At 41.6% G+C, this 144179-nt stretch overlaps 2 protein-coding genes across 3 annotated transcripts; both read left to right on the top strand.

Annotated features, from left to right (window-relative positions):
• Positions 1 to 32573: 32573 nt before the first annotated feature.
• Positions 32574 to 118216, top strand: nkain2 (sodium/potassium transporting ATPase interacting 2; the record flags this gene model as incomplete). Of its 2 annotated transcripts, XM_084000454.1 has the most annotated exons (6): positions 32574 to 32627; positions 79708 to 79845; positions 80723 to 80803; positions 100062 to 100262; positions 111804 to 111864; positions 118131 to 118216. In XM_084000454.1, the coding sequence occupies 6 exons, from the start codon at positions 32574 to 32576 to the stop codon at positions 118214 to 118216; spliced, it is 621 nt and encodes a 206-aa protein (XP_083856580.1). The 2 variants fall into 2 exon arrangements, with proteins under 2 accessions (XP_083856580.1, XP_083856581.1); XM_084000455.1 differs by lacking the exon at positions 100062 to 100262.
• A 10368-nt stretch (positions 118217 to 128584) lies between these two features.
• Positions 128585 to 142473, top strand: rnf217 (ring finger protein 217). The gene is made up of 7 exons (XM_084000450.1): positions 128585 to 129640; positions 134873 to 135094; positions 136317 to 136481; positions 137380 to 137477; positions 137570 to 137673; positions 138976 to 139047; positions 140375 to 142473. The coding sequence occupies exons 1-7, from the start codon at positions 128636 to 128638 to the stop codon at positions 140452 to 140454; spliced, it is 1746 nt and encodes a 581-aa protein (XP_083856576.1). The 5' UTR covers positions 128585 to 128635; the 3' UTR covers positions 140455 to 142473.
• Positions 142474 to 144179: the final 1706 nt, after the last annotated feature.

Here is a 144179-nt window from a genome sequence, read left to right as displayed (position 1 = left end):
AGGTTTGAACAAACGAGAGTGCTATCATCAGTCTTAGTGTTGATTTACCCCTGAGAAAAACAAATAGAGAGCTTCAAAATTTGAAATGCATGGCCAAAGATCATGGGGGACGCTCTGTCGCAGGTGTTAGCACAGGCAAGCAGCGCAGTTCAACTGTTAGTGGTTTGGTTGATGTTTTTACCAGAAGATAAACACACGGGGTCGTCACAGTATGATGTGTACTCTTTGGATGGGATGGCAGGTGATTGACCGCATGAGGATGGAGAAGAGGTGAACGGGTGCAGGTGGAGGGGAGGGGGTGAAGAGAGGAGGAGAAGTGTTAAACATGAATGTGTTGGATGTGTGAGGCAGGTCTATCCTTACACTGTAGGATAGTCCCAATTCATGTGGATGTGTGGTTGTGGGAGTGGTGAGTGATAAAGAACAGATATGAGCAGAACTGACAGAAAGGTCATTATTACAGTAAATTAACTGAGCACTAAAATACACCAGCTCTGTGACAAAATCAAAGTGATTGATTTTCTTTTTTGCGGCTGGAAGATCGGAGGCAGTTTGACCTTTGTGTGTCAGATCTATTTAGATCACTACAGTGCATGCTGGTTTACTGTTACACTTATGTCTTGCTTTACGTTTATTTTTATAGGTCGGAAAAGTTGTGAGCAATAGAGCTTGTTACAGGAAACGTGGAAGCCTAATTTAAACCAAAACTGATCACAGGAAATTCTCTAGTTATTAGAAAGTCTCTCTGATCTCTAACACCTGTCTGTAAACTAATTTCACATATTTGCATCTTCAGCTGACCTCAATGACAAAACTGTATCAAGTTGCTGACTAAAAACATTCACAAGGTTAATTTAAGAGTTAATCGATTGGGAGTGTAATATTGTGCCAACATTGTTCTGAAGGAGATACATGAATTAAATCAAAAGATGCTGTAGAAACACTTGTTGCTGAAACCTACTGTCCTTTGATATTCTGCTAAAGGAGCTATTTGTGAGTTCTGCTGTTGCTACAGAGACAAATTTAACATTCACAAGAGCTTCAGGGTGCTTTCACACAGGCAGTGTTTAGGTTGACCCAGTTGAACTTTGGGTCCAAGTGCAGTGTGTGTGTTCTGCACCAACTGCCCGGTGTACGCCACAAGTTTGAGCTAAAAAGGCTCCTGTAGTTAGCTCCTGCAACCAACGCTACAAATAACCTATGTACTTGTGTACTGCATTACGTGTGTATGTCCATTTGTTAAAACTTAGCATTACTTCTCAGTTTAATTTTTACAATCAGGACTCATGTAAACATGATGTAACTTAGAAAAAGAGAGGGTTGCCCGCGTTCTGTTGGCACCTGATGAAGACCACACATGGTCGAAAACGTTTGTGCTGAATAAATCACTGTGACCTCCTGTAAGAGTGTGCGGGCAACCCTCTCTTTTTCTACGTTACTTTTTATTGCCCTGCACCTCAATGGCCTACAGCATGATGTGCGTATAAAAACCTCCTTTTTCCAGAAAACATGATGTAACTTACCACATGTCTTTTTACAGCCAGTCATCATGGATACATGACGCTCTGCCAGTGGTACACAGAGAGGTTACAATACAACTCCTAAGAAGACCTACTTTTTCAGCACAGACTGGACACTACAGTGACTCGGTATTGGAAAATGACCACACAGTCAAGGCTAACTGGTTAGCATGCTAACGTCTGTAGAATAAAAAAGGGATAGAAACAGTTCGCAAAACAAGAGGTTTGCTTTCCACTGTTGGAGACAGCTCTTAGTGAGTGAATGAGGTTAAATACTGTTTCAACACAAACATTGCCTATGTAGCAATAGATAAACTTACAAATAGTTCCACTAAAGACCTGATTTTGTGAACTGTTTTCAGAGCTAATTTTTACTGAACAATACCCTGCTGTATTCAACTCCAACATCTGAATTGCATTGTACTGTGTGGACAATGTTAAAGGATAGCCTATACTCATTTTATTTCTCAAGTCTGTCTTTAAATTAATGTATGCTATCCTGTAGGCTACATTGAAAGACGTGGCGTATGACTCCTCCAGTCCAACCCTTGAAACTCCACATCACCACTATAAATCATCAACTTTAAGTCCGCTATGGGAACATAATACTTTGATCCTATAGCTAAATAAAGCAATAGATAAATTGAAACTGACATTCAAATATACAGGAATAATCTCAATGCAGCTCTTTGTCTGAATAATTAAAATACAGAAGAGAAGTCTGTGTTTAGAAGAATAAAACAATGAGCTGCAGTAGCTACAGCAGGGAGGATTTTGAGAATGCCGCTGTTGCTCTTTCTTTGTCATCTTGTTATGCTGCACACAGACGTTCCTCATTATCTCCAGATATAACTTAATGGGTTTGTAGAGCTTTGTAAGCCTGATCATAGTGCCAGTGAGCAGACAGTCTTAACCCTGTAAGACCCAGTGTTGCAGAATTACAACAATTTTGGTTATCCCCCAAAAACGTCTAATTTTTTTTTTTTTTTTGGGTTCAACCATATTAACATGATCATTGGGTCCTATAGTTTGTTCTCACATTGCGATTGGATCCAACATTTGTATATAAGGCCCGCCCTCAGGTCAAGAAGTCACACAACCTCCAATTTTTTGATCGAGCAACATCCCTTCGATTCACTGGACTGGATTCATCTAATTCAAGTAAGTAAAATGCTTTGAATATTTTTTTTTGTGTTTATTACAATGTCTAGAACATGAACATATATAGTTTTTGTGGAAAATATGCCCTACATTTTATTTAGAGCTTGTTTTATAATTGTTGTAATATTACAACGTTGGGTCAGAGTGGTAGCCAAAACAGCCCTGTTTTTGAGGGGAACTTCAATTGAAATTTTCACAATATAACTTTAAACTATACATGATTTACACATTCTAGCCTTCAGCCTTATATTGGATTACATGTTTACATATTTTTATTGTATTAGAAACTAAAGAGCAAAGATATATTGCCATATTTAAACATTTTAATTTACTTAATTTCTAACCACCTTCAACACACAGTATTTTCTCCTTATCACAGAATGCAGGACTTTCTTACAAATAAATTCAGTTTGTGCATGTCTGCCCTTTGTCTTAGTCTCTATTGATAAGAAAATGTTCCTAGCAATTCATAGTCAAAGCAGGGATGCTCCTGGTGCATCTGTGGCATTGTCCTGGAACAGGTGTTAATGTTCATGGATGTAAGGTGTGGTTGTAAGCTGGAGGCTACATGCATTTCCTTTTAGGATGATAATCACAGTCTCCAATAGGTCAATAGGTCAGTATTGTGTGACCAGTGAAATGTGTGAACAGGCTACTTCAGTGCAAAGTGTAAACACTTCATAATGAAATCAGTCTCCCCATCACCCCATCTTTCCTTCTGGCCATCTAGAATCTAGTAAGCATGTGTGCTATTTGTATATACATTTGTTTAAATTTTATTTTTTCCATTTCAGAATGCCACCAGCAAGGCGAGATCATCGGTACAGCATGCAGGATGTAACTGCCATCGTCCAAAACGGAGAGAGGACATGGGACATGTGGACATGGATTTCGACGACACTGATGCAAGTGACAAAGAATCCGATAGCAATGCCTGTGTGGACAAAGAAAACCAAGAACCTACTGATTGCCCAGCCAATGTGGACATTGAGCCCCAATCAAACAAACACATCATGCCCCGTGACAGATGTCGCTGGCAAAAAAAAAAGATTTTATCAGTCCCAATACTGATTTTTCTGGTCCAGCTCTCACAGATGATCCTCACACCACTGCAATACTTCCAATAGTTTGTGTCAGAAGACATTGTTCAAGCTCTGGCAACAAATATGAATGAGTACAGCATTCAAAAAGGTATACTAATACCCAAAGCAAGTGTGATGCTGTGAGACTGGGTTAGATGTCTGCCTCTGTTTTTCAGAGGACAAGAACTGCTTCTGGGACTATCACTGTAAATAATATAAATAAATGTCAAAGTTCTTCTTGTTGGAATAAATGACTCTTCATAACAACATGACTGAGATTATTATTCATGTTATATACTGGCTTGGGAAAAGCAAAACCCTGCAAATGAATCCTGAGTTCTGTATTGCTGTTCAGACAATGAGTGGAAATACAGGAGATTCTGCTCCCCATTAAGCCCAACGTTGCAATATTACAACATTTCCGTAAAAGCTTACTAAAACATAAAATTTTTGAAAACACTCCATTTTCAGCCCCAAAGGCCTCCTACAACAACATCTGAATGGTTGAAATTTTTTTTTTTTGCGTTTTTCTATATTTGGGTTTTACAGGGTTAAGCAGAGCTGAACATGTTTGAAGGGGAGATCTTGACAGCTGCATTTACTTTAATCAATCAGTATCCCACTTGCAATCTCAGGGAAATTCATTTTCTGTTATCTCATGACAATGAAGTAATTAAAGCGTGATCACAAAAATGAAATTTGATCACTCAAGACAATTAAGTCATGGACTGGAGATAGGATTAAAAATATATAAGGAAATAAAGTCGCTCTCAGATTCTGATGAGCAGCAGCAGTCAATGTATAGAATTTTAAAGAAGTCCACACTAGAGAAATAATCTAACTTGAAAGTACTTAATGTTTTAATCAAAATGAGGACTGATTAATCCTTGTGACTGTATTCTTAGTATGCACGTTAACACTAGGAAGTGCCCTTTTAATCTATTCTTTAAGTGCATGAAAATGAAGAGGAGTGGAAGGATCTCAGCATGTACGCAGCTGTATTACTACACTGGTACATACACTGTCAAATGTTAGACTGAATGTGTGAGTGTGAGAAAATGCGCTCATAAAGACTGTGTGCCATTTTCAAAACATTCGGTGCGTGTCCTGTAATTTGACACACGGACGTTGTTGAAAATGACGACCTTCATGAGAGCACGTCCACTTTTGAAGTCTGCTTCAAAAATGTCTGAAAGCCTGTTGAACAATGGCTCAGATGAAATATGGATGTGTGAATGAAATGTGAAAATGGGTAATGCATGAGTGGAGGGAAAATGTCATTAGGATATTGAAAACATATTACAAGCATATTATAATCACATTTTTATGGAATTATAATCATTGTGAATGGTAACAATGGTCATAATACAAACATAGTGCAATAAAATATTGAATTCTCGTTACCTGCTAGAGTCTTATAATCAAGCAGATCAAACAGAACAATGGCTACGCCTGACCACGTGAGGATCAGAGCTGCCACCAGCAGCCAGGCCATCGGTGAACTAAAGGTTAAAATGACATCATCCAGAAATGTCTTCTCATTGCGATGTGCCGAAGGGACGGCCTCGCCTCCGTTGGTCTGACTGCTCATTGTTGAGGAGACCTGGGGACAGGGGGGATGAAGAGAGGGAGTAAGACAAGGAAGACAAGATATATTCAGTGTCAGAGAAATGCTTTCTAATGTTCAACGAAATAAAATGCAGAGCTACATCAAGTTTTAATCATGACAGTTTTTGAAAAATAAAAGCTGTTTTACATACTAAGTTAGTGATTCACAACCAGGGGAGCACATTGCAGGAGGTACGTGGACACATTAAACAATCTATTTCTGAGACGATAACTAAATATTCCCAGTCATTTCATAAGCCCATTACTAAAATGGTATGTATCACAGCTAGTTCACCATGGGACACATTAACCTGTGGCACAACTCTGTGAAGACATGCTGCCAAGGCCACGGTAAACACTGATAAATGGCTTAAACATCCAGTTAGTGTTGCTCCAGACACAGGAGGGGGTTCAGGGAGCTGAATGTTATATTCTTGTTCATTTTTATGTTCAATTTGAGTTAAAAGAACAAAAATGAAGGATAATTATTGTTTAAAATATGATCCTCCATACAGTAAGTGTAAAATGTCTTTGTACAAATTAAAGCGACAAACTAAAATGGTTATCATAATTAGTGGTGTTACATTTTATATGACCAGTTTTGGAGAATGATACTGTATGCGAATACAAATACAAATTACTTTATTAATCCCCGAAGGGAAATTCATTTGTCTGTCAAGCTCATTGACCACTTGCAGAAGGATAAAAAAGCCTGATTGCTGAAAGTACAAAGGAACTTCTTTCTCCGCCCTGCAGCGAAGGGAGAGGAGCCGCTTTCCTGGTCCATCAAGGTGTTATGAAGTGGATGATCCGAGTTGTTCAGAATGGCCTCCACTACCCTCAGTGCACATCTCTCCACCACATCCTCCAGTGAGTCCATCAGGGAAACATGACTGAAGTGCCGTAGGATGTTTGGCCTGCCCTGTATCCTAACAACGACTTCATGGAAAACTTTACAAGGAACTTCAGCAGTAGCCGTTGGCGGGATGTATTATTATGATTTGAAAAAATGTCTACTTTCTGAGTCTTCACCAATATCTCCAGTTCATTATCACTCTTGTTGGGCAGAGATTTGACATTTCCCATGATGACTGATGGCAGAAAGGACCCAGTTCATCTCCAATTCCAGGCTTTTAACCTTTGCACCACCGGCATGGCAACCACAAAAGCACATCTTCATCTCAGCTGGAACAGGGTGGCGTCCTGCAGACCGTCCATTTTCAGTGAAAGAAGCTCTTCTTCGGAAGAATCTCCTCTCCCCACAGAAGTATCCATCAGTTGTTGACAAAATACGACAAAAGCGTACAAAAACACAGCAAAAATTAAGAAGAGGTTGAGAACTCAGAGCTACCAGACTTTGCTGCTCTCAGTTGAAGCGCATGTTCTGGAATGTACGGGGGGGGGGGTACCCAAGACAAAACCAGTTGTCTTGTGTACAACCACTGATCTTGAGCACCACCCGCACCTGCAGTTTATAATACCGTCTACCTCTTTTATATTCTACACCTGCAAGCCCAAGGTTTTTTTTCTTAGACTGTGAACAGCTCCTCCAGCAGCCATGTCTCCTCAGAATTATGTTTATGTGCTAATCTGCAAAAGCAAATATGTTTTGAAGGAAACATAATGCTGCCCAAATGCACTGTGTTTATTTTTTCTTATTAACAATGAATGGTAAATAGACTGCAATTTTATGGCACTTCCTCTGATGGTCTAACCGTCAGAGCCTTTTATGGTAGAAACCCCATTACAGCGCTTCCTTCTACACATAGCACTTCTTCACCATACATTCACACACCACTGTGAACTGGAGGCGGTGCAGTCAAACCACGACCTTCTGATTACTGACCAGCTCCCGAGCCAGCTGCCCACAATAAGGAAACTCTGTAAAATAACACATTTTGCATGTCACAAAATGCTACTATATCAGGAATGATGCATTTCATTTTCTTATTCACATTCACAGTAAAAAAAAAAAAAAAAATCCACTCGCAGCAGCCACAGCAAAGCAGGATTCGACTTTTAACGGTTGCGTTTAAACTCTCACAGCACTTAACATTAACATTGAAAGATTGTGATGGGTACAAAAATTCCACAGATAGTTGAAGCACCAGACATGATGTATTCATTGTATTAACATTTGAAATGAAAACATTTAAACTATAGTACTCCACTAACCTTAGCAAAGTGCTTTTGGTGGCTATACCGTTTCCACACAGGACTCCAGACACAAACATTAACCTCCAAGGTCAAAGTCTCTGTACACCTGCCCTCTGCCACAGCCATCCACCACTGGCCTGCATGTGGTACAGAAATGTGGCACTCACTTCTCTCTCTCAAAAAAACTTCGCCTGCATGTGAACTAAATCCATGCAGCAATAACGTTTCCCATCACAACATAATGGGGAAAATAAATTAGAGCTGCAGAAGAAGATTAGACATCTTTTTCTCAGGGTGAGAAGTAGTCACCGTGACGACTATAAGCTCACCTTCATGTGCACAGTTTTTGCAATACCTCTTTGAGGTTCACAGGGATTTATGTATGTGTGTGCCCATCATCTTTTGATACGGTGCCCTTTTACCTTTAACATCATCTCATCCCTGCACACTAAAAGCTCCTGGGTCTAAAATAACCCATAATGGATTCTTTTTGACCCAACTCCTGGGTTAAAAAAGGGACCAACTACTTTCTGGGTTATTACAACACAGAAAATGGTGTTAGCCTATTCTTTTTGACCAGAATTTGGGGTTATATACTTGACCATTAGAGCCATAATGGTCCCAACATTTGGGTCGAATTGTAATGTGTCCACAGCAAGATTTGATCCTTCAATCCTCTGGTTGCTGATGCTCTACACACTCTGAGCTACTGCCACTTCAATGGAGAGCGTGGGTTTCTATTGACTTCACCTTATTTCACCTTACATTATATTTATCGTCAATTAAAGCTGTTAGTTCTGCCTAGTTCTGCTTGAACTGATTCTGCTCTGTGTCTCCATGGTCTGGACTGATCACTGGAGACTCTAGAGGTAAAAGTCCTTCTGTAACACTCTTGCAGAAGAAAGAACCAAGAAAACACTACAGCTGGCAAAGATAATGAATTTACTTGTCCAGCCCAACTCATACACAGGTAGCCTCGTAAACCAGCCTCTCCCGGAAATGCATTTCATTTCTGAGGGAGAGTCTGGCCTGATCCCCGCTGTAAGCGTTTGGCCTGAAACCCTCAGAAGGCCGAGCCAATCAGCGTCGCCGCTGTGATTGACACATCACGTTGGCCAATCAGGGACCGACTGGTGCAAAGCCCCGTCACTACACCAACTTGCTGATTGGCTGAATGGGGTTGTCTGTCAACGCTACTACTCCCGCCCAGCTCCCGCCCACCCCAAACGCTTACAGTGGGGATGAGGCCAGACTCTCCCTCAGAAATGAAATTAATTGCATTTCCGGGAGAGGCTGGTTTACGAGGCTAATACACAGGTAGGCAGGCAGGCAAAACAGGCAGGCAAACACTGGACATGTGATTGTTCATATTATAAATGTGTTTATAACCCAGAAAATCGGTTACTCTTTAAAAAATAACTCATAATTTTAACCCAACACAGGCAACCCAGAAATTGGGTTGAAGAGATAACCCAAGAGTTTTTAGTGTATAACCCAGAAATGGTATAACCCAAACAACCCAAGAATTGGCTTAAAATATATAACCCAGAAAATATGTTACTCTCTGAAAAATAACCCATAATTTTAACCCAACAAAACTAACCCAGAAATTGGGTTAAAGAAATAACCCAGGATTATACACAGACACACACAACAGTACTTTCTTTGGAACCGCTGACCTCACAATTTATCACTGATATCTCGGGTGGAATTTGTTTTGAGCTCTGAAACAATGCTTAACAGCAACAAGTTGTCTGGTACCATGAGGACAAATTAAGAAACCATCAGCATTAAAAACCAACCTCCCACAACCGTTCACACTAACTAGAGAAACCCTGGAGTATTGGGGCAGTGGAAGGTTCATGCTGCCTTCAGGTCTTTTACGCCATTAATTCACCACTGAGCCCAATTTGTGTAACTCTAATCTGTGCATTATATGATAATAATACCTCAGACAGGTTTGTCTTTCGCATTCATTTTACCAGTTCTTTGGATAGCTGCACACATCAGCTGTATATTCTCACGGATGCCAGTTAATCATTCAAGTGTGTTCAGTTTTTTTTTTTTGTCAGATGATGAGAATGGAGGATGTGGAGAGAAGAGATCAGCAGGAGAGTTGGAGGGAGAGAAAGAAAGACAGACAGAGATTACCCGAGGTGACGGAGAGATTAAATTCCATCTCACTTTGACAAATGACTTCTCTAAAGAAAGTTTTCATCACTGTACGGCAGTGGGGCTGTGCTCCGTAACATGATTACGTGCCCGCGTTCGTTCGGTTGTTTGTGTTCATTACGTGGCGTGGTGTGATGGAACGCCTGAGATGATTTATTTTTCCCTCTGTTTCGCTGCCTGCCTCTCACGCATCTTATCTGCACAAGTAAAGAGATATATTTACCCTGCTGTGGAGCGCTGAATTAAAACAGGAATGACTCATTTGGAAAGAAATATGTCCTTTTTAAGACTATTAATGAGGCCCTGAGGGATGCAGACCCAACAGAGTCCTGTGTGCTCTGCAATGGTCCAAGCTGAAGCACTTAACCCCATTCATTATGACAGGCTGGTTGACAGAATTAGGCGGTGGTTTGGACTCTAATGGTCCTTGTCTCCGCTGCCAATTAATGGAAACTCAGCATAGATTGGTGACATTGTTCCTCTGACTCCTCATTATATATATAAAAAAAAAAACTCAAGGTAGAATTCTAACTTCATTTTTTACTCACTATATACACTTCAGCTTGTGAGTGACCCCAATCACTTGATCAAATTGACCATATTTCGGCCTACTGGAGCCTGTACCCAAAATAAGGTGTACCGGACTGTAGACTATTACTAAGTAATGTCTGTCTGTCTGTCTGTCTGTCTGTGGCACCCAGGATGCTTGTATAATGTGAAGATTGATGTGTTTTGATTCAGGAGCTGGTCTCAGACTGACCTTTCTGTCGCTGTATTCAGATAACAAACTATAAGATCAATTTAACATAATTCTGTGCACAGAGACCCAAATGTGCATTTGTGTGTCTTGACTCAAGAAAGCCAACCATTGATCGGATGAAACAACAACATGGTGCATGTGTGTGTGTGTGTGTGTGTGTGTGTGTGTGTGTGTGTGTGTGTGTGTGTGTGTGTGTGTGTGTGTGTGTCAGTTCAGAGACACAGCCAAGAGTGTTTCTGTGCGCATGTGATATAAAAGCCATTGATCTAGTGAAGCCCTGGCAACGGCGGGTCAGACCGGCGTATTGATCCATAGCAGGTAAAACAGTCACGATGTTACAATGACAGACGGCTGGGGCACAGTGGAAATGTCCCACAGCACATAGCATGCACTGTCCAATCACACACTTCACTATTCGCCAGCAAACCACATACAGTCTGGTTATGTCAGAGAGTCCCAAACATTTCTACCTTACAGTACATGCCGGTGCTCTTTTCCAAACCAGATGACCCAGCCCACCTGTTGTCACCACCAAGTGCTGAGCCGATCTTAACACACACACACACACACACACACACAAGGACAACAACTGCTGCTGTCTCCTCCTCCTCCATGCCAGAGGAATGAACAGAATTAGAACGATGTGGGTGAAGGCTGTGAACCGGCATTAGAGGGCAAACGGAAGGTGACAAAGGCACGGTCAAGAGAGTGAACCATATAATGCATCCCACTATGTCAGGAGCACAGCAACTATCTCAACACAGAGAGGGTGCTGCTTATAATGCATCCTTGTTGGATACCATCACCACTAGTTAAATTAAGTTAAATTCTGATGTACTTTTCTTGATTATTTTCACTGCGTTTCAGTGGGAAATTGCACTTAAAGGGATAGTTCAACATTTTTGAAAATTGGCCCATCGCCATGATCCCCCTAGTAATAGCAGTAGGTTCGTTACCTTTAATTGTTGGTCCAAGCTGCTTTTAGATCGGGGGAGAAGAATACCGAGCGGCGCAGCTACACTACGGAGGCTAATGGAATTTCTTGGTTTTGCTCATCAAACTCAGCAAATACACAACCAAAAAACTCAAAAACGCTGTGGTGGACAAGTTGTGACCTGCACATTCACCACGCTATGAGATAATAGCGGAAAGTTGCGAGATGGAGTTGTTTTAGAGGCAAAGTCGGACTTTACACTCTAGACGGCTGCTCGGCGGAGTGATTTCAAAAGCGCCTGTTTACTGCAGATACGTCCGTATACTACGGCACTGGCTGAGGTGCGCACACTGTGTCCCTCCGACCAGTGGTTCACTGAAGAAAGTAGTTCCGAGTATTTGCTTCACTTCTCTTAACTTTCCGCTATTATCTCATAGCGTGGTAAATGTGCAGGTCACAACTTGTCCACCACAGCGTTTTTGAGTTTTTTGGTTGTGTATTTGCTGAGTTTGATGAGCAAAACCAAGAAATTCCATTAGCCTCCGTAGTGTAGCTGCGCCGCTCGGTATTCTTCTCCCCCGATCTAAAAGCAGCTCGGACCAACAATTAAAGGTAACGAACCTACTGCTATTACTAGGGGGATCATGGCGATGGGCCAATTTTCAAAAATGTTGAACTATCCCTTTAACATTTACCTGATCACTACAGTTTACAGTTACATTTTAGATACATCAATAATTATTACATCCAAATATAAATAGTAGGTTTATGAAATAGAATATATTGTTGCAGTAATTTTAGTAGTAATTTCCAACCTTTACGGTTAATGAAAATCTGTCTTGTTGGGAGATATTTCTCCTCCAAACCTTTTTGACGGTTAGCTTATTCAAGTAATATTTATTCGTTTATTTAAGTAACTGCTTTGAGGCCCAAAGACATTTAAAAAAAGAAAAACCTAAGATCAGAGAAAAGCAAAGATAAACAAGTACAAATCTACAAAACTTTTTTTTTCTTCTCCGATTATTTTAAGATTGATCCAATACATATCTGTGGTCCAACTCCTTGGTCAGGAACAACTGGACCAAACAACAAAATATATAGGCTATATATAAATTGGATACAATTACAGCTCTTCCCTGACTGACAGTAAAATCCATTTTAATAGCTTCACACTATATTATAACCTCACTCTATATTGAACATTAAAAGGCTGTTTTTTTTTTTACCTGATAATACTTTCACTAGCATTTAGCCAAGTATTTCTAATATGTTACTGCTGCAGGCTCTGGACATGCTCAGTGGGTGGAGACAGATGTCACTGTTTTGGTAGGAGCACTAGTTGTGACATTGACTCAGGGAAAACAACATACAGTAGGACACAAAGAAACAAAAACACAACCCCCTTTCTTGTTACAGAATAATCTGATCAAAGTCGTTGTCAGGATTCAGTAGGTTTTTTTGTGTGGAGCGCAACTTACATTATGCACATCGTTTACATGTCAGCTATTCCTCTTGGTTACATTTTACCAATTACCTGATGACAGTCAGACACAAAAGAAAAAAAAGGAGATAAAAGAGATAGTTGATCATTCCAACATCAGAGCCATATGTTCAAATGCAGCTGGTCCCGACCTGGGGGTTGAGACGGCTGCAGAATCCCAAGACACATCGGAGAGATCCCAATGAGATATGAGTTAAAAGATAGATTTTTTTCCCTCTGAAATTCTGGATACTTTCAACTCTTCAGGCTTCCAAAAATCATGGGGGACAAAGAAATATTGTTTCATTTTAAAGGCTTATGATCCAAAAAGGAGTCACTAGTGAGTCTGTGCCGGGGCCCCTGGGTAAAATGTTGCTCTTACAATCAATTTGAACTGATAATTTGTTACTCATTTCTTAATTGGAACTGAGTTTTGTGTCAAATTTTGAGATGACAGCAGTCACATATTTGAAGAAGGAAAAAAAGTGCAGTTTTATAACTGTGCCTGCTGCTGCAAAAGGTAACAGAGCACAGTGTGGCATTTATTCATGAAGGTAAAAAAAAAAAGAATTTTAAAGTTTTTTTCTCTCACTTTAACATTTCAACGTAACATGGAGGAAATGATGAGATATTAATGAGAGCTATAGCTCATACTGAAGCATATGTAGTGTAGATTATAGTAGTCATTATTGTTGTTTTTTTGACCAGAGCATTAATGCTGTTCTTCACCACAGGTATTTTAAATGACAGGGAATAAGAGCAAGTGAGGAATGGTCACTGACCTCCTGCATTCAGTAACATCAGCGTCAGATCATTATTATAAAGTTCAGCCAGAGTGAAATGGATTTCTACCGTACCTTGGACTTGCTGGATGTTTAGTGATAACCTTCAGTCCGCAAAAGGCTCTGGGAAATGCTGTGTTACCATAGAAACAAGCATGTAACTCCTTCCGTAAATCCTCTTTGGCCCCAGTTGAACGTGAGAAAAAATAATGGAGGTAACACTCAAATCCTCCAGCACAAAACCAGATCACACTGGAGTCTAAAAATACAGCAAAGAGTTCCCAACAGCAGAAAATGGATGGAAATCCAGTGAAAATTTTCTTTGAGTTTATGTTGTTCGTAATATTTTCTGAATTGTTCTTAAAGGTTTGAACATTTACGTCCAGGGAATTCTTGAGCCAAAGTTTCTGAGATTCTGTTTCTAGCTGGTGAAGTGGCTGAAGAGAGTGAGACAGAGAGGTAGAGAGAGAGACGGAAGGGGTTGACCCACCGGGAGTCACCCTGCCCCCTCTGAGGGTCCAAAATAGAGAGATAAAGAAATGGAGGGACGGGGGAGAGGCGGAGATTTCAAAGGGAGACAGTGAGCGAAGAGAGAGAACGGAGAGGACGAGGACAGACGATCAAGGGATGGAGAGGAGGGAGAGAATAAAAGTGATGAGATGAAGGTCTAAAAGTCTCCTGTACGTGAAACACATGGCTTATTAATCATGTTATAATAATGTGGGCAGAGCCAGCTAACAGCTGCGCTTCCTCCTCTCAGAGGCCCACTGCTCTATTCATGACCTCACCTCCACTGACCTCTGCACAATACCAATCCCCCGACACCTGTGATGTGAATCAAGAACTTTCACTAATTCATCATTCAGTTAATTACGTTCAATAATCATTAGGTAATATGAAACGACTGGTGTGACAACAGTTTGTCCAGAGACCAACACACATACTCACTTTACTCGCCCTTTACAACAACTTCAACAATAAAGTGCTGAGAACTTTAAACCTCCCAAGTCTCCGAACCCTTCCTGCATTTCATCCCCAGGAAACACATTTCCTCCTCAGCTCCCACCTTGTCAGACAGAGGTCAGCACGGGGAGTAAATACGCAAATAAATATCTCGTCGAGCCTCATGTGAGATTTTAAGCCCTGTCAGAACCTGTTTTTGAGGCCCAGTTTAGAGGAGGGTGTTGTGAATGTGTGTGTGTCTACGCGAGAGAGCAGCGGGAGAGAGTAACCTGACCCCCAGTCTTGCCCTGGGAGCCTGCACTGCAGAGGCTATAATTAGAGATACAGACAGCAGCTGGTGTTAGCATTGGACTGGACCGCTTTATATGTAGGGCGCACAGAGGGGGCTGAGGGAAACACACACACACACACACACACACACACACACACACACACACACACACACACACACACACACACACACACACACACACACACACACACACACACACACACACACACACACACACACACACACACACACACACACACGTAAGAGATATTTAGGGGCAGTTCAGAAATTACTGGGGTGGGAAGGTGTCAAACTTCATGTTTATGTTACTATTTTAAGTTTTACATACATAGGGTTTTCAAATGATTCAAATATTTAATTGCATCAGTGTCTACAGTTAATTTGACATTTTCATTTGTTCAAAATGTGCCCTGAAAGGAGTTTTGTAAGTTTTAAATAATGGACACATCTTTGGTATGGGAAAATTAGAATATGTATGATAATATAATAATATTTTTCCATTTTTGAAATTATTACTATGTTTAAATAACCTCTTGTTAGAACTTCATACCATGGAGTTCATTTGAACTTGCTTTACTTGAGTATCTCTGTTTTATGTAACATGTCTTGTTTTACTCAAATTCTGAAAAAATGTTTTATTTGCAACTCAACTGTCACCTCCCTGACCCCTAATGGTTTTCACACTTTTCAGCTTATTTTCTTACACATCCTATATTGCCAATAAGCAAACAATGTACTTACACAACAGCCATCTGCTCCTGGTGAACACTGGAGGATTACATCCAGCCATAGAGAGTTCAGAAACAATACATATCAGCCCTGTTATACGATGATGTGTAACGCTCATGTGACTTCGCCATATAGCGATAAATGTTTACATGTTTACAGCTGACCTGGGTTGTTTGATTTTGGCTTCATTTCATTTATTTTTTGTCAGAGAGAAGCTGTACTGTATGCATGCTCAAATGCTCTGATGAAACCAACCATCCAAAGTAAATCTGATGAAACTAACAGCAATCAACAAGAACATCGTTTGTCTGCCCTACAGTACCCACTTTTATTGTGTGTGTGTGTGTGTGTGTGTGTGTGTGTGTGTGTGTGTTGGATACATTAATATATCTTGAATAATTCTTCCTTCCATCTGTAGTGTGAGACAGTGTGGATATGCTGTAACTCACATCCTGCTAGCTGTGAGACACTGAAGGGTTCTATGAGACTTCCCTCCTGAGCGTCACACTCACAAGTGAAGGATATGTTTTGGCACTTTGAAATTCTCAGGGACAAAGCCTGAAGAGCTTCACACGTTCTCAGGATCTGGCAGAGGTTCAGAACCGCAGACAGCGACAGAGGCTTCTGGTCCTGCCGGCGCCAGTTCAGCACCTCGGACAACGAACGAGGACGACCTCACACCTGTGGCTGCTAGGAGACACAGCTGGAGCCGATCGCAACCAAGGTTTCGTTTCAACACCCCGAGGGTGAACTGCCGCACGTGTAGCTCCACTCCACTTCACTTCTTACACAGACTCCAACCTCTGATGCACAGTCCAGCTGTAAGTTCCTGTGAGCACGAGGATTCAGGGTCACAAGTCAGAGAAGTGGTGGTTTCCAAATCACCGACAAGGCCATGTTTGCATATGACACCTCTGTTTTCATTATATTTTATTTCTAACTTGAGCCTGCTGCCTCCTCATGGTCATTGCCAAAAACAGAGAAGTTGCATTTATGCTATGCATGCTGGGAACTACAACCTTGGTAATCCTCAGCACCATCCATCATTACAATACTCTTTATTAAATCTGAAGAACCTGCTCACTACTTCTTACAACTAAACTTTTTTCTCTGAACTGGTTTTACAATTTAGTCTTTATATCACATCAAACCTTCTCCTTTTTTCTGTCTCTTATGCAATTTGTAAAACACTTTCAACTGCATCTTTTATGAAATGTGCTGCTATACAGTAGCCTACCTATGTAAGTCCAAGTAGCACATCGTCTATTCTTTCCAACTGAGACCATATATCTTTCAAATGTGTCATTTAGTTTTACTTTTCAAAAAGGAAAATCATTTCGTAGTAGATGGTGTATTTTATTCCTTCAAAATAAAAGCCCAGGCCAGTTAGGTCACCTAACCTCTTCGGTCCCTCGGTCTGTCTATAATCCATCCATGACTTTACTTGACTGATAACTGTCTGACTGTCCTCTTATATCTGTTGTCCCTGTGGACCACACATATGAAGTTCATCAACCTTGCATAATTCCAGAGCAGCTGCACCCTACAGTACTTCACTTCTAATGAACCAGAATAAAAAAAGCATAATAAACAACACCTGTGTGTCCTTGCAGAGCCTTTAAGAGGAACACAGCCATCATTAATAGTAATAATCGCAATATCATTAACCAGTATTTTTAGTCTCACCTTTGATTGTCATTAGGTGACAAATGAACATGCAAGAAGACAGAAGAGGCAATAAGCATAAAAATATAATAATAACATGAATGAATATGGTTAATCATTAATTATCTGGTGAGACTATTAATTATGTATGCATTTCCAACTACACAAAGAAGTGTCAGCACAGCACTGAGGTCTGTATTAGCCATCGCTCGCCTCATTAACGCATATATAATAGATTATGCTACAAAAGACCAAACCCATCATTTGTGCATGACTTTAAATTATTAGGTCTCCACAGGCTGGCTGATGCTCTGTGTTCTCAGTAATGCCGCCACAGGGCTGGAGCTACCTGTTTTCTGCTCACAGACAGACAGAGCTGCAGGCCCTCCACCAGCAGGACGAGCAGGACACCAAGTCAGTGATTAAAGCAGGAGTGAAGAAGAGTCACACGTCAACCACGAAACACTCCCAGCTCCTCTATTACCGTCTGACTCCTTCACCTACACGCATACGCTGTCTTCTTTCTGCTCTTCACTGCCCTTCGTCTTTCTCTTCTTCTTCCACACTTCTCTCTCTATACTCCAACTTTATGTCCTCCTTTCACCCTCACCTCTTGGTCCTCTCTCTCTCTCTTCCTCTTCCTTTCCCTCAGCCACCTTTTCTTATTTTGATCCAGGCTGTTCTAGTTACACCACCTCCCCCTTCTCCTTCCCTCTGCTCCTGTCCTTTCCATCTTTTTTTCTCTTTTCACCTCCTGCACTTTATTGTTTTTATCTCACTCCACACCTCACCGTGTCTTTCACCATCTTTGTTTCCTACCCTCTCAAACACTCACACACACACACATACTCAATTCTTATTATTAAATTAGTAATAATGTCACCATGCTCTCTCCCAGGAGGCCAGTGTTATTGACTTCATTATGCAAATGTAAACCAGCCCAGAGCTATACTACTGATGGGATAAGACGCATGCACACACACACAGTTTGTAGGCCGAGTGTGCTGGCCAGGAAAAATTTCTTGCTGTTTCATACAATTATGTCAACCAGTGGCGTTGATGTGCATATTAGCAACAAATGTGCTACATCCAATGAGCCTGGAGCTTATTATAGCCTATCTGTCTTGCACAAGAATAGAATAGAATAGAATAGAATAGAATAGAATAGAATAGAATAGAATAGAATAGAATAGAGAAATGTACAGCACAGTTTAGATTCAAAAACAGGGATAGAAATATTTGCATTTTTATAACCTGAAATTGAAAGGCTGATGGTTTGATACCTGTCTTCTCAAAAGACCTTGACTCTGGGCTCTAAATTGTTCCTGATGAGAAAAAGTAGGTGACCTTCGCTTTTTATTTATTTTTCAAATCATTATTAAAGGGATAGTTCACCCAAAATTCAAATTCCACTCATTACCTACTCACCCTCATGTCAACTAAGAGCTGTGAGAATTTTCAGAGTCCTCCGTTCCTTCTCTGAGTTACGGGGGGGGGGGGGGGGGGGGGGGGGGGTCCGCGCAGCAGTATTTGTATTTGTTGTGAATGGATACCATTTTTCTTCGTCCAAAAAGACACACCAAAAAACATCCAAATACCTCCATACTGTTCGTCTGTAATGTCCCTCTTGTATTGAAGCCCCGACATGAGAAATTGTTCTGAAAAAAATTAAATAAGTCTATATTTTAAGTTTGTTTGTAGCGGAAGCTCCCAGTTTCTCAGTTCACTGCTCTTCCTGTGTCGCGGAACAATTTCTCATGTCGGGGCTTCAATACAAGAGGGACAGTAAGACGAGCACTATGGAGGTATTTGGATGGTTTTTGGTGTGTCTTTTTGGACGAAGAAAAGTGGTATCCATTCACAACCATTATATGGACAAGTACTTCACAGCTCTTAGTCGACATGAGGGTGAATAGATAATGAGTGAAATTTGAATTTTGGGTGAACTATCCCTTTAATTTCTTATCTTCAACTTTTTTATTTGACGGTAAAGAGAGTTTAATCAGGAACATTTTCAAATATTGCCTCCCAACAAACATACAATTATGCTCCCCCAAATTAAAAAAGGATTCTGTTTAACATTGGTGTTGCATATTTGGCTGTGAACAGCTCTACACACAGGAAACTGACCGATGGAAAAGCAGGCCAGGTGTATGTACCTACAAGAACTCGAATGGCTTGTGGTGTAATTTTGGCTTTGTGGGTTGGCCATGAAGTGAAAGTCCTCACATCGTCACTGTGATCTAGCGGCTGTGTGCCTGTTTCCATCATACTGGCACTCGCTGGCCACCGTTGCCAAGCCACGCTGCGTCTTGATATGAGTTCACAGACATGGAGATGTATTGGAGAGTATACACATACACATGCACACGCACATGCGCACACACCCTGTCGGACACATTATTGGCAGAGGAAGACCAGACAGATGGAAAGACAGCAGAGAGCAGGGAGGAAGTGGAAATTAAAGTCACAGTGTCAGGAAGAACAATTAGAGCACAGGGAATAATATTACAAAGAATGCCTGACTGAATATTACTTATCATTTTAACAGTATAAAGTCTTTTGGTGTGTTTATCATGTTGGTCAGTGCACTGTGTTGGCCCAGACTGAAATATGTTAACAATGGATTGCCAATGCCACTTAATATTATACACACACTCATGGTTTCCAGGCATTGAGGATGAAGAACAGAAAAAGAGTTGAGAGAATATGATTTCCAATTTTCAGACCGACAGGGTAAACAGCGTATCGAATGGATATCCTATTTATTATAAGCTTACTGACATAGGCTATAGATGTTTATGACCTAATAGGTTGATGAAAGTAGGAAAAATAAAATGATATTAGCAAACACCCATCTACATGTATCACACATTAAAGGGATGGTTCAATATTTTTGGCAAATTGGCCCATTGCCATAATCCCTATAGTCATAGCCATAGTCATATTTGATGAATTTGATGAGGGAAACCAAGAAATCCCATTAGCCTCTGTAGCATAGCTCTGAGCAGCTCGCAGCTCTGCTCCGCCGTTCTAAAAATAGCTTGCACCGACAAATAAAGGTAACAAACCTACTGTTATGACTATAGCCATTATGGCAATGGGCCAATTTGCCAAAAATGTTGAACTATCCCTTTAACCTTTTCTTCGATTCATAATTTAATACTAAATGAATTTAGTTGCTTATTCACACAAGTGCAACTGATGTAGCAGAATATGCTACATGAAGACAAATGAAATCACTGCAGTTGTGAAATTAATGACAGTAATGTCACAAAATGCTACACCGTGACTGTAGATTTAAGTCATTAAAATGATGCTTTAAATGGGATGTTAATCAGATTGCATTTCAAGTGTGTAAATGGGATCCCCCCCCATCTGTTGCTTGCATTACAAACAGTTCAAGAAAAATATTGTTAAATTAAAGCACTGTTTTCCATTTCCCTGGTTTGTGAATGCAGTCATGGCATTAGTTAGAAAAACATGAGTGAAAATTTTGATTAAAATTACAATGATGCATTGGATGTTTCTACATGTGTAATATCTGCTGGGAGTGTGTGTTTTCTGCAATGAACCCAGTCAGTTCTATTATGCAATTATATTTTTCTGTGAGGACTTTTATTTTGGAGTCACAATGACTACTGTCATTATATTAGGGAAGCCTCCAGTTAACCCGTTTAAAAGAGAGCGTTTCAGAGAGGTTTATTCCACTTCTCTGAAAGCAAATGAAATTCAATTCATAATTTAATACTAAATGAATTTAGTTGCTTATTCACACAAGTGCAACTGATGTAGCAGCCACTGCTACTCTGCTAACCTAGGCTATTTAGCCTAGCTTATAGCATGATGTCTTTAGCTGGTTTTGACCTACTGTATGTGACCAGATTTAACTACTGCACTAAAGATGGTGGTTCATAAGAATGGTTTTATTCATTTAAGTTTCACCTCTGTGTTTTCCTGTTATTCTTGTCAGGTGTTGCCTGCAAAGTTTTCTTTGCTTCTTCTCCGTAAGTTTAGGAAAATATGTTCATTCATGTGGGTCCAGTTTCTGGTAAACTGGGACAGAATTATTGCTTTTCACTTTTGCCTCGCTTTTCCTTGTCCTAAATGTGTCTCGTGCTTTGTTTGAATTTTTGCTTCTTTACATTTTTATGCATTAACATTTTATAATGGTCAAAGACTTTACTATGCCTTTCTGACAAATAATCACTTAATTTCTGAGTTAGTACCAGCACCACGTTAAAACTCTGCATAATGCTTTAGTTTAGTTCTACTGCTGAGGATAAGTAGCCTACAGCCTCAGAGTTGCAGGTATGACTGCAAAGTACTTTTCAGGGACAAGCAAGTAATAGGTATGCCACAGGTAAAAGACAGATACATTTCGGCCAAAGCTGATAAAAGTAGCCTAAGTGACAGTGACGTTAAGAGCAAGGCTGAATAAAAACAGACCTGAGGGACAAAACCACCGTAGGACAATGAAATAAAGCATTTGATTTAACAACTGTTTAAACAAGCAATTTTACTGACTGGTGCCTGAAAGGACAATGACCCAGTCTGACAGACCAATACCATTCAGTCTTGGTTCTGCTCTCAGCCAGACAGGCTACCTCTTCACTTACCTGTTCTACTTCCAGATTCTCTCTACAATAACAGAGACAACAGAGTTAAACATGAAGCGGACATTTTCAACCACGGACACAACAGTTAATTTTCCATCTCAGCATTTAAAGCTTACGGTCCTACTTTGGGTGTTTTCCTGTAAGTCCTACGTAAGTAAGTGGGTAGTACTGTGTGGATTTGCGGTTGACATTTGACTGTGAAAACAGGCTGCAAGCTGTAATGAATGTCCTTACTGTCTGATTGTGTTAGAGACTGAAAGCTGAACCAAATGTACTGAATGACTCTCTGTATTTCCATCTGAATGACTGACTGACTTACTCAGCGCAGCAAATGATATAAAAACAGCTATTAAACCCGGTTATTCAGGGAGACAATGTTTTAGTTTCAGACTGTCTGGTCAGAAGGCATTAGAAATGAGGAGCTGCGCACCAGACACCTCATGCATTTTTAACCAATCAATATCCGCCGTTTCTACATCTCTTTCTCCTCCTCCATCCATCTCTTCATTTTCCTCTACCTCTCTCTCCCCCCTGTCCTTTGCTTCCTTTTGCTCTTCCGTTACTGTAATTGTTTTCTGTCCTCTCTCTCTCTCTTTCTTTCACCTTTTCTCCTTGAACGTCTGCAGTTTATTAATTTGTCTCGTCTCTCTCATCTCCCTCTGTCTGATCTCTCACTCCATCTTTCTCCTCCCTGTCTGTTGTCCTTCGTCTGTTTTCATTCTCTCGCTCTTTGTTTTTCTTTGCTCCAAACACTATTTATGTTCTCTCCGTCCTCCCTCACTGTCTTGATGCTCTCTTTCATTATATCATTAAAGACTGGGGCAGTAAATGTCCTTCCCTTTTGGCTAACTTTGGAAATTATACGTCCCGCTTAACTTTATCTTAATTAGAATAAGAACATGGGCTTTTAGAGCACTGGGTGCATATATATGAGGCTCACACAGCCATACAATACAAGAAATATTAAAGGGTTAGTTCACCAAATGACAACAAAAGAACACTAATTTCTTTTACGGTTATCTATTGATTACTTACTTAACTGTGCAGACTTAAAAGCTTTAGATATCACAAATAAGTCACAGTGTGATCTGTGGATCACATGAGTGGGTGAACACTGGAGTTTCTGCTTGTACTGCCAAATAAATAGTCCCTGTGAAGCAGTTGTTGGCAGGGCGAAGATTATGATATGAGAAATGGGTGTCATGATTCCGAGATTCTGTTTAATTAACTTCAGTTCACCTCCTTTTTTTGTGGTGGCAGCAAAAATGACTGAGATCAAAATATCAACACCTTGTCAAATGAAGCCCAGCACAAAATCAAACAGAAACGGCTTGATGCCATAAGAAGTGAGTGTACGGTATTTCTTTTCCGTATTTTGGGTAAATCAACATATTGCAGTGCAGTACACATTTGTATTTGCGAGCACAAACATACTAATGAGTGCACACATGAAATAGATCAAAAGCGCGGCTCCTCATGAGGCAGGGACACAGAGCCCACGAAGGACATACTCAGTGTCTCAGAGGAGAAACTCCTGAGAAGTGAAATTACCCTTTCATTCAGTGAGCTCAAAGCTACATCCATTTGAGGATAACTTAATTGTTACTATATACATTTACAGGAAAGGTCTTAAAAAGAAACACAGGAGGTATAGAGGAGTGTTTTCTGCTTTGTTTTAAAGTGGAGCTGCAGCAAGCAGGTAACAAATGTAAATGTCCTTGAGAATATGTTCTCTTATTAAAGAAGAAGAGAGCAGAATCTGTAGATCTAAATGCATTGCATAGAAACTGACCCAGGGCTGGATTCATTAATAGGACTTAGAGCTTGTTGTGATTTACATTAACCACTTAGCCTCAGCTCTTATGACAAATGCTTTGAATTCTAGTGAGCTCCTGTGAAGAACTGCTGCAATATCCAGGTCTAATGGCATCTACAGTTCTGCCTCCAGGTACACACACATGACTGAACGCATGCATGCACACACTTGAGGTCAGCCTCTTAAGAGGGTGAAATGTTTCCTCAGACAAGGAGCACAGATAAACCTGAATTAGTGTGATTCATTGCATAAGGAAAACACAGCCGTGGTGGTAGCCTTAAAGACCCATGGGTGTTTTGTAAAATTGCTAAGGATCCAAATTTGAACTGTGTTTGGTAACAGTAAATTCTTCAAGGAGACTTTGAGTGGTATTTAGTGGGGTCGGTTGTGTTACGAATGTCTGCTTTTGTGCTTCCATGCCCCTATGCAAGGTAAACCGAATAAAATGTTTAAGGCTATGCATAAGTGGACAAAATTCTTTCAAGGTTAAAAATGAAGTCACTTCATCAATATTCCACTAGCACAATCGTTGAGAACATGAAATAAAGGGATCCTTACTGTAATCACCTTGCTATAATAATTATAGGGGTAAATATACATCAGCTGGTGGATGAATCCGTAATACGCTTGAAGACAAATGAAATCACTGCAGTTGTGAAATTAATGACAGTAATGTCACAAAACCTGAAGCAATGCTACACCGTGACTGTAGATTTAAGTCATTAAAATGATGCTTTAAATGGGATGTTAATCAGATTGCATTTCAAGTGTGTAAATGGGATCCCCCCCATCTGTTGCTTGCATTACAAACAGTTCAAGAAAAAATATTGTTAAATGAAAGCACTGTTTTACATTTCCCTGGTTTGTGAATGCAGTCATGGCATTAGTTAGAAAAACATGAGTGAAAAATTTGATTAAAATTACAATGATGCATTGAATGTTTCTACATGTGTAATATCTGCTGGGAGTGTGTGTTTTCTGCAATCAACCCAGTCAGTTCTATTATCCAATTATATTTTTCTGTGAGGAAAAGGAGGATTTTTATTTTGGAGTCACAATGACTACTGTCATTATATTAGGGAAGCCTCCAGTTAACCCGTTTAAAAGAGAGAGTTTCAGAGAGGTTTATTCCACTTCTCTGAAAGCAAATGAAATTCAATTTGGTTTGGGCTTGTTTATTCTGATTGAGCTGTTTATGGAACATTTTCATTCGTTTGGACATCTAAACCAATTCTAATTGGAATATTTGGCTCCATGTAAACCCAGTTACTTTATTTCAATAACTAGATGTGTGTTGGCTTGCAAGGTCTGTATAAGTTACAAATGATAAAAAAAATGCAAAAAAATTCAAATTCTATTTGTAGAAAATATGAAGACATCTACATTTTAAATTGTTCCTCAGTTAACAAGTCAGTGAACCTGCCCTTTCATTTACCCGTAACAAAAAGAGAATAATAATAAAGAGTGGACTGAACTTATTCGCCTCTGAACTGTATTCATTCCCAAAGGCATACACAGTAAAAAAAAAAAAGAAAAAAAGAAAAGAAAAAGTAAGAAAGAAAACACATGGGAAGGTGTGTTGAATGAGCCTCAGTGGTGTGAAATGCAGTGTGATTTTGAGTGACAACATTTAAGACTTTACCACATCCTGTTGGGAAGCATGCTGAACTTTAAGGCACCTGCTGCTGCTGTCACTGCCAGTGCCTCTGTCAGACAGAAGAGAACGAAGTGTCTTTACGAAACACCTCGGAGGTGCTGGGCCAACAGCTAAAAGCTGCTCCCTTGCTGCATGAGCACATCAAGAGATTAGGAGACAGACAGTTGCCAAGATGTTGCTCAGTTTGGGCCAAGCAACCATAGTTCATGCTCAGTTATAATAAAGCAAAACTGTTACGCATTACATTTCCTTTCCGTTACACAATAGCACAGCAGTGAACCAGCCACAATTCAGGATTACTATTTTGTCTTTTTGTGTATTCATGTTTTCAGATCTGTGCCATTTCCACCTCCTCATCCCGGATGGTGACGTACATGCTTCTGTATCTCCCTGCTCCATCTGAAATCTTTTTCTTCATCTTGCTGACACAGAGTTGCAAATGGTTCATCTTTTACCACACAATGAGGCTCTCCACTTGACTTTTTTTTTTTTTTGGCCTTACAGTGCCTCTATAAATAACTAAGGACCATTAAAACGCTCAATAAAATGTTCTAATATGTGGAAAATGTGGAAGCTGCTGCAAAAGGTGACTTCAAGGACAAGGTCATCTTATTTACAATACTGTGAAACTACCGCTTTGTCCGGCAAACCACTGCACTCTAAGGAATCGTCATTGAACTTAGTTGTGTTTGTTTGGGTTTTTTTGACCACATTCCACAAAACAGTAATTCTACTTTCAGCTGAGTTGATTTGTGCTCAATTGTCAGAACACTTAGAAACAGTCAGAGTTACAGAGTACCCTACAGTTATGCTGTTATGCCTCAATCAGCCACTCAGCAGGATGTGTCACTTAAATGCTCTGAACTACAGTTTTCTCACATAAGGCAATCCTTCTCCTATGTAGAAAGGATTTCCACTCTCGACTGATTTCCACCAGTTGCAGCTGTTTTTATTATTTTTTATTATTATTAATTGTCTTTATTTTGGATTATTTTGTCACTCAATAGCACTTACAGTACATTCAAGCATTTGCAAGTGAAGAAACGTCACTAGGCATTTACACGGAGCATGCGCAGGAAGAACCGTTTTGACACAATTTTCATTCCTTTCGGTTTAAAGCAGTGTTTTTCAACCTTGGGGTCGGGACCCCATGTGGGGTCCCCTGGAATTCAAATGGGGTCGCCTGAAATGTCTAGTAATTGTAATATTTTTTTAACATTTTAATTCGGTTTGGACATTGAAACCGCTTTTACATAATTTAATATTTGTCTCCATGTCCAGTTACCTTCATCTACTGAAGCATGCTAACTAGCTAGCTCTGAGTCACTATACAGCAGCATTGTTTGCCCAGCAAGAAGTCGCTAGGCTAGCCTTTCTCAGAAGATGTAGTAGCCTATAACTCTTGCTCTTCACAAACTGGTGACTGAGCAGCTGATGAACAGTATAAAAGAGCTTCTTTAAAGTAGCTTCTCAATTCTAAAATAATAGCCTATTTAAGTCCTAAAACTTCCTCTATTTTAGTCTCATAAGCCCATGGTCTCCACACCACAGTTAGACAATATAATCACTGTTTTCATTCTTCCTCAATAGCCGAATACAAAATGTGTGACAGCTCGTCATTCTACAACGTTTTATCTTTTTCTGTTTTCCAGTTATCTGCGCACAACTCCTTAGTCACTTTAACATTACTCAGTCTGCACTTTCATGCTGCTATGATTTGTATTTTTCTTCAGTTTTTTTGTTTTGTTTTTTTTTTACATCAAAACTCTTAACACAGAGGTCCCATTTTCTCAACAGCACATTATCCCCTTGTGCTTCACTTTCCCTCCTCACCGTTCTCTTCTCTCTGTCATCTTAACCTCTCCTCCAATCTCATTCTGTCTCTTGCTTCCTCTCTTTTTCTCTATCCATGTCAGCTTGCGTCTATGCGATTCTGCCTGTCCTCAATTTTACGAGGGGTAACGGTACGGTCACTGTAACTGATATTCCGTATTTAGAGACGATTTTCAACTATATGGCCGTGCAGTTAGATTGTTTTCAGATAATACAAGGTGTAGGAGGTATAGCATGTCAGAGTGGCAGAAGGTCTTTGTGTTTTCTTTGTGTATGTATGTATGTATGTATGTATGTGTGTGTGTGTGTGTGTGTGTGTGTGCGCGCGCGCGCGCGTGTGTGTGTACGTGTGTGGGCTGAGATAGGCTGGCAGCAGCAGGCATCTGGTGACATCTGGTCCAGACAGATAAAGTAATAAACACACACTATCTCACTATCTGGAAAGAAGAGGTGCAGCCCTCTCTCTCTCTCTCTCTCTCTCTCTCTCTCTCACACACACACACACACACTCTATCCATCTGTCAATCTTTCGCTCTCTCACTTTTTCTCTGTGTCAAAATCAAATTCAAACGTGCCTTATTGACATGGCAGCAAAGCAGCATATGTTGGCAAAGCAGCACAGTTTTTCAAATGAGTTCAATAGCTTGAACGCTGACTCTAAACAACGAATAAATACTAATATGTATTCTGGCAACAATACAATGTGGTGTCTTTCATTTCTGTCTCTTTGTCCTCGTTTTTTTCTAAATGTTTGTTGTTTTCTTTTTACAGTCCAGTAAAACAAGTATTTTTTAAATAACTGAATTGAAAATTACAGTTTTACATTAACTTGAACTCTTTGACTGAATGTAAATTAAAATTCCTATTGAGTGTGCCCAACAACAGTTTCTGAGGCCAAGAACGAACTAATCAAGTAATAGAAATGGCTGTCAATCAGTCCTTATCCTGTGTAAAAAATGTAAAAAAATAAATAAATAAATCTAGAAATCAGGATATAACGGATAAAAATGAAAAATGTACATATCACAAGTGCAATTAAGTTCAACTTATAAACTAATGCAGCAGCTAGCAGTTGTTCTGATGAATGATCAATCACCTGATTATTTCCTGGATTAAATAAAACTGTTCACTGAAAATTTGCACAGGCAACATCAAATGTTATCATATCCACAAATAGAAGTAGAGAAGTAGAAAATATTCACTGTTTGGAAGCTGGGAAAAATGTTTGCATGTTAAATGCTTCAGTGTTTCGTCTCAGTATCTATTTTGGACTGTTCTATCAGTTCTTTTAATACTCAGATTGACATATACACAGAGATGAAATTTGTGATACTCACCCTTTGAGCTGACCAACCTCTGACCAGCAGGGGCTCACCTCAGGTGAACAAAGGCCAAGGTCCAAGTGGTCAAAGGCCCCTGGGCACAGGCCCAACTGGTCCAGTCTGTGACCTTCATGAAAGAGCAGATGCTATGTGACAAAGAGAAAATTAGAGAGGCTGAATCTTTGAGTGAATATTAGAAAAGGGCACAGAAATGACAAAGAAGGGGACTGAAAGAAAGGAGAGAAGCAGCGAGCGATATAAAAAGAAAGGTGGAGGATGTTCAAGATAAAAAAAAGGAAGAAGTTGAGTGGAAATCTGGGCGGATAGGGCGATGGATGGATGACTCAGTAGGTAAGATGATAAATAGAAGAAGAGATGGATGGATGAATGGGTGGGTGCTTTGACACATGGCCTCAGGGAATCAGCCATTATACATGCCACTGTCACTCAAGATTAGCGGCATAATTAAACTTCTGTCGCACTGCGTGTGGCTCCGAATGTGTGTGTGTGTGTGCACGTGCATTTGTTTGCGCACGCGTGTGTGAATCTGAATGCGTGTGTTGTTTTCCGGGGTGTGTGTGTGGGAGGGGTAGGCTGTGACAGAGATTGATGGTGAGGGGAAAGCAGGCCATTATGTTGTATAGCTAAAGCAGTGATAGCCTCTACACCTCTGTGTCTGTTTAAACTGCTGGCCATTTTATAGGCGTGGCACAAATGACCCAGTAATACACACACAGATTACCCCACCTTTAATTGGAGGGAAGCTGCTTTCGGGAGCATTTTGTTGCTTAATTTGGCAGTAGTCTGCTGCTGTGATGCATTCACAGAACTCCAGATACTGTGGGAACAACACAGAGGCCACTGAGCTAAATTAGGTGTCATTCACAAATGAGGCAATCACCCTCTAAAGTGTTAACCCAGGGCTCTTCCCAATAATTGATGGATAGTTGCGAGCAATTTTAATATGCTAAATGAAAATTTTAAATACACTGCTCCCACCCTCCCCCCTGCTTTATTTAAATATTCAGCCTTAATAGCAGGTTATCAGGAAACCCTTCAGCCTTCAATTAAGTGAATGAGAAATGGGGATAAAATGATTATCTTGACAACTCAGACAGGACACCCCAGTGGAGGAGAGAGGGGGAGAGAGAGAGAGGGAGGGAAAGCATAGTGTCAATTCATTACAATGCTTGATGATGGTTGAAGGCCATGTTCTTGAGCAGCTGCACTCCGGCCAAAGCTACATCTCCTTCTGTCTATGTTTGTGCGTTTCTGGGAGTGAAAGGAGCCCAGCCGCTCCCCTGCCGAGCGGAACATCAGCTTTATCAAGTTAGCCACAATCAGCCACAACAGGGATGGGGGTCAGGCACATGCGCCTTCAAAATAAAAGCACCCAACATGCCTCTGTCAAACCACCTTTTGTTATATTTCGAGTTCGACCAAACAATTTTTCAAGAATAACTTTATGGGGGTGTTAACAACCTATATTTAGCCTATTTTTTGCTTTGATAGGCTAAATATGCATTAATAAAACATAAGAATGATGAATAAAATAGGCTTTCTGCATCCCCACATAGGAACTGAAGGCCTATAAATTCTAACAAACAGCATTCCTCTGTCAAAATATTCCCATTCTCTCTCATATCCGCTTGGACCCACTCACGAATTAGACACAATGACCGACAAATGTATGTAGGGCCTTCTCATTAAACTGAAGAAAATGTTTGCAAAACATGCTGGCTCACTGAGCATCAGAGGTGGTATGCACATTAAAACACGGATCCATCCGTTCCAATGATTTATTTTTTGTGGATAACAAGTGATTACATAAAGTGGATGATATTTTACTTAAATAGTAATGGAAAAGCCTAGGCTATCGTTTTCAAGCTCAAAGGAGAATAAGAATATAGCCGAATAAATGGAGGTTAACTACTTACAGTAGGAGTAGGGGGAGCATACATCAGTACGCCTACTTAGTTAATGCACCCACCATGGAGCTAAACTAAGCTAGCCTACGGTTCTAAGGTAAAACTCAGGTAAGCCTATTGTCTTTGTTGGGAATATTTTAGAGGGAAAAAAGATAAGTCAAAGGTTAAAGGACTTGTGTGTGCATAGCTATAAATATATAGTCCAAGTCTTGTGATTTTAGCCACTCAGTCAGCCTGTTTCCGTTTTATTTTGTACACATATATGCCCATGAAAAGTCCTCCAAAAGCCTTCAACACAAGGCAAAAGTTAGCAGTTATGTTCGTTGAATTGAATTAGCAGATAAGACACCTAGCTAGCAGCTTGCCATTGACATTGTTTTCCAAAAGAGGCTACTGCTGACACCTGTCACTCAAACAGCCACACGTCAATTAGCCTATGCATTAAAGGCCTTAAATGTACACAGGTAAGTTAAATATAAAATTTGTGGCACTTACCGAGTCACTTTGATTTCAGTTCTTACGAGTAGACTGTAGACGACACTACTGTTGTGGTTTTACAGAATTCCCGGGTTGGGAAGAGGCTTTAATTTTGGAAATCAAAACCGGAAGTACTGTGTTGTTGCCCGGTATTTGACTTGACAGATGGCAGGCGAGAGACGCTCCTCTCGGCTGTCTCTCTCTCGGTCCGTTGGTCCATCCCGGTTCCCATTGTCTCTCCTTTTCACTCCTTGAAGACAAGCCCGAGACGACCAAACTAAACTTAGCCCGTATTCCGTCCATTACCGCCCTTTGTTCGTTACATTTTACAGACTTACCTCGACCTGTCGTCTCACCCCGTCCCCCGTCTCTTCGAAACGTGGACATGCTTTTCTGTGTTTTTGCCTCTTTTCTGAACACTGTGGAGGTTTATTCACCGCACCGGAGGAGGCGGTGAGTGAGCGGTGTAACGGCGGACAAAACGGCGGCTGTGTGTTAGTGGAGCTTGATGGGAAGACGAGCCGGAGGAAGAGGACTTATACCCGAGCACAGACACCAGAAATCAGCTTCCAGTGGCTGTTGACATATCGCAACATCCTAGCAACGATCCTTGGACTCACCATTTTCCAACAGGGATAAACATCAAGGGAACATTTTAAAAAAGAAAGAAAGAAGAAAACTAAGAGGCTGGATTTCGGGATAGAAAGGTTGTGTTTGTGTGACGGTGTGGATGGAGAGCAGAGGATGCTGCCGCTACGAGCCCGTGACTTCCCCTGAGAGGAGAGGAGCAGCTCTGTGAGGAGGCAGGGACCACTTTCACTTGTTTTCTCCACCCTCAAACAAATTAGGCTGCTTCACTCAGATACATCCAAGCGGCGCATAATCGGATTATTAAACGAGAGGTTGTCTAATCTGGAGAATACATCTCCTATCTCCCGATCTGGCCATCCCTCTTTGCTGTTTTCTCCAGCCTTCCAACTAAGTAGCTGCTGAACAGGACCGTGTCAGAGTCAGAGATGCTACTCATCAAGGCTATTGCCCACCGGACTTTCTAGTCCAGCAGGTGAGGAGTGGACATGTGGACTACATCACTGTAACCTTTGTTTGAGACATCAGTACAGTCCTAAAACAAGGTAGTTGTGCTTAAATCAGTGTTTTCCATTTAATCCAAATGCACTACACCACCTGATGTATTGAACTGTTAAACTGCCTTCAGTTGCAGAGGCTCGGAGAGGGTTTGCTTCCAGGACGGAGCTCAGCGGACACACCGAGGACTATTTGTGGACTTGAATCATCCCTAAGGCCCACCTTCCATCTTTGATCCCTGACCCCCTGTGTGTTGGAAATCTAAGGGACCACATTTCAGGCTCTTAACCTGTCAGCAGCTCCTCCATTTGAATGAAGTAGTAGCCTTTCATTCCCTCCTGAGCTGCAGAGAGTACAGGGGCTGTGCTCTGTTCTCTGAGGCCAGGCAGCGAGCGCCTCTACCTGGGCTGCCAGCCAGCCAGACGGCCCTCGGGGGGGCTTTTTTGGATTTTGAAGGGCCAGCTGGAGATTTGGGAGTTACCCAGAGATTCTTCACCACGTGGACCACAGGAGAGACAGAGGAGGACACCATGGGGTGCTGTAGTGGCAGATGTACCTTGGCCTTCATCTGTGGCATGCAGCTGGTAAGTGTTAAGATTGTTATTGATCCTGCAAGAGAGTGGCTGAATGGGAGGATCAGGTTTTTTTTTCTTTCTTCAAAATCTTGTAATAATTCAACAAAAACAACAAACACATTGGGGCACCAGCAAAGACACACATTTAATAGACACAAAAGAGTGATGATGGATAGATGGCGGGAATAGGATTGATGATTGAGAGGTCAGATTTCAGAAGTTAATAAGCGTGTAAAAGGTCATGATACAAGGTTGGATCTGGGTAGAGGGACAGATTGAGGAATAGGAGGACTGACTGGATGAATGGCTGCTGGTAGAAGCTCTAAGACTGTACTAAGTCCTGATGGATAGACGGAGGCAGGGAGTGATAAATGGGGACGCTGGAGAAAAAGGAGGCATGTATGGATGGATGGCAGATAGATAGATGTATATGGAGCAGGTGAGTGTGATTTATGGAGGAAAATGTATGGATTAGGGGACTAGGAGGAAAAGAGGTGATTAAAACCTCATGGTATCAGCTGCTGCCGTTCGCTCTCTGTGGCTGTCTCTTTGTATCTCTCTTTCTTCCCATTACCATCTGTGTCAATGGAAACTGGTGCCAGGCGAGACAACGGGGAGGGAGGGATGGGTAGGTGGGTGCATGCGTGCATGTATGAGAGGTTGTGTGAGAAGCAAGACATGTTATTTCACTAGTTCACTAGCCTTGTAAATTCTTGATACTAAAAGAAAAATCCTCCTGAAAACACCAACAATTACGTGAGGCGCCAACGCTACATTGGTGGCTCCCTTTTTGTTTCCTACAGAAAAATGGCCCAATGTAGGTAATCTGCTGTCGCTTCAATAAATTTCAAGGAGCGCTGTAGTACAGTGGATTTTATTAGTGCAGAATTTTTCATCTGAAACATTTTTCCTCAGTGTTCAACAATGTTATAGAAAGAAATCCATCACAGTAAAAAGCGAATAGAAACTTGAAGCAGCTGTAGTCATTTTGCCGAGGGCAGGTGGAAGAAGCTACGAACACAACAGTGACATATGGCCTTGTATAGCTGATATCCAAACATGCTGGCAATCAGTTGCCTGCAGCAACATTTGCATCCATTTAGAATCATGCTATCCGTCATAGTGCACATGTAAGTCCAATATTTTAGTCTCTTTTTAGTTTAGTTTTGATTTTCACCAACTTGTTTTGAAAAATGTTGGGCTCTTCAGCTGCTAAATGCTCCAGAATGCTCTCGCTGGTCTCTGACTTGTTGGTGTGTGGTGCAGGTAACACAGTGAATTTATCCCAACCTCTTTGCTGTCGGTAGGTGAAAACAACACTGATGAGAGATCACAGACTAAGCTCAGTAGAATTGTTGGGTGATAAATACCATCAAGGTTGTGACTTGAGTTTGTTTTGACACATCAAAAAAAGAACAACAACAACAAAAAACAAAAAAACATCCCTCCAAAAGAAGGGGTGCATAAGGCTGACGCTAACTAGCTTATAATGTCCTAATCTTTAAACCATATAGTAAATACAGCACCTCTACGTTTACAAACATGCATACATGCCATCTACACACATTTACATGCATATACACATACATGTACATACTCAGCAAATACCAAACAAAATACTAGAAATTCAGCATTTGTCCCATAAGTCATGATTACATACCTTCACGTCTATATCTCTCCAGAATGATGTTTTAAATGATTTTTACTTTCTTTGATCTCATCAGGTAGCCTAACTTATTCCACAGCTTCACCCCATTGACTTTGAGAAACATCTTTCACATTAAACTCACTAATGTGACTAAATAATTCATATAAAAGTATTAATTAGTGCAGCTTTGATAAACCATAATACAGCGGACTCAGAAGACATTTTGACTTGCACTGTTCCTCAGCTGTAAAAAGGTGGTTGCTTGCTGTAACTGGTGTGATCATCACCGGGCTTTCCATCTTGGCTAGCCTATGCGTAGAACTTAAAGGGGACATATTATGGAAATATCACTTTTTGAAGGCTCTTTATTTGGGTGTCTGTCTTGCCTTTCATCCCCAAAATGTGAAAATTGACAAAAAAAATCTGTAATTTTCAGGCTCCCTAGGTTGAATTCCATGTGGTTTTACGAGCTGTTCCCTCGGTTGTGATGTAACATTTGCATTTAAAGGGACATGCACTGAAACCAGCCATTCTGAATAGGGCTGTTTTGAGAGGATGAAAATAGCTGTGATGTTTGATCCTTGGGGTATTTTGACCAAAGCATGTCACAGACATGTCTTTAGGACACCTGGAAACTATTTTAATTTTTGGGAAAGGGGCACAATATGTCTCCTTTAAGGTGCATTATCACTGTACATGGTATCAGTGAGACTGACAGCCAGAGCACAGCAATAAGTCCAGGCAGGACTCTCTGGGGACCGCCCTGGGAAATGAAGGAAATAACTGCCTCAAGTAGAGGCAGAGGGGAGAGGTTTAGGAAAAGTGGTGTCAGTCTTTTCAAAATGTAGCCTATACTCTTATTTTTTTTTAGGGTGGAGTTCTTCTGAAAGTGTGCATTGAACCTGAAGACGTATGTGACACTATATTTGTGTAGGCACATGAGCAGAAGTGATTGTGCTGTGCTTTCTCAACTCATGGAGTCATGTACAGTAAGCGTGTTCAAACTTAAGACCTATTGTCATGTTGAACAGGGCACTGTAGCTGACATAATGCCCTATGTGTGTCGGCATCCGTGTGTGTGTGTTTGTATTCAGTACAAAAGATACGCAAGAACGACCTAATTTACCGTAGGATATTAATGTGAATGACCCTTTTTGTGCGAGTGTGTGGTTGTCGAGGGCCCGTTGCTGTCCGCGATTTTCTTCAGAGAAGGGACAATGGCCGTGTAAGTCAACGTGTCTACAGTAGAATGCCACTGAGACTGCCACATGTGCTGTACATGCATCAAACACACCATTGTGCTGTAAATCGGGATGATGTGCGTTTCCATAGTGAAATAGGGGGAGTGTTTCTGTGTGTGTGTGTGCGTGCGCGCTTGTGAATGAGATGCTGTCACAGTGATAGTCATTGTGTCTAATGCGGTGGAACTAATGCTATGCCATAGTCAACAACATGTTTTGCTCTGCTAACTGTTGTAATAGCTAAGCCGGCTGATACCACCACTAGCTGAGCTGCAGGTCTGAACCCACTGTATGTCTTACTGTTTGGCTACGCACAGTTAGCTCGGTTACAGTTGAGACCATTCAGATGCAAGACGCCTGATGGCGGAATGCTTGTCTTTACATAACAAAGAATAAATTCTCCATTCTCTAAGGAGGCTGCGATGCTGTGGTTACTCACAGGAAACCACATAGCCCACAGTCCTCATTGTTGAAAGCTACTTGACCACAAATTAAAAGACAGCCCCCCGCCCCCATAGGGCTGAACCATATGGACAGAAAAACATTTATGCTAGATATCTCGATATCAATACGATACATGACTATGGCTTCAGGGAAAACTAAGCATTCTTCAATCAATAAATAAATAAATAAATAAAGCCACATAATAATACCAAAGGATGTGGAAAATGCAGTTTTATTGAACAGAACAGACCAATCACTCAGTCAGTGATTGGTCTGCTGCAGCTCTGCTGTGACTTACAGTCTCACAGTCTTCCTCAAAAGGCAACATAATAACAATGTATGCAAATGCTCATCAGAACTGCCAAACTGGGGAGCATACATCAGTCCGACTGCCCAAAAGTCCGACGGCTCATTTCCCCCGACTACCCATTCTACAGTGTTAAGGTTAGGTTTAGGGTAAGGTTAAGGGTTTGTGCATTTATTTTGAAAGAACAGCTGGAGAGAGAACAACACCCAGCAAAGGTACTGCCGGGTGGAATCAAACCCAGGGTCGCTGGCTTCTCAGCGTATTTAATTGGTGATTCAACCGAGCATTTCAGTGACGGTGAGCGTAACAGTAACAGTCACGTGTTACCGTTACCATAGCGATGAGCTAACATGTCCTTTTTTGTTTATAGTTTTCTCTCCTGCAGCTTCACATTCTCACTCCACGCTGTTCTGGCCGAACGGGGGAAACTCCATCGTCAATATTGTTGCCTTTGCAATATTAATATCTTGCATGTTTATCTAGATATAGATTTGATAACGATATATTGTTCAGCCCTACCCCCCGCCCCCCACCCCCTCGTCTGAACTGTTTTTTGCCATATGTGAGCTTCCACCTAATAGTTGACCTTGCAGAGTGGGAAACAATGCTGGCCAGCGTGCCTTATGTAGTGGAACTGATATCTTATGTAACTCTTAACAGCTGTTTTTCTCTTGGTTCATTAGCTGGGTTAATTGGCGAGATAGTTGATGTCACCATAGCTGAGTAGAGATCAATAATCCAGGTTGGAGATATGTCTGCTTCACAGCTGACGTCACCTTGTGCCAAGTCCTATCACTGAACCCCAGTGAGTTTGTAATCCTGGGTAGCTTTAATGTGTTGTATTAGTTGGTGAATCAGTTTTCCTTCAAGGACACCAGTCGATTTAAAATAATTGTTTTCTACTTTCCTGCAGTGGCTATTAGTGTTGATTAACTTCAGAGACTTCAACATTTGTTTTTTGTTTTTTTTGGGCCTTGCCCTTTGGAAATATCAGTTTCTAAATCTTCTTTATTCGTCGGTTGTTTTCAATTTAACAGTGATGAAGAAGATGAGACATGTGCATGTAGAGTGTGTGTCATAGTGCAGTGAGCGAGTGAGAGAGAGATGATAAAGTTGGATGCTACAGAACAGAGCAAAGCGAACGGATCATAGCACATCAGATGCTGTTTTTACCAACACCTTTGTACACACACGCACACACACACACACACACACACATATGCCGCTGGTGACTCACTTAGCGTAGCGATGGTTGTGGTCCTTGTTGCTATATCAGTTCACACACCCACCAGCTGCTGTGACAAAGATGATGACTAAATCATCCAATGGCGTGATAGGTAATGGGACGCCAACTGGTGGCCTCGCTCCATTGGCTGGTTCAGAGGAGTCTGTGCAGACGGTTGGTGGGTGTTAATGTTGATGAAACGTTAATTATGTTGTTGGTGTGGAAGCTAATTGAATGAAAGTGTACGGCGCTGAATTATAGTCTTGTAATTCATTGCAGTGCACAGTGAGCATGAGATGATGATTCCTGGTGCGAGAGAATAATGGATCCTTTAAAGGGATAGTTCACTCAGAATTAAAATTTCACTCTATCTACCCACCCTCATGTCGACTAAGGGCTGGGAGAAGTTTCAGAGTCCTCCGTGCCTTCTCTGATTTACAGGGGGGTTGGCGCAGCACTGTATGTCCATATGACGGTAGCAAATGGGGCTCACTTTTCTTCGTCCAAAAAGACACACCAAAAAACATCCAAATACAGATACTGCTTGTCTGTAATGTCCCTCTTGTATTGAAGCCCCAACATAAGAAATTGTTCCGAAAAAAAAAAAAAGTCTATGTTTTAAGCTTGTTTGTCAAATCTTGCGCGATTTGCACTGATACCCAGTTCACGTCTCAGCAAATCGCGCGAGATTCCGGCAGAGCAACACTGGGAGCTTCTGCTACAAACAAGCTTAAAACATAGACTTATTTAATTTTTTTCGGAACGATTTCTCATGTTGGGGCTTCAATACAAGAGGGACATTACAGACGAGCACTATGGAGGTATTTGGATGTTTTTTGGTGTGTCTTTTTGGACGAAGAAAAGTGAGCCCCATTCGCAACCGTCATATGGACATGCAGTGCTGCACGGAGCCCCGATGTAACTCAGAGAAGGCACGGAGGACTCTGAAACTTCTCCCAACCCTTAGTCGACATGAAGGTGAATAGATAATGAGTGAAATTTCAATTTTGAGTGAACTATCCCTTTAAAGAAGACATGAAAGGTGGAGATGTAAAAATCATTGTGGTATCAAAAACAAATCAGAATCACCAAAATTGTTGCACAAGTACCCGAGACAAAGACATACAGTACAACAAGGTGGGACATGCATATGTGCCATGGACTATCTGAGACACAGTGTGTGTGTGTGTGTGTGTGTGTGTGTGTGTGTGTGTGTGTGTGTGTGCTAGTACATTCCTGTGACATTTCCACCACTGAATGACATAATGAATAATTTACAGTGTGGGAGCTGCAACATTAATGCGGAAATAGTTACTCGGCATGCGCTGCCTGATTGCAAAAACAGTGTTTGTCTTATTGGCAAAACATCAATTTCCACAACTTGAAAAGAAAATAGAAAACACTTAGTGGTGACATTTGTTTTAATATTTTCTGCCGAATTACTTAACAAACTGGCACAAATTGTCCATCTGAATTCAGATGGTGCTATTTTGCACAAAGGTCCTCGCTTTCAGTCAGATTCTCTCGCTCCGCTCCCCCGTTTCGTTTTATTAGCAATGTTCACTCTGGAGTTGTGTTGCAGTGCGCGTCCACCTCACACTGTGGGTTTTTCAGCGTTTTGAAACAAATCCACTGTGAGAGTACTTTGAGTTGAAAGCGAATGTAGCCCCTGCACTCTGGCAACAAACATAATCTTCAGACCTCCTTCCTCATCGCCACAACTCTGAGATAAAAAGGCTTTCCTATCCTTTATGTACAGCGCTGCTTTCAACAAGGGCCACACACAATCCCAGCTGCAAGTCTATAGATTTTCCGTCACTCTTTCTGTTTTTGCAGTCTCTAATTTGTCAGTCTCTCTCCCCCCGGTCTCTGTCTTTTTATATATGCCCTCTCTCTCTCCTTCTATGTCTCTTTGGCCTTTTTTCATTTCTTTATCGGCCTCCATCTCCTCTCTCTCTGTCTGTCTTTGCTTGGAGGAATGCAGCCGTCACCGTGGCCGCTGACTTGACTGGCAGTTCAGTGCGCTCAATAGAGTCTGTGCACAAAACAAGCTTTTCACCTACTGGTCCTATAGAGGTAGGTCCATTGTGCCAAGCAAGTCTGACATAAGACCTCGGACCTTGTAGATCAGTGCAAGCTGCATTTATCTCCAGGTTGTCCATGGTGAATAAGAGGGATTGTACTGTTGTGAATTTAGCAGTCAGTAAGATTCAGTGTCATTAATTGAAAGATGCTGTTTTTTGTAGATAATGTAGTAAGGAGACACAGGGCACTAAAAACTGGGAAAAAGTATATTCCTGCTTTGTTACTGTAATAGTAGCCTGATGAATCTTCTTCATTGTGAGTTCACATTTTTACAGTTTTGACTGTGATTTCTTTTTGAAGCCGCCGTTTTGTTAAACCGCAGCCTCTGCCAAGGAGACAAGTCTTTACAGAACCGATTTTCATGGCACTTGATGGAGGAATGAAGCAGGGACCAAAGAAGAACCCATTAAGTCGTTGTGTAGATTTGGATCATTTACTCTGAAGTAGAATTCTTTCCTCAGAAGTCTGGTGTGTGTTTGATTTTGGCCTTGTGGCAGGTCTACACTCTACTTACTGTTGATATCTGTCAAGAGTTGTCGAAATTATGCCTCAAAGTTTATGTTGATGGAAAAGCACACAAAAGGAGGTTTTGCATTTGGCAGCTAAAATCAAGACTACATCTGTATCTTCATACTGTATCTGCAGCTGTACCAAGTTAGTTTAAAGGGATAGTTCAGTATTTTTGAAGTGGGGTTGTATGAGGTATAAATGACTCCTCAGTATAATATCTGCAGTAGACAGCTCTCTGCTGTCCTCCAGTTAGCAGCACATCGTGCTGGACAGAGATACAGGAGATAAACGGCTGTGAATGGACCCACACTAACAGTGTATTTTCACTGTCTCATTTCAAAATTGTGTGCACGCTACACTTTTTTTTTTTTTTTTTTTTTTTACGGTGCATCAGCTGGAAAAAAAAAAGAAAAGTAGTTTATCTGGAACTAGCCAACTCAGTATTCCTCCTCGCAGGCTGCACGACGCGCTGTACCACAATCTATAGTTCTGGTTGATGAGCCAGAGAAAATCTGGTCATTGTTCCTGCAATGCAAGGTAGATCTTCAACAACCCTCACAGTGGTCACAGTCTTTAATGTTCTTATTCATATGACTATGCTACATTTAAACAAGAGGAGGATTTTAAGATGAGCAATAAATGTTTCACAAACTGAACAGTATCAAATGCAGGTTTGTCTGCAGTAAGCTCCTGAACACTCTTAACCTGTGACCTCGCCTCAATGATAAACTTAGCAGTGTATCATCATGTGGGGTCACAGGTTGGTGTATCATTAGTATACTGAAAGAAAACTGAATTCATCAGCTAAAGAAGTCCATTAAAAAGTGTCTCCAACCTTGACTGTTCAAACTCAGCCAATACATTAAGATTTGGAACATGACCAATATTTGAAATGAAAAATGTCTATAAAATGTGTAGTTATTTATGTTGAAGGACTGAGCAAAAGGCTGCTAGAGCCTCCCAGTCAGGATGCTCAGCTGTTGCTGCCCAATGACCACGTGCATCACAAAGCATCAGGAGGAGACTGAGCTTCTCTCCCATGACCCTTCACCAATTGATCCCTGAAACTTCAGCAACGGAAGTGTGGCGTTGTCTAGGTGTGTCAGCTCCTCCTCTTAGCTCCCGGTATCATATTTAAGTCAATTAGTCATTAATGCGGCTGAAAGTAACAGACCCTCCCCCTGTCTGTGCTCCATTAGCATCTGTTATTCAATATGTTTTGTCACTCAGAGATTTCCTTACATTAGCTGTTTCTTATAGGCTGTGGAGTCAGGGAAGGTTCCACAGCGGTGGCGGTATAGCTGTGAGAGGCACAGCGTCGCTTTCAGCTAACAACAGCACGCTGAAATGTCACAACGACGATGCTAAAAGTCAGTGAATCACCAGAGATGTTACGGCTCTGATGTGGGGGAAATGAATCTGAGTTTCAGTAAAATTTCATCACAATCTGTTTGCTCACAAATGTCCAAATATTTCACAGGTTTATAACCAGGAGGTGATCTGCGTCATTAGGATTCATCGCCTTGGAATCACAAACGTCTGGTCAAAATTTAGTGCCAATCTGTAAAAATTGTTATGTTTAGTATTTTAGTCCACACCAACGCAGGGCACCAGCCCAATACCGCCTTCATTGGTTTTCTGTCGTAATAACTTGTGCAGCCATGACATCTAAAAGAAGAAATGTTGTCTCTCCTTTTTGCCCTGTGAACTAGATGTTCGTAGATTGGGTTCTTCTCTGTCACATGTAACTTTTTCTATAGACGTCCTTGGCCAGATTGAATTGTAAGCAGAACCTAAAGGAGGACACATATTCTCTTGTGATGCAGGATATTTACTTAATAAATGTTCCTGTTTGGTGCAAAGTTGAAGAACTTTTTAGATCTATTCCCACATGACTGCTTCACCACTAGAAGGCTCTCTGCAAAATCACTGCTCTACTTTTTCTTTTTTCTTTTGGGCTTCCTCATAAACTGCAATGTTCCACCCTAGTTGTTTTTATTGTAAAAACAACATGGTTTTTTTTTTTTCTCCCAGTTGAGATTGTTGCTAGTCTTGTAAAAAGCATTCAGCGGCTCTCAGAAAGGGTGCAAAACCATGATACTGTATCAACTCACACTGTCATCATAAAACAGTCTGTGCAACTGTGGAAAAGTGGAATCAGTAAAAAATGAAATCTTTTTATTCGAGTTGGAAAAGCTGACTCAATCTATATTCCTCCAGAGCTTAGTGGCGGCTTTAAATCGAACCCGTACACAGTTGGATTATTTGTTCTATAGTCTCAGTGATGCTTACACACATAGTGTGAAATCACATCCACTGTTGAGACCACCGCTTTTAATTCTGTGTTGAACAAACACTGGAATGTAGCACACAATGTTATCTAGCAGCAAATATTGCTATCACTGAATAATGTGAATGCAATACTTAATTAGTTTTATAAGACAATGTTTTGTCATTATTACATTTTTTTATCATACAAAAGACATCAAACTTCAACACAAACAAATCAACCATACTGTATTAAGCAAAAATACACAGAATATAAACAAAATATGCACATGTAAATATACATACCCACACAAATCCCAGGCCATAAACAGAAAAACACCCCAAATCTCCCAGACCTGTTCATGTCGCACCCTGCCCTCACCCTATGTCAGCTGGGATTGGCTCCAGCACCCCCATGACGAGGGGTGTAACGATACATCGATCTACATACAACAATTCAATGGCCAACCAGTCATTGACATTAATACATATTATCATTTGTTTGGCGTGCTTTTATTTTGAAATCCCTGCTGTCCTAGTCTGCTCGTAGCAAGCAGCCAGAAAAAAGTCAAATATTTTCTGCCCTCTCAGGAATAAATGAGCGGTGTAGAAGTATTTTGAATTTGCCAGAAGATGCTTCAACAAGTAGTGTGCTGTGTGTGAGCAATGCCACTTGAGCTATGAGTATCACTCTGCAGTTTCATATTTCACTCACAAAGGCGTATAAAAATATTTAGTTTGAGAACCTAAATCAGAGAAAGGTTCACACTTAAATCCTGCTTTAAAGGAACTTAATGGTTCAGTTTTCTTTTATAGAACGTAAAAATTGCAAAGCTCAATAAACTAGAATGTGGCTTTTTTTGTTTACAAAGGAAATGTTATTCTAAAAAAATATGTTTTTATTGTTTTTCATATTTTCAGCTAAGGAATTAAAATGTAAAATAATATGTAGTTGCTGAATGATATCAGTGGAAGTGATTGTGTTAAGTCAGATGATGTCGTCTCATATTGATCACTGATCCCTAAATTGAAGCAAATTGAAATCGTATCATGGCAGACTGTCATACTGGCAAACATCAAATCATTGTCCATTAAATTGATATAATATCATATCATGATGAAACTCGTGATTTCCCTTGACCCTGTATCGTGACACTGATGATTCTTGTGTGGAGTCTTGTAGCAAACTACAGTAAAGGCTCGGCCAATGACAGTGTCTAACTACCTTTGGATGGCTGAGGAGCTAAAACAGTTTTTAGTTACAAATATGACAACACTCATTTGTCATGGAATAGTGCTGCTGAGTCATGTGTCTTCATTTTGGCCATTATAGAATAAAAGTGAATTAGCTACAGCTGATTTAAAGCTCGATGTTTTTCATTGCTCTTTGTAAATGTGGAAAGATCTGAGTGAATAGGAGGAACATGCACCCTGGGAGTTTTAGTTAACAACTCGCGTCATGTTTTTACATACACACACTTGTACACTTTAACCTCTGTTATCACACAGCCATATGCTTTCTAATGTAATGGTATCTCTCTTGTAGCGATGAGTCAACTGGAAGAGATTTGTGTGTCCTGATGTGAGTCACCTCTTATTGTGTGTGGAAATAATGAATGCCTGAAATCTCAAGTCATTAGTGCCCACGGTCAACCATGAGTCTGCATTTGTGTTGCATGAAGCTTCTCCTTTGCAGAAATGACAGTCATTTTATCTGTGATGCGAGACACAAGGAGACAGGGTATCAAGTATAAATAGCACTAGTTCTTGAGTTTGAGGAAAAACAACCAGACAATGAAAGAAATTGCACTTAATGTTTTGAATGTTTGAGCCTTTTTGAGTTTTTGTGTGAACGTTTTATTGATCCTAGAGTTTTAAAGTTATCTTCACTACTCCCCCAATACCTTTCATCTCAAACTGCATCTTTGAAAAGGCGCTGAATAAGATGCAGCCGCCGGTCACACTGCAGCAGACTTCATCGCAGCGATCTGGCGGCCGCTTTCAATCTTCCTGCATCATATTCCCCAGACCTGACCCCCCCATCTTTGAAAGTCAGCGCCGGTTTCGTGTCGACACTCGGCGGCGGCGTGAGAGAAAAGCGAGGTTGACGGCGGCACGCGGCAAAAGGTCACACCGTGTGGCCCCGCTGAGCCGCTAAGACGTGTTAGCGGCGGCGCTGGAAGGCTGACCTTGTGCGTGACCACCGCTGATGGATGAGCACCAGGTTGGTGTTTGGCCAAATACTGCCGCCTCGGTATTTGCAGACGAGCAGACAGGGGCGGTCTGACATGAAAGGTTGGACAGACGGACGCCGACAGACACTTTGTGTTTTTATTTCAATACACTTTGGGACTGTTGTGGCTCTCACTTTCCGTTTGCTCGCTGCCGTTTTCTTGTTATTTACCCCTCAAGGTGAAACGCTCCTCTATTGTTCTGTGAGAACTCATATCCTGTTGATGTAGTTGTTGCTATTGTTGTTGTTGCTGTGAATCCTGATATTCCGCCTGCGCAGTCGTTTTGATCTTATAACATCAAAGGAGCGCTTGGATTATAATGGCGAGCGACTGCAAAGCAATGCCTCAAGCTTCATTACAGATAATTATGAGATGGAGATATGACTCTTGTCAGATGAACACCTCCCTATCTGGAGAGAAAACAACTGTACTTCCAGAGTGACACTGATGTGTGGTTGAGTTGTTTTTTTGTTGGGGGGTTGGGGTGGACTTAGAAAGGAGTCTGAAGTTATCAACACTTTATATTTAGCTGATAAAGCAGGAGAAGTGGATTCTATTGTTCTCAGGTGGGAGTGGACCTAAAATTTCATTTAGTCGTTTTTCGTGCAGAAATAATTTTAATTTAACAATGTAAGCATCCTCCCATCAGTAGTAAACACGCTGCTGATTAAATATCATCTCAGAATGTGCATAAAGTTCATCGTATTGTCAAAGATTGGTTAGAAACTTGTACGTTTCTTTCATGTCTTGTGTTATTCTGTTCATCATCTATCTTGTCCTTGGTTTCTGCTGCTGCTCCACCATATTTCTCTCTGTCTGTATGATTGTTGCCCTTGTTGCCTTGTAATTTTTTCTCTCTCTCTCCGTGTCTCTCAATCTTTCTCTAAGGCTCACTCGCTCTTTTATTCTCTCTTTCGCTGCTCTGCACAGTCACTCCCGGGCCATTTGAGTTGCTCAGGGAGCTGTGAAGAGCCGTGAAAACGATGTCTGTGTGTCTTTGCGTTTGCATCCTGTTGGGAGCGCCTTTTTGTGTGTGTGTGTGCACGTGCAGGGACAGCGGAAAGTAGTGGAGTGTGTTAAGTCTTGCTGTAGAAGCCTTTTCGACTGGGATAAGGAGCCTAGGGAGGAAGGGAAGGAATGGATGGTTGGATGAATATATTCTTAGAGAATAGATGAATGTCTGTGTGCGGATCGATACTGGGATGGGGGGATCGAGATTTGGATGAATAAATGGAGAGAGGACTGGAGAAGATGAGTTGGGGAAACAGGGGAGGGGCAGATGATAACAAGAGAGGACGGATCGATGATGGATGGGTACCCAAGATGTATGGATGAACAGATGATAAATGGAGGAACGGCTCGTTTAACACTGCAAAGTTATCAGTAATGACCGTAGATGGCAGGCAGCGGAGAGGGCCAAATATGTTGGGTGTTGACTTTATGACAGTGAACAAATAATGTGTATATGCTGTACAGCAGGAGTTCTGGCTGACCTGCTAAGGATCAGTATAAGCCCATAAGTAAATAAATCCAACGCTCATTATGCAGCACAGAGACACTGTGATTTAGGCTGGGTCAGGGTGTTAAGGGTATGGTTTAGGTTATGTAAATTGACTTAAAGTTTGCTTAAAAGAGTCTCATATTAATGTGGATGAATCTACATTACCCACACTTGTTAACGGATCAATTTTCGATAAATATATAGTTTTGTCTTTATACGTGGTTATTTTGATTATTATTTAATGGTCGACTCGTCCAGCATTTCCTAGTTTTGGTTTACCAGACGCTGCCCGACGGGTCATGGGAATAAGCTGCCGGATCGCTAGTTGGCATCGTTTATAGTCGGAACTACGACGGTATCTGATCGTCTTCCAACCCACGACTTTGGTTCTTGATTAATGAAAACATTCTTGGCAAATGTTTTCGCCTTCATCCGTCTTGGGCCGGACCAAGAATTTCACTGTGCGCGCGCGGAGGCTCATGGGAAATGTAGTGTGAAAACACTTCGCTTTCCGAAAGTCCTTGTAGTCCCTTTAAGGCCCTCCCTAGGGGTGGGCAATATGGCCAAATTATTGTATCATGATTTTCACAATTTGATCACAATTTTTTACATTGATTGTAACTATTGGTTATTGACTATTACAAGTTACTAAACAGTGCAACCCAACTGTTTCCCCATAGCCTTAAAATAAAATAAAACTACAATGGAGCATTTAGGTCAAAGAACCTTTCTGAATGGATTTTAATCAGTTTGCGTGGTTCTGCCAACATGTGCCAAGTACAATGGACATTTCACAAAAACACTGCTAATATAGAGTAAGTAAGATGAGTCCTTATTGTCTCCCTTGGGAGAAATTCATTTTGGACAGACCAGAGACTCCAGGCGTCACAAATACATAACCAATCAACATCTAGGAATACAACAACACCTGCTCGGCACCACCATATCACCTCCCCAAAGCCCAATTATTGCACAATGCCCTACGTGAACATATGCAGTAGACTTTAATGTTATAATTATATGTTTCATCGTCTTTAATTTTTTTTTTGAAATAGTGCATAATATTGGTGTTGATAGTAAGACAATGCAATTATTACAATAGAAAGGGGCAGGTAAAAGAAGTTTTTCTTCATCCTGCTCCTTTTCATTTATGGTGACTATGTGTACATTATGTAAATATGTGCAACCATGTGAAGTATGTAGCCTAAGTAAACCATTATTGGTAAAAATCAAAATGAAAATGAAAGTACACTCACTTTTGCTCAACTCAAAAATTTCCAGTGTATTTAAAAGGGAAGAGAAAAAAATGAAATGAAAATGAATTCCAGTAACAAGTCAAATAAAATTTAATCTGAAAGAATAATCTAATAATTCAAAATAACTTTATCCATTGAAAACAATGAGCTCACGTTCAGACCCGTTCATTGAGAGACCAGCTGCAGGCTACCAGCAACAGCAGCATGGGCGCCACACTGCCCATAAATCGGGGCATTCTGCCTCTAAAATTGACAGTGCAAGTAAATTTACCATCTACTTGTGCATGTGCAACCAGTACATTGGCTTTTTTTTTAACACTGGAGAAACATGGAAAGGGTGAATCAAAGAATCTGTAATCTGTCATTACAGGTGTCAGGCCAACGTGTGTGAGGATGAATGAAAATAAAATGTGACTATTTGCTTTGCAAGTGAATTTACAGTGTGCTCCCATAAATTTTCTGCTTGCGCTCCTGAGATATTGAGTCAGGGGCCACTGTGCTCCAAGTACAAAACATTAGTCAGGAGCCCTGCAGGTCAGAGCCGTTAACTAATGAACCATTAATCATTACGTTTGCTTTTGTGCTTTTGTGAATTAACTGACCCATTGATAGAAGACAACCATCGTTCATGTGAAGAGCGGTAGATCTTGCACAGACAAAAAAAAAAAAAGATCACTCACTCCTCAAACAGGTGGAGAATGAGAAATCTGCAGCACTACCACAGTAGTTCACTATGATTGGTTGATCCCCGTGTCTCTAGGGCGGGCATGAGACCGCCATCGCCCTCCCCTTGTCCTTCCACACAGCTACACCCTCTAACACAATGTGTGGACCTAAAAGTTGTTACCATGGGGACTATAGGCAACACATGCATGCTGATTGCTATGTGTCTCCTCATCAAATCTCCTCATTGACTGTATTCTTATCTTCTAGACCCCACTGGCCCTAATCTCCATCATACAAGCTCCACACCGTGGGTTTGACATTGTCGCAATATGAGATTTTATTAGAAAACATTACAATGGAATGGGTATATTTCTGTAGGAACTGGTTATTGAAAATCACATTTGCTGTTTTTTCGTCCATTGAGCTGTGTCCTCTTCATTATCTGATATCTCTCCAGACAGAGCCTGTGAATAGAACGGGAGGAAGACTTTCGCTGAGTCACAGACTTGTACAATAAATAATTTGATAGGAAATTCTGTAATGGTAGGACTGTAATGAATTGGAGAGTAAGTTAGGATTTGTTTCTCTTGTAATCATGGTGTTATATCTTTAAAACGATTGGCTGAATGGGAGAGAGGAGGTACAGCTGGATCAAAACTGAATAGAGGGGAAAGAAGAGAGAAACAGAGCTGATTGATTAACAAGCTTCACCTCATTTTCCCCTTTTGTTGTAGAGCGTTGTAGTGATTTTCCAGAGACACTCGTGTTAAACACTTCATCAGTGATAGTACTTAAATAATCCAAGACAAGATAGCTATGCCACTGGAAATATCCCGCTGATGCCTCCGGCTTTTTCTTTTGTTCACATGATTCTCTCATCTGGCTCATCTCAGAAGTCTCTCATTTGATATTGAGCATTTCCTTTGCAGTCAGAAAGAGACACAGCTGTAAGAGCAGGCCAGGACCAAATGATATGGTACGGAAAAGTTACGACCCAATATGTTGTGTGACCTTTATTGATTTATCTACTAAAGATTTACCGCCACTCGGTCAATACAGCCTCCTTCTCAGGTTCAGAGGGTTCGATTCGATTCACACAAGGATCAGAGATCTAATGTTGAACCTTGACTCCATTTAACTCCTTGAAGTCTAATTGTGGGCACTAGAGTTTCTGTCTCTGCCTCTGCTAATGAAGTATTCATCGTTTCAAACATCAAAACACTTTCAAAATATCTTTGACACCGAGTGCATCCAGTGCTGATGAGCAGAGTTTACACTGCTTTAAGGCAACTGGAGGAAATCTTCAGCCCACTGTCGCACTGAGAAACCAGATTTCCGAATAAATCAGAGGAGACCTTTGACACACACTAAGTCATATCTGTCTCCTACATTATCTTCTCACGTCAAGCAAGTGTATGAGTCTTAGTTATTTTTGGCTCAACTTTGAGCATCAGCATGTTTTGCCAACAAGGTAGTGAAGCTCCACGCCTAATCTAATAATAAATACCCAGCTCACTGGCTCTTTTTTACTGCAATTCCTTTGAAAATAATTATTCTAGCTCAAAAAGTTACAATCATGACTTCTGCAATAATTGGCAAGATAATTTAGAAACAGATCTACTGAACACTGCAGTTTCCCTCATACTGAGGCAGCAAACTGCAGGATAAGATCATCTAAAACATCTGCAGATCAGGGAATTGGACATGGACCCTCTATTTTCATAAGCTGCAGTGAGAAGAAGTTTTATAGTTCATAAAAGAGCTGTTAGATTCCGCACAAAAAGAGCTAGGTACATTTAAACTACCTATTTATTTGGATGATTTTTCCATATACTTCATAAAATCCCTCCTAAATGACAGAAAAGGTGATCCCAACTTCCAAACTTGTTTGATATATCTATGTTACATGTTTCTGGGCCAGAGTACGTCAAAAACTGCTGCTCAAACCTCAGAACATCTGGCTCACAGTCTGCTCAAGTTTTTACAAACAAACTTGTCATAATGAGGCCAAAAAGACCCTCAAGTGGGACTATAGAATAAATTATAAATGCAAAGACAGTTTGCGTCCAACACATTTGGTCTGCCGGCACAGGGAATGGCTTACACATAGTGGTGGTTACAGGAATATCCACAGAGAGACATGTGGGCTTTTCATTGTTACATACAGAAGCTTTTTTTTCAGCAAAAACAGCAATTTTCTTTTACTCTCCACAGTTTTTCCTTCACACTTTTATGAAGGATAAGAATCCAATTTCCTCCCGTGTGCCCTTCACCCACAGCCTGGTCATCATCCTCTCCATTTAAACCATTCTCCTCCATTGTCTGCTCCGTCCTTCCTCTGTTCAGTGTAATAGGTTGCGTTTCAAGCAATACAAGTAAATAATTTGCTCGCTTAAACAGGAACGATTCAACACCACCGGGATAACACTTATTATTTTCCTCCTTACCTGAGAGCTTTAGGATACTGCTCTCAGATGTGCTGTGAATAAATCAAGAAGCAGCAGGTGATTAGTTTTGTTCATTATCTTAGTTCATCATACAGACGGAAGCAGTCTATATAGTGGATAATCATATTTAATATCAACAGTTCGTGAAGTCTTGAGTCTTGACGGACAGACAACCCAAAAACCGCAAACTATGTAAGCCTCTGAGTATGAAAACTAACAGCACAAAAGTGTGTTTTGACAGGAGAGTTCTCTTCTTGATGGGTCATATTTTCTCTGCTGCCTGCCAAGGTCTCCTTTTGTGTCTCCAAAAGCTGTCATTATTTTTGATCTATAAATATATTGGGTATTTGTTTTCTTGTCCCTCTCTCTCTTAAACACACACATGCACACTAATGAATGTAATGCCATGCACTACTTCCAGGCGTGTACACATTGACATAAAGATGCAGCCTTCCTGTTTTTGGCTCTGAAGTCTTGCAAAAATGAATCTGGAGAATCCTCTTCTCCTTACATGGTCCCTGAAGGCAGCACTGAAGAAGAGTTTTGTTTCAGTTTTGAATCCCTTTAAGGGCTGGTGAAAATATTGGTTGATGTGAGAGCAGAAAGAGCTCCACATTACACTTTCATCTTCACCTGTAATCCTTTTCCCTCCACTTCCTCCCTCTTCAATGCCCTCCTCTCCTCTCCTCTCCTCTCCTCTCCTCTCCTCTCCTCTCCTCTCCTCTCCTCTCCTCTCCTCTCCTCTCCTCTCCTCCCCTCCCCTCTCCTCTCCTCTCCTCTCCTCTCCTCTTCTCTCCTCTCCTCTCCTCTCCTCCTCCACCTCATCCTCTCCTCCTCCACCTTGTCCTCTCCTCCTCTTTCCTCCTCTCCTCCACCTCATCCTCTCCTCTCCTCTCCTCCTCTTTCCTCCTCCACCCCATCCTCTCCTCTCCTCCTCCACCTCATCCTCTCCTCTCCTCTCCTCATGAATTGATTTTGTCTTATTACCTTACACACCTGCCCTCCGGTTTGGCTCCATTCTTATCTCCCTCTCTCACATAGACACACACATATACCAACCGCCAGCCCCTCTCCCTCTCTCATTCTCATGCATACACAACACAAACACACACAGACACCGTAATCAGATCCGGCAATCTCTTGTATTTTTGAATACAGCAGCTAAAGTGAGATATGGATGCAGTCTCAGCTTTCAGCTCGGCTCCGTATCAGCATATCAGCCTAACTGTGGTCACGTAGCACCAAAATAGAAGCACAGCATGTTTTTGGATGTAGGAGACGTGGTGGCAGCGTGTGTGTGTGTGTGTGTGTGTGTGTGTGTGTGTGTGTGTGTGTGTGTGTGTGTGTGTGTGTGTGTGTGTGTGTGTGTGTGTGTGTGTGTGTGTGTGTGTGTGTGTGTGTGTGTGTGTGTGTGTGTGTGTTCAGAGCAGCACTGTGCTCCAGTGGCCACCTGTATGATATCTGTACTAAAACTGGACACATTGATGGCAGCTGTAGGGTAAAAAATACCACAGATTGAATATATGACTATACTACGTATATATATTGAACCTGTGTGAGTCAGTGCGTCCTATAGATTTATATATCCCACTATATGATATATTTGAATATACCAATCCATTTATTGAATCAATGCACTCTTATGGCAAAACCACAGTTTTCAGCAGTTCGACACAAGTTGCAGATCTCATATCAGCTTTTTGTAAAACTCTAAACACACTTTCATTTGCTAAAGCACGTTGTGCACTGTGATGCATAATGTTAAATATAGAATGTAGAAGTTAAGTAAGGGATAATGTATAGTTCGGAGGTTGTTATGGAGAAATAAACCCTGGCAGGTTGTATGGAGGGGTTTCATACAACATGAAGGGGTTTATTTCTCCATGACAACCGACCAACTATACATTATCCGGCTTATTACACGGTTTACGAGTGAAATAATTAATTTGAAACATAATGTTGATCAAAATACGACTTTCATCGATTTAAAATTGCATCATTTAGACTAGAGAATCTGCAAGACAGGTCACGGCCGCTGTTTTGCTGAGCCTCCCGGTCGTGCATTTGAAGCCTTTGGTAATCAATCAGTGGATCGATGGATTATTACCATACACGTGTTACGTTGTGTGTATTGTGTGTAGTCGTATCTGTCATAAACAAGAGATTAACTTTACTGTTTATGGGGTGCGTTTGTGTCGCGGAGTCGCGGTGCCACCGAGAGGAGAGGAGAGCTGTGACACCGGGTCAGAGGCTCTGATCAGCAGGTTTGGTTTCCAGCAGCGATGTGGAAGGAGCCTCCATTCTCCCTGTAACAAGTTACTAGTCATTTATCTAACATCACTAATAGTCCGAAGCTGTTTAATGACGGTAAACATTAAACATAAGCTAAATATTCTGCATAGTCTCTTTTTTCTGTGCTGCGCTGATCAGAGCGGCGTCCCTAGTAACGGTCTGATATACTATTTCTTAAATAACGGACCGCAGAACGCAGCGCTGGACAAATCAGAGAGCAGCATTCAATAGAGCCGTGTAATAAACACAATTACAGCACAGGTGTGATCGCTTAGACACAACAACGAAAACCCGTTCACGCTATTTACTAATGAAGTGATGAAACCAACATTGCTTGAAGGTTGAAGTCTGAGTGAAACGATGTGTGTGTTGCGTTTTTGCAGTCTTGGTGTTTTTTATTTTGACCGACTTGGGAGTGATCTGAGAACAGTTTGATTTCGACCACAGATTAAAACTGTTTTGAGGTGTGTGTTTGGTTTTGCAAGACGGGAGGTTTGGTGACAGTGGTTTGACTATTAAGCAGTTTTTAGGGAAGCATGTGTTTTAGAAATTGTCAGAACACGTCGCTGCAGTGTTTGTATTTGATACTTTCTTTGGTATCATCTTCACTGAAGCCAATACGCCCCTAAGGATACAACACTCTTTTTAGCTCTAAGCTGCCTGAGCTGAGACTCAGTGTTCACGTCGTCCATATCACCAGCTGTGCTCTGATTTTCAGCCCTCCAACCTGTCAGAGTCACAAGAACAGCTCCCGGTACAGCTTTAAATTTAAATATTGTAATTCATCCCTATACATACAGGATATATTCCCCTCTCAGCATTTTTTTTTTTTTTACCAGTGTCTATAGTCAGTGACTCAGCATAGTGGATTTTCTTTTTAACCTTTGCTAGATGTTGCAGCTTTCTTAAACTTTCCCCACACTCGCGGCAACGTTTCCTTTAGAGGGGATGGAAGAGAGGTTGCTTATGTTCCTGCCTCTGGCAACAACTGTTGCTGTGCAGTCTGCAGGTAATTGCACATCCGAATTCTTAAAAACCACACCGTGTCCCTGCACTGTGTGTGTGTGGCTGTCTGTTTTATAATCGCCCCATCGGTGACATCGCCTACAGAAGCAGCCGCTCTTTGCCGTGTGACATTTAAAACCCATGCCATACTAGTTGAATCCATATCGTAGCGTGACACGTCTGCCTGTTTGCAGTAGTTATTAAGCTGCCCTCACTGAGGCAGCAAATTTGAAAATTGCAAATAAAACCGCACAGAAACACATAACCTGAACAAATATTAACACAAAGTGAGTCTCTCCTCTGGATCCCACATAATCATTCACAGAGTCTGATGAAAGCAAGCCAATATCATATCGCAATCTGGAGGCCTTTTGCAGTGCCGAGGACATGATTGATTGAAATAAAGGGAGACGATGCGTAATACCGACAGTGTCAGCTGTCCAATCCCCAGAAAGGATTTTATGATTGATGGCAGGCAGTAGCATTTAGAAGTCTCACACCTCTGCACTGCACTCTCAGCACTCACGGTGATTACATCTGAGAGGGTGTGTATGCGTGAGTGTGTGTCAGAGTTGATGTGTATGAGAGACACATGAACAAGGGGAACCGGATCCAGGGGTGTTTGCGTGTGTGTGTGTGTGTGTGTGTGAGTCTGCATGTGTGGGGTTGATTACGATGCCTACCTGCATGCGTTTGTGTGTGTGCATACGTGAGTGTATGTGTGTGTGTGTGTGTTAAGGTGAAGGTGCAGTCTGTCCACGTGTGATTGTGTCTGTGTGTTGCTGTGGAAACCTGAGTGCCTGTTGGTGTTAATATGGGACTGGAGCAGGGAGGGAGGCAGGCAGTGAAGGACAAGTGAGGAGGAGGCGGGAAGAGATAGACAGTAGGGCACTATAAAATCTGGTTTCATTTTTGGAAATTCCGTTTAAATTTTTTTGGAATTCAGTTTTTTACCTTTTACTCTTATTTTACAACAAAAATAGTTTGTCTTTAATGTTAAAATGTACACAAATTACTGTAAATAGAAATTACTTGAAAGTAATTGAGGTACCAAACGAACAACACTTTTCCTCCATACCTTAAGAACTAATACTGCACAATGCAACGTAACACTGCACTATAAGTACTTCAAGTACCAACAAAATATATGAGCTTTAAACTGGGGGGGGCGGCGCGAGGTTGTGCCACCCAGATTTGCTTCCCTCTGTGCAGTTTCCCCCAGACATACGTTCCGCTTCCACACGAAAACAGCATTTCAGTCAAATTATGTGAAATTCCGCGATATTCCACGTTAAAAATCTGTTCCGTTTCAATTGGCTGATTCCGCAATTCCATAATCGCAGAAATCATAGGGCCCTCTTGATGGCTATGGAGTCAGGGATAGAGGGATGCAAAGGAAGGAGAAGACAAATAGAGGTGCACCAGACAAAGTCCAAGGAAGAAATGTTTTGAGGATGGATGGACGGTGAAATAAAGCCACAGCAGCACAGCAAAGACAAGGTTGTGTGAAGGGGAGCGAGGGATGGTTAAAGACAGAAAGATGAAATTAGGAGGGGAAGGAAGGATTCGGAGGAGAGGGATGGAGAGAGCAGGAGTAATGTTTGAGCAGAGCTGTCGAAAGGTGGGTCACATGGATGGATGTTGAGAAAGGAGGGAAGGACACATTATGGTGTGGCTGAGGGGAATAAGAAGGTGATAGGGAGACAGGGAGGGGTGGGGGATGTGTTGATGGGCGGACAACAACACGAGATGTGTCACGAGCAAGTTGTGTAGTAGCCACTCGTTTTGACACGCACAAAAAGTGTGAAGATTATCTGCTGAAATGTGAAAACCTGATGGTTTTCAAGGTCTGGCTTCTGTGGATACATCACAATCTGGTTTTATTTTTACTGACTTGACAAACAATTAAATACATCATCAGGGGGGGCATTGTCAATGTCACAGTGACAATTATGTGACAACACTGGTTAAAGGAATAGTTCAACATTTTGGCAAATTACCCCGTTGCCATAATCCCTACAGTATAGCAGTAGGTTTGTTACCTTTAATTGTTGGTGCAAGCTATTTTTAGATCAGTGGGGCAGAGACGTGAGCTGCTCAGCTAAAGCTACGGAGGCATATGGTATTTCTGGCTTTCCCTCATCAAACTCATCAAATACACAATCCAACAACTTCAAAACACTCTTGTGGACAAGTTGTGACCTGCACATTCACCACACTATGAGATAATCATGGAACGTTACGAGACAGAGTTGTTTTTGAGGCAAATGCAAAGCTGGAACTACATCCCAGACACAGCTGCTGGGCGGAGTGATTTCAAAAGCGCAAATAGTTCCAAGTGTTCATGTGTTGTAATGTTAAATAATGTTACATTATTGTTACATAATATTTCGTGTGGCCAATGTGCAGGTCAATGTGCAGGTCACAACTTGTCCACCAGAGTGTTTTGGAGTTGTTGGATTGTGTATTTAGTTTGATGAGGGAAACGTGGCAATACCATGCAGCTCGCATCTCTGCCCCGCCGATCTAAAAACAGCTTGCACCTACAATTTAAGGTAATGAACCTACTCCTTATAGGGATTAGGCCAATTTGCCAAAATATTGAAATATCCCTTTAAGGTTTGGTTTTAATACGCAAAAACAACGCGGTTAGGTTTCAGTCCTTTGTCGTCGTCATGGTTACAGTAAACAGCGTAGATGAGGTTTTGGTACCTGCCCACAAAAGCCACTATGTGCATGAAAGTATTCACCCAGCAGCATCTCTAAAACTCACTTATTAATACATCAGGAACACTGACAAGTGTAAAAACAAGTTGCTGTTTTATTTTTTTTTACCAATCCAAGAAAGAGTTGTGCACTCAGCCCCAGATGATGGCTGCAGCCTCCTGTGGAACAGACAGATATAAGAGTCGGTTTAATCTTCTCATATAACTCTCGACAAGAAAGTGAATAGGCATATTTTCCAAAATGTCAAACCATTCCTTTGAACTTCCTCTGCAGTAGCCCTCTCTAATCACAGAAACCTCTGTGAAGAAGTGTAGCTGCTTTAGCTTTTAATCTAATGGCTCAGAGTGTCAACAGATGCTGCAGCAGAAGCACAATGGCCTGACACACACTTACTTACTTTGTTTCCCATAAGAACAGAGACAGGAATGTTATCATGGCTCAGCCAAAGAAGCCCAGAACTTATGAAACATGACAGGTCTCTGCCGACTTCCAAACAATGCTTATCCACCGACTGGTTATTCAGTTGGAGTCCTGTTTGATCCGGTTTCATTGAAGGTTAGTTCACACAACAGTATAGTTACTAAACTTACTTTATGTCAAACTTTTCTATTGCATGTTTAATAATTCACGGTTCAAATTGTCTTTTTGTAATGTCAGACTGGCATTGTTCTTGTGTGTCATCACTGCTGTCTCCTTGAATAATGACAGAGGCAAAATTACTGGTTTGTGTTTTTACAAACACGTTATTTTAGACCCTTTTATTATTATTATAATTAAAAATGCAGATGGTGACCCTCAAAGTGGCTGTGAATAATAAATCATCTGGAGGTGTGTGCGTGCCTGTGCACTAATTCGGTAAGTTTTATGCAAGTGTTTCTTTGTACTGGGACGCAGAGTTAGTGTTTATTAATGTGGTCATCTTGTGTTTGTGTGTGTGTGTGTGTGGGCACTTTTTGTGTGTGTCTGTGTCCCTGAGTGTGGTTTCAGATGTAGGGTCAGTGACAGGGCAAACAGCGGGCTAATGGAGACTGTGTGTGTGTGACTGTGTGTGGTTTTCAGCAGTCAAGAGGACACAGCAGGATGGGTGAGATGCCACTTGACTAATGTGCATCTGTGTGTGTGAGTAAGTGTTCCTGTCAGGTCACTGGCTCCCCAGGTCCTAGTGGTGGGCATCGCATCATGGCTGCAGCCACCTGTACGTTCAAACCACGGGACAAACTCATCCTGCAGTTCAGTTAAACAAAGAAACTGTTGGTGGCGGTGCAGAGCTGTGGGTGTTGGTTTTTCATTCCTGCTGGATACTGACAAACTAACCAGAAAGAGCTGGTGTCTCTGTGAAATATTTGGTTGAAGAAGTTTAGTCTTTAGTACAGACCCAGCCCAGCGTGGTATTGTTCTGTCAGGCCCACGAGATCAAAGACAAACCAAACACTGATGTCACTTATTTTTTAAATCAAATTAAATGATCAAAATGATCTTTTATTTTGAAAACGCCCACGTAGCATGAGTGTACGTCCTGTCACGCGATGTTCACCGGTCACCTGCTGGGCTTCAGACATCTGATACATGTTCAGAGAAGGTTGTGCCAGTGGATATTTTCATTTCATCTTAGTTGTAAAATTTAGCTGTGGGCCAGGGTTGCCAGATCTGTGAGGCAAAAGCAGCCAAACAGCAACTCAAAACCAGAACTCAAAATATGCCCATAAAACCCATTAAGTAACACATTACATTAGACCTATAGGTCCTAAAAAGGCCTTATGTAATTTACAGTATTTTATCAGAACTTAAAATATGATATGGAATACCTTACTTCAGCTCAGACATTCACAATATTTTATTCATAGACTAGCCTATACGTATGCAGGCTATATATTTACTGTGTGATGCTGTGGTTGGTTATGTGCTGCAGTGATGTCTCACAGCATTGACATATTATTAGTGTGTCTGGCCCGGAGTCAGTTTTACAGGATTTGGGTCTAAACATTTGTGATTCAAAATATAAATCTTTATTCATAAGCATTATTTATATCAACTGTATGCTATGCAATAGGTCTGCTTTAAGGTCCATTGTGTAATAACTGGCAAGGTTTATGGGCAAACTCTGAATATACTTAGCCTGACTCTCGCCAGACCCTTGTAGTTCCGCAAAGCTACGCTGAGCTCCACACAAGGGTCTGGGACTGCTCCATAGGCGATTCATTTCAGAAGGCGGGGCCTTGTAAAAAAAATCTTGTATGTGATTGGATAAACCACTTGTCCGTTATCTTGAATGACGTGCTACTTCAGCCACTCACTGCGAGCCGCCATTGTTGTTTGACTCAAACAGTCGCTTCAGCGCTACGTCACACCTCAGAAAGTCCCGCCCGGCGATCCTGATTGGTTCATTATTTTTTGCTCCGGGGAAGAAGTTTGCATTGGCCTCGAGTCCAGACCCTTGTGTGAAGCTGAGCGTAGCGCCTCTGGTGGAGCTTTGCGGAACTACAAGGGTCTGGCGAGAGCCAGGCTAGAATATACTACCCATGAATATATTTGTAAAAGTGTATAATCGCTATAAAATCTAATTTGTTTGGTTTGTAATCTTATAATTTTATCTATAAGGGTCTTGTTTTAGAGAATGTCGCCATCTTGCGTTGCCATGTTGGTACGGCAGCCCGAACAGAAAATCCAGCCAGCTAGAGAGCACGTTTCGTGAGTTTCGCGTTCATAAATAAACTAAAGAAAAAGAAGAAGGAGGAAACAGCAGACATATCGTAGAATGGATGAAAACCAACCTTGCAGAGCTCGGACGCTGCCCCGGTGTCCCAGTTCTTGTCTCTGCACACCGTGACACAAACACGCTCCATAACCGGCAATATTTTGTTTATGACGGTTAAGACTACACAAATACACTCGTCGTAACATCATATATGTTATATATCGTTATCTACCGCTCCATGTATTGATTTTTTGCCGGCTTTGTTGTAAACAAATGCACATGGACGAGATGAGTACTAGCAAAACAGCGGAAAAGCAACTGGACTTGCATACCGGTAGTTCCCCTTTAAGCCCAACCTGCAGATATCATTCAAAAAAAAAGTAGCCCAAATCTTGCAACGCTGCTGTTGGCTGACAAAAATGTGTGTCAGCAATGATCTTGGTGTGGCACCCTGGAAAAATAATTCCCCACCTCTGTTTTAGTAGGAGCTACTTGCTTGCTAGCCAGCCTTCAAACGTTTTTGCTAACAGTGATTTAGCAATATGTTTAGCTTGTTAGCTTAGCTCATTTACTGACAGAGCAAAAAAGTCCATTCTGTACATTTGTGTAGGCTATTTGTATAATTGTGCATTGATTCGTCTCTGCAAACAGCTATTTACACTCCATTAGAGGAAGTAAAATGAAGATCAACACAGCTAATAGGCTTAATCCATTTTGAACAGTCCAGCTCTGGGGCACCTTGAGGACATCTTGGTGCTGGGATAATTTACAGATCAAAAATAATCCAGAACAATTGTTTTAGTCTTCCTGCTACATGACTGTCTGAAGGAGGTGTGCTGCTGTTACCTGGGTGTCATCAGCAGCAAAGTGATTGTAGTAATGGTGTCACATTTGATGTAATTGTAATCAACAAGAGGGAACTTACATGTTAAAGCGTGTAATAGTCACACAAGGCTTGTTGGGAAGACAGAGATTTTATAGTGTGTTGTTTCTTTTGCTTTTTACTGGCATATTGTCAGTGGAGAAAAGCTCAAACAGCTCTCCAGGATTAACAGCATTAATCTTTAGCTCCCAAATTTTTGAAAATTAATTGCATCTTTGAAACTTTCCAGGCACAAAAGAAGAGCTCCATACTGCATCTTAAAGTTAAATATCGATACTAAGGTAACTTTGCCGTAGCAGCTGTGCAGTTATCTTCATCTTTTAGTGATTTGGGAACCATTTCAGCATTGCACATTGGATTTATCTGTCGCTGTAACAATATTTGATCCACAGTTTACAGCCCAACAAGATACAATTCACTTATAAGCACTGCCCATCACAGTGTGTGGCTGACAACCAGCTGCACAAAACTACCTTAGTGCACTCAAACTGATTTGTGTATCTTATATGTGATTTGTCAAATCAAGTCAGTTTTATTTATACAGCAAGAAGTCACAATTTATTTGCACCTTTCACACAAAGCAAGTTCAAACTCTTTATAATATTGTGCTTTTACTGACACTTGTGGCTATCAGGCTAGATTGCCCCTCAATTTTCATTGCCACTCATTGTAATGCATTTGCCGTGGCTGCAAGCTGTTGTTTATTGGCTGTAGCCTAATAGTTACATTTTTATTAGATAGAAAGGGAAATAATGGGCCCAACAAACAGACCAATGGGGAGAACTTACAATATTTCCTCTGAGTGTATTATAAGTCTCAGATCTATGTTCCATGTTGCTGTTTAATGTTAATGACATTTTCATTTCATAAACGTTCTACCCTATTGAACGATACTGAGTGATATTACACATTATACAAGTGATTAAATTTCATTATGATCATTAATAAAGGACAGTTAGCAGGCATAGATGATAGCAAAGACAGCAAGTGTAACAACAAAGAGTTTTCTGAACGTATTCAAAAAGCAAAGATTGTAATATTACCTGTAAAGTTTATCACCACACCATTTCCACCATTTAAACTGATGTGCTCACTACTCATGCCATTACCTTAATGAAAAGCAAACATGAAGAAACACAAACACATGCTGTTTTTTTTCCATGTCGAGGGAGAAAAAAAGGCGGTAGAGACTTGATAAGAGCTTTTGTTCCGACGCTGGCAAGCTACAGTATGCTGAAGCTGGGATTTTAGTTTTTGCAATATTTTAAAGTAGCATTTAAAAGTAGTCGCAGTGGCCAGTTGGCTTTGGGCACAGAAGCTGTACGCACACACGCGCGCAAACACAGGCGTACACACACACATTTACGCGCATGCACACACACTCATGCACATACTTGATGGATTGAAGCGCCAGATAAATCACATTACAGTAAGAGCATTTGGAGGGCCACACAAACAGTATGCCAGGTAGCAACTTGGCCAATGTGCACATACCCTTTAAGACATTAATTGATTTATTCTCCATTTTCAATTGAGAGAAAAGCAGTTGCCAACAATTTTGATAATTAATTTTTATCTACAATTTAAGTAGCCTAATTTATTTGTGAAAATGGCATAAATTAGCTCTTTTAAATTGTCTTTGAATGAATGAATTACAATTGAATATGTGTTTGTTGAGGGCTGTTGATAAGACACAGAAGCACCAACAGAACGAAGTCAGCTTTGGCTCTGGAAACAGTGATATTTCACTATTTACATTTATAAACCAGCCAACTATTTAAGATATAATAATCATTAATATAAATAATTGAAAGAAGTACTGATATAAATGATCAGTGTTATCTCTTAGCACTCCAATTTTAGCTTGCAGCCCTACGTGGTCCAACACATAAATCCATATCTGTAAATCTATGACAAACATCTATTAAAACAAATTAAAGTAAGATTATAAAACGTAAGGATTGAGCTACAGCTGACCCGGGAGGTCAAGATACTGTAAGGCTGGTTCTGCTTTGCCCTAAACTGCAACATGTTTGGCTTTATAATTGGACAACGCTGTGTGTTTGGTGTGTAGAAGCAGGTAGCTGCTGATGCTGATGGAAACGCTGCGGAGGCTTTCAAATTGACAGCGTCATAATTGGCTTAAATGCAATCTGCTTGTGGGCGTTTTTGTACAGTAAACACACAGACGCGCCTTCATGTCCACATGCACTGGGAGCAAGTGCTGGCTGGATGCGCCGCGCTCACAGTGAATAGGCGATCGGCAATGTGGCCTCAGTGATAGCACCCGGAGTAATATTATGGAAATATGGCCACATTTTCTGCTTCATAACAGTGAGCAGGGGTAAATAAAGTGGCCAGCATCCATTGAAGCTATGAGCGCTGCGAGCACAATGAAGCTCATTTAAATAAGGTGACAAAGTTGGCCGCCAGTTCATTGTCAGCTGGGACACCACGGGTTCTTTTCATGTCTCCCATTCAGCTCAGGACACAAAGTTAATTTAATGTTGGCCCGCGACCCAGACACAATAAAGCGCACTGATGCTATTGTCTCCTGACTTACTCAGAGAGCTGAAACATTTTGGGAAGCAGCTTGTGTTCAGAAAGAAAGTCTACCTGGCTGTTTTCATACTGCTGCTGTTCTCAGATACAATGAACCAAGAAAAAGGATCACATCTTTCCCTGTTTTATGTCATTTATAGAGTCAAAATCCTCCTTTTTTTTAACCATAGAGCTCAAATAATGCAACGCACACACTGTGTTGCATCTGCTCTTGTACATGTGTAGCTTATATACACTGATGCACACACCACAACCACTAATGATGTGGTTGATTTCATTTGGTTCCCATGTGGTTGTTCGGAGAGAGGGAGAGGCCAATATCAACTTACCATTCAGTGTGTGTCCGTGTGTGTGTATTAATGTGTGTTAATGTGTTTTGTGCTGTCTTAATGTTTCTTAGCCCGCTGGGCGTCCATCTGTGGGTTTGTCTGGTGTCATTTCCACTCTACTACTTCACACACACACACACACACACACACACACACACAGAGTGAGACTTTAAAAAAAACTAACTAAACTAAACACACATCACACGCAGTACCATTACCTTGCGCACACGTAAATGAACACACGCCCCGCCCATAAACACGAGCGCTCACACACTGATGTGAGCGCGCAAGCCAACAGCCCCTGGGTACAATAGAGGTGCCTCCTAATACTTCCTATTTATCATGCAGCAGTTGAACCCCCCTCTTTCTAACCAGGACACACACTCTGGCTCTCTCTCTTTCACTCTTTAACACACACACACACACACACACACACACACACACACACACACACACACACACACACACACACACACACACACACACACACACACACACACACACACACACACACACACACACACACACACACACACACACATTTTACATTCACATAAAAGCACAGCCTGCATAGATCGGCCATTAAGATATAAGAGTGTACGAACAGAAAACCATTGGTGGGCTGATAATTCATTTACAGACTGACTGAGGAGGGATGATTGTGTGTATGTGTGTGTGTGTGTGTGTGTGTGTGTGTGTTTCATAGTAACACAGAAACCGATTAAGTGAGGGAGGGAACGACGGAGGTGCGGGGTGAGAGGAGGAGAGACGAGGAAGGAAAGATAATGGAAGTGGAGGCAAAAGGGAGAGAGAGAGAAAGGCTGATTGCAATAGAGGAGGAAGAGGAGGTGGAGGAGGGAAGGAGAAAAGGCCAAAATGAAAGAAGGGAGTGAAAAAGAATGACAAGAGCAAGGTGAGATAGAAGGGAGAGGTTTGTGATAAAGGAAAGAGTGAGGAGAGAGAGAGAGAGGGGGAATGCCGCTGGGAGAGCTGAAAGATAAAGGAAGAGGGAAAAAGGCAACAAGCACAGGGAGTCTGAGCCAGGAGAGGGAGAGCAAAAGAACAAATCCGTTTGCACAAATTGCATAACTTGTAATATCTGTTTGAAATCATCGTGGCTTTACTACAAATGCGGCCACGGGGCATAACAGGATTTTAGCCCCAACAGCTGAAAAATCTTATCAGGAGCTTTTGATTCATGCACTAGAAATATGAAATCTAAAGAACCCCCACCCGGACAATAGCCTCCACCTGTTTTGTTGCTCTCTGTTGTCTTCTCATCTCTTATGTGCCTCTGCCAGCGTCGGTCCAGTTTAGATCAAAGCGGCTGAGCAAATAAAACATATTGAGACAAAGCTGAGCATTTCACTTTTTCCGCTTCCCTCTGATAATGTCAGCGATTCTTTGGTCAGGCCGGATCAAAAAAAAAAGAAAGAAAGAAAGAAGACAATCTAACAGACAGATAGAGGAAGATTTCAAAGGCAGACAGGCAGATAGACAAGCTTACCCTCAAAGACATTAAATTTGCTGCTACATAGTTTGATTAACAAGGCAGAAACAGAGCATCAGAAAGAGGGCGAGCAGGCGGAGCGGACATGAGAAACAAAAGAAGAGGAAGAAAAGGAGGGGAAGAGGTGGAAACGCGGCAGTGGGAAGAAGACAGGTGCATATCTTTGGATGATGTGTGTGATATTAATCTTAATCAGTTTGGTCAATCATGCTAAATAACTCTAAAGAGCTTCTAGTGCAGCACGCAATTATTACTAATGACACATTCAGCTCAGTATCGGCACACACACACACATACGCACAGTGCCATATACACACTATCTGATTGATAGTCTGCAGAGAGAGAATGTCCTCCAGCTCTATGTGTGTGTGTGTGTGTGTGTGTTTGTGCACATCTCTCTCTATACGCATGTTGTCTGGCTTTGTTTTGTGTGCCTGCTTCGCCGTGTGTATTTGGATTTGTGTAGACGTGAATGCATGTGGGTGTACTATTGTGAGTGCACCATTCAGATGCCACTGCTATAAATAACCCCCCCTCCCTCTGTCTGTGTTTTGAAATGGGGACATGTCATTAATTGTGCTTCGCAGTTTGAGGTTATGCTCAGATCTTCTTTGACAAGCTGCAGATAATTTGATTGGATAAATGATCCTTTCTCCCTTTACCATACCAGCAGAACAGTCTATATATATATATATATACATCTACCTATATATCTCTGTGTTTTTCTTTATGCTCATCCTTTGTCACCTACCACTGGTGTGTTCATATAGTCTTCTACTGAGTTGTGTCTTTGGGAAATTCAATATTCCTTGCCACTGCTATGCTGATGATATGCAGCTGTAGCTCTTATTGAAACTGAGTGATACTCAGTGGTGAGGATATTGAATTCTGGATGGCCAAAAGTTTCCTTCAGCTGAATTGCAGAAGTTTTTTATTATGATTCTGACCATTTCCTTTACTAATTCTCCTCACATCTAACTTCTCAGAGATCTCACGATTACTTGTTTTGATAATTAATCGCGGTATTGGCACACTTAATTAATCATCATGATTCCTACCGTCACTTTCCAAAAAAGATAATGTCGAAACCATATGTGTGCCAAAATAAAGGTAAATGCACAGATAGTGCAATGTTAAATTGAATGAGTAGGAATTTAAATTTGTAATTAAAAAATGGTGAAAATGATTAGAATAAACTAGATGACAATTAATAACACTTCCCCTGGCGGATTCATAATTTGTCTTATATTAATAGATACATATACTTGAAATATTTTGTGTAAATAATTAGTAATGTAATTATATTTTGACTATATTTGATTTTACATATTCATAGGGTTGTGAAATTAATTAAAGCAAAAAGAATCGTAATACCACGATTATTTCTCTGACAATAATCATACCAAGAAAATCTTTATAATCATGACATGCCTACTTCACATGCCTGGAATCGAGTTATCTTTGACAACCAATCGCTTCACCAGCAGTTTGTCATGTTGATATCAATACATTTTCTTTGTATTAACATGATTTTATTACCACACGTATTACTGCAACTCCCTCTGTGGGAGTCTGAGCCCCCCCTGTCTGACCTGCAGGTGCTTCAGACTCCTCTTTGGTTCCAAGAAGAGAAACCGCATCTGTCCTGTCTTGGTCTCCCTCCACTGATCACCAGTCAAACAGAGAATTGATTTTAGATTTTGTGTTATACAGTATATCTCTATGTGGTGTAGCAACAACCTCCAGTTTCCTCAGTTTATATTCTACATCCAGACCCCTCAGATCATCTCATTGGTTGCCTCAGTTATGATTATTTACCTCACTTTTAAACCCATATAAAATCGTTTTTTGCAGTCAGGTATTCACTTTTCTCTGTATCGCATTTTAGTCCCGTTTTGTTTTTATTTGACTTGACCAGTGTTGATCAAAAGCAACTCATTGCAGCAGGAAAAACAAAAGACAAAAAAAAGAAAGAAACAAAGAAACTCAATGACAGTACCAGGATTTACATTTACAAAAACACACTCCAGTCAGACTTTTGTTTTTTAATGTTGTTTCCAGGCGGAGGGAGCAGAATCCAGCTGACAGAAAACAAAAGAGCCTTGGCAGAAATAGATAGAGACAGAGGGGTGGACAGACACAGGCAGAGAGGGAAGATCTGTTGAAATACCAAACTGATTAGTCGGTGTTTCTGACATTTAAATGCCACGTTTACATAAAGAAATGTTTCCTAGGAATATTAATCACTGTAGTTAATTCACGAGGAGATGTGAAATGGATCCATGGTGCTCCTGGCAGGGAGAGAGGGACAGAGGGATGAGGCAGTGAAGGACAAATACAGAGGGAGCACAGGCAGAATGATATGCTTTATTACTGCTATTAATAAGAATGCCACAAAAATGGGAACTACAACTATGTTTGCATGGCTGAGTTATTATTATTCTGCTACGAGTCCCTTCACGCAAAGATGTAGGTATGATGACGAGCGGCAAAACCCACTGGTTTTCAAAAAACCATGATGGGAGCAGCAGTACAGAAAGAAATACCATTTGTTTAATGGGTGTTATCCAAAGTAGCGTAAAGTTGTGGCAATGAAAATGTTTCAGCAGCATACAGTACAGTACAGTACAGTGTAAAATGAAACCTCTGGAAACGGCTTCATCTTTTAAGTCAATGGTCCGAACACAAACACAGTCCATTGAGTTAATAGGTGAAATCATGCTGTCTACCTTGAAACATCTTCATCTCGGGGGGGAGGGAAAAAAAGAACCTTCTCAACATGTGGCATCATCAGGCTTTCATACTTATTTGAGGTGAGAAAAGAACTGAGCGTATCCCAGCACTGCAGCACTTTGTCAGTGCCATCCCAGCTTCAAGCCGAGAACAAAAACACGACAAAGGGACAAGGAGAAGAAAAGCAGGCGCAGGAGCTGAGGAAGGGATTTCCCGGTAGTAGAAAGGAGCCTTACGTAATAAGGCCTGTCTGTCTGTCTGTTTGCCCCGTGACATTACATTTAAGTACGTCAGACGTCACTGGGACCTGGATTGTAGTTACAACTTGTCCAGGTGCTGGGGCTTATTATTCCAAATGAGGCCAGAAACTGGATTTTGCCTGTGGGCCAGCGGTTGCTCATCATCGCCACAGCACAGCTTTCATTAACACACTGCCATCTTGATCCATCTCAGTTGTTCCACATGACACATTAGGGTACTTACAGGGTGTCGCTAGCTGGCTAACACTGCCTCCATCCTCTCTTTCCATCTGCTAAAACGTCATGGCAGCCAGATATATAAAAACTGACTTTCTGCTGGGCCAATGGCAGCGCAAAACAGATGAACCCAACGTGTAGAATCTGGACAGGGACCTATGAAAGTGACAAGTGTTGGGTGTGAGTGATTTGGAGTTTATAGACACTGCAGCAGTCCTCTTCTAGCTAGCACATTGTAGTCGTTATAAGGCAATAATGAGATGATGGATGGGTAACTGCATGCAGCAGCCATAAGGGGCCGCCTTGTGTAAATAATCCGTTAAGTTTAAATTTCCTCTACGTGATCTGAGTGCATTAACACTGGGCTTCAAGTTACTTGAACCCTGGAGCGTGTACAGTACTACATTAGTTTGCTTGGTCAGACCAGATCAGTGCCATTTGAACTGTGGTGCAGAAGCAGCCCGGAGTTGCTGATCTCTCCCAGTGATCCCAGATGGTTGTGGCTGCAACCTTCTTCTGCACATCAAGACCGAACTGTGCTTTTTTTAATGTTATCGTGAACATAGCATGCAATATTTTCTCTCTTGAGCTTATCATGAGTTTAATTGTTTGTTTTTTTTGTGTGAGAATTAGTGAGCGAGCGTGATTCACTGTTACCATGTCCTACATCAATCACCGTGTAGTTCACAGCTTAAAGGTCCAATGTGTAATATTTGGCAAGGTTTAGTGGCAAATTAATATATTTAAGTGTATAATCGCTATGAAATAAAATTAGTTTGGTTTTCGTAGCCTTATAATTATCCTTTTTATATACATGTAGCAAGGGTCTTGCTTTTAGAGAGTGTCGCCATCTTGCGCCGCCATGTTGGTATACGGCAGCCCGAATGGAAAATCCAGCCAGCCGAACGAAGAAGAAGGCAGAAGGAAAGAAAAAGGAAACAGCAGACATATCGTAAATGGTAAACATAGATCGTCCCAGTTGTGGTAAACAAGTTTTTTTGTCCTCTTAGGCCACCATCACTTTGCCGATGGGAGGGGTGAGTGCGAGCAAGCAAATGAGTTTTCCCCCATTTTACACACTGGACCTTTAATGTCATGTCTTACTCTGCTTTCAGCTCCAGTTGTCTTCCTCTGATGTAGTGACCAGACTGGTCTAAAACCAATTAATTTGGTCATTTGGTGGTGTAAACAGTGAACAGAAAAGGTGCAAAGGGTGTTAGTGCCATAACCAACCACCAGTTGAGTCATTCCTGCCTTTTTTTCTTTTTTTCCAGCAGAGGAATATTGAATACTTCAGCTCATTGTGTCATGTCTAGACAACTGTAAATCCCTTCTTACCTCTGGGGCAGTCTGTTTACTAGTGAACCAAAACTGCTGTTGCAAAGCATTCGATCAGAGGCTGCGGCTCAGGAAGAGCAGCTCATCCAGAAATCAGAGGGTCTGTGGGTCAATTCCAGGCTCCTCAGACCTGATACTGACCCCCCTAATTTGCCCACAGTGTATCATCAGTGTGTGATAAAGAAATGTTGTATGTTGATATAGAAAACAGAGTGTTGTGTGTAAAGTGCCATGGGCCGGTACATGGCATTAGTATTTTGATAAACAGGTTTAGAAACACATTCAACGATTTCTGTAACTCTCCAAAAAGCAACAACCATGACGTTCACACACCCACTTCCCCCACTGACTGACCGTCTGAGTGGAAGAGAGAGACAGGAATCAGGCTTTGAACTTCTTGGTTCTTTGAACTAACTTGTAACTACAGTAGGGCTGTCGCAATATACCAGTATCGACGAGAATCCTGGTATTAAAAAATATCATTTTAATATTGTGTTAAAAAATGTGCGTGATAATGTTGTCTAAATGATCTGGTGCCACTTGAACACATTGGGTTTCATTCATTAAACGTGAGCAGCACAAATTTGTGTGTTAACTTTGCAGTCGGAAATTTATGTGGATTTCCGCATTCATCAATATTTTAACGCTGATCTTTTCGTAACTACTCACAAAATCTACACCTGCTGCTGACTGAGTGTAGTGCTTGTCTAAATGTAGGAATATACATAAATACTGCTTGTCACTGTTGGAAATTACAATTTTAATTCGTATTGCTCTCTGTTATGTTCACAAACACTGATGCAATTGAAACACGTAATTTAAACATGACAGATGTTTAGAAATCTTTGTAGAGGGGCAGGTTTTAGGGATCGGACACGCAGGTACACATCAAGGCTCCATCTAATGATGACAATAACCTGATATATGATATCAACTGGAAACTTGTTGCTACAGGCTTGCTGGATGCACACTTCATCCTGAGCAATAACGCAGCTGGCACCGGTTTGGATGGAGCTGTGAGAGACGGCTGGTTCATCTGTAACAATAGGTATAACCTGCCTGTACAACTTGATGTGTTGATGCAGCCGTGCTCCTCTGCAGCTGAGGCTGTGAAGAGCCTGCTCCTCCTGTGGCTGCTGGAGTGTTTGTTTTTTTGTTTCGTTTTTTCATGTTTCATATCAAACTATTTTTGCTTTACTTCTTCAACGGTTCTTTAAGCCAAAGACATTATATTCTGCTACCTCCCTCCAGGCCTTTGATTTACCTGTCCCAGTCACACCACTACTAACAGAAGAGAATTACATATTTTTTCTGGACTCCACTTCACCCCAAATGAATTCGATCCCCAATCTCTCTCTTTTTTTTTTCTCTCTCTCCCTCTTTCCTTGTTTGCACCTACCTCCTTATATGGTGGTCATGGTCTCCTTATATGGTTATTCATGGGTAAGGATCTATGCTAATTGCTGATCACCGGGGGCACGCTGACAGTTTACAGTGGGTGGGCATTCATGATCTTACACACGTCGTGTTTACGATCAAATCTGAGATTCCCGCACCGTTCATGAATCCAGAGTAGGCTTTTAGTAGCGTGGACTTTTATGTGAAAATCTACACACAGATTTACTAATGTTTTCTGAATGAGACCCACTGACCTTACACCAGGACACAGTAGTAGCTCCCATGGTTACCACTGCAAACATGTTGGAGGTGTCCACCACAGACTGTTCACCCACCTTCACCTACATCACTCTGATGTTTGCCACAGCAGAGAACTGCAGGAGTTGCACAAATAGGGAAAGTGAATGCTCCAGTCAGGTCTTATCTCAGATTGACTACACCTCCTTAGTCCTTACACATGTATCACACACATTTGAGTGTAATACATCTGCTAAAAAGAGAGAAAACACACCAAAAATAAAGTTAAAGAGGAATTTGATTGATTGTATTATTATTACTAAGTAAGTTTTTGTTGATGATAATATCATTATTGTGACATTTTTTGCCCACAGTAATCTTGAAGTGAAAATCTGATGTTGTGTCAGCCCTACTTGTCACTTATATGTGTTTACCTTGGTGCAACACCGTGAAGGGGAAAGCCTGTCTGAAAATGTGAATCATTATCCACATAAAAACAATCATCTCTTCTCGAACGTATCATAAAATATTTGTTTGATGTACTCATTTATGATTTATCCAGTGTTACAGTCTCACTTCACGCAGATCCGATGTTTGTGTCAGTCATTGAGCATTTATGTGCTTCATGTACATGTTTATTTATTCACTTCGTCTTTGCAACAATATGTTGAGATTTATTATTTTTCATTTTTGCTGTCTCCACTCCATGTGGATGGAAGCTTACCTTTTCATTGAGAACGTTTCACCCCCTCTTCCAACATGGTCATTTAGAATGACTGAAACACTTTTTCTGGTGGGTAACAACATACTTTTTTATTTTTTTATTTAAACGACTCCCACCCATCTTGATCTTTTTACATTTGACATTGGTAGATGTCTGTCCTCTATTAGAGACGTCCTTCTTCAACTTTATAGCAGCAGATCTCCACATCCCACTAATCATTTCGTTCTGGTTGCTCCTCACTCCATGCCCAAAAGACTCTGTCTTTAAAGGGGACATATTATGGAAACTTTTTGAAGGCTCTTTAACATATATTTGGATGTTTGTCTTGCCTTGCCTTCTGGCCCCCAAAATATGAGAATTGACACAAAAATCTGTAATTTTCAGGCTCCCTAGGTTGTAATCCATGTGGTTTTACGAGCTGTTCCCTCAGTTGTCTTCCAGTACTGAACTAGGATTCGAATTTGCATAATCCCACCCCTACCTGGTACCAGTAGAAGGGGCAGGGCAAGCAGTGGTTTATTTGCATTTAAAGGGACAGGCACTGAAACCAGTCGTTCTGAACAGGGCTGTTTTGAGAGTATGAAAAGAGCTGTGATGTTTGATCCTTGGGGTATTTTCACCGAAGCATGTCACAGACATGTCTTTAAGACACCTGGGAACTGTTTTAATTTGTGGAAAAGGGGCAGAATATGTCTCCTTTAAAGTCTCTCTCACTTTGGGCTAAATAACGATAAACTGTAGGCTTCATGGAATAGCAAAATAAAATTCTTGTGTCAGTATCTTTGTTGGTTGTGAAACACTCACATTTGACACAAACTAAGAAATCTGACTCGCATTTTAGTTCCATCCAAGACGAGACTCCGGCGCTTTCCCAGAGTACGGTTTCAAACACCTTTTATTAGTGTGGGTGTTTTTCTAGACTCACCTCGGCATGTCAAGCTGCAGAGCCATATGATGAAACGCTAGCACGGAACAAAATATTAAGCCACATCTTGAAAATCTCCTTCACCAGCATAGAAAGCCTTTAAGATCAGGAAAATTTGAAAGGTGCAGTTCGGGGCACAGAGGGATCTTAACACAATTCGCTGGAAAAGTTCAACCAACTTGCGCAAGAAGCAACACATCAGTTGTGTGTCACAGGTATTTATCAGTGGCTGTTCCTGTGAAAACACTGCACCGACACAAGCTTGACCAGCCTAATGGCCTTCCTGTATTGTTAATTTCAGTTGGTGTTGTGTACAGTCTATCTATAGCTGAGTGACTGGGGCATTATGGCTATTACAGATGTAACTGAATGGTTGTGATGACAATGAGTGGGCCTGAATGGAGGAAATTGGATATTTAATGGGGATATTTTCACCTTTGATCATCATTGTCTCTTTCCATCTCCGTCCTTCTCGTATCTCCCTCTTTCCCTCTCAGCCATTTCCCATCTCCTCCATTCTTTCTCCCTCCCTTCTTTTCCCTACACCCATTTACCTCCCTCCCTCACCCCGGTCCTCCCTGCCGTCTTTCCTCTCTCTCTGAGCCCTAAGTAGCCACAAATGGTCCCTAATAGCCTCCAATGGAGATGAATTGATCGTTGTGTGAACTGAATCGATAGGAGATTGCTTTTGCTGTACACAGTGGGATACTGCGCAGGCAGGCGGCCTTAATTAAGTTAACAGTAAACCACGATTGCTTCGGAGTTTTATTAGGAGAATAAAGTTTATGATGATTACAGAGAGAGAGAAAAAAGTTATGGTTTTGGAATGGAAGCCAAGCAGGGAGAAACAAGGGCATATATTTACCTCAGTGTGTCTGATTTGCTTGGATGTTGCTGCTCAAGTCGTGATGCTCCGTGTCTGACTCATAAAGTGTTTGTTGGATGTCTTCTCGCTTCCCCTGCCTGTTTCTCACTCCTCTCCATCCCTGCAGCTTTCCGTGCCCCCCCTCTCCACCAGCTCCTTCTCCGGCTTCTCCTCGCTATCTGTCTCACCCTAGCCTGTCTGACCTCAGCTCCTTCCCCTCCGTCCCTCTCCCCTCCTTTTCCCTCCCTCCCTGTCGTCTATAATGGGATGAGCAGCAGAATTTGATCAGCAGTTTTTTAAAGGTCACGGAACCAAGCGAAAACTCTCAGCCAAAGCGCCGAGGGAGCGAGCGAGGGAGGGAAGGACGAGATTGAGGGAGGGAGGAGGCGAGAGAGAGAGAGAGAGATAACCGGCCGGGCAGAGCCGAGGGAGAGGAGGGGAAGGAGAGCTAGAGACGGAAACGCCACATGGAGAGTGGACAGAAGGTGGAGATGGAGGCGATGGAGGCGCTGAAGAAACAAAGGGAGAGAGAGGCAACAAGGGGAAGGTAGTTCAGTAATGGAGGAAAGACATGGAAGATAAGAGGGAGGAGGCAGATGAGGTAATTTGCTGTTTTATGACAACAGATCTGGGAACAGATGAATGCATATTAAATATGTAGGAGAGGGAGAAGAGGATTGAGAGCAGTGGGTGACAACGAGAAGAGGAAAGAAGAAAGAGGTAGAGAGGAAATGAGAAAATGAGAGGAGATTAGTAGAGTTAGGAAAGAGTGGGCGGGAGAGGGAGGAAGGTAAGGAGGGAGGAAAGGAGTGACAGGGGCAGAAGATGAGACATTTGAACTTCTCTCACCCACCGTCTCTCTGTCATTTTCTCGTCTTTCCTGAGCAGCCGTCAGATATTAATCACCTCTCCGTCCCTTCAGGCTCTCTCATCAGATCTCTGGGCCTGTCTCTGTCTGTCCCTCATCGTCTTATTCTCTCTCCTCTCCTCTGTCCTCTTCTTCTGTTAAGATAAAAGACACTTTTATCGCTCTGCAGTGTCTCATAATGGTCACAGAGTGCAGCTGTCTCCCTGTCTGGAGCAATAATAATTCTTTGATATCATTCTATCTTTCATTATCAAATAGACCAAAATCTTTCCCAAACTCACTGAAGATTTTCTCCTCTGCTACTCACTACTGTCCCTTTCATCACCCCCATCTTTCTGCTGCCAATCTATTCCCCTAAGTGTTTGAGTGTGAGTGTGAGTGTCTTTCTTTATCACTTCAGCTCCTTGTCTATTCATTTGTGTGCCTGTGGTGTCTATGGCGTATGACACACATGCACAGGTATTACTTAGTTTTATTTATTTTGTTGAGTTTCTGTGCTTCACTTTCTTGCCTTGATACAGTGAAGACATGTTCTCCAGGGCACGTCAGTGCGAGGTGTGAGGATACGGTGCAGTCTTTACAGTCGGGGTGTGCTTAGAGCCTTGAAACTTTCAACCAACATTTGGAAATAACAACAGAAACACTTAGTTGATGACCAGGGGGAAAATAACACATTTTATTGATTTATTTTAGATATTTTAAATCCTCCTAGTGAATAACGCCATGTAGTCAAAGCCATTTCTCTACATCCATAATTTAACATGGTACAGTTGTTTTGTTTCTGAACCTTGGAAGGACTCCAAGGTTGAAACCATTCAGCGGAAGATCAAGGTCTGTGAAAAAACCTAAACCCATTTACATTTACTGAGATAGCCTGCTGCAGTAGTATCAGAGCAGTGGCATTACATTACATTACTCAGAATCATTTGATATGATCATATGATTTTGACAACTGTTGTTGTCCAGTTAAAGTTTTTCACTGTAGCTCTTTAAGCTAACATTAGCTTACTGCTTTTTAGACCTACATTCTGGAGCACGTACAACTTTAAAGGTGATGAGCTTAAAACAATATGATATAAATAAAATGAGCAAGCTGTCATAGACATTCTGACTGAGCTCCATGCTAGCTAGCTAGCTGTTTTTTCTGCTAGCAGAAAGCACCAGTCCACTGCCTTTTTCTTTTTTTTTTGTCAAACATGTACAGCAGCAGCATTCATAGAGCATGTTAATGAGTCATATATAGTAGCCTATCAGTGTTAATTAACAACAGCTGGGTATGGCTAATGTCACTGCTATTGCAGCTGCTGCCGAAAATCTTTGTTTAGCTTGTTAAGACACTGTTAATTATCTCAAGTGGAACCACTTTGGAATTGAAAAACTCATCGGTAACGAGTTTATTAGTTCTGTGTTGCCCTTTGAGTAGCAGTTTATTCTTTATGTAGGCCTATAGCCTTTTTTTTGGGGGGGGGGGGGGGGGGGGGGGGCTGGTTTATGTGATAGGACAGTGTGGAGAGACAGGGAAGCAGGCAGATGGGCTGGGGGAAAGACATGCGCTAAAGATTGTCCTGGTCAGGAGTCGAACCAGCGATCGGTGCTTCAGGCATAGCCTATCTGCCAACATAGGACATGCTGTCTACGCCACCAAGGAACACCCCAGTTTATTCTGTCTTTACCTGAAGCACAGACTTTTCTTTAATGGCTGCTTTAATGTCTCAGCCACACTACTGCAGGACAGTATGGACCGGACGGTAATGGATCCACTGTGGAGCTTTAGTCAGTGGTTCAGCCGACTGTTGCATTTGGGAAACTCATGCTAAAAAGCACACGAGCATCAGTGTATGCTAACAAAACAGTAGGAGGAATAAACAGTCTTGGTCCCCGGGGGATTCAGTGCTGCTACTACACAGATTGACAGAAGGCTGCATTCCAAGTTGTTTTCTATATTTTATGAAGCATACACACACACATAGATAGATTTTGTACAATCCAGGCATTCATAGATGCATTCACTGCAAACTTAAGTATTTGTGTAGCTCTAGAAATGATTTAAAATTTAAAATTTTCAGCTTTATGTATGGACAAAAACATCCTGCAAAATAGAAGTTATGTAACTAATAAGCTGTATCCACAGGTGGATGCATGGTGCAGTATATACCATTCCTCTGCCCCTGTGCTTTGAGCAGAGGAACTGAAATAAACATCTCTGTCAGCAGCATCAAAGCCTGTCGCAGCAGATCCCAAAGGACCCGGCTAGCCAGCTTGAAGCTCCACCTGTACAACGCTGAAGCTTTCATCAGCTGCACATATCACAAAACTGCCATATCTGCTAACATAGGTGCTGCTACTGACTATGCTCTGTGCACATCTCTCCATCTCCATCTCCCTGGAGTCATAGAGGCCTGGTAATTTCACACCTCATCCGAAGCTTCTGTCATTTGACACACGTATGCAAAGGATGCTGGGATTTCGGCAGCAGGGGGGGGGGGGGGGGGTGGGGTGGTTATGTGTGCTTTGTCTTTCGCATGTCAGGAGAAGTTAGTTGTCTAGCAGCTGAGCCATGTAATGAGAAGTTGACATGAAAAGCTGGGTGTGGTGTGATGGAGCAGATGGTCTGGTTTTGAATATTGCTCTTCATTGGCTTCCATATTAACTCAGGTCGGAACAAGACCCATAAAAAAAACATGAGGTTTTGCTCACTGACCGTAAAGGACGCGTGTTGTAATAACCAGGACAAATCAATATGGTCGTTACCTATAGTGTACAAACAAATTCTTCATCCTTCCTATCAAATTCTCTCTCCTCTGTTTGTGTGATTGATCGTGTGTCTTTTTGGGGACTGTGTGTGTCCCAGCTGGACTGAAGACTGTTTATATTATTGGTGATGAAAGAGGGGCCTCCAGGGGCCTCGGTAATGGGCTGGGAGGCCTCTGACTTCTTATAATAGCCTGCGTGTGTGTGTGTGTGTGTGTGTGTGTGTGTGTGTGTGTGTGTGTGTGTGTGTGTGTGTGTGTGTGTGTGTGTGTGTGTATTTGTGAGAGAGACACAACTGCAGCACTATATAATTGTCAATGGGAGGACACACTTTAACATAATAAAACAAAGCCAATGCACAAAGACACATACAGATATGGTGTCTGTCAAAGACAAAGAAACAATGTCTCTCTCTCTCACTCACACACACACACATGCACACACACACACACACGCGCGCACACTCTCACACATTGTGGTGCCAGCTGAGCCCAGTGTGTCCAATAACAGCAGGTGCTGTCAAGTGCAAGCACAGCAGACCTGCCCTGACATGGACACACACACACAGACACACACACACATGGTTGGATGCACATATGTTGGCACACATACACACTCTTTCGTACAGCTTCCTCCTCATGTGAATCTCACACCCAATAAACATCTTCCTATTTAAAACTAACAATGGAATGATGCAGTTTATACAAGTTGCAGTTTGTGTTTGTATAGTGTGTGTATTTGTGTATTTATGTATATGTGTGTGTGTCTGTGTATGCGTGTACCTGCTATCTGGCTGTGAAAGGCTGTAGTGTTGCCATATGGTCTCACATTAGGGCACGCTGAACTCAGCCATCCAGAAGTTTGTTTGTGTGTGTGTGTGTGCGTGTGTGTGTGTATCTATCTGTCCATCCCCCTCTCTCTGTCTTTCTTTCTCTCTTTCTTTCTTTCTTTCTTTCTTTCTTTCTTTCTTTCTTTCTTTCTTTCTTTCTTTCTTTCTTTCTTTCTTTCTTTCTTTCTTTCTTTCTTTCTTTCTTTCTTTCTTTCTTTCTTTCTTCCCCCTCTGTCTGTCTTTTTCTATCTATCTATCTATCTATCTATCTGTCTGTCTGTCTGTCTCTCTGTCTGTCTCTGTGTGTGTGTGTGTGTGTGTGTGTGTGTGTGTGTGTGTGTGTGTGTGTGTGTGTGTGTGTGTGTGTGTGTGTATTAATATATTTAGCAGAGCCATATCATACGCTGTGCTGACTCCATTAACCAGTTTCTCAGCATGAAGCTCCAGCGGCTGAGTGATGATAATAAACCCTCTCTCTCAGCCTTGGGAAGCAAACACAAACACACAGATAACTGAGGGTTTACTTCATTATGCTTAAGGTGCTAATTGTAACATCCTGTTGTTATGGAGAATACTTGACCGTCATGTCAGTTCTGATTAACAGTTTGTCACATAGCTTCAATCTGAGGTGATATGTGATAATTGCAAGTCGTGACAGTGGCTCGCTGTGAACGGTATTGTTTTCACTGTGGAAGTCTGTGTGTCTGTGTGCATGTGTGTGTGTTTGAGTGTCATCAGGCAAAAAGTGATCTGACACAGTGCCACAGGAACTACAGAGGCGGTTTGGAGGGCTGTGGCAGGTGTTGATGTTTGTCTGCCTATGGGTGGGTTTTTCAATATGATAGTGTCACAACCTGCAGGACGTCACAGAACTACAGGTCTGTAGTTTGTTTTATCAAAATGAGTTGTGGGTTCTAAGATACTGTAGCTGTGGTCCAACCCCAGCAGGAGCACTGAGCACTTATGTAATAATGTAGTAATATTTACTGATGATTAATCGTGAGTCAGCATGTCAACATGTTGACGGTGTGATCCCACTGCAAGATGGAATTTGTGAACAGTGAGAGAAATTCTAACGATCTCATGCATGCCATTCACTAATTAGTGGATTAAAAATACATATTTAATTTCTCTTTAGTACTAATGTTCTCATCTCAGACTTTTTTTTTTTTAAAGGCAAGGCGAGGCAATTTTATTTGTATAGCCCATTTTTACAAACAGTTTTTCCTCAAAGAGCTTTACACAGCATCATAACATCCTCTGCCCTTAGACCAGTGTTTTTCAACCTTGGGGTCGTGACCCCATGTGGGGTCGCCTGGAATCCAAATGGGGTCGCCTGAAATGTCTAGTAATTGATAAAAAAAAAAAAAGACTGAAAAATATATTTTTTTAACTAATTATTATTATTTTTTAAAATTATGATTAAAAACACCACAGACGACCTTAAACAACTGTATTCTATACTTTCACTTTCTCGAATATAAATCGAGTTCAAATAAAATGCAGCATATAAAATCTAAGGTGGCGCATCTTGATTGACGGGGGTCGCCATAAATTTGTGATGTCAAAATGGGGTCATGAGCCAAAAAAGGTTGGGAACCACTGCCTTAGACCCTCACATCTACTGATGAAAAACTCCCAAAAAACAGGAGAAAGCTCAGGGTGAGAGACAAAGGAGGATCCCTCACCCAGGACAGGCAGACGGGACATAGATGTTGTATAGACAAGGAAACAGTTAATAAAACAGAATATGGAAAAACATGTAAATGGTTAACTTCTGGTGATGTCTTCAAAGTGCCTGTTTTTATGTATACAACATGTTCAGATAAATATCACATAGTACAACAGTATCAGGAAAAGGCTCAGAGTTTGAAACTAAGAATTCAATTAATTTGAGATGCAAAACGTGTGTTTGTGTGTGTGTGAGGGGGTTAATCTGAAAAGACATATTTTTCTTTGTTTTTTTGTGTGTATAATGAACAGATGGGTTTTTGTTCAGCACATCATCAGTCTTAACTGGTGAAGCCTTCACACATGTTTGGCATTTTTTTCTGAAAATGTACTTTAACTTTCTTCCTCCTCTTTCTCCTCCTCCTCCTCCTCCTCTCAGGTCAGTGTGCTGGAGCGTCAGGTGATAGATTTCCTGGGCTACCAGTGGGCTCCCATCCTGACCAACTTCCTCCACATCATCGTCGTCATCCTGGGCCTGTTTGGCACCATTCAGTTCAGGCCGAGATACGTTACAGGGGTGAGTTAAACACACTAACACATACTTACACTTACACACATACGCTCACTCTATGCAAATACCTTTTTATATATTCTCTCAGCAACAGCCTCTTGTCAGCCTGACTGACGTTTAGTCACATTCTTAGATTTCATCCTGCTGACAATGTTAGATAGTGTAACATCTGAACTAATACTAAACAATGCATTCATAGCTACAGCAAACTGATCTTATATAACAAGAAATATGACCTGCTCTTCTTTAATTATTGAATTATTTTCTACATCTGGATCCAAGTTGGAAGGAAGAAAACGTCAATTTGAATATACTGTATTATGTATATAGTAAATGAAAGGTTAGAACAGTGGTATGGCGTGGGAGGAAAAGGATCTCGCCAAGTGAAATGATGTGTTCCAGTTGTCTGTTTCTCAGCAGATGCCAATAAAATAATTTATATTTCAGAAAACTTTCAGAGGTTGCCATAGTGTCCGCAGGGCTGAGACCTTCATGCACACACACACGTGAATAATATTTAGTGTGAAGATTCAGAAAATGAAAGTTTGATCTGAGCTTATGAATCCTGCCCTCCTACCTCCATTCATTCTTTCCTGCCCACACACACACACACACTTGTTCTCCTGCTCTCTATTTTCTCTCCTTGCCTGCTTTGATTCAGGTGATTGGTTGCTCTCTGTGCTGTTGTTCCTTTTTGTTTCTCTACATCTCAACAACATCAAAAGTGAAGTTTCCCTCTGTCGTTTCTCTCCATCTCGCTCACTCTGATAGGAAGGCGTGAACATGCTTTTTTTAATTCTCCAGCATAGGCCTGTCAAATCTTGTCTGCCTCTCACTGCCCCCCCCCCCCCTCCCTCTCTCCCTTCTCTCCCTCTGTCTGCAGTACGCAGCCTGGCTCGTGGTGTGGATGACCTGGAATGTTTTCATCATCTGTTTTTACCTGGAGGTTGGGGATCTGTCCAGAGTAAGAAAACATTTTCTTGTACTATTTCTGCATCCTTGTTAAATTTCAATTGTTACATGCCCAGAGTAGCAATCACTGGCTGGATTTGGAAACTGGATACTTGGAGTTAACATGGATTCATAAGGCCCTGAATGTCCACATCCAATCCCAGTGTCACATCTCAAAGTCCAGATTCTAGATTTGCCTTACAGTCCACACGCCCATGAAAAGACAAATGTATGCGTAGCTAAAGTCTAATATAGCTTACTCCTCTGTTTCTTTGACCACCATTGTTGTCCCAAAACTCTTAAAAGCACTCCAATAAGCCACACAGTTGCACTGAGTGACTTGTTCCCTCATTACCATATATATAGGACCTGTAGTCTATTTTGAGTCAATCTCACATTTCCGTCCTGCAGCTATTACAGTTTTTCCCAATCACTTTGATGCAACTCACACATCAGAAACGTCGTTCTCACAACTCCTAATGCACTTCTCAAAACAGTTCATCATTTCCCCGCACGCACACATTAGCATTTCTCCTTGTGTTTGTGCCAGCCACAACTGAATCTACACATACTTGACCACTAAAGACGCTTTCTCATTGTGTTGATGCATTTCTCGTCTGACTCTCACAACTCATGAAAACAGTTTGTCAGATGAAATGATAGACCTATCACTCACTTTGATGCAGTCTGGCAATGCATCAGTGTTTTCAATCAATTCACTTATATGTATGTGTATACATACATACATACATACATACATACACTACTCAAAAAGTTTGCTATATTCAGCTTTTGGATGAAATTTCAGAAAGCACCTACAGTAACATGCACTTGAACTTAATTTGACCTCCTCTAAACGTTTGAATGCACATGTCCAACTATTCAGTATTTCAGTACTTAGAACATAATGTGCTGTTCTCCAACAAGACAAAACAAAAAAACACCATGATCCATGAATCCACCACTAAATGTTCTGCTTCAGTGACAGTTTGTATTGAAACAGTCCTCTTCATCCTGCTGCTCACATTCTGACATCATGAGACCAAGACGATGCCTACTGTACCAATCCACCAACAGTGTCCAGACGATGGAATGTTGTGTCCACTGAGCTTAGAGTGTCGTCAGCAGGTTGAACAGAGACACAGAGACTAGAAGAGCATGAGCTTTTTACATTTTCCATAAATTTCACCCAAAAGTGAAATATCCCTAACTATTTGTGAGTAGTGTATATAATGTGGAATGCATAGTGCATGTTTATCATCGTGCAATCCGTCAATTATAGCAACTGTATCCTGTGGATTATACAGTTTTTTACAAAAGCTTGAACTAGGGCTCATTATTTCAAAACTACACACACATTGCACAGATTGCACTGAAACTATCATCAAAACATCTAAAAAATTATGTATTATTTTTGGATAAACCATGCTCACAATCTAGCAATAATTCCCTGTCTTTCATTTCCACAAACTGTTGTAAAAGTGGCAGTTTGATCTGCTTAAAGGTTACATAATACTGTTAACACCACTGCAGTGTTCAAATAGAATGTAGTTATTTTTCCAAGTTGTTACTGTAACTGTGCAGTTTTGTATGTTTGGGGTGTAACGATACGTTTTAATAGTGATACGATGCGTGTCATGATAGGTTATTTACATTGCACGTCGATTTTACATGGATACGAGCAAGAGGGTCACGTTACACATATCAATGCACTGATGCAGTGAATGAATCATTACACCCCTAGTTGTTTTGTATATTTTATGCAATATTTAACTGACTTTGCAGGTTTTGATCCTTGTCAGCAAGGTTTTAATTATTTCCTTCTTTTTGCACGAGTGATTTTGTGTTATGCTGAGTGGAAACAGCAGAGAGATGTGAGAATTACATTTCTGATGTGTGAATTATGAGTAGTGTGACCTCAGTGTATCATTCTGCAGCTGAAATATGTTTGTTAAAGCCCCAGTATGTAATTTATTTGGCTTTTTATTAGCAAAAATCAAATATTGCTTTCATAAATACGTATTTCACTGAAGTCGAATCACACCCACATACAAATGAAAGCTTTCTCGTACCTTAGAATGAGTTGTTACAAGTCGTTACAAATACATAAGTGGGCGACGCACCGAACCTTGGCTGCCATGCTGCATCGCCATTTTTTTTACGTTCAGTGTCAGCGTGACCGTAGTAGGTAACCATACAGTAGAAACTCACCGGAGCTGTCGGCTCGGGGAGAAAGTTTTCCAGGTAGCGCCTGTTAAAACTGTCACCACTGTGTAGTGTGAGGAAAGACGGAGGCACTGATGTTGCATTCAGGTGCAGTCAGACAGACGGCCGTCGGCAAACCAACCAGATGTAATTTTACTCGACGAGAGAAAGACGGTAAAACGTGGGTCAGGTAAACAATACGACATCACCATGACAATATATTGTCACGCCTGTATTGTTTTGCCTTGTGCTGGCAGGCGGACCACTTGTTTACATAGACGCTTGTTTATCCTGTTACATGCAGCGTCTGTCTGCCCGATTTCATGTGAATGCAACATCAAGAATACGTTCCGATATGCAACCACACCGCTAGATGGGCGTAATTCCTACATACTGTATTATACCTTTAAAAAAAAATCTTAATCTTCTTAATCTAAATCTCAATTTTGCTACTCTTCGCATCACTCCACCACTACAGTATAACACCCTGGACGCACTGCCCGCGCTTGGCTGGTCGCACAGGGAGCGTACTTCTTCTCCTCTCCCCGCGCCCGTCAGACGTCGACTGCAGTCGTCCATACTCGTATTCAGTCTCGTATGCACACGCAACGGTCAAATATGTATAGACGGACAAGCAACAACTTAATTAATCATCATTTCAATATTTTATTTTGAAAATTGACCGGATTCTCTCGCCTTTTCCGTGCCCGACTTCCTGTCTGGTACGATCTGGTCTATCCAGCTTGACAGACGGCGCTCTCGGCGCTCGTGGCGCGCATTAAAAATAGAACTGAACCGATCTGAAGCACTGCAGGCATGCGCACTGCGCTCCACAGCGCGAGATGTGCGACCAGGCAGACTGGTTAACATGTGCGCCTATCTGAAACTGCCTCCGCTCCAGGGCGCTGCGCTTCGGTTCCGCGTGCAGTGCGACCAGGCCGTAAGAGCAAGGTGTGTTTACATTGGCCACCATAACAACTTTCTGTATGTCCATACTTCAACTGCCAGCACTGAACTCTTTTGAAGGACTTTCTCCCCGTCCCTTCTGACAGGGAGGGTCACTTTATTCCTGGGTAATTTTAGTCTAACTCCAGCTCCTGTAATCACGAGGGCATGACCCTGTCAGCGGCAACATCCACAGACCACTTACTGATGTAGTTACACTCAAGAGGAGTAAAGACTCCACACGCAGCTTGAAAGGATGGGTTCCTTTACACGTTATAACATCCGGCTTACATGTGAAAACAAATTGCTCTGTTAATTGAAAAATTGGATCGCTGTACTTATCACTAACATGCATACAGTACAACAACCTTGAAATACACTCAAATCACACAAAATGTGAACACTCAGGATCTGATATCTGATATATGAGAGCATGTCAGGTCTCTCCATTGGTACATTAAAGTTGAGATTGTTAAAGTCTCTGCAAAAGTTTAGCTTCTCTGCTGTAAAATTGGCTGATTTTAAACACAGATTAAAATTAATTAGAGCCAATCAGTGCCTCCGTAAACATAAGAAATCAGTTGATGGGTGTGCTGATTGTGGCTTATTATACTCTGTGGTTTGGTGGTAAAAACATTGTAGTTTTCCTTCCACCATTTGCTGTAAATTACTCGTTCCACTGGGCCCTTATATAACACCTCTGCATTTGATAAATCACATTAAATTTCAGCTATAGCCCCACATATTCTCATTTTATTGGCATTGCCAGTTTTCTCAGCCTTAATTAGAGCTAGTTTGTACAGCAGCATGACTGGCACATCTTCATCCTGTCTGCTCTTTACACACACACACACACACACACACACACACACACACACACACACACACACACACACACACACACACACACACACACACACACACACACACACACACCATCCTTGTTAAGTTTTGTTACCATCCAAATTATGGCCACAAGTTTCCTGTGAGTCAACAGTTGTATAAAATCCCTCCACAATCTGTCGAGACACCTGCACCTTTATCGATCTGTGATTCTAATGATATTTACACCTTCTCTCTTCCCCTGAGGCACAGTTTTAACAGTTGCTATAGGTGGAAAGAGCTGTTTGGGTTTTGTCGTTATCACACTGCAAATACAAGCCTTTCCGCCATTTCGGAGGGCGATAGACCAAGTCAGGAACATCTGGAAAAGCAGCCTATAAATTGGGTTAAAGGTTTATAAATAGGATCAAATGAATTATATCAGCACATCCAGAGTTTATTATAAAACTATATGAGTCTAATATTTCTCTCCATTTTATGAGAAAGTCTTTTCTTCAAACGGCCTCAGCTTCCCTGAGCAAAATCAACACATCTGGTTTCTAACGAGGTCGAACCAGCCACTTAATTAGCAACACCTTTATCAATTACCTGCTGACCAATCAGGGAGAGGCACGCTCCAACCAGATGCCAAACAGCCTGTTTTTATGACCAGACCGGTTTGTGTGCGCCGCGCTCAAGGGCAAATCAACCTTGACCCAGTTACTGAGGGAGTGGGGAGCCACAGACGCCGGCTCCCCCCCCCCCCCCCCACTTCCCTAGATTCACCAGCTGTCGTATGAGATACGGATTCATCACCTGCCGTTCCATGGCTTGTTTACTGACCTGAGGGCTATTATTACACTGGACCACCTGTAACACATGTATGGTTTTCCACTCAATTCCAAAACATAACAACTCCCCAAAATATGATAAAAACTAGATTTACACTGTCAAATAAAATAAAATAAAAAAAGCCATTGTTAGCATACCAATTAATTTACTCTAGCACAAGCAAAGACATCACTTTACTATTGCAGCAGTAATTTTATCAGTGTAAACTGCTGTAAAGTCTGAATTGACTTTTTTTTCTCATAGGAAAAGAAAATCAAAATGAACATCTGAATATAAAACAGTAGATTTTATACATATTCAAGTCCAGAAACAAAGAAAGTAGGATAATCATTTCCAGGGTTAATTAAAAAAACCTTTTGTGCAAACAATAAATATCTCTTGAGTAAGAATGAGTTCCAATAACTGGTACTTGAAAGGAAAAATGGTGCAGACTTAAATGCATCCACAGTCCTTAAAAGACAACATGAACAAATCACAAAAACATCAAGCTTCTATATGTTTTTGAAGCAGTTAAGGTAACATAGATCATGGAGGTCAGCTAGCTAGCTGGTTTAGTTATGTGAATGAATTAAGGTAGGCCTACATTTTTTTAAATCATTTGCCAAAGGAATACTACCAATGTAGTTTGATCTTGTCCAAAGCTATTTGTCTCAAGTTAAACCTTTAGTATTTTAATCAATATGAAACCATGCAATAGACAAGACCTTGTATCTTGATGCTACAGTAACTGTACAACTCTAGGATGATGACAAGCCTTACACACAGACACAAATATTAAAAAAAAAAAAATACATGAATAGTACCAGTACTTACACTAACATCACAGAGAACCAAATAAGCTGAAAGTCGAATGTCATAACAGCCCAATAGAGTCTATGTGTTAAGATTTGGGTCACAGAGGATCAGAAATCCATGTTTTGCCGAGATATCAGAGAGTATACAGCATGGTGACATGTTTCCCTGCTTAGCCTCACCTCTTTTTGTGTAACCCACACACTGGATCAGAATAACTTGTTGGTATTTGGTCAGGGTAATGATGGTGCTCTGTGATAGAAGAAGATAGGAGTGCTGCGATAGAAAGGAAAATCTCTGAATCTGCCTCTATTGCTTTCTGAGGCTGCTTCCCTCCTCCTTTGGTCCCTCACCCTCCCTCCCTTCCTCCCTCCCACCCTCCCTCCTGTGCCTCGCTTGCTTCATCTCCATGTAATTCATCCCTCCTCTCCCTCTGCTCGCCCTATAATCAAGTCTTTTTCATGTTGTTTTGCGTGAGTGCCACGCGAATCTGTCCCCTGCTCCTCTTCCGTTCTTGTCTTCTTCACCTTCTCGCCTCCTTTTCATTCACTCTTTTCCTGTCTACCTCCAATGCAAGACTTGAGGAAATGTGCTCATGTCAAGAAGGCACCGCTATTTATGGTCAGTATGAATTCATAGTGCAGGCCTTTGTGTATCAGCCAGTACTGTGCTAATTTAATACATTACTTGATACACTCAGACCATTACTTTGGGGTCACAGGACAAGAGTGATTGCGACAGACTCCATTTTTCTTCATTATGAAAATGTGACATCTTTCTGTGTATGAAAGCGACAGAGAATCTCCCCGGCTTTGATTCCTGCCATGTTATCAGTGACTCTGTACTGCAGCTTTGATGTAATTTTACAGTGCTAACACCCTGTTTTATCCATGAATAGACCTAATATCCAGATGGCGCCTCCTTTAGTGCCAGAAGTGTTATTAGAAGAATGATCAGACTGTCGGGAGGCGAATGGATACACAGGCCCGACCTCACACTGTAAATTAATGTCATAACATCACCGTAGGTCGAGACGACAAATTCAGTAGGATGCATTTTGACAGACGTTTGTGGTTTGTTGCAATGCATCATCTTAACATCGCATCGTGACATACAGCAAGCGAGCAAAACAGCGACGAAATCTCGTGCGTCCTGATATGCAGCGTGACGTTTTTGTCGCAAGTATATTCTATTGGTTCAGAATCCAAACCAATCAAATTATCGAGGGACGTAAACAAACTTCTGGTGCTATTTTGAGATTCCTGGCATTTCCTGGTTGCCGTTTTTCACATCTTGGGGTGTTTTTTAAATTTTTTATTTTATTTCTCTCATATTCTCCTCTCTCTGATAACTTGCTTGTCAACAGAAAGCAGCGTGTACTTTTCAACCAATAAGAATTGTTTAGGGGCGGGACACTGCCGTGAAATGTCGTCCAAATAGAGACAGAGTGAGCGATTTTTTCAGGGTGGAGGGAGCGATATCGCTTGCGGCATGTCAGGACAGACTAATTGAAAAGTACACATTCTAATCACTTTTCCTTGCTCGCTCTATGTCGCGTCGCTCTATGTCAGTGTGCAGAACAGGGCCATTGTATAGGGGAAGAGAAAGGTGATGATAATTCTAGGGGCCCAGCGCCCAGTAGGGCCCACAAAAAAACCCAGTAGTCTAATCTTTGTATGACTGATTTATTCTGCATAAGACCCTGACTAATACTCATAGTAATGCTGCATTAGCATCAAAACAAAGTAGGCTAAATAAAAAAAATGATAATACATACGTAGTCTAAGAAAAAAAGTGGAAAAGTCAGGGGGCAGGGGCCCACTTTGGTATTCTTTAAGGGGGCCCAGAATTCCTAGCAACGGCCCTGGTGCACATCATCCTTCACAGATGTACAACAGGAGAACTGCAAATATCCCTGCTGTCTTGGAGCGCAAGCAGGAGGAAAGTAAGGGAGGTTTGGGCCGTTGAAGTTTGCCAAACACATATGACATTTCTCCTTGATAAGGAAAGCAAACAACGAGGCAGCGAGTGGAAAGGTGAGAAAGACAGCGAGGAGGGGAAATGCATCAGCGTTTGTCAGCGCAGGTTGAAGTCCAGAAGTCAGGTGGGCAGATTGGACAGACGCTGCAGGAACACACAGCAGAGGTAATGATAAAGTGGGTTCGATGAGACATCATCTCGCTGCTCAACAGGACGCTGTGAGGAGCATGTTGCATGTCAGTGGTGAGTCACTGACATTGTCCTACGCATACAGTAGGACTGTAACTCAAAGTTTGGATGAATCTCTCTTTTCTGAGCTTGACAATGTATTATTTGAGAGAAGAGGCAACAGTCTTCTACCACATCACATGGTTCTCCTCAACAGATTGCATTTACTCATAGACATGAGTGTCTGCTTACTCATTTACTTCGCCTTTCGTCATAGACGCCTGATAGTCAGAGCAGTAGACTAAAAAGAAATTTAAAGGGATACGCCAACATTTTTTTTTTCCGTGTCTTGCCTCACTCCCGAGTCCATGACAAGCAGATAGACAACATCCTTTCGACTGTGCGTGCAGTAACAAGGGAGAGGCCGTATCGCCCGTAATTAGCTTAGCTCAAACGCTGGAAGTGTATCGGTAGTGTTAGCCTGCCTCCACCTAAAGTCAGAGAAACTCTTCAGCAACTCTAAACGGAAAACGGCGGGCTGATCTTCGTCTCAGAGCTGACAAAACTCTCCGGTAAGGCATCTTGAGCGGTCAAATGCCGGTAACGGGACGAGATTGGTCGGGTTCAAGCAAAGACGGTTTATTTTGGTTCAAGCTAGCTACATCGAGGGTAGGTTAGCTTGCTATTTCAAAGTAAAAGCACAAATTATATCGTCATGGTTTTCTGTATGTAAAGGGCAACGGGTGTTTTATTTTGTGAAAGTCACCGGAAGTGCGTTGGTCACAACGGCTAGCTTGAGTAGCGCCACATTTGTCAGAACAAAATTGTAAACAGCTGGTATTTAGACAAATTAACGACACACTGCTGATCTAAACAGCTACTTTCTCACCTAAAAATGTTTGAAATGTTGATAAAGTGATATATTTACAGAGTTTAGAGCTAAAATGAAATCAACAGACTGCTGATTTCGGCTCGGGTAGGAGGCAGGCTAACACTATGCACTTCAAGCGTTTGAGCTAAGCTAATTACGGGCAATACGGCTCTATCTCCCTTGTTACTGCACACACAGTCGAAAGGATGGTGTCTATCTGCTTGTCATGGACTTGGGAGTGAGGCAAGACACATTTTTTTTTTTTTGGCGTATCCCTTTAAGCCAATGACTACAAAATAACTAAGAATCAAGGCTATCAAGCATGTCTTTGTGGGTTTAATTCAAATATAACAGCAAATGCACTCACAATTATACAGAGATCAGAGCCTCCAAATGAGAGCAATCCAGTCTCTTAGTTTATACTAGAGGAAACAAGAGGTAGTGCCCGCCCCAGCTGACAATGGGTGATTTCAGGCTGCACTGGCAGGTAGTTGTAAAGCCTCAGGAGTAAAAGCAGATACTGAGGGTTGTAAATGTTCAGGAGTAAAAGCAGATATGTGGGGTAGGAAGGCAGATAACTCACTCACCACTTTAATGAGGTTTTTAAAGGGGTTAAATGAGGTTACATGAGAGCACACGCATGATTTCCATTACAAGAGGAACGGCTACAAAAACAAACACATTAAACTTTTCCATGACAGCGATCGTTTAAAAATCATCATGATTTTCCCTCATCAGTGGCACAAATGTAATTCTCACATTCATAAGATTTATTGCATCGTAAGTTTAGCAGAAAATTGCAGACCAATGGGAACAACAGCAAATTATCTGCCACAAACGCTGACAAATTACATGTTAAATAGACCAGAATTATGCCTTCAGTCGCCCATAATCCCATACTCTGTACTTTTAAATGTACACACTGTGGCAGTGCGGGAATGAATTGTACAGAAATGCTCGTCAGATGGTCGAACAGCATGTGAGAAACCAGCCTTCCCTCTCTGCGTTTAAATTGGACCGGCTGTGTCTGAAAGTCTTTGAAACTTTCTAACAATCCAAACAAACACACCCACCTCAGGCAGAGATGGTCCAGGTGTATGGAGGTGTGAAAGTAGGCAGGTTTCGAGCCTCTCTCTTTTTATTTACTGGCATTTTCTGTTTGAACAACCGAATGTTCAGAAGAGACCAAAAGCAAAATCCTCATTTGAGTGAGGAAGATTTCACCGTGCCTTAAGCAGCTACGTTCTGACTGTACATTAGAATTGCTGATTTGATTTTGCCATTTACAATTTATTATGATATAAAGAAAAAGGTCTTAAACTAACAAATGTTATGTATTTTAACTTAGCGCTGACTTGCGTAGTATGTAAGATTGAATTAAAGAGTGAAAAATGTTGAAACTGCACCTGAAAAATACAACTCTTGTGACATGCCTTTTCAACCGTTTGTGTTTGATTGAACTTTCTATCAAATGTGTATCTTTGCCTCCCATGAGGCCCCTGTAGAGCCCTAGAGGCAAGATAAGGTGTACGGCCTGTCTTGACAGTAATTTGAGTTTAAGCTCAAGATTCATACCATATATCAGTCTGTCACACTTCCATCCTTCCTGTCACTCGCTACTGCACTATCTAATATAGCAGCAATGCCACAAAATTAATCTTTAAAAAGATTTCTGATGCGGCATCCCTGACAGATTTGGAGGAGAGCCTGTGGAGAGAGAACTGTCACCACGTTGCAAATACACACGCGTGCACTTCTTTCTTGCATGTTTGCATCTACTCTCTCGCACACGGTCTGAAGACAGCTAACTGTCAGTAGTCCACTGTGTCATATAAAAGATGCAGCCACCCTCTGGGCCTCGGATGACACACAGATACAGACACGCCGGATGCGCACATACGCTGCACTCAGCTGTCACTCATCGACGGAGGAGGCGGTGTGGTGTGTGTGGGAGGGATATCCCGCATGCATTTTTGCATATAGTATGTGTGAAAGTGTGTGTCTGGCAGCGTGCGAGTTTGCGTGTGTTTGCTCTGCTCGTAGTTTGGAGAAGCTGTCATTCATTATTTCAGTCACGGGAAAACATTGGGGACATACGCTTGCATACAGTATGTGCATGCTGAATCCAGACAGACAGACACTCAAAACAGTGCCATTTAGAATCCCATGTCTGTCAGGGCATCTATTCTCTGTCCGCAAACACACAACGGAGCCATGACAGAGGGCGAAAGGAGCGACCGCAGGGGAAGCGGTGGAATGAAAAAGATAGAGAGAGGAGAAAAGGGGGGGAGAAACAAAAAGAATACCGAAAGATTGGATGTAGAAAAGAGAGGCATCAGGGGCGGACAGAGCGACTGAGAGGTTTCGACAGGCGACGGCACGACAGGAGCTACAGAAGATGACGAGCGATGAGATGAAGCCACATGTGAATCAGTGTGGCTTTCAAGAGAGGAAAGACAGAAGAGAGGGGACACGGGGGGAAAGAAGAAGTGGAAAAAGAGAAAGTTAGAGGAACAGAAGCTCAGAAGACGCCTGCATCACTTATGTAAGAGAGAGAGAGAGAGAGAAAGCATGTCCCTTTTGTCTACATTTCAAATCAACATCAATAGACGCTGTTGTCAGTGCAAGGCAAGCTTTTTACTGCAGGATAAATTGTTGAACAAAAGTGACAGTAAATCAAACTGCAAACCAGCAAATTCATCCCTGAAGAAAGTAAGAAAAACAGATTGCCTGGGCCAGTTTGAATACTAATAGTCACTTAATTTTACTTCCCTCAGTATTCGTTCACCACCGATTGAGGTGATGAATGAGAGGATCCCTCACTTTTAATCATAGACATTCTAGTTAAAACCTCCACGCCCGTTTCTCTGAGTTAATGCATCAACTCTGACTGTGTTTGATCAATGGATGCATTTGTAGAAATCATGGCATGAAATTGGCTTTTTTTTTTCATCAGCATGTCTCTAGTGGGATAATCTCACCATCCAATTTTATCATTTGAGCCCTGAGCTATTATTACTGGTGATTCGTTTTGATTATTCATTGTTGCTCTATAGTTTTCACGGTGCGGTGACAAGAGTTAGTTTTGACTCGTTCAAATGGAACGAGCTGACTGAACAGAGGCAGGCTTTATGCGGCAGCAGATTTGATTGACACGACGGTCAAAGTCAAACTTGCTCCAGGGTTGGATGGTGGCGGCCGGGTATTCATTTGAAACCTTGATTGTAATGGATTTAGCCTGACTGTGATATCAGTACGGTAATGTTTGTTTTTATACATGCTAGAGGAAACAAGACAACTGCTTCTAAAACCTGTTTTATTTGCACTGAAGTTTTTGTCTAATGAGCTGAGGAAGAAACGGGTTTAAAGAAGTCTGCTTTGATTGAAACATGAAAGGATAATTCTGGATTATTATGTCTGGGGTCTCATTTTGTAATCATTGGTGTTGGTCATGATGAGGTGGTAGGCTACTCAATGAAATAATTGATTTTTTTTTCAGAGGATAATGGCCTCACTATATCTCAGTCCAGTCAGGTGCAAGATTCACAAGAACATGCAGTGAATTTTTTACAAAAGATGATTTAACTGTTTGTATTATTTACTTATTCTATCTTTGTTATTTTTCCTTGCCTGGTTTTGGATTTTATTAAAATCTCTATGATCTCTGACAGCACACGGTTCTTGCCTTGTAGGACGTCCTCAGAGAAACCCAGCAGGGCTCACAACGAACAAAGACTCGGCCACAGTGGAGATGGAAAAACTCCCACTGGCGTTATTTGTGTGCAGATATTCTTTTATTTTCCATTAATTGTTCATGCAAACCAGCTCAGATTTCCGAGTCCTGATTTATTGGGTAAGGTGTGGCCACAGGGTTTACAAAAAGCCAATTAACCCCATTGAAAGCTTGAATTACCCCCCCCCCCCCTCTCCTTTGTGCAATTGTGGATCCCATCTGGAGGAGGCACTTTAATTGCCCTCCTCAGTGTGAAAGATTGAAGGGGTTAAAATGGTTATGTTGAGGCATTTGCTTAGAATTGGTAATGGGTTTGTTATAGAGTTAAGGTCAGGGTTAGGATCTGGACTTCATCTCTATGCACCACCCATCCCATAGCACATACATACACACACACATACATACAAACAATTCCCTAAAAATGCTTTAGGCATTATGGGTTAAGGCCTCATCTAACACCCATGGGAAATCACAGCAAAACAATGTAGGGAGATGCACCGTGACTGATGATATTGGTGTGAAATAACACAGGCAGAGTGACATAGTGTGTGAGAGAGAGAGAGAGCACAGAGAGGTAAAATAATAGAAAAGGAGATGAAGCCACAGATAGAGATGGAGGTTTAGTTAAATAGAGTGAAAAATTGACTTTAGAGAGAATAGAGCTAATATTGTCTCTTCCCTGATTTTCTGCCATTTAGTTTGATGATCTGCTGAAATTGTGGCTGCCCACTGGACGGCTGAATGTCTGGCTGATGTTAAATGTAGAGTTAGGGTTAGGGCCTGTCAGCATGTCACTCACAGTGTTTTATACACTGTCTGTGTGTGTGTGTGTGTATGTGTCATTAAATGACTGATGGAGCTTGAATTATATGTTTAATCAATTCTTTAAAAGTGTTAGATTGTTGGTTTCTGTGTATGTGCGTGTGTGTGTGTCCACAGAGCAGATGCTGAAGCAGTCATGGGGAAAACCCAGCACTCCCTTCCTTATGCCAACATCCATCTATCCACCCATCGATTTCAGTCTGTCAAAACTGACTTGGAAAAAAACAAGTTTTATAAATGTCATATCTGCTCTAATCAGATTTAGACGCCCGTTTTTCTTAACTTGCAAAGCTTCAGAGCTTAGTTTTGTAGGTGTTTTCTTCTCAGACTGTCTGTGCATTGTTTAAACCATCACATTAGTGTCGAATCTAGTACCAGGTAAAGTGGCATTGTTCCCCTCTTGACCAGACCTTCAGAGGAAAGGCTGTTTCTGAGTGGTCTTTTCCCTCTCCATCCTTCTACATCTCATGGGAGTTGAAGACAAAGGAAAATATAGAGGTGGGAAATTGAGGGGAAATCGAGAGAGAGAGAGAGAGAGAGAGAGAGAGAGAGAAGAGGGCGGAGGCAGAATGAGAGGGAGGGATATAGAGAAAGGCAGAGGAAAAACAGATGTGGTTCACTGAAGCGGCACTAGCCCACAGTCAGAGACAAAGACCTGAGAGCATGAGTGCATGATCCTCAACTAGCACTCTGGAAATGTGGACTGTGTGTGTGTGATAGAGAGAGAGAGAGACAGAGAGGTATTACAAGAGAGGTTAGAGATGCAACAAGAGGGGTGGAACAATTTTGAGACTGGAGAAATAGTCAAAAATTATGATTTGTAATAAACTAACACACATTTGTACACAGAAACACAGAGAAACAAGTGTAAGATGGTTGTTATTAGAGGTCTCAAGCCAAACAGACCAGTAATCACCAGGCAGATTAATATCTCAATGACGATCAATATTTATCAAAATAGTTTTGAAGCCACAGATTCATCATGCTGGTGGATTAGTTGCTGTGATTGTAGACAAATTCCATCATTAAAAATCAATACATCAATAGACACGACTGCAATTTAATTGTTTTGTATTCCAATGGTGTGTATGGAGTAATTTGAGTTTGCTTTCAAATCCTTTATGCAGGATGTTTTGGATTATTTGTTATTATAAAAGCATTATCCCTCAAACACTTCTGCTATATTTTTTCAGAATAATGGGCTTAATTTCTAATATGTTTTTTTAATATCACATTTTCTCCATCTGTGCAGGAGAAGGTTTGTTGTGGTGGTTCACTGCAGCCGGATGAATAGAAAGAAGATGAAAGTTTTCTTTTTTATTACCAGTCTATTTTACAGACCCTGTAACCTCAATAAACTCGTGCAGGCGCAGGATCTTCAGACACTATGTAATGGAATAGGAAAACATAAAGGTCCACCTTGCTGTTCTCAGTCTCCTTTGTTGTTAGATTGGGTGGTTTTTATATTGATGTTGAAAAGTGTAACCACAAAGACAATATGACATTGACATTCACATTGATGATGCTTCAGTGCAGGTACAATGGAGTTAGGGGAGACAATTATCTTAGATTAGCATACAGACTGAAAATCAGCTAGTTTAGATGTGTCCAAAGTTGTTGTTTTTTTAAACCCACCCTGCCTACTAGAAAGCTCACTAATTATAATACACAAAATGCCACAAAATGTTAAAGGGATAGTTCTCCCAAAATTCAAATTTCACTCATTATCTACTCACCCTCATGTTGACTAAGAGCTGTGAGAATTTTCAGAGTCCTCCATGCCTTCTCTGAGTTACGGGGGGGTCCGCGCAGCAGTATTTGTCCATATAATGGTTGTCAATGGATACCAACTTTCTTCGTCCAAAAAGACACACCAAAAAACATCCAAATACCTCCATACTGCTTGTCTGTAATGTCCCTCTTGTATTGAAGCCCCGACATGAGAAATTGTTCCGCCGGTCAGTGCAAATCACGCGAGATTTGCACTGACACAGGAAGAGCAGTGAACTGAGACACTGGGAGCTTCCGCTACAAACAAGCTTAAAAATAGACTTATTTAATTTTTTTCAGAACAATTTCTCATGTCGGGGCTTCAATACAAGAGGGACATTACACACGAGCAGTATGGAGGTATTTGGATGTTTTTTGGTGTGTCTTTTTGGACGAAGAAAGTTCGTATCCATTGACAACCATTATATGGACAAATACTGCTGCACGGACCCCCCTGTAACTCAGAGAAGGAATGGAGGACTCTGAAATTTCTCACAGCTCTTAGTTGACATGAGGGTGAGTAGATAATGAGTGAAATTTGAATTTTGGGTGAACTATCCCTTTAAACTTTGGACAATTTAAACAGGCACCAGTGTTGCTGAGTTTAGGAGGTGCTGAGTGTGTTAACTTCGGACAACACCTAGCTATCATTTATGCTAACAGCCTCTTAGCTATTAGCTTCATATTAATCATAAAGATTCGAGATTGGGCTCCAGCCTCTCATTTTACTCTTTCTTTCTAATAATAATAACTATTTCTTCAAAGCAGGCTTATTGAGTCTGACTAGCAAAATTAGCAATTGTTAAACATCTTTTAGCAGAGACGACGCTCACTTTTTCTACTTTCTAGAACTTTTCTCTGAAAAAATTGCACATATTTTGTTGTAAAACTCTTTAAAGCCTCATTATGCAGGATTTGTGGTACTGGTACTCTGGTTGAGAAGAGAGACTGTCTGCTACCGTGTCCCCAGTGAGGCACAGCAGCCTACGTGAATTTGTTGCCGTTGCCGGTACCACCATTATCAGTACTGTTGCCGGTAGTGCCGCCGACATTACCGGTCTGTACCATTGCCATGGCTGTACCATTGCCATGGCTGTACCATCACCATCGATGCCGTCGCCATCGTCATTGACTGTGTCGGTGCCATGCTGTTGCCATGCCGTCTCCATTGGTACTGTTGCCGGTACCTGTGCCGTCGCTGTTGCCAGTACCGGTGCTGAGAAAAGCTCCAGTGAGCTCTGGGAGGGGAGGGGAGGCTGGCTGGCCATGCAGCCCAGTACAGGGCGCTCGTGTGTTAGTGAGAGGAGAAGGGAAACTGGGCTTGAGCTCGGTCTCTGGAGCTTAGTGGAACTGCGGTGTACCAGGACTTTTGTGGCGCTGTGTTACTGAGTGCAGTTGCAGACGGCGCGACTTCGCTCAGGCTGCAGTGGCAGCACGATTCATCCTATTTACCAATTTTCTACCACTTAAATGAGTTTAGAAACATTATTTTAAGGTCCAAAAACTACATAGTGTTGCTTTAAATTGTTCCAAACCAAGCCCTTTATACATTCATTAGTGCTGCTTGATATTTTTCTCAAGTTGAGTTAAGTTGCAGCTTCTGTTGTTCCCACAATCTAAGAGTAGTCAATGCTTTGTCTAGCAGTAACTAGTAGCTGGGCGGAGATCAGCCACATTCCTCTTGGTGTTCTGTCCCTTTTGTGGCGTTCAAAAAGCGTGAGAATATTAGTAGCAGAATTAGTCGCATTACATCCTGCTTGGTCTTGGATGACATTTTGCCAAATTCAGCTTTTCACTGATAATTACTTTTGTGTTTATGTGTGTGTGTGCTTGAGAGGCTCATTAGTAAAGTACTGATACAGACTGTACTGAAATAATTATCATGCCAACCCAACCCCATTTCTCTCTCTCTTTCACTATCCCAACAGTGAGAAAGAAAGAGTGAGGGGAGTGTAAGACAGAGAAACAAAAGCAAGAAGAGAGGTAAAGGAAAGAGAGCAGAAGAGAGGGAGAAAGATTTGGAGTAAGGCAGTGACAGTAAGAGACAAACGGAGGGAGAGTGATGGTTGAGAGGGAGCAAGAGAGAAATTTAGAGAGATTTTACTCATTAAAAAGAGGAGCACAACAAGGGGAGATGGCATTAATCAGAGCTCTGCGCTAATGAGGCATTTACTCATTACACTGAAATAGAGAGGGGCCAAGGAAGAAAAAGAGGGGAGAAAAAGGGGAGGGGGTAGAGAGAGTGGTAAGAGAGACCTCAATATGAATGAACAGAGAGAGGAACATGAGCAGTTTGGAGACAGTTGACAGAGTCGAGTGTGGATGTTGGGGGAGAATAAGTGGGGCAGATAAAGTGGAATAGTGTAGAAACATTTGGAATCAGGTGTTGATGGAAGAGCAGAGTCTATTTAAAGCTCTGCTTAAAGCTCTATTTGGGTTCTTCACCACAATAAGTTACTTTAATACTGACGATGTGCTTCCTGTTGGAAATAAATGAGCTTCCCTACCCTTATTGGGGTTATTTGTCTATCTTATTGGGGTTTGTACCTATTCCAGCAAACTGTAGCTTTAAGGCCACAGTCCCTTTGAAAATATACTTTCTTTAACATTTACAGTTTGACTCCCATTTGAGTGAAATTACCATATGGCTTTCTAAGAAAAAAAAACTAATATAATTTGAACAAAAACAACAAAATCAAAGGCTTTTACATCTGCTGTGGTATCTTTGGAAAAAGATATATCACCTCTGAGAAAATTAGCAAATGAGGTGAAAGTTATTTTGCATTCAGCCTGCTTTTAAAGAGCTTTTCATTTGACTAATGGCGCAAGCAGCAAGTGCCAACATGTGTGTGTTCGCATTTGTGTCTGTGTGCGTCAGGGCGGTTTGCGTGGCCCTCTGATGAATGATCTACGTCGCTCCTCCGCTAAGTGGAGTCGTTAATATGTGCATTATTTAAACCAAGACGACTATGGCAACTGATTTATCGTGCATCTTTCAGCCTCTTAGAAGGAAGGGGATCGAAGAGGAACCACAGCAGACACTCTGCATTGTAACTGCAGGGGCCACTGCTGCTGTATGTGGTCTCTGCGCTGCTGTGAAGCAGAACTGAAACAGTGGGGAGCAGAGCATGTTTATTTATTTACTGGTTGTCAGTTGTGCTGTTCTTAAGCTGTAATATTAATTTGTCCCTGAGAGCAATGGGGCTGGTTTTTGCTGTGGTGGACAACCAGAGCAATTGAAGAGAAGAGATGGAGTCTGAGTATGAATCAGCGGATAAGCAGCGTTATTACCATCATCAATTTCTAAACTGAATTTCATATCAATCCATCCAGTTGCCTAGTTAGTGGAGAATTGTTACACCATGAGCTGGACATATTAGCCATTTGTCAGCATTAGAGAAAGTCAGTGGGTTAACAAAGAATAAGATTCGTCCTCTGGGAACGGTGACTTATTTGACAGAATTTCAAAGGGAATCCGCTCAGTATTCGTCAAGATATTTCAACCTCAATATCCAAAGAGGTATATGCTAACAGACTCGCCAGCGTGGTTATGAACCCTTTAACAATGTTGCCTCTTGGTTTTAAGGTCTCTCAGTTTTGAGGTTGCCCTGTTCAAGGAGAAATAAATCAGGAGAACAAATCATAACTGTGTTGCCTTAAACAACCTCAAATAACAATAACTTTTTATTTACTGACCCTGCCTTGACACCGCAATACAAAGCCCTCCATCTCTCAGGCTTGAGGCATCATACCACAGTTTTTGCTGCATTAAGAAACACCAAGTCAAAACGAAGCCTCCCTCGAGCTTCTCTTCTATTTTTTTTGTTGCACTCTGTCTTTCTCTCTCTAGCCACCGCCCAAAGTTCTTCTCCCTCTCTGTTATTGTCCTCATCATTACCCTGCGTGTGTACGGTTCTGATCTAATCTGAGAGATCCCAGATCATCAGAATGAGACATCTGGGATTTATTTTTAGCCCTAGCCAAACCTCTATCTATCTATCTATCTATCTATCTATCTATCTATCTATCTATCTATCTATCTATCTATCTATCTATCTATCTATCTATCTATCTATCTATCTATCTATCTATCTATCTATCTATCTATCTATCTATCTATCTATCTATCTATCTATCTATCTATCTATCTATCTATCTATCTATCTATCTAACAGTTGGGCTCTAATTAAAACTTGGTTCGAGCCTGCCCTGACATTCAGCCTGCCACTGCCTTGTTCTTGATCTGTCTTCTGTCAGAGGATGTAATTCAACTCACTTTTTGTCTGTCTGTCTCTCTCTCTGCTTTGCCAGGACTCTGACCTTGTGCTGACTTTCAACCTGTCCATGCATCGCTCCTGGTGGATGGAGAATGGCCCGGGGTGCAGGGTGACACCCATCACCCCTCCCCCTTCCTGGGCACCCGAGGACCACCGATATATATCTATATCTGGCTGTCTGATGGATTTTCAGTTCATAGAGGTGGCTCACTCCTCGCTGCAGATACTCCTGGCTGTAAGTACTTGAGCTAAATAAGTACTGTCTAGTATGCACTGTAATTTCAAACTGGAGCACCTGAGTGTAGTAGATATGCCGCTCTGGGTTTATGGCTTTAAATGTCCTTCTGACTAATATTAATACCTGTTGCTGCTATTGTAGATATGAAACAGGTCTAAACAGATATTTGTTGTGAAAGAATTACAAAAACAGAAATAACTTTTTTGCTTTTTATCCATCCATCCATTCATCATCTACACTGCCTGCCTTTGCTTGGTTGACGGGCGCTGTGGACTGATCAAAGCTGACATATAGGTACACCCTGGTCTAGTCTGCAGACTGACTATCACAGGGCCACAAATAGAGACATACAACACACTCACATTCACACGCGACCAACTGCCAATCAGCTTAGTTTGCATGTTATTAGACTGTGGGAGGAAGCTGGACAACCTGTAGAGAACCCACAAAGGCACAGGGAGAACATACAAACTCCTTCTGCTGAAAAGAGAGGGTGCTACTGCAGCACTGTGTGTAGCCACACTGGTCCAACAAAAAGGCCACGATTCGTACTGATGTCAAGATTTTCAGTTTTATTTCCTCCACCGACGATGTGACAAAATCATAAGACACCGTGAAAACTATATGGTAAAAACATAACAGTCTATATGGGTGCATTGAGGCTTATGCTAACACAATGTAAATAAATAAACACATGAAAGGGTATAGCACTGTAAAGAACCAAAAAATGAAATACATCTGAAACAAAAGCACAATTAGAGTGTGTGCCTCTTGAACACAGTGTAAATAGCTCTGTCCTTGCACCAAGACTTCCTGTTTATGTTTCTGTGGTCAAGCTTCTGACCCACAGTTCAGCCTCAAACAGTTTAACCAGTGTGACCATACAGTTTCAAAATAAAATGTCCTCACATCAAGGTTTTTTGACAACAGTGACAACAGAAATCATTTACTACGACATGTTTCAATCAAATAATTTGTAAACCCTTTCAAGTCTCTTATTTATTGTACTCTATTTATTCCTATTTATTAACCTTTTAAGTACTTCGTGGACTTAAATCTGTAGTTATTATGACAAATGAAACTTAGGCGTACATTTACATATACAATAGCCTATCAGTCATACCCAAAAATAAACAAAATAAACCTGCGGCCTAAATTACTTTCGCTGCATCGAAAGGTAAAGCGCCTGCCGCCATGTTGGATCAACAAGCTATCAACAAAGTCGCTTCGGTGTGTCGTCATCGTCTTGCTGCCCCCTTACCCCGTTCTGTGATTGGCTCCCTTGTTGAAATTGGGTCCATGGTTTCCAGGCTCACTTGCAGAGCGAATAAAATTGCGTGCAATGCAGCATGGGTATACCCAGGCTAGTCAGGACACATCTAGCACAGCTAGCATAAAAAAAGAGGCAGTGGAAACAGCTAGCTTAGCTTTCCAATGATAATTGGTGAGCACAGGGGAGGAGCATTAGCCTACTGAGAGAAACAGATTATATGTCCACCGAAGGACAACATTTAGCCAGCTAGATATAACTGATAAAATCTACTGGTTCTGTTTTTGGTCCTTTAGTAGAAGTAGGTTAGCAAACCATGGACTGTTTTTATACAGCTCATTTAGAGTCAACACTCTTTCAACAAAACAAACCTCTAAAGTTCACACAAGCAACTAAATACTGCCAAAACAGCCGCTTGGTTGAAACACTAGAGCAGTCTGCTAAAAAGCCATGAAGTTAGCATGAATGTTTTTGTGTGGAGAGTAGTAATACACAGTTAAATTGTGTTATTTGTGTGCTTTGAAGTGAATTTTATCATTCAATCAATATTTTATACAGTTACACTCATTGGGTTTAATGGGTTTTAAAGTGTATTACAGCCATGCCAACCTCTTAATCTGTTGCAACTGGTCAGTGGATGGCGGGGAACTTTGTGGCATGTGTTGTTGAGTTAAGCAAAGCATTGAGGCTCCATTAAGTGGATAATGTCGTACCCTCATTTACATAGAATAGCTGCACGAGAGACTCTCCCTCTATATCTCAGTATTTTTGCGTCTTGCTTTTTCTCTTAGCCTATTTCACTGCTGCGAAAAACGATTTTGTTCTTTGTGTTTTCCTCTGCTTGTCTGTTACCTTCGCCCTCTGTATTTCTTCCTCTACCGCACTGTCAAACTGTGATAATTAGCAGGATCAGAAGAGACAGCAGAGAGAGGAATAAAGAGCGGGAATGAAGGAGGCCTGTCACTTCTCATCCGACTTCTCTGTACTGCTGCCCTGCTTTTTTCTGGGTGTAGTACACATACATATGAATATAGACGCATACGCAATAAACAAACCACTTGAATGTGGCTGCATGCATCATTACACCATTACAGACAGAGAGGCAGAGATCGGGAGTTTCAGTCTGCCTTTCCTCTTTTATTTTTCATTCTGCATCTTCCTCCCTCACTTAGCATGACTGTCTCTCTCACCCACTCTCCACATGCACTCTCTCTATCTCTCTGTCAATCGATAGTGGTACTTATAGTGTGGCTGAGTGCCAAGCCACCACACAGCTGTACCACTGTCTCGCTGTAATTGGTGTGTGGAAAACTGTCATGCTTCATGAGCCCACACTCAACAGTCTAACTGGTCCAGTGGCTGACTGGCTGGCTGGTTTACTGTAATTGGTGGAAACACTGTCAGGGTGCTTAATAACATACATTCAACCAGTCGACTGGCTAACTAAGTGAGGGGTTAGGGTATGGTCGGGTTAGGCCATAAAGTGACTGTGGTGGTGTGCATAATTTTCTGGGTGGTCTGGCTGGTTAACAGATGTCCTGCAGTGGAAGAGTTGTGACTGGTTGGCCAGAAAATCAAGGCACTTTTTAGTATTGTATGGAAGTCAAAACGGCCACTGAGGCACATCGTCAAGGACTGTGGAAAATGTTGTTGTTTGGCTGGGTGGTCAGTCGTGATGGACTGGCCCAACTGGCTCAGTGACTGTGAGTTGAATTGTCTTTACAGCACACTGAATAGCAAACTCATATTTTGAACAAGTTCAGATCTGGTGGTGCACCATAGGATCTGAACTTCTTGTAGGTTTTTTTTATTTTTCTTGAATGACATAGGAGCATTTATGTACTGTAAAAAGAAAATGAGCTTTCACACCCAGCTCCTTCAGGCAGCAGTCATGGTTACATGTTGAATTTATTCGCTGATGAACTGATTTGTTTTACTGCCTGACTGTTACAACAAATTACACAATGTTTTTGAAAAAAATTATTGTAGCAATCATATTTTATTTTTTGCTATTAACAAAGATTGCCATAATTATAAATGACATATCACTAAAGCAAAATCTAAGATGAGGATTCCTGCTGGCTCAGTGGTCTAGAGTTCATGCCAGCAAGTAAATTAAGTGATTAACACAACTTGAGCCTGAGTAGAGGAACTAATCAGCAAAATCTCCTACTGTTGTCTTTGATAGGAGAGAAAACCTGCACACACTCCTCCAAGCCTTCCAATGCACACAGTCAAATAACCTTGACTATGAGGTGTTATGGGTTCACATGAAGAAAATGATCATTAGCTATGCCTGCTTGTTTTCATGCTACACCTTTTATCAACACTGAGCGAGCTGACGGCGACAATGTGCTCTAATTGCTACCAATTTTAAATAAATACCCAACACTACCAACACCCATAGTCAAATATATTGTGTGCCTAATTGCCTCGTGCCCTTGACATATTTCTGGTATAAAATCTAAAATGTTGAGATGGTTCTATAAAAATAACCCGTAGCCATCTGCCAGTATCAATTCTATTTGGTCTCAGTTATTGGGGTCACTAAAATGTTGACATAATTATATTGATTTAGTGTTGTTTTTTCTGTCATAGAAATACAGCAAAGGAAATAATATGTAGAATATTTTTAAGAGAAAAAAAACAATGATTACAAAGATTGCAGTGGTTTTCGATGGTCACAAACAAAAGGAAACATACTCTGGATTTGTGTGACTCAGTCTGTGATTTCATATGAAATCCACGTATACATGTTTATATAATGGTAATTTTCTAAATAATTCTTAGCAAAAGTGAGTGAAACTGTTTCTGGGGTTCCTCCTCGTTCATCGTGTGGAAAGCAGGAAATTGAGTCATTAGCATATGAAGTGTTGTTTTTATTTTCATTTTTATTGACTGAATTGAATGTGACATTGTTGTCGTTGACACCAGACAGTGATGTCAGGGTCAAATTGTATTCATGGAAGCAGCGCTGGGAACAGATAGGTTTTCATAGCTGTTGTTATTCAAAGATCAGAGAAGGGAAAAGGAAAGAGAAAGAACAATGGCATGAGGATTGAATGTCAGTCAACCAAGGCAACCGCTGTGCTCTACAGCGCTAATCCCATATTTGATGAATAAGTAAAACCGCTCCTTTTTGATTGTCTTTTTTGTTTTGTTTTTTCAGATTAAGACAAATAACAGTGAAATTCTTAAATCTATTAAACAAAAGTGTGCAACAAGCGACAGTAGATGTAAAATTGTTGCGCATGAGAGCTGTGACATCAGATGAAAAAAAGTCATCCGTAGCGGGTGAGCGAGGTTGATACATTGGTACATTTTTACCTCATTTGTGATTCATTTATTGCTGCTGTAATATGCATGGAGTTTTATACTAGTGTCAAATGGCACAAACAAATTTAGATGAAAATGATTAACAGCAATTTTTCAGTGCAGCTCTGTTTCACTGACAAAACATTCTCATCAAAAATGATTCACGGAGAGCACAGGGGGAAGACACCGGTGCAAAACATTTGACTGTAAGCAGCAACAACACATTTAATCCAGTGGATGTGACACCTTCATCACAGCACAATTTATCTGCAGAGGACCATGATGCAAAAAATGGATTCTTTCATCTGAGATGAACACGTTTTCATCACAGAGTCACGAGGAGGACGGTTGAGGGGCTCAAGACGAAGACATTGGGACAGGATTCATCATAACATCATCATCTGCTGAGATGTTGGCCGTGTATCAACCTGTGTGAGCTGATTCAGGTCTACAAGTTTCACAGACCTTGAGGGAGACGTTTCAGTGGCGTCAGCACTTTCTACTTTGATTGTTTTGGCAAAATGCAACCTCACCTTCCTCCTTGGTGGAGGGCAGATCTGCGTCACTTGGTGACTGACCTATAGCTGACTTCCTCCGGCATCTGTCCTTGCTCTTTTTCAAAGGTCTCCTCCCATGATGCTTTTCCTGAATTTTTTGGTCCGAGGCTATGCAGAACAGCGCAGGTTTTCCCTTCCTTATCGAACACCAGCTGTTTGACATTCAGCTAATTTCTCCCCGAGCTCCTTTCAAAACTTCCAGGTGTTCTCAGAATCTCTGCTAAGGGAGCGTTTAGGTCTTGATTATTGTAGGAGAGAATGATGATTCAGTTATCTTTTTCTGCTTTAATGACATTACTTTTGCACTTGGGTAATATAGTCCTACGCTTTTATGGGCCTCTTGATCATTGTGGGCACAGTGTTATCTGTAAGGTTTTTAGGAGAGTTTTTATCTGCATTATGACAGTAAAATCTACTAATAAATCTGCTAATGGATAAGTATCACAACACTTCAGGCTAAAAATTGTACTGTATTTACTTCATTTAATTATCTCTCATTTATTTGCAGTAACCTCTGTCAGAGTGCTATTTTTTTAATTGTTCATTTGTAGCCATGCTAGCAGTCTATTATATAGGTGACAAAAACACAATCATTAACACTTACAATTACACCTACCTTATGCACATGACAGTTACTGTAGGTGAGTGAAACACTCTATTTCATTTTCATTTCACCCTCTTACTGTAGTAGGCTTAAAGGGACAACGAGGAGTTTTGGAAAAGCGGCGCAAGACAGACTCATGTTTTCATTCATCAAGAATTAAAGCAGAAGTAAGTGATATATTTGTGTTAATATAAGTCTTAAATAGTTATATCTTCCGACAGCAATCACTTACATAGAGTGTTTGGTCTGAAACACGGGTCTGTCAGTCACTCTGCTCTGCTCTGAGCCGAGGAGAAAACATTTATCGTATCCTACAGTTTTTATCCAATGAGGAGAGAGAACGGCATGCAGGGCTGTGTGTGCAGCTTAAGGGACGCCGTGAATGTGGTGACGTAGGGACGAGGACTGTTATGGTGCGTTCAAGGAAACTCGTAACTCGTGTTTTTCCGACCTGTGAAGTCGTACCAGTTCGATCTGGTACGAGTTCACGGGTCGGAAGTTATGAGTGGCAGTTATAGTGACTTTCACAGGTAAAACAGGTCGGAAAAACACGAGTGGGTTGCCTGGAACGCTACAAAATCGTAAGTTGTGACTTGAAGCTGTAATTTACGGTTTCAAAAGCCTACCTGGAACGCAGCATTAGCCAAAACGACCGGATCGCTTACTTATGCTTTAAAGTCAGAGGTTCAAAGACGATCACATACGGTCGTAGTCCCGACCATAAACGGCAATTCGGCGGCGTTATTCTCATGACTCACTGCGAAACCGAAAGTAAGGAAACGCTGGTCGGCTCGCCCAGCATTTCCGCCACCACTAATAATAACAAAATAACGATAGAGACAAAGCGATATATTTATCGAAAATGGGCCCATTAACAAGTGTGGGTAACGTAGACTTTTTTATTGTCGCGGAATTTTTCGTTCTGCTGCTGGAGAAACTCCTTGTTGTCCCTTTAATTCATGTTATCAGAGGTTATAACAGGGAGAAATGGGAGCCAAGATCTCACCTCCCAAGAACCTATGAACTTCAGAGTTAAACATTCAAACCCAGGCACTGTCCCTGGGTTATAAAATTGGAAAAAAGTGGGAAACCTGAGTGTGTATCTGCAGTGCAATAATAAGCTGCTTCTCAGTTATCATCATTGCAACACTTATTCAGAACATTCTGTTCAAGCTCTGAAGGAGAAGGATGTTACAGTCGACAATGGAGGAGAGGAGAGAACATGGACATTTGACAGTTTATTACCCAAACCATTACTCTCCACTTCCTCTAAGATAATGTCACTTGGTTTTGCTGACTTGCTGTTGCATAATTATCTACATTTGCTGTGTTTACCATGGCAACAAGACCCAGCTGAACAGTGTGAAACAGAATAAACCCTCGCCTCCTGGAATAGTGTGTGACACCGCGCACACTAAAGCCCATAGAAACGGTGTCTGCTCTGAATGAGGCACAAGCCTCTGCGAGGTGAAGTGGTGAAGTTGTACAAGTTATTGCTTGTTAGGCCGATCAGGTCAGGAAGTCCATGCTGAAGTGGCGCTTGTTTTCATTTTCACCCATCACACTGTACATCCTTCAGGTTTTGCACAGACAAAATGAAATAAGGGACCAGTGTCAGTCTGAAGAGCCGGAGAGCTGTTGAATTCATTTATCTGGATGCAGACAGAAGAGGCCAGGGAAGAAATATTTTGTATAACAAATGCTTTTTCATTTTATCCCTCCACACACAAACTGTCAGTCTTATTGTTACCACTGTGTAGCTATTAACCGCTCATTAACTCCTCAAAAATTCAAATTTGCAGTTGAATGATTTGAAATAATTAAAATAATGGGGGAAAAAAAGTTTAACTACTTTTTTTTGTGAACATTTTTTATTAATGTTATACAGTACCAACATAAAAAAGACAGACAGACAGTACATGTGCCTTCATGTCTCTATACATTTAGGCATACAGTAGCTGTCCAATGTACATTCAAATGGTGCATAATGTCCTAGAAACAAAAAAAATCCTCATTTTAGAAAAATAGAGACATGCAGATATTTATGTCTGTATTTTACCCCCAACCCCACTCACACAGTTGTCAGACAAACCCCCTCACGCACACATCCCATTGTCAGCAATTCACCACACACATGAACCCTTCCCTTCCCGGTGAGTGATCTGCACCCCCCGTTTTATTGGCAAGATTCCTCACAGCTGTGATGGCCTCTGACCAAGATTTTAAGACCAGCTGTAGGGTTCACATATCTATCAGGAGGTGCCACCAATGATGTAATAATAAAGTATGTGGTGGTTTCCACCGTACTGCCAACATTTTCTTAGCAGCAGTTAGGTCAGAAAGCCAAATTATTTTTTCATGTATGAGAATTATCATTCAGCAAAGTACAGGGCAACATGGAAGCTCCTTATTAAGAATTTTAGAGAAACATATATGTAAAGGTACCTAAGCAGCATTGGGTACACAGATGGTAGAGAGGAGATGATTCCAACTTCATTCAATGCTAATTCTAGGAGTAAAATAAGCTCTGAACAATTTTTAGATGTATGGTTTGGTGATTATGATTTTTTGAAGCATGAGTGATATTATCCACACACATGCTATTTCAGAAGAGATAGAATCATAAGGTGCGTTTCCATCAGCTGTTTAGATGCGCATCGAGATGTATCGCATGGGAAAATGATGATGGAAACGCCGTGATTCGAATTAAAATCCCCTGATTCGCACAAACTGAAATACGCTCGCTATGGCCGGGTTTTGGTTGATGATTCGAATTAAGTGTGACGTAGCGCACTTTCACCCCATCTGCTCCTGTGTTTGCAGTTTACTCACAAGACAACAACATCGGGGTTTCACTACATGTAATTAATTGTGGTGCACCGCCACGGCAAAATAAAAGCCCCCACACACCTTCATAATGATGTTACTGCACTTCTTCATAGTTCCTCCTCAGTAAAAACGAAACTTATCAACCAGCGCATCCAGCGTTTATCGTTAATAAAGTCTCTCTCTCTCTCTCACACACTTTGGATGGAAACATGGCATTGGCTATTGTCATTCTGCCAAGATGTTTGAATTGCCATTGGTTTGTACTGTAAGATGTGTTTGAACACACAAAGCTGATACAGTTGTTTTCAAGTCAGTTGAGATTCATGTCAAGTTGAAAGCAGGTGAGCTGTTTCAACGGCCTTAAACGGCCTTAAACGGCATATTCTTTCCTCACGTCACTTTGCAGTGATGTACTGTAATAATCAGAATGCTGCGACCTTCAGTCATTGTTAGTAAAATAGAATAGAGAAGAAAAAATCGAGCGTCAAAGAGAATGTCATTTGAGTACAGCTTTGTGGGCCAAGAGATGTGAATAGATGTTTAGAATAACCTGTTCCTGGAGGTTTTATTTTTACTATAGATAAAAAAAAATGTTTTTTATCCAAATATTAAAATTCAGTGGTCATGAACGATATGGTCCAAATATAACTCCACAAACAAACCTGAACCCAGAACTTCAATAATAAATATGACAAAGGAGCAAACAGGTCATAGTGGTGCACCCTGGTTATCGAGAGAAGATTTAATCAGGGTTATTGTAAACAGGATATTATGCTTGTGCAGCAACACCAAAACAGAGTACTTGAGTATCCAGAATATTAACAGGATATTGATGTGCAGAGAAACGCACTCTGTCACAACTGATCAAATGTTCTCCATTGCAGCGTGGGCACGGCTCTCTGCACTCTGTTCAGTGGTGCTAACAAAACTGCACCCAGAAGTCATTTTCAGAGGCAATGAGCCCGGAGACGACAGAGCGGGCTCCGGATCAGCTTTCACTCCGTGTGACAGAAAAAGTCCTCCGCTCTTGAAAGTCTTTTAAACAACATTTTGACTTTGTGACATCTAAAGTCTCCTTTAAAATGAACGCTAATAATAAATCATTGTAGCCGGAGTGGCAGCAGACAGGGGGAGGCAGTCAGTGGCGCGAGCGAGGTCGTGTTAATCTTTCAAAATAAAGGTATTCTACTTAACTCCTGGCAGTGATAGTGACAACCGAGACTTTGCAGCCGGTTACGTCTCGGAGCTGTGGTAATTTTTCAAGGCATTTCTGCTACATAAAGCCTCCTATGTTATCCAAATTGATTTTCTCATCACCGTTGATCCCGACGCTGATACTGGCAGCATTGTCTACTCCAGCAGCGTTGGCTCAGCTTAAAGTAAATTCATCCCCCACTGAGCAAAACACTATATTTGTATGACTCATTTACTTGTCAGAGACAGGAGAGGAGAGAGACGGAGAGAAATAAAGAGAAGGTGGAGGAAGGAAACGGGGGTGTAGGGGGGGAGAGAGAGAGCAGGAAGCTGGAAGGAAACGGCGAGTAAGGGGAGGGTGTATGAGAAAAGGATGAAGGAGAGAGGAGCTCTGGGAGCTGAACATTATTTAGACTAAATGAGGTCAAGACCTTGAGATATACGCTGAATTTCAAATGTAGCTGCTCACATTTGCAGCTTGCTGTGTGTTTACGTGCTTGTGTGAGTGTGTCGGTGTAGTCAATAGAATACCAACCAGGTCAATGTCATTTTTGCTTCACTTAAAACCTTATTTAAACAATAATGCCGCCTTATTTGTTGAGAAAAAAAAACACATGTAGCTTTACAGTACCTCCGCCTCCGTCTGCCCGTAGCTTATTCTTCATTTCTTTTCTTTCTCTTCCTCTCTTATCATTGCACGGTAATAAGGTCACTAAAATGCTGACCCTAAGTTGACCGCACCCTCTCGCAGCTTTGCTCCAATGAGCTACCGCCTATCAGTTGCCTTGGAAACAGTCAGCCAGTGAGAGAGATCAGAGAGCAAAGGTGTCTTGCTAATGTGGTCTGCTGTACCCCTGTCTAAACACTATGCCCAAATACACACACATTTATTGTTTTGTTTTTTTGTGTGTGTCAGTGTGCAGCTGTCATTGTTTTCAGGTTTATTATGAATGGCCTCAAACAGAAGGGTTCGAACAATTTGAGGTACACATCTGTATTTGCGTACAGGCTTAGACAATAGCACACTGTCACCGTGGGTCGCACTGGGTTTCATTTTGATGATGGTGACAAATACAGAACGATCTGTCCTGTCACCGTGGTACCAAAGAGCTGTAGGTGAAAAAATCAGTGATCACAGTCTCAACTTATGTAACTTATCTACTTCTATGTATGTATCCTGTGCATTACAACAATATCTAGCTCTGAAAACATAACCATGTGCCTGTCACTGAAAATAGTGTGCATGGGCTTGTTTTGATATCCTTGTGGGGATTTAAACCTGCATGACTCACACTAACCCGGATGTGTGTCACTGTGGAAACAAAAATAGAGGTCCTCACGGAGAGATAGAGGCTTTTTGAGGGTGAAGGTTTGGTCTTTGGGTTTAGGTGTGGGCTAGGTTTTTAATTGTCATGGTTAATGTTAGGAAAGAAACTAGGGAAATAAGCTGTCCACATGGGTATAGTGAAACTTTGTTTGCGTTTGTGTGTGTGTGAAGCCACTGATTCAAGTGCTCTATTTTGGAGTAACACACTATGGTGCTCTGCTCCACTTACATCAAAAAACTGTTTTCTCTGCTGTGCTATCTATCTATCTATCTATCTATCTATCTATCTATCTATCTATCTATCTATCTATCTATCTATCTATCTATCTATCTATCTATCTATCTATCTATCTATCTATCTATCGATCGATCGATCTATCTATCTATCTATCTATCTATCTATCTATCTATCATGCTAAATTTATGTTTTTTCTCTCTCTAGTTGATGGGGTTCATCTACGCCTGCTACGTGGTCAAGCTCATTTCTGAAGAAGAGGATAGCTGTAAGTACCCAGTCCTACACAAACACTTACATACAGGAACATATACACACATTTTTCAAATCACCCAAATTATAATGATAATTATACTAAGAATAATATGATATACCCTGTTGTAAAACTTTCTGACATGAAATGACTGTTTGCTAAGCTGCACCACCGTTTCTGTGTCTGTCAAGCTTTCTGTTCCACCGACACGTTTAGTATTTTTTTGAAACAATGGGTCCTTGATTTCAGCCTGAGGTAGAAATAAGACAAAAGTCCCATTTCTAGCCCAAATCACTGGATAGCTGTTGGCAGACTTTATTAGCTCTAGCTAGCTAGCTGATGAAGCTAATGTAAGCACTATGTGTGTTTTTATTTTTACAACAAGATACATAAAAGGTCTTTCATCTGTGTTAGAACAGACACATTCATGTTTTGTTGTATAAAGGCACAGATATTAATCTCATATTAGCATGACACTGTCTGGCTGATTATCTCTTTTACTTTTTGTTATCTTCAAACAGCATGTTTTAACTTTTAGTGTTACAAGACCAAAGGCATTAGAGCTGAGGAACAACAAATGTCTTTGGGAAAAGTAATCATATTTTAACAAACTTTTGTTTTCTGGAGTTTGAACACGGGGCTGACAGCTAACGTTACAAGCACGGATTATATCCAGGACCAGCTTGTAAACAAACAATGGTGTATTCTTGAGCATACTGCTTTTTTTACAGTAACGAAACCTGTCACACTACAAACTATGGTACTATTAATAATACATTAAATAGTTTGCACCTTGGCCTTCATTATTACTGTATAACAGCAAGCTAAAGTTGCAGATAATGTCTAAATATACTGTTTAATCCATTCCGTAGACGTTTGTCCTTGGTGTGTGGATTTTGAAATTAAAAAACAGAACAAAAAAACACCACCATCGAGACATAAAATGACCAGTGATGCTCTTATTGTTGCTCCATGCACACCACTTCAACATGTGGAGAAATCCAAAGCTCAAACTTGCTTTACTCAGTTGTGGCTGCTAAGCTATGACTGGGAAATCCCTCTTTGGTGAGGTTTAGTGAATGAAGTTGGAATTTATATGTAGGTCTTAGAGGTTTAAGTTCATGTGACTGGTGCTTCCGAGTTCAGAATAAAACAACAGTTTTGAATGACGCCGTTTTGAACCGAGGGCTTTTACTGCTGCTTGGACAGAAAGCCAGTGTGAAACTTGAAGCTTCTATAGTCACAGCTGCACTCATTCACAGTAAGACATGAGAATGAAAGAGTGGCTTATTGAGAGACAAACTGAACCACTATTAAGCAACATGACAAAAAAAACAAAGAATGGAGACTCAAAGAGCAAGCAAAGATACTCACACATCCATTCATTCACACATCATTTATCTTTATTCAGTCCTTTATCAGTACATGAGCACATCACTACAACCATGTTGATTAGGAAGTTTGTAATTTGTAGTTTAAAAGGCAACATTAACTATCATTGGGTAAGCATTTTGACAGTGTGAATGAATTGCATTTGAAGAGTAATACCAGTACGCGCGAGGAAAATGAGGCAAATCAGTATGTTAATTGTGTGATTGTTGTGTTTTAAATGCAGCGCATCCCTGTGAGCATTAACTCGAATGAGCCCATTTACCTGAGCCCATCGCTTTAGTTATTCCATTAAAGCAGCCGCAGCTGTTCCGCACAAGGATCAATACCTAAGCATGTCTTATTCAACACTGGATTGAGGATGCTGTTTGCTAACACATAAATATTGATAGGTAATAAATTCAGGCTGGATCAGTGGAAATGGTTTGAAGTGCTGAGTGTAGACAAGTTGTCCTGCTTTCCCTCTGCATTAAGCAGACTGGGGATTGAGATTGGCAGGGTAATGTCTTTTTTTTTTAACAGTAGCTGTTATGAGACTGAAGGTGAACACTTGATGCCAGACCTGCTACTGTTTCTACAGACTCTTCATGTGATAAACAACCTCTGTGTTCAACGAGGTCACAGTTAAATATTGAATCATCTGACTGTTAGAATCAAAGAGCAGTTCAGAGTCCCATTTTTTATGGAGGATAATTAAGTTTCAGGGGTTATTTTGAGATTTGAATTTTTAACACTGCGATTTAATGAGCTTTGATGACAGGAAACCTAAAATGCCACTTGTTCCGTGTCTGAATAATTGATGTCTAACAGTTATTTGGCTGTCTGCTCAACTGCTGTCTTTTGGTTGTTTCACTATTTGTGTTTTTTTTTGGATGGAGTTTATTTGGAAAAAGGTGATAACACCATTTGCCCTATTTCCATGCACCATGCAGTGTAGCAGCATTTGAACCAGAACCTAATGGCAGTTGTGTTGCCCACTCTGTCAAACTGCTAATGAATAATAACTGAGAACTTGATTTTCTCTTGAATGTTTAATATTTTTAAGAAAACCAACAATATGAAACCAAGTTCTCAGGCTAATTCCAGCTCCATACACCATCAGCTGACCATCTGATCATCCATTTTTTATTGAAAGTGGTGTTTTGGGCTGCAGAGTTCAGCCTGGACAGGTCGCCACTCGCCAGTCCATCATGGGACGAACACACGTGCTGACCAACACATTGAACTCACATCAAGATGAAGGCAGCTCAGAGATTCCATCCACTTAAACCGTGTCTGTGAGCTGTCTGTGGGAGGAGAAAAAAGAACAGACGGAGGGAACCCACACAGACACAGGGAAGACATCCACACTCCACACAGATGAGCGATAATAAGCTACATGAGTCATTTTCACACTGCTTCTCCTGGGACAAATGTTATCAGAAGGAATCAGAGCTCAGATTGAGGTTTCGGGCCACTAATAAGGCTTAATGAATATGTACACGATGGCGCCGTCGTGTCACATGCTACATTTTCACATAGGAAAAAGATCATTTTCTCCATAATAATTCTGGGATCCATTGTAATAATTATGTTGCCGAGCCTTAAGTCCTGGATGTGACTGTGGAAAGCGCTGCGCAATAATGCAGTCTGGGAGACTAAACTATAATCAGGGAGCTTAGTAGGGAAAAGCGCCTTGGGTGAAGACGCTAATACTCACAGAGGACCAATGAAGATTTTGAGTTGCTGAGAAAGCTAATTACTCTGATAATTATTCTGTGCATGTGTGAGTATGTGTGTGTGTGTCTCGAGTTATCTGTCTCGCAGCTACTCAAATGTGTCAGACAGATTCTTATCAAACACACTCGTAAACATAGGAATAGCACACAAACACACACACACACACACACACACACCTTAAAGGGATAGTTCAACATTATGTCAAATTGGCCCATTGCCATAATCCCTATAGTCATAGCAGTAGGTTTGTTACCTTTAATTGTCGGTGCAAGCTATTTTTAGAACGGCGGAGCAGAGCCGTGAGCTGCTCAGAGCTACGCTATGGAGGCTCATGGGATTTCTTGGTTTCCCTCCTCAAACTCATCAAATACACAATCCAACAACTCCAAAACGGTTGTGACCTGCGTTGCCTTAAGGGACAGTTTTTCATCAAGCATTCTCTGCATTTACCTCTAAAACAACTATATAGGGATTATGGCAATGGGCCAATTTGACAAAATGTTGAACTATCCCTTTAAGATTACGGAAACAGTCTCTTTGTAAGATGTTATTTAGGTCTTTCGTCAATAACAAACATTTTTAAGTAAAAAAAACAAACTTATGACCCCAATAATGTAAAATAATTGCACTGTAAAAGTTTAGGAAATCTCACCTTTACGATTTGCATCTTGTGTCCAGTGAAACCTTAACAGCTTCACAAGAGGCTTGTTCATGTTTTTACGTGCTCTTTGGTCAGCCCTGGGCCTTTTGAATAACGTATCTGAATTTTTAAATTGGGCCACTACAGCGTGATAGGCAGCACACTGGCAGGGTGAGGGGTTCCATTTCCTCCCGTGTTCAAAGGGTCGTGCATGGCGAAAACTCTGCTCAGAATATTTGACTGCAGCATGAATCAGCAGGAAAAACCTCACCGTTCACACCAGGCCATTCTTTCTACAAAAGGATCAACACAAAGAAGGAGCGCATCAAGCGCATAGGCAATGGCTCCGCATTGTCTGTCTGAACGACAATAATGAGCTGAATGATCATAAAATATCACCATATTGCAGCAGTCCTGGAAAACTGCTGATAGACAAAGAAGATCATCTGTTGTCCCGTTGCGTAGTATAATCAAAATTTCACATGCATACATTAAGGGGATTAAGGGAGAAGTGAGAAAAAGATGTGGTGACTTGTAGAAGATTGTTTTACAAAATCCGGCAGAATTGAAAGAATGACGAAGGTATGTGAGGACACATAGCTTTACAGATAGACTTAAATGCACCTTGAAAACCTTAATGCTACAATAAAAAGAAGATAGATCAAAATTTTTACACCTTTAAAAATGTCTCTTCAGCTGAATGACTGCAGTTTTTTATTAAAAGAATTGTTCAGTATTTAAGCAGTTGTGTTAATTAGATTTTTTTTTTTTTTCACTGATGAAACCAAGGCCAGGCTGGATGTGATGTGAGTGGTGGCTGGGGGAAGTGATGAGTCTCATTTTGTTGTACATGTTAACAGACTGGAGCAAACTGCTGCCAGTGTGATGTACATTTGACCTGTGAATCACACTTTGATCCAGAAACCCGTCTCTCGCCTCTCCACACTCATGTCCCAGTAGAAATAGACTCAGAAAAGACCTATTGACACAGACTAGAAACATAAAGGAGAACTGATAGAGTCCACCATTAGTTGTCTATGTGTGGGCTGAATCTGAATATGACACTGACATGAAAAAACAAAAACATTTAGCAGCTGCACTGGTACTTGATTGATGTTTTCAGTCAAAAATAAAGTGGAAATTGGAGTACCCTGTAAAATCAATGTAGAGAGACAGAGCTAAATGGACAAGCTCTTACATTTACAAGTGATCTGCCAAACATGCTTGTTTCCTTTGACACATCTGGCAACCAACTTTTGGAGATCATCTTCACAAATTTGGATTGTTCTTTGTTTTTTTTTTGATTATGCCAACCTTGCTGCAGCTTGTCCCAGCCTATCACATGATCACGTCACTGTGCCAGTGTTGGAAATGGGTAAAGTAGACGAGAGCTGAGCTGTAACACATCAAACAATCCTTGTCGGAGCAGTTATATTGAGTAATATTGATGTACAATGAATCATTTGATGATGCAAAATAATAAAAGAAAAAAAAGCATCATTCAAATACTGATTTTGATGTTGATTACGAGTAGGAAAAGTTGATGCTTGAAGCTTCGAGGCCTATTAGTTGTTGATGAGAGGGCGAACATTTGATACCATGAGTGTAGGCGGTTAGCATGTGTGGATCAGTGTAGATACCAGAGCTCACCCAACACACTTCACAGGTGTTTGTCATGACAGGAAGCGTTGCTCCAGATGTCTAACACATTATGTGTCGGTTGTGGCACGTTCACACACTTTTCAGTCATACCAGTCGTTCCAACAACACAAAAAAAACACAGAATTTTCACTGAGAGAAGCCGCTGCAAACAGTGTTCAACGTTACATTACACAAAAGAGACAGAGAAAAGAGAGATTTAAGGAGCTGATCAGCTCAATCCGTGTTGTGTTATCTCATCCAGTGATGGCTTGGGTGCAACAAACATTTAACAGACGTGTCAAAGTTACACACTGTAGCTTTAAGGGGAACTTCTTGCTACTTTCATGTCTGCAGTGACAGCCAGATTCCACATTGTACGTAATGTTAGGAAATCTCTCTGAATAAATAAGGAAGTATGCTGCTGATCAAGGCGAGAAGGACCCTTTTATGAGCTCTACAACATCAAAGTAAGAAAATATCATGGCTTCCTCTTCAAAAGTCCAGGCTCTCTGCCTCAGTCAGAGGAAAGCAACCACCTGCTGGCAGCTCCTCAGCCTGGGAAACCGAGGAGCCATCCTGGATAATTTAGGCATTAGCAGTAGTCTCAAAGCATAAATATATCGCTGCATAAGTCTTAGTCTTCTACCCATAAATAGTTTTAGATTTGCATCACTGGATTTTCAGGCCAAATTCTCATTCAGAGCAGTTTTATGGCTACAACTCTGATGAGCACTAAGAGCAATGAGCAGCGGCGTCTGTACAAAATATACTGTCCAGGGATCTGTAGGTGTAGGACGCTTAATACAGTGAATCATCTATGGTGGACAGTTGCCAGTTGGATGAACACTAAAGTAATTGGTGTTTCTTGTGTTTTTGTTTTTTTTGTGTGCAGTTGATTTTATAGGAGGCTTCGACTCGTACGGTTACCAAGGGCCTCAGAAGACCTCCCACCTTCAACTACAGCCCATGTACATGTAAGTATAGTATCTGTCTATAAAGCCTTGTTGAACATACAACAATCATTAATAACAAATATGGGGATAAAATGACAGTTATTGTGCTGGATGTTCTCAGAAAGTACAGAGTGTTCCTTTGCTGTCTTGAACCTTCCTAAAATCAAGGAAATAGGTTTTAGATTTGCAAGTTGGAGGCTGACAGGTCTCCCCCTCATAAATCCAACCTTACTGTCAACAACAAACTCTGTTTAGGGAGTAATTTTCATCGGTGTTTGATATCTTCAGGTCTGCGCGGGATGATATAAGCACATTCTCGCTGCATCAGCATAAGATCTTATCATTTATTAGCACAAGGCCTCATCAGTTGTCACTGTTGTAGTGCTTTTATCACTCCCTCCACACGCTGCCAATAAAGGTGCAATGTGATGAGAGGTGTCGTGTCCTTGATGTCACTCATGCTGAAGCTAGTCTTCATAATTACCTGTCAACTATTTTACCTACAGTGTAGCAAAATGGTATCCACCGGGGTATTGTTGTTGTATTGTGAAATGGATTCTTGTAGCTTTTATTTCGCATCCCTATGGTGATTTCCTGAGACCGAGTATTACTTTCCCCGAGACCGTGGATTCCACCAACAAGAAGATCTTAAGCTATTCTTAGGCCGAAGAGCCAATAGAATAACAGAGCAGCCCTTAAGACAGCCCTGCATCAATCTCATGGCCTCTCACTTTGTTCTGTAGAAACCACCAAGCAATACAACAAAAGCTACACCACTTTAACAAACAACAAGGCAGAATAATGGCGATTCCACTGATGTGCAGCCGACAGGTTATCAATAACTGTTTTTATTAGAGAGAAGAGCTGGAGCGAATTAGAGAGAGATGCAGACGGGCGGAGGGAGAGATGGACAAAGAGAAACTGAGATCAAGATGGGCGAGAGAGCAGGGGAGACAGAGAGAGAGAGAGAGACGGGAAGATGAGAAACACAGTGATGGATGAAACACAGGACTAAACAAAGAAGAAAGGCAATAAAGGGCCATTCTGTAGTTTTATATGTCCCCTGTGGAAGCCATAACACAGATCATAAATCATCAACCCCCAAGATAATGGCTGCAAACACAAACACACACACACACACACACACAATCTGGACCATGACTACACATATCTGCCCACAGACACAAGCACAAACACAAACACACAAACTCTTTGTGCAACATGTAAGCACACGCAGTGAAGGTCCTGATGGGCGGTTTGTGCTTACCCACACACACACACACACACACATTAATGTACGCAGGGATGTATATGTGCGCACACACGAACACAAACATCATCAATATGCTATCATTGTTCCCCAGCTGTTTGTCCCTTCACTTTGGTGGTGTTTATTGGCTCTGGCCAGAGGGACCAATAAAACTGCATCAGCTGCACCATCCCAAAGGAACGCTCCTGCCCCACCTCCATCGGCCCCACACACACACACACACACACTTATATCGTATATACAGTCAAATTAATTCCGCACATTGTAATGAGAGTTAAGCTTAATTTCACAATCATCATAACCTGTACAAATAGCCTATATAGGCTACTACTCGACTAATACTAAAAATAAAAGCTCTCGTGATGATGGATGATGTGGAGATGAAACACCATATTGTTGTAATACATTTCCTGTAATTGATGATTTTTTTTTTCTGAAGCCTTTGTTACAACCTTTAACTGATTGTGAAACGCTTCCTTCAGGTCATTGTTTATTCATCAAATCAAAAGCTTTATAACGTAAACAGGAAATTTTCCAGGAACCCACAGGACTCTGAGAAACATAGCAGATTTGTATGAGTGCTGTAGCAGGGCGTTTCATCTAAGACAAGTTAATGAAGGTGTGTTAACACTGTGGTAATAGTTCAGCTCAAAAAAACATATGCTAACAGAAGAACCATTAGCCTACTGAGGATACAAGAAACCTAACAGGAGAATACTAAACGCTACCACAGCTACTGCTACTTGCGTTTTTAGCTCAAATGTTTGCTTGTTACAGTAGCCGAGTCATACATTTGGCAAACTCACCCAAAAATTCCCATCATATAGAATTACTCTACTTGTGATGCTAGCTAATGTTAGCTAAGATTAGCCACCAAAAGCTACAGGTCAAACCAGACCAGTTTGAGAGGTTTTAATGGAAAAAATGTTGAATGTTTTGAACCGAGCCACTGCTTTTACTCGAATAGAATAGAATAGAATACTATTTCCTGGTCTCACTTTCAAGCTCTTACCCTGCGCCAACACTGTGATTTTGATTGTTTTGTGCAACCAAACACAGAGCTGTTTCTTTTTTTCTTCTGGTGTATGTTTAATATTTTGGGGGTGAGTGTAGCCTATCAGAGCGCCTGAATACCCATGAGAGTGTTAATCTGCCTCTTGAGTGTTATTATCTTTCATAAAGTAGAATGGACAAGTGCTTCTGATGTTCTCATCAAGCAACATTATGTATTTCACTGAATTACTTTATCAAGGGCAATACTGAGCGAGTGCAGCACTTCATATTTCATCATAAACCTCTTCACCTTCTATCTAAAACTTTCTAAATAGCTTTGAAGTTACATAAAGTGTTTTCTTACAGTGTGGCAGAGTTCATATCCTGTATGTTTTATAAACTGACTGCAACATGCCTTTAAATTAAGACATCTACCTTAAAATATAGGAGAGGCACGATATAGGCCCCGGTTTGATTCCCCCGGTGGCCTTTGCTGCATCTTATTCCCCCTCTCTCTGCCTCCCAATGTCATGTCTCACTCAACTGTCCTATCCATTAAATGCAAAAAGCCCCGGAAATATAAATATATTTATATACTTGAGTCTCTCACTATTTTGTATAACCCTATCCACTCTTCTCCTCCCCAGGTCAAAGTAAACCCAGGATATACTCCAGGAGTGCTGCCTTACCAACCACCACTGCTTAACATCCTGCTCTTACTACTCCAACTCTCTTTTTTATAAACAATGGAAACTCAGACAAGTAGATGGGATACAGAAGACACTCAAATTTTTCTGCGATTCAAGCTACCAATGCCCCCAGTACTCGGTTCCCAGGCTTCCCTGATCTGCATGTCTGTTGTTTTTAAATGCAGTTCAGTGTGTTCCTGGTGAAACACTGGCCTCATGTGGTTGAACGTGGTAACTGCAGAGACATATGCTTTTTTGTCTGACTCTGAAGGGACACACTCCGGAGCCAGTGACTCGCCTCCTCTCGTGCTGTTGGGCATCTACGTTGTGAAGGAAACCAAATGTATGGAAAGAGGGAACAATTCATTGGTGTTGTAGGCTAGTTTCTTCCAGGGAGAGCTCATAGATTCCTGTTAACGTGGAGCCCTGTTCCTTCATGCTACTGCAGAAATCAGTTGCTTTCTCAAGCGTTGTGGTATCTAGATCTCAAGTGCAGATATGCCTGACCAAAGAGTTTTAAAAACCCCCAGAGACACATCAGTGTGTACACAATAGAGCCTGTTCAGCCGTCTCTGGAACTCCTTTGCTCATTGTGCCTCACAGATTAGACACCGGACTTTAACCAAACTGACCAAGCATCTCCCAACAAGACTACCGATCAAGGAATGTCAGACTTAATTTTTCTAAGTTTTCTTTCTGGTGCATTTGGGTAAGAGCGAGTGCAAAGACGGAGGCTTGATAGAGGTAGAGAGACCGGACTGGAGCCCAAGTACATGCTACACATTTAACCCTGTTGTTTCATAAAAAAAAAAACTCTGAATGTTGAATAACAGTGTGATGTGTAGATTTACATATTATCATCATCTCATATGTACATGTGTACAGGAAGCAGACACAGTCACATACACACAGACAGGCATTAAGAAATGCATATGTGAATACACACATGCTTGCACACACACACTCACATACACACACGCTTATGACATACCTAGAACCACTTAACCTTTTTTACTACTAATGTGAATCTTAACAATGTTTACAACAGGAATTCTGTCTGTCAGACAGAAAGACTGAACTCTTGACTGACAGGGGCAACAGGGAGATAGACGGGCAGACTGGGAGACAGACAGGAGACTCAAAGAGAGACACTTTATAGCTGCAGCATCCCAAAGACCATGGGATGTCTTCTTCCATATTAACATAGTCAGGACAGTTGTTCCAGATGTGTTTCATTGGTCTCTTGCTGTCTGAATATTTTGTCTTCCATCCAAGACAGACAGGTGAAGAGAGATAGAGACGGAACAGAACAGAGAAAACAACCACAGAGGAGTGATTGAGGTCAGGCAACAGTATCCACACCCTTTTCTCTCAGCAGGCAAGCTTTACCCTTTTTTTCTTCTTAATATATATATATATTTAGGGGAAAAAATGCTGGAAGCCAGATAAAGTGCCCAATCAGCCTTATCGTCTGCAGCATCCAGCTCTTTTTAATAGCAGAAATAGTTCAAAAGCAGTCAAACTCTTCCACAGGCAAATGCTTACAGAGAAAGAAAAGACACACCCTTTACAGAAATGACAATCACAGTCAAAGTGGCCTGAATCTAGTCGCGGATTGGCATTTTTGTATCATGGAAAAAGAAGGGATGAAAAGCTGAGGGACGGTGTCATCCTCATGTGGGAGCAGAGCAGCCTCTAAGTCACACAGTTATATGATTAGTTTTTTTCTAAGTGCTGCAGCTCAAACCGCTACTGAATAGCAAAGCACGGTGAAAGGCAGAAAAAGAAGACAGAGGCTGACACTGTAAGCATCCATCTTCCCTGTGGAGAAAAGTGATAGGCTGACCAGAATGCCAGAGACTTAGCAGCCCCCCCCCCCCCCCTACCCGCCTCACCTCACTACTACAATTTTAACATTGAAAGTGCCAACTGAATCACCACCTGGACATCTGTAAAGCCTGGTTTCTGCTCGCCATCGACCAGGACCAAAAGTAAAGGGTCTCAGGTTCACTTCTCTTTGGTTCCCATGTAAGAAAAATAGTAAGGATATCACAAATAAAAAAAAAAAAATGGCATTCCAGATGGTCAGCAGGTTTTCTTTGTGTTTGTTGGTTTCGTTTTGTTTTTATGCTCAGAAAACCTGCTGATTCCCTCTGGAAACATGACTAAACCTGTTGCATTTGTGTTGCAAATCTGTGGACCAAATGTTTGAGGCCTTCTCTGTATAGTACCAAGGAATTTTTTTTTTTTTTAGGAGGAGGGGGGTGCAGCAGCTTCTCTCGACACGAGGATGGACTAACAAACCGTTTCACTATAAACTGATCTCAAAGTCCACCCCTCAACTCCCCCTTCCCCCCATGCCCCTCGGCCAGTTATCTTCTTTTTTTCTTTTCCTAACCAAACTCTGGGTTGAGTCGCTGCCCCACGTGGCTCCGCTGACCGTCACTCTGGAGGACAGAAACAACATTTTGTGTGTTTGCATGAGGTGTTTCCAAACTATTGCGTATTTAATCTCATGCTGCGTGTGACTAACTAGCTACTTAAAATGGGAACTGTTTGGTTTGTTGAATGCTCCTCAACTCTCTTCAAAGAGTCCTAAATGTGAACTTTGTGATTTTTCTATAAATAACACAGTCTCAAATGTCTGCCAAGTAAAGGAGAAAAATAGCTACTACAATGTAAAACGATGAAATGTAACTTTGAACTTCTAGACGTTTTTTAATCACGTGGCCGTGTTTACTGTTTTTTCTAGTTGACTACTAATGTATGATGTTGTGTACAAGTGGGACTACTATGTTTTATTTCTTCTAATTGTACAGTGTATTTGAAATGAGAGAATAAGAGGAGGATGGGAGGAAAGAGAATTAGTTGCACTATAGTCTATAATTCTTTCATTAAACATAATGTAAAGACTGGAAATTCACTTTCACTTCAGCACATAATTAACTTTACCTTATTAATTTATATTTAAATTGTCAAACAAGTACAACAGTACATATTAAATTGATTTTTGATCGGTAAATGCACTTAAAATAAAAGTGTCTGTTTGGAATTTACAAATGAAGAACCATTAAAAAGGTCACATATCTGTTATTAATTGGCTGTGTCACTAAGATTATATGACACCATTTGAAATGAAAGTGAGTTCATTAGCTGCCAAAACACCAGATTTAAGAGGCTCAAGCAAATATACACAGAGACAGAGTAAATTCCAGATATATAATGTGACCCAAATATGTGTGTGTATGTGTGTGTGTTTGTGCGTGTGCATGTGTGTATCTGTGTGTGTGTGTGAGAGGGAGACTCTGTGCTGCAGTATGTTGTTTTCTGTGTCATGGTGAACTGAACGGCTCTTAACCCAGAACCTGCAAAACCACAAACTCCTCTGAACTCAACACAAATTCCCAACTAAAGGAAGAACTCATTAAAGATGAATGAACAGCAATAACAACAGTAATAATATATTTTAAAGTAATAATGATAATAATGAAGACACAAATCTGCACAGTCCATGTATCTTCAGAGCTGCTTGATCTCATTTAGACTTTGGAACAGTCAATAGAGCTTTTGTCTGCACTCTGCAGACCTAATCATGTACTTCTGTGCAAAGAGAATTACAAATGTGCAGAAGGAGCTGGAGCAAAGCCATTATTGTAGCTGAAAGGTGTCAATAAACATTTACTTAAGCCATTGTAAAATTACATAATCTATCTTAACATCTAACTGCTCCATTCCTTACATTTCGGCAAGAGTTTAAGGTTACAGCACAGTAATAAATGTCAAACTAATGTGGAAAAGAAAAGACTGTATTTGGCCAGTGAGGGTAAGGGTTAGAACATTTGCATCTGATAAGACAAATTCAGCAATATCATCTTTATAGAAATAGTGTTACAGTGTCTACAGTTGAAAGCCTCGGGAAAATGTATGTCCTAAGGAATTCTCTATTTTTTAAAATGTGTATGACAAAATTAGCAACGATCTAAATTAAAGTTAAATAACTCTTCAGTTGAAATGATATGTGGGTGTGGTTTAATTCTAATATTGCATAAATGGGATTAGGGCTCAGACATACATGACATCCCCTGTTGCCACCTGAGTCTTGTCCGCCTCAAACTAGTGAGAACAGCACTGACCAAAACATATTTGGACAAATCCTACAGTGGAAATAACAACAACTGTTTGAACTCTGTTTAAGACCCCAGAAAAGAGGAATCTAAAGGCTTTGTTGTCTTTCAGAATTCTCATTGGTGCTTGTACAATTAAATATGGGAACACAGCTCTAAAGTATTATGTTAATAACTCCAGTGCATGTTCAAGTGAAAGTATCAAGCAAGAAAAAAGTGGAGCTTAGCTACTTTAAGTGATAGACCACTGTTTGTTGTAGACAGTGAAAACACATCTGTCTGAAACCGCCTTTGCCTTCATTTTAATCTGAAATTAATTTAAGGGAGATCAGACAGTGCAATAATACATAATCATATATACAGACACCACCACACTGTCAGTTCTTCAGTGCAGAAATATTCCTCTAACTCCAGGTGGAAAATGAACTCCAATCTTTCTGTGTGGCTCTGGGTTGGTTTGTTAATGTTCACCACTGACTAGAACCATCTATGTTGGTTTAACTCCTTCTCTTTTTCTGATGGTTTTCCCACAGGAGACTGACTGTACATACACTAGACAGTTGGGAATAAAAGTAGACAGTGAAGAAAGTCTGTAGTTTGTCCTCTGTTCTCTATAACGCCTTTCAGATATTGTTTTTTTTTTTTCCTTTTATTTATATGTGATCAATTATACTTGCAAGTGACAGTGTTTATTTTTTTGGTTGAAGGGGTCTTTCCTGTCCAGCCCAATACCTAAAATAAAGCCAGACCTGCTCACCACTCAAATACGTTCCTGATCAATCAGAGCACATTAGTGTCTCCCTTACTAACCCACACACACCCTCAGAAAGCACTATTCTACTTCTGTTGTGGAAGTATACCAGTGTGTTTTAAGGGAAATTAAATGGAAGTCTTTGAGAATGGTTGTGTTTAAGTAAAACATTGAACAAACACCCATTATTAAGACTGAAAACCTCTAGAGCGTGTTACAAAACCCCTCTCCACAGATGCATTCAGCTGAGTTTCTTGGACGTAGTTTAAATACTTATTTGTAGATTGCACACCGTGCCCACTTTAGGATCTGCATAGTGTGGAGCTGCACACCCCTGAAAAACCTCTGATTGGTTCTCTGGCGTTATGTAATAAACTGAGACACTTACAACTGGCACTTGTAAAAGCTTTTTTAATGTTGTTGGCATCCTCCCCTAAAACCAATTGGGCAAAGCCAGGACAAGCAAACTAATTACCATGTGGCTTGCACCCTGCGACATTAATGAGGAATTGTAACAGAGCTAACAACCCATTTTACAGGCGCCCCAGTTAGCTTTATTTGAAAGTTGTGCCGAATGCTGAACTAAAAAGGTGCCTGTCCAAATTACACTCATTCTTCAGGGTGTCAGAATGAATTGAGTTCTGGTTGTAGGGAACTTCATGGAGATGAGAACTGTGTGTGTGATGCAAGGAACAGTAATGAGTCTCCAACCTCTCAAATTAGCCTGGAACTAAGCAGGACTATCAGGACAGGTAATGATGATAGATGAACATGCTTTCCGTGTCTTGCTCAAGGTCAACAGCTGGCCAGATGTGCGTATGTGAGCTTGAAGCAGCAACATCTGGCTGAAAGGTTTTGCCCCTTCCCTCATAAACAGTGTCCTGTCTGTGCACACAAAAAAGTGTGGTTTCACTGATGTGATGCTGTCATAATCAGACGCATATAGTTTCAGCAAAAATGCAGAAGTTCAGTTATGAACCTGCAGTTCCAGTTCAACCTGCACCACCAAAGAAAAAAGAATAATAACTGTAGTTTCCAATTTCATATCTTGAGGTGCACTGTAGCTTTTCATTGCTGACCTGGGAAAAGAGTGAAAGCGATACTATAGGTCCTCTTAGCACTTTCTAGAAGTTACAAGTAAGTGCTCTTTATCAGTGGACACTTTGTCCAGCTGTCATAGATATGACTAGACTCTGCTTATATTTGGTGATGGAATGATAAATGAGACCTCAACATCTGAGCAAATGAGCAAATACCGTCCACAGATGAAGATGGGTTTGAAAGTTACGGTAACAGTTGTGGCTAATTTTTTCTGTTTAATGTTGGGACTATAGCAGAGCCAATCACACTACCCTCATTGTGTGTCCTCTAGCCCACAAAACCAGAGTTGTGGTTCTACATGAATACACATGGGCCTGTAATTAATAATAATATAATATGTTGTTTAGTGGTAGAACAGATAGTGCCTACTGCACTGTGCTCCCTTGACACTATCTCCTCCATCATAACAGATGGTTTGAATTATTTATAACAGATCTGTGTATTTTATGTGAGAGAGCTGCCAGAGACACCAACAATAATCCATTTGCCACCGGATTGACCCACAGGCACTCTAGGACTGAACGGGGCTGCAGACCTCTGTTAGTCCCTAATTGCAGTGGTGCAGTGTGAAGAGGTTTTCAGTTAGTCCCAAAGGCACTGTGTCACAGTTTAACCCGAACCCTTTAATGACACAACAACTGACACTGTTTGACTTAACATTTGTCCCAGACATGGTGCTTTAGTCAAAACTAGGTCTTCAGATTGGGTAATGCTGGATCCACTTTCAGATTCACTATTCAATAATCTGTTTCCTTGTCTGTACAACATCTATGTCCCGTCTGCCCGTCCTGGGTGAGGGATCCTCCTCCTCTCTCACCCTGAGGTTTCGTCTGTTTTTACTTGGGAGTTTTTCCTCAGTGGATGTGAGGGTCTAAGGGCAGAGGATGTTGCCATGAGACAAATTGTTTGTAAAAATTGGCTATACAAATACATAGCCTACAAAAATCGCCTTGCCTGGCCTTGCCTATAGCTACGAATGACCCGGGTCAGTTACCCAGGGCCGTTATAGGGGAGAAAGGTGATGATAATTCTAGGGGCCCAGCGCCCAGTAGGGCCCACAAAAAACCCCAGTAGTCTAATCTTTGTATGACTGATTTATTCTGCATTATGACCCTGACTAATAGGCATCAAAACAAAGTAGCCTAGGCTAAATAAAAAATGAGAGTATAGCCTACGTAGTCTAAGAAAAACAACTGAAAAGTCAGGGGGTAGGGGCCCACTTTAGTATTCTTTAAGGGGGCCCAGAATTCCTAGCAACGGCCCTGCTGATAGCCTACCAAGTGTTCCCGGTTCTGGTGGTCTGCTCCAGCCTGGGCTACACAGTGTACTGGACCTGTCAGGTTAGGCATGGCTGCCACCACTAGGCTTCCCCTCGGCCTATCGTTGCTCTCCCGCATGCTGACGACGTAGACCCGGAAGCATTGAAGCTGCCTCCTGCATTGTTTTGTTTTGGTAGTTGCGAGTTGTGTAAGCGAGAGACAGGCGGAGGTCCGTCCCGGGGAGAGCGGCTCGCCAGATGGGGAGAGCTAAACCGGGGATGGAAGATGACGAACCGATAGCTGACGCCTGTAAAATGCCCAGTTTTATCAGCAGTTTCGAGGAGGGGAGGGTGAAAGTAGTGTCCCGCAACCTGCCGACGGAAACTTCTCTGACGGACGGTAAAGTTGAGCGGTCGGTCGGAGATTTAAACGGACGTGTCACCAGATCCGACTCCCGGTTCTCGCTGGACGGAGGAGAGGGGGAGTCGGAGGAGAGGAGCGGCGGGGAGGAGAGGGATGCGGAGGGCAACAATAACAACAACTGCAACGGCGGGGGAGAGAGGAGGAGGAGGAGGAGGGCGAGCGCTGTGGAGATCCTGAGGAGGAATCTGGGGGTGTCCAAGTCTCCGTCGCTCCGTTCACACCCCGGCGGGCGGATGCGGCGCGGCTCCGAGCAGCAGGAGGAGGACCACCACCACCACCCGGGGGACGGTAACGGTAGCGGTAACGGCGACGTCAGTAACGGTCATGGGAGCGAGAGCGGCGACTGTGGAAACAAGTCGGAGCGACACACGGGCGAAGCGGAGGCGGAAAACGAGCCAACCTCGAGCGAGTTAACGACCTCGGCTCAGTGTCATCATCATGTGTGTGACGGTGACAGCAACACGGTGAGTTTAGACGAGTCCTTCGGCGTCAAAGAGCACGTCTACTGCACCGTGTACTGCATAGCCAGCGACAGCCAGCGGCGGACAGACGGCCATGGAGCGCTCGCGGCGGCTGACGCATCGGAAATGGACGTGGAGTCGGCGCGAGACGCGGTGGTGGGTTCGAGTCCCGAGCCGCCGGCTCTGTACACTCTGGACGACCTGGTGGATCCGTTCGGGGATATCTCCCACCAGCTGTACCGGCAGGGGCAGGCCGCCGGCGCGGAGGGAGCGGTGCAGAGTTGCCGGGTGTGCCTGGAAGACAAAACCATCGCACCTCTGCCCTGCTGCAGGAAGGCCGTGTGTGACGAGTGTCTGAAGCTCTACGTCAGCTCTCAGGTTGGTGGGAGGAGGGGGGGGGGCAATGCAGGGTCAGTCAGCAGCTGGATTAAGTGTACTGCAGCACCAATCACACACACATACACACACACACTTACAAACCACTTATCACTTCTTGTGTAATGGCAGCTCACACATTTCCCCACTGCCAGTCCATAAACACCCCTCCCCTCCCCTCGGTGACCTGACCCCACCACAAGTTTCAAACAGTTCAGATGGATTAGGGATCTAAACGGGCTCTGGCTATTGTTAATTAGGATCAAGTTTTATGTAATTATTCTCAAAGTGTCACCGCTCAACATCTGCAGGTCTCCTCCACATCTTGTGATAACTATTTTTCTGTGAATGTGGGTCACTGACACAGGAATGCTTTTCACAATGGCAGACTTTGTGCGTTGTTGGGCTGTTCCTGCAGAACTTCCTCCTCTATCACTTACCTCTTAAAGTCAGATTCCATACTGTACACAGTCGTTGTACTCACTGCTGTGCGTCATTAGTTCCATCATTATGGCTCTCCTTCTACTGCATTGTCTTCTTTGCTCCCCTCTATGTCTTCTCTTGATGCTCACAAACAGCCCTGAGCACGGTGCATTTAAGGTGTGCATGGAGAGAGCAGCGCCTCAGCAAAGAAGCAGTTGAGGTCAGTCAGTCACAATGAGGACACAGCAGGTCTCGTGGAGGCACTTAGCAGCCTCCTGTACAAAGGAGCTCTCCTTGTATGACCTTTGAATTTGATGCAAAATAAAGAGTCTTAGTCATTGATCCTGAAGGTGATTTACTCTGATTCATCAAGAGAATGAATAATTGATGGATAAAATGTGTACTTCCAAATTGGGTCTCCCTCCTACCAAAGCTAAAGAGTCTCATGATGGATTTCTTTTCTTTTTTTGTCTCTCTAAGTGCTTTGTTTGTGAGCTGGTGCCAGTCAGCGACCTTCAGAATATAACTCCAGCTTTGATTAACTTTGTAAGCTTCTGATACTGATACTTCACAAGTTGTGGATATGTTACACAGTTTGAAGCTGTTACACAGGAGCACTGCTCTGCTTTTATCTGTTTTGATAAAAACAGTTTTTATCAGTCATATAGACTACTTTGTATCTGTAATTATCTGTCTTTGATAACTCCGCATGAATAACCATAAACACAGACACAAGCTGACTCTTTGATAATCTCACTGAGCAGAAGATAAGGGTCATGTAAACTATCCTGTGTGGGTGGAATTTTTCCTGCTAACACTCAGCGCTCTCAGTGAAGAGCACATGCTCAGTGTTAACCCTCAGTAGGTACAGTATAGTGAGCTCTGAGTCCCTGGGATGGCAGCGTGTGATCTTAGAGGAAGCTTGGAGGAGACTCAGCTCATTTCTTCATGGCATGTGGGCAGTCAGTCTGGGTGTAGCAATGGGAGGCTGGTTTGCACTGGTCTGGTTCTAATCATGTGCCCGGGATTAAACCAGGAACCAGGAACTTACTTGCCTCTTTAAATTAGGGCAACATTGATGGAGTTATTATTAAATGTTACAGAGAAGAAGTAGGTGGTGATAATGTAGGTAATTCTCCTTTTTACATGTAATGTTTTATTACATTTGATTGTCTCAGACATACAAGATTATCATTAGGGTTATCAGTTGAATACTAATTAACATGGTTACACTGTAGAAGTGGATATTGTCTCCATAATTTTTTTAAATATATGATTTAGTCATTAGTGTTTATTCCGCCTGTTCTGCATGTGCATTACTTTTATCCAACTCCAACCTTTCTATCCAACCCATAGACAACTTATTAAATTGGTGATTAATAGCCTATCGGAAGAGCTGCAATCTTTTTGGTATAGGTTAAAGAGACCCCAAGGAGTTTTCTTTTGGTTATAAATGAGTCTCATATTAACCCCCTAAAAACGGGCTATACAGGTAAAATTGCCTTGCCTTTATACATGACAGAGTTCCTACAAGTGTGTGCAGCTGAATCGGCTTCACATTCTGTCCTGTACACGCCCTTTTGTAACCATAGATGGTTTCCTCCATCCTGAAACACATTCTGAAGAACGAACAAACATGACACTTTTCTTTATATGGGTTTTTGTGATGAACAGGTTAATGTGGATGAATCTACGTTACCCACACTTGTTAATTGGTAAATTTTTGATAAATATATCGTTTAGTCTTTAAAGTTATTTTTGTTATTTAGTGGTCAGCTCGCCCAGCATTTCATAGTTTTGGTTTCCCGGGAATAACGCCGCCGAATCACAGTTTATGGTCGGAACTACGACGGTATCTGATTGTCTTCCAACCTCCGGACTTTCATTCTTGATTAATGAAAACGTTCTTGGCAAATGTTTTCCGTCTTGTGCCGGTCCAAGAATTTCACCGTGTGCGCGGAGGCTCATGGGAAATGTAGTGTGAAAACATTTCACTTTCGAAAACTCCTCATAGTCCCTTTAAATGTGTCACATTGTAATGCAAATGCTTATACTTTCTTTAACAGTATGGTGTTTTTTGCATTTTGTGCAGCCCTATCAATGACTTTTATCTTACTGCTTAACCAGTTTTAAAACACTCTTAAATATAACTTACCAATTATATGATAAACATCAGCTTCACACAAGTTTTTTCTTAGTTAATTTTTTTGCTTTTATTTGATAGTATAGTTCAGAGAGACATGAAATGGGGAGGCAGAGAGAGGGGGAATGACATGATGCGGGATTCGAACCAGGGCTAGCCTCTGCATATGGGGCATCTGCTCAACCCACTGCTCCACCTGACGCCCCCTGGCTGCTATTTTTGACCTTATCCCAAACATAGAGACATGTTGTTGGATCTAATCACAGTGTCACTGCTGCAAAGTTCACAACATGTGGACGTGGCTGCATGCTAAGTGGTAGCAGCTTTATCTTTGACCGAACCCTACAGTGACTGGACAGCCCTGTGCATGCTATAAGCTTTATTGTTACTGTTTAACATGTGTGGATTTATGATGGATTATGTTTTACGACAGTGAAAATGCAGAAGTAAGTTACCTACATTTCAAATACAGTCTGACACGTGTGTGTGTGTGTGTGTGTGTGTGTGTGTGTGTGTTTGTGTGTGTGTGTGAGACAGAAAGTGGCAGCAGTCCAAACCTGCCCGACCGGTCTGGCAGGGGTCATTGCAGTGTTGGTGTTGTGGCAACAATCCTAACACATCAGCTCTCATGCCTGCAGAGGATACATTTTCATAATCATCTAATAGGTTTTGTGAGTGCGTGTGTGTGGATGTGTGTGTGTGTGTGTGTGTGTGTGTGTGTGTGTGTGTGTGTGTGTGTGTGTGTGTGTGTGTGTGTGTGTGTGTGTGTGTGTGTGTGTGTGTGTGTGTGTGTGTGTGTGTGTGTGTGTGTGTGTGTGTGTGTGTGTGTGTGTGTGTGTGTGTGTGTGTGTGTGTGTGTGTGTGTGTGTGCATGTGGTGTAACACTGTCAGAGGCCTATGCTATTGTTCTTCCCCTTCTGTATGCTGTCATTTCACACACTCTCACAGACTCACACACACTGACGTCTTATCATGTGTCATGTGCAACAGGTCTCGCTGGGCTTTGATGAACTGAAAGTGTGGAGGGAGAGAGGATAAGACAGAGAGATAATGTGAAACGAGGAAGAGAAAGAGAGGGAACAAAAGAAGAAGACATTTCCTGGGAGGAAAAAAAGAGACAAAATCAGAGAGCTAGAGGGTGAAAAGGAAACGAGAGAATGGGAGGTGACGTTCACAGTGTCTCTCTAATCTTACCTTTGATAGTTGATAGACCACAGGTAAAAACAGGTGAGAGCTAAACACACACTTTATGGTGTTTAGCTGAACCCATGTATGACTGAAAGGTACATTGTGTAGGAATTACTCCCATCTAGCGTTGCGGTTGTATATCGCAAACAACTCAATCGTATTTTTCATGCTGCATTCACGTGAAATTGGGCAGACGGCAGACGGACAACAGCCGCTGCACGTAACGGCATAAACAAGCCTCTATGTAAACAAGTGGTCCGTCAGCACGAGGCAAAAACAATACACGTGACAATATGTTGTCATGGCGATGTGGTATTGTTTACCTGACCCACGTTTTACAGCCGTCTGCCCGACTGCAGGTGAATGCAGCATCAGTGTAACGCTCCATTCCTCCTCACTGCGTTACCGCGGTGACTTTTCACAGACACCACCTCGACCTGAGCCGACCGCTCTGGTGTCTCCGCTGAGTTTCCGTGGTTTCCTACCATCACGCTGCCATTTGAACGTAAAAACATGGCGACACGACATGGCAGCCAGCATCGAGCTTACCCGCTCCATGTAGATATGAATGATATGAACGGCAAATTCAGAGCTTACCGGAACACTTCAGTTTGTTGATTGGGGTGATTACTGATTAATGAAAAACATACTTTTGAACGAAAGAATCGATTTTTGTGAATAGATAACAGGAGAAGTTACACAATGTCCCTTTAAAGGACAGCAGGTTTGTGATCTCTTTCACGTGCCTCGATTAAACACACACTTGAGTATCATAATGTTCTATTTATAGATTATAAAATAGTGTGCACACACCAAAGTGAGAGCATCAAGTCTGCTCTGTGTGCCGGTGTTACAATGGCCAACACATTTTAGATAAGTACAAGGACATTTTTTTCACAGTTATTTCTGGGTAATTGGAATGTTTACCTTGGCCTCACACACCATAATAAGCCAGAATTCAAGTGTGCAAAGTGAAAACCTTCAAAAATGTAATCTTTATCTTTAAGAAGTGTGTTTTATCCTGTTTCTCTGTCAGTGCCTGTGATGTTAAATTTAGTGTTGTTTAACTGAATGACCAGACTGTAATTAATGTGTGGATGAGGTCCACTTGCTATAACTGACTGCCAGGTACTTGGGTTGGATTAGAGAGAGAGAGAGAGTGTGTGTGATACATATTCACTTCCACTCTCTCCACTGCTTCCTTCAGCCTCCTACTTCTGCAGTAAATTATTAACCATTTCCCATCAGTGCTGTGAATAGTTTAATGTTTACCTGTATTCCAAAATATATTCTGGAAACTGGCAGTCCATCTCTGTATCATAAAAAACCCACAGCAAAAAACGATCATACCATCAGTGCTGCTTGAAGCTCCAAGATTGAAAAATGTGGCATTTACAAATAGTTCATGTTCAAACTGTAAAGTGTTTTTCCTGCTGGTCTTGCACGATGCTATCAATCACCTGTCTGTTATGTTTCCCTAGGTGCGAGTGGCCAAACCTTACATCAGCTGTCCGATCCCGGAGTGCAGTGGCAACCTGGAGGAGGGAGTGGTGATTTCCCATTTGGCCAATGAAGACGTGGCAAAATATCGGTACTTTTTGGAGTTGAATCAGCTGGATTCCAGCACTAAGCCCTGCCCACAGTGCAGTCACTTCACCTCTCTGAGGAAGCACAACCCCAACCACTCTGAGCACAAGTACAAGGTGAGATGACAATAAAGATACACATAACATCAGACAAGTACAAAACATTTTACAGTAATACTCAGTGAAATACATCAGAATCAGAAATGTTTTTATTGCCAAGAGCAGTGAAGGTCAGTTTACAGCACAAGGAACTTGTCATGGTGTCAGGTGCAAACATAAAGGTACCAAAAATAGTTAAAGGGATACGCCTAAAAAAAAAAAATCTTCCTGTCTTGCCTCACTCCCGAGTCCATGACAAGCAGATAGACACTTTGGACTGTGCGTGCAGTAACAAGGGTGAGCCCGTGTCGCCCGTAATTAGCTTAGCTCAAACGCTGGAAGTGTATCGATAGTGTTAGCCTGCCTCCACCTTAAGTCATCAGAGAAACTCTTCAGCAACTCTAAACGGAAACCGGCGGGCCGATCTTCGTCTCAGAGCTGACAAAACTCTCCGGTAAGGCATCTTGAGCGGTCAAATGCCGGTAACGGGACGAGATCGGTCAAAACGGAGGGTTCAAGCAAAGACGGTTTATTTTGGTTCAAGCTAGCTACATCGAGGGTTAGGGTTAGCTTCCTATTTCAAAGTAAAAGCACAAATTCTATCGTCATGGTTTAATGTATGTAAAGGGCAATGGGTGTTATATTTTGTGAAAGTAACCGGAAGTGCGTTGGTCATAACGGCTAGCTTGAGTAGCGCCGAATATGTCCGAACAAAACTGTAAACAGCTGGTATTTAGACAAATTAACGACACACTGCTGATCTAAACGGCTACTCTCTCGCCTAAAAATGTTTGAAATGTTGATAAAGTGATATATTTACAGAGTTTAGAGCTAAAATGAAATCAGCTTCTGACTGCTGATTTCTGCTCGGGTAGGAGGCAGGCTAACACTACCTATGCACTTCCAGCGTTTGAGCTAAGCTAATTACGGGCGATAAGGGCTCTATCTCCCTTGTTACTGCACGCACAGTCGAAAGGATGGTGTCTATTTGCTTGTCATGGACTCGGGAGTGAGGCAAGACATGAACATTTTTTTTGGCGTATCCCTTTAAAGGTAGGGATACAAATACAAATTTAAATCAAATACAGTAAAATAGAATAAATTATAGTGCAAAAATATGCATACTATGTACCATTTAGGATTTATATAAAAAAGAATAAAAATATAATAAAGATAAAAATATATGTGACATTAATTTCCACTAAAATCACAGGTCTACTGTCTCCTGTCTCTTCTGTAGATCCAGTGTAGCAATTGCCAGTTTGTGTGGTGCTTTAAATGTCATGCTCCCTGGCACAACGGCCTCAAATGCCGCGACTACAGGAGAGGAGACAAGCTGCTACGAACATGGGCGAGTGTCATCGAACACGGACAGAGAAACGCCCAGAAATGTCCACAGTGCAAGGTAAGAGTATGAATGTCGTGAGGAGTGTTGTTATGCCGTTGTGCCGTGGCCACGGTGTGAGGCGGGTGTGGGTAAATGGAAAGGGAGTTGACTGATGGAGCGTGGGATCAATGTGGATGAATAAATCAATGAAAGCAAAGAAGCATTAAAGCAGGGACGGATGATGGATGGGCCGCTATAGAGAACTAGATGGACGCACAGATTTAAAGTGCCTTACAACAGATCAGAGACGCACAGGTTAACATATTGGAAAAAAATAATGATGTCTCTGCTGCACAGCATCATATCTGCTGGACTCGTCTGGTCTCTCAGGCTCATTGTGACCAAGTTAGTCTCCGCAGGATCTAATTTGACCGTCAGAGGATGACTAAAGGAAGACATAAATTAAGATAATTACCGGTATATGGGAAATGTTTGCTCACAGCAGCAAATGCTTACCATCTGTGTTTGTCACACTGCAGATCTTGTGTCTCTGAGTTTCTGCTCTGGGAGCAGGGTGAGAGGATCGCATTTGACTGTGAAGCCAACAAATTGGTGTCATGCTGCGTTTAGCCGGAAAAGAGGCTGAGAGCAGCTGAACTTAACGCCTAGTTTATAGGAAGACCGCTCTCTGCCGCTGCAGCCAAGTAGTGAGGATCCATTAACTGCACTGCTGCACGCACATTGCTGTGCTATTGGAAGGATGCTGAACCTAATTCTTCTAGATTTTAGTGTGAAAATAGGACACCTTTGCCAGCATTGCATTTAAATGGGAGTAACATTGGGGAATTGTACTTCTCTTATAATAAATTGAGCTGACTGACTTTTCAAATAACACACGCAACTGTTTGTGGGTGCAGTGACTGTTTAACATCTCTGTGTTTCATCTCATCACGTTTTTACCTCTTTATCCCTTTAGATCCACATTCAGCGTACAGAAGGATGTGACCATATGACGTGCACACAGTGTAACACTAACTTCTGTTACCGCTGCGGTGAGCGCTACCGACACCTAAGGTAAGCATCTCTCTTTTTTGTTTGTTTGTGCAGCTTTGATTCTTTTTTCTTTCTGCATTTCTAATTTCATCTTTCACTGTGTTTTTTGGCAGATTTTTTGGGGACCACACATCCAACCTCAGCGTGTTTGGCTGCAAGTATCGCTATCTGCCTGACAAACCTCATCTGAGGCGGCTAATTAGAGGGTCTGTCTGTGGTATGTTGATGTGTATGAATCGTGAATATGTACTGTAGCAGGTGGAAAGAGGATCCTGAATCTGCACCTGATGATCTTTTGTTAGAGACTTTTTTTTTCTCAAAATGACATCTGGAAAAAATGGAATAACTCTAATATAGCTTCTGTTTCTTCTGTTGTTTTACTGGAGAAGTTTATGGTTTTAATGAAGCTACAGATTCAGTGTAGTTGATGTGGCAATAAACTGCTTTGGGTGATGAATAGGTTTTCTTTCCAGCGTATGCAGCTCCTCTTAAACTGCCACTGTAATACTGCACTCTGTTGACTCAAAATGATCCTGTGAGACCACTTTGCACTCAGCCGGGGATTATAATTGTGAATTAGAACAAGAGTGAGTAACAATGATATAAAATGCAATGGAGTAGTTTTCTTCTCTTTTCATGTGTTAGTTGTTAGTCTGCAGATGCTGCCAGCAGCTCTGTGAGGCTAAAGCAGCCCCTCCAGCTAAAGGTTATCGTCACCCACCGACAGTGTCAGTAGATCTCACTTGACGTTTACCATCTGAGTTTAGCAGGTTAGCATGCTAACATCTGCAAATTAGTGGAAAAGAAAGAAGAGAATGAGGTTTGGTATGTAGCTATTTCGTCATCGATACCCTCAGGATGAAGTGGTGCAACAGACTGACAGAGAGCCACACCTCGAGGAAGACTGGAAAAAGCTCTCGTCAGAACGCAGCATGTTGTGTCTTATCACAGCGTTTATATCTGACTGAACTTGTAGATGCCACCGAGAAGAAGCTTTAATGAAGTGTGAAAGCATCGCGTATCAGATTATGTTAGCCCAAATGATCCATTCACACTTGTGCACTAGTAAGCCTCCAGGAAGTCAAACCCCCTCTGATAGATGTGTTTGACTCTGCTCTCCATGACAGCTACAGCTCGTTATATCAGCGGGGAGCCTGTCGGACTGGGAGTTAATTTGTCCCTTAACAAGAACCATTTACTCATTACAGCTCTCATCACTGCTCTCATGCCATGGACTGTTAGCGCTGCAGATTTTGCGTTTCATATGAAACATTCAACTGTAGACGGAGCTGATCGTTTTTTTTTTTTTACCAGAATCTGTCCTGCATTAAGTGACATGCATTGACTTTGTGTCCAGACAACTTTGAATTTCTGCAGGGATGAATTATTAAAACTTTATTTATGTTGGAACCAAACAAACCATTTAATGTGAACCGTGTAATTTCCATCTCGGCTGAAAAAGCAGTTATTCATTATGGATGATTCTGATTCTCCTCTGTCTCTGTCTCTCTCTGTGTAGCCACTAAGGTGCTGATAGCTCCTGTGGTCATTCTGCTGGTCGTGGTGCTTGGAGCTCTCGCACTGGTGATAGGTAACATAATTACACACATGAACACACATGCGCATTAATCAGGGTGACGCTGCAGAGGAGAGCAGTAAACAGATAACGGCTAAATGGTTTGGCTCTATCACAGATATTTCCCTCCACACAGCAAAACAGCCCAACTGTCAGTAACACAGTGGTGCATCTGTGATTTCCATGTGAAAGAGAAGCAAACTGTCCCTGTTTTTAAAACAAGAAGAAAAAGCAAAGCTGTAGATGCAGATTTTCATTGACTTTTACTTCCTGGAACTACATTTCCTCGTATCATCATCCGACTGCAGACTCTCTGAGCCGCCTGTCAGACAGTATTGTGAACTATTGATGCCTCAGCTGAACTGTAATTAGAGTTAATCTCTTTCCCGTGTCTGTATGTCTGACAGATGATCCGCTGCAGGCTAACATGCTGTGATGGCAGATTCATATTTATTTTCATCATAAATAGCATCAGAGCTTCCGACCCTCTTTTATTTACCTCAATGAACTTCACACATGTCAGTTCTCCTTACAGTGTACTATAAAATAGGATAATCAAATTAAATCCATGTGGAGATTTAAAGGGATAGTTCAACATTTTGGCAAATTGGTCCATTGCCATAATCCCTATAGTCATAGCAGTAGGTTCGTTACCTTTAATTGTCGGTGCAAGCTATTTTTAGAATGGCGGAGCGGACCGGTGACCTGCTCAGAGCTAAGCTACGGAGGCTAATGGGATTTCTTGGTTTCCCTCATCTAACTCATCAAATACACAATCCAACAACTCCAAAACGCTTTTGTGGACAAGTTGTGACCTGCACATTCACCACGCTATGAGGTAATAACAGAACGTTACGAGACGGAGTTGTTTTCGAGGTAAATTCATGCAAAACTGCTGATGCACGTTGCCTTCAGGGATAGTTTTTCAGCAAGCAGACTCTGTATTTACCTCGAGAACGGCTCCATTTCATAACGTTCCATTATTACCTTATAGCGTGGTGAATGTGCAGGTCACAACTTGTCCACAAAAGCGTTTTTGAGTTGTTGGATTGTGTATTTGATGAGTTTGATGAGGGAAACCAAGAAATTCCATTAGCCTCCGTAGTGTAGCTATGAGCAGCCTGTCGCTCCACTCTGCTGTTCTAAAAATAGATTACACCGACAATTAAAGGTAACGAACCTACTGCTATGACTATAGCGATTATGGCAATGGACCAATCTGCCAAAATGTTGAACTATCCCTTTAATATGATGAGTTGCATCAGGAAAAAAATATTATGCTTTTATTCATCATTCTCCTTTTTTGTGTCTTTATCTCCACAAACACCCACCCTGTCTGCAGGTTTGGTGGTTTTCCCAGTCTACTATGTGTGTAAGAGGAGGAAGAAGCAGCGCACTCAGGGCTCTGGACGGTGGATCTGACGCCTGGCCTGCTCTCCATCAAGACCGCGCTCGCACAAGCTTAGATCGTCAACGCCCACATTTTCCTCAGGGACAGACATGCCAGCCTGAGTCATCGTGAAAAAGGAGCGCGAGAGGAACATCAGAAAAAAACGAACATGTCGACTTGGATATTCAAGCTGCTGAAGAGGACGTAGAATCCCAGTTGAATTCTGCTGTTTCACACAGCGCTGCTCTCACATGCTGGATAGTTAAGTGTTGAGTGAATCTCTCTCAATGAAATTTCACGGCTGTTAGGACTCTCCTGCTGATCCACCCTTGTCCCAGACACATTACAGAGAGTTTCTGCGGAGCACATTTTGCAGACGGAGGTAGTTTTGTTTACACCCACACTCATGAGGAGAAGCTGGGAGCCCGTTGCTTAGATGTTACAATGTTTGCATTTCACAGGCGAGAGGCTTTGGCTGTGTTGGATAGCAGAAAAAATGTTACAACAACGCTCACTGGAGGAATCCAAATGTGACCAACACAGAACGGCGAGGAACTTAGTTGCTTGTGCTGCAGGTAGCAGGGAGAAAGTGTCCGACGGTAGCTGTATTTGGAACAAGCCATGATGGAGAGTGGACACGGACCTTGTTCATCTTCCATCTTCCTCTGTTGGAAACGCCGTTTTTATTGGATATTGAACATTTCCATTGCAATTTGTGTCTTTGACAAGCGCCCACTGTGGAAGATAAAAGCACTAAACTTGAAGGATGATGCTACTCAGACACTGCTATTCTTGGCTACCCCGAACAATACTGACACTGCCTGATCTAAAGTTCTTGCTAGAAGGCAAGTTGGATTGTGTGTCTAAAGGAATGGTTTCGCCAAACGCACACTCAGCACTCTGACCTCTGAATGAAATATTGAAAGACACCAGTAGAATTTTAGTAAGCCTCCATTGATTTCACTGATGGTTTTCCATCATCGCCTCCCTTCTTCTATCCGTCTCTGTCGTCCTCTCTCTCTCCTTCCATCCCTCCCTCACTGCCTGGCTGGATGGTTGCACACACACACACACAGACACACACTCCTGCCTGGCAGCTCCTGTCTGCTGTGCCCACACTGTATGCCAGTATCTGCATCATCAAAAAAGAAAAAGTCTGCTGTACGAACGGTAATGGTGCCAAAACAAAACGCTGAACGTGGCAGGACAGACAGTTGGCCCTGTGCCTTTGTTAGTCTTTCTTTTCTTTTTTTTTAGTTATTGTTTTTTAGGGCTTGACGTTTGCAGAGTTTCAGGTGGTGGTGCTGTCAGTGTGTTGTGGAGTCTGCACCGGGCCACACAGGCTGTCGGCATTATTATGCATAAAAATGGTTGGAACCCATTCAGAAGCGCTTATGTAAATGCAAAGACTTTAGATGACTGAACAAAGTGTTGCACTTGCAGATAAACAGAAGGTTTAACTTTGCTTTTTCCGTTGTTGTAGTGTGGGTGGTGGTTTGCCATGAAGGTAAACAGAGAGCTAGATTTTTAAAGGTTGAGAATATTGCTGTGCACTCAATATGTGGTAGATTAAAGGGATAGTTTAGCTTTTTTGAAGTGGGGTTGTATGAGCTTAAAAAGTCCATTAAGTACACAAGATGCATTAGAAAGATCTCTGCCCCCCCCCCCCCCTCCCCCTCCCCCCAATGATAAACACCGGCACATCGTGCTGCAACGAGACACAGGCACAAGACAACAGTACACTGTTGTCAATGAGGGACGATTAATCAGCGAGAAGTCCCGTCTCAAAATAACACACCAGTTCAGTTTCTCCGCCTCTTCCACACACCGCACATCCAAACAGCTGATAGGCGGAGTGATACAGCGTGCCGCAGAGCCTGCCTGTGTGGAGGGGTACCGGGGAGTACTGAGTCAGTTGGTTAGTTCCAGATACCAGCTGATGCATTGTCATTTTTTAGATGGTACTCTTGAACTGGTGTATTATTTTGAGACAGGACTTCTCATAGGCGGCGAAAATACACTGATTAATCACTCCTCATTGACAACAGTGTACTGCCTGTGGTTACAGTGGGGTGGGGGAGGGGGGGGGGGGGGGGGGGGGGGCAGAGACCTTTCTACTGCATCTACTGTAGTACTTAATAGGCATTTGTAGCTCATACAACCCCACTTCAAAAAAACTGAACTATCCCTTTAAGTTTGGATGTAAATTATAAGGTGATCAGGTTTTCAAGCTTTACAAGGATTAACATGAATATGTTTGGTTTTTGTGGTGAAAGGAGGACGTCAGTCTGCTTGAGGGTTTGTATAGTGATATTGAAGTTACACACACACACACACACACACACACACACACACACATTCATATCCTCTTGACTCATTCACACTGGCTCGTACGAAAGCACACACACACAGGGTGCTGCCAGGAAACAGGAGATTTTCAAGAGCTTTAAAGGTCGTCACCTGGCAGCAGCCTGCTCGCTGTCCTTCTCTTATCCCTCTGTCCTCTCCTCCCCGCTGTCGTCCCTCAATTTCTGTTTTTACTGCCTCTTTGTCTTCCCCCTGTGATCTGTCACTTTGCTAACATCCTTTGTGTCCCTCCTGTCCTCTTAAAGGTGTAAGTGGATTTACATCCCTCTGACCTCAGCCGTGAGTGGAGGCGGAGAGGCCCACAGTTACAGTACAGAAAAAGGCTCAGTTGTGAAAATAGGTGATGTGCGTCCACCGGGGCTGTGGCTGCTGCTCAGCCACTAAACGCCAACAAAACTGATGCTTCTGTTCTGAGCCTCTGATATGTGAAAATAACTCAGAGCTACCAGCGGTGCAAGCTGCGGTCAAGTACATCAGTCACAGGTTTTTTTTATGTGCGGTTTTATCCCACCACTTCATGGATCAGGCTACCTTTTTTTTTTTTTTTTTTTTGTCATGTTGCTCTTTCATGAGTGTTATGTGAAGGCGAAACGAGGCGAGGAGGAAAAGCACAACACGCCTGCACATAAGGGACGCAACAGCACAGAGAGGAGGAAAAGATGTGAAATGATAGAATAATGAAAGGTTGAAGGGGGGAAGCTGTAGTTTGTATTTATGAGTTCACACACAGTGGGCACCAGTGGACTATATCCTGAGTGTTACAGCACGTTTCATCACTGAATCTTCACTAAATCCAGGATTGAAGGCATGAAGGAAAAGCAGCATGTGGGACGTTTTACAGAGCAACGCCATTAACTTGGCTTTATCCCAGGGATCTGAAAATATTTTCTACATCTGGGAGTTAATTAAAAAAAATCAGCTGTCCAGTGCAGTCAGACTGTGCAGACAGACAGAGTTCCTAAAGGACACAGAGAATATATAGTAACACACTGATTTCAGCAGCCAGGAGAGCTCCTGAGTCTGGGTGTGGATGCACTCTCAGGGAGTCTGTTTTCTGTTCACCGTACCCAGAGCTCTTCACCTACACGAGCTGTGCCACAGAAACCGCTGAACAGCGCCGCAGATTCAAAAATGCTTCCTGATACGTTCGCCCAGAGAGCTGCTTAGCAACCATATTTAATCCCAGGAAATAAAAGGACACTCGAGTGTCAAAAAGAGAATCCAAATATCCCAGTGTTGCGAACACTGTGTGTGTGTGTGTGTGTTTCCCAGCCCCGCTCAGCTGTATTGTGAAGCCTCTGGAGATGAGGGGTTGGAGGCTGGGGAACAAAACAAAGGTGAGTCAGCACTGGGAAGCTGAATGTGTTAGTTTTGCGCCAAACAGAAATAC

Source organism: Trachurus trachurus (genome assembly GCF_905171665.1).
Source record: "Trachurus trachurus genome assembly, chromosome: 24".
Taxonomy (NCBI): Eukaryota; Metazoa; Chordata; class Actinopteri; order Carangiformes; family Carangidae; genus Trachurus; species Trachurus trachurus.
The sequence above is the reverse complement of the archived record's forward strand: the minus strand, read 5'-3'. Positions and strand labels throughout refer to the sequence as shown.

Excerpts from the sequence above, each read along its gene's own strand:
- rnf217 (XM_084000450.1), top strand. The coding sequence starts at position 128,636 with ATGGGGAGAGCTAAACCGGGGATGGAAGATGACGAACCGATAGCTGAC. Across the intron at positions 137,478-137,569 it reads GAGCGCTACCGACACCTAAG|ATTTTTTGGGGACCACACAT; the intron begins GTAAGCATCTCT and ends GTTTTTTGGCAG. Across the intron at positions 137,674-138,975 it reads AATTAGAGGGTCTGTCTGTG|CCACTAAGGTGCTGATAGCT; the intron begins GTATGTTGATGT and ends CTCTCTGTGTAG.